Source organism: Misgurnus anguillicaudatus, chromosome 13, assembly GCF_027580225.2.
Source record: "Misgurnus anguillicaudatus chromosome 13, ASM2758022v2, whole genome shotgun sequence".
Lineage (NCBI taxonomy): Eukaryota > Metazoa > Chordata > Actinopteri > Cypriniformes > Cobitidae > Misgurnus > Misgurnus anguillicaudatus.
Window position 1 is genome coordinate 14656224 of NC_073349.2, and position 121450 is coordinate 14777673.

The following is a 121450-nucleotide window of genomic DNA, read 5'->3' on the forward strand; positions in this document are numbered from 1 at the left end:
GGGAATGAGTCAAAGTTAAACATGCAAATGTGCCATGAAATTATTGAAATATGTGCTATTTTGAGACACCATGAATATGAACTAAAATGCACTTTTAACATACTATCTCTGTATTAAAAAATGTATTTAGTTAACACTTGTATTAAACTTGAACTCAACTTTCATACAAAGATCTGTTCGAGTTTACTACAAGAGGTACCTAAATAAATTTTTTAAATAAATTTCATATTTATGGTGTCTCAAAATAGCACAGTGAAGTACACTTAGATGATCTTAAGAACATCTTAAGAAGTACTAAGATGAATTTTTTGTATATTAACCCTTGTGGGTTGTTCGCATTCACTACCCTTTCGGGTTGTTCGTGTACAAAAAAGGTCACTGAATTAAACGGCCGTAAAAATTTATCAGATTCATTTTTTTCTATTTTTTTTCATAAATTTGTTAATCAACCTCAGTACTGATCAAACCTACCAAATGTTTACAAAATTTCCATGATTTTAACTCTTTAATTGGCAAGTTCATAAGTTGTGTCACTGATTTGGGGGGAAAAAAACAAATTGACTGGTTTTCAATATAAAACGTAATTGTGGAGTGGATTTTTTTTTTCCCCCTTTCACAGTCCTAGGCATGCCAAAGATTGGCAAAAACATTGGCTTTGATGCATTTTTAGTTTTTGTGCAGCATCAGTTTTTATTATTTTCCTTCCTCATTTACTGTTTTTGCCCTAATCAATCAAAAAAAATTGTTATAATGGAAGTCAATGGGGTAAAAAAAAACACAAACAACTAATGAAAACTGATGCTGCAGAAAAACTAAAAATGCATCAAAGCCAGTGTTTTTACCAATCTTTGACGAGCCCAAGACTGTGAAAAAGGTTTTAAAAATCCAGTCAACAATCACTTTTTATATTGAAAATCTATCATTTTGTGTGGGTTTTTTTTTTCATTAAATCAGTGACACCACAGTGGCAATTAAAAAGTTAAAATCATGGACATTTTTTAAGCATTTGGTAGTTTTGATCAGTACTGAGGGTGATTAACAGATTTATAAAAAAAAATATGGGAAAAATATTCTTCTGATACATTTTTACAGCCGTTTAATTTAGTGGGATTTTTTTGTACGAACAACCTGAAAGGGTAGTAAATTTGCCCAGAGTATATTGTTGAGTTATTTCTCAAAATAAGTGTAAATATTAGATTTGTCACCAAAAATCATTCCATTTGCTGAAACACAGAGAAAATTGTGGCCAAATTAAGACATTAAAAAAATGGCCAAAAATTGCCTCAACAACCCACAAGGGTTAAGTACAAAATTAGTGTATGAAAATAAAGCACTTTAAGTACACTATACTACTTTTTCACCTGGGTCAAGTAAATAATTTAGCTCAAGCGGTTTGGCTGAGAAAAGTTTTTAAAAACCCTGCCATAGAAGAACCATTTGTGACCTGTTGAACCCGTTTTATATATCTGTTGTGCATCAGAAAGGTTCTGTGGACATTAAGGAAACATTTTTGAGCATTTATTTTTAGGAGTAAAGACATTTTTGTATACTAGCTCAATAACTGTTTTTTTTTTGTTGTTTGTTTATTTTTAATGGACTGCAGCTTTATACCTCAAACGCTGATGTACTCTTAGATAAGCCTGGGTAAAAGCTGCCTCTGCAATTCTCACAGCGCTGACGGAGAAAAACAGAACAAGTTATCTAGGGACATGAGAAAGATGGGCAAGCATAGTGATGAGAGAATGATAGAGATTACAGTGTGAGGAGGAATAGTCAAATGTAATTGCTCACTTACACTCTGCTCCTTTTAATTAAGCCATATTATAATGATTAATCAAAGCATGACTAATGCATCATACTGAGAGCCTTCTGGGATGTCTACATCCGTCTTTCATTAAAGTAAAGAGAAATTGCATGAGCGTTGTATATGTGTGTGAAGTGGACAATCGGGTTGGAGAGGATTGAGAGAAACTGGAGGACAGAGAGGACATCAGTCTGTGTGCTAAAAACCAGGATACTTCCTGTGGATATTGACACCACGGGAAATGTGATTACGTGAGCTTTCATGAATACAGCCATATGTGGTGATGACATTTTGTGACATTACAGTTGTCAATCTATAAAAATATATTTGCTAAAGTGGGACGAATAGACCAAAGCGTTCAGAGATTTGTGTGGATAGCATTTAATTATGCAATTACTGTAAATACTCTTTGCTCAAAACAAATTCTGTATCATGTATCATGCGTGTTGGGGATCTAATGGTATTTCATGCATTCTAATTTAGTAACACAGTTAAAAAGTTTGATTCCTTATGCTAAACATGGGCAAAGGTTCAAATAATTATTTGGATATGGTCGAGTATTTCTCTGCCAAATGCTTTTAACATACCTTACAAAAAACAGTAAAACAATACTGGTGTGCATCTTGAGACATAACAATAACACTGATGTTAAGATTTATCAGTGCAAGGTGTTTTTAAATTAAGGCAGCTCATCTGGGACAATCGTAAACCCTGTCCATGTACTTAAGATTAACATGAGATAATCAGAAACAGCGTGTGTTATGTGACCTTTAATTACACTTTAAGTAATCCCTGATGTAATCTAAATTTAAAAATGTTTAAGGATGGCCTGCTCTCCTCTCTGGTCTTCATATTTCTATAAATGATGACAGTGTTTAAGGGTAACTTTCTCTTCTTGAGCTTTGAATGTGATTGTATTTCACAATACAACGAATGCAAATCATTTTAGTTAAACATTTCATCTGGGGATTGTTGATAAATGAATTTACACAACAAGTTCTATCTGTATCCTGATAAACAGGTGCTCAATTTTTGTGTGTGTGCGTGCATGCGTGCGTGCGTTTGTGCGTGCGTGCGTGCGTGCGTGCGTGTGTGTGTGTGTGTGTAAGAGGTGAGTAACACTTCAGAAATTAATTAATTTCCAATCAGCTCCAGTTAATTGTAAATCTAGTTAATAAATGTTTGTTTCAGTTAATCCATTTTTTAGTAACTGCTTTAAATCGAATGAGTTATGCTGTCAAACTGAATAAATCTGTTAATGGCACTAAAAATATAGCTAAGTAAGGGATAGCGTAGATCCAACTCCTGATGTGCATTATCCTGCTTATTACACAGGTACTTGCTACGTAATTGTACATAAATATATTTATTTTGAATATTTTATTAGCTTACTCTAACAAATCCAAACCTTGCTACTGGTGTGTTTTAATTTCGCAACTGACTAGTCAGAATCAAGTATTCTAGAGCAGTGGTTCTCAAACTGGGGTCCGGGGCCCCCAGGGGGGCCGCGAGATGATGCCAGGGGGGCCCCAGTTTTATGACATTTTATAAAATACATTAATTTGTCCTGAATTCTGTGTAATTAAACCTAAAAAATAATAAGCCAACTAACCAACAGCACTACTAGGTATTATTTAATATGTTTTGTTTAATTAAAATATTACATTTTAGAACTGTTTTTGTCATAAATTTTCTTTCGGGGGGCCGCGAAAGAATGCACCATACACAAGGGGGGCCGCACGCTGAAAAAGTTTGAGAACCACTGTTCTAGAGAGCCATCAAATCAGTGGTGGCTGGTCACTAGGGGGCGTTGCCCCCAAAGTTGGCCAGAGAAGAAAGCTACTTTAACATGTTACAAAAAAGTGAAATAATGCAAATTAATACAAAATAAAATCGTTTAGTTATACTATTTCATTATTATTAATGTTATCATTTATTTTAAAAAAATTAAAACTGAGTGTGTGTTATGTTTGTGTGTTTGGGGCGCACCCCTAATGAGTGTCTATGCAGGGGTGTTTCTCAATATGCGTTCTTCAGCGATCTTGCGTCCTTGCTCTACAGAGGACGCATGAAAATACCCGGATGTGTTCTTGATATCGAGGATGCATCACTAAAATTGCTTTACGCCCCAGAAGTCTTTGCAACAAAACAATGCCGTAGGTCAGGTGACCAACAGGAAGATCGCACACATCTCAATTCTCACAAGTGTGTTCTCTGTTCTCGCAACCTTCTGAGTTCGTTCTTCCAAGGTCGCCTGGTAAGACCGATCTCCATGAGAATGCAAGTCCGTTTTTTGTGTTCTTGGAATTGAGAAACAGCCTATATCAGTAAAAAGGGTAAAACCATGTGACCTGCTCTACCAGCTCTAATTGGCTGGTTTTGGATCCGCCCTCCCACTTATGTTGTAAGCGAATCAATATTGATTTTATGTCTTTGCCTCATGTGATTGGATCGTTTTCAGAGTCTCATAACCGCGTTGCAGATTGCCATGTAACTGCTAGATACAGTACTGATCAGTGAAAGCAAGTGAAATACCTTGAGATGAAAGAAAATATGATTTTATGCTTACAAAATCACCCTTTACAAGGTGTTCAGTTGAAGAATAAATAAAGGATAAGAGAGCTTGGACCATGATTAGTTCATTACTAATAATAAACCCACATTATACTCAGATTTACACATTCATGGTAAATTTATTTCATGATTTAGTTGACTTCAACAGTAACATTTACAGCATTTTTGTAAAGCAGTAATTATATTTTCACCTGATAAACGGCTATTTACAGTAAAAGTTTAATTTTTTTTTAAAGTTTGTATGCACCCCCCCAAAAAAATTTTTTTAGCACCAGCCGCCATGCATCTAATTAGCCTGGGTGCCAGCCGATCTTGCATCTAATAGCACTGATACGTGAACTTTGAGAGTTTAAGCTAACGTATTATAACGCGCAATAAGCGTGCCGCGAATTTATATACTGTGATGCATCTGCTATGAGCTTTGAAGTCTTTTTAGCGCTGCAGTTCAAAGCTTGTGATAGTGTGAAGTAATGTGTGCAAAATACTAACATATATTTAATGAGATATCTTATAAAAGGCTTGGATAACTGTAGCCAGCCGCTGGATTTGGCACCAAACTCTATAATTCCTTTCCAAATCCATCATATCTTCCTCAAAGGATTTAAAACTTTATCATATGCTTGCTACAGTCCACAAGCAGGTGTGATTACCTCTTCCTTGTCAATCACTGAGACTTTCTTGTTAGGTTCAACATCTGTGTCCAATCACCTCAAATCCCAGAATTCATTTGCATCAAGCATCAGTTTATGCACCCTCTGTGCTGGGGGAAAATATTTTATGTTCTAACAAAATTTAACCTTTCACCGTAACCTATACTGTATGTACACTGTATATATTACAGGACTGTCACTCACACTTAGCTCATATGTGACCCAAAACAGGGCTGTACACAGAATTTCAACACAGAGGTCTGAATATGTATTTTTGTAGTCCCTGAACCACAAAATCAGTCATAAGTAGAACTGGTATTTGTAGCAAACGCCAAAAATACATTGTATGGGTCAAAATTTTATGCCAAACATCATGGATATTATGTAAAGATGATGTTCCCACTCAGATTTCAGATTTGTAAATAGTTGTATCTCAGCCAAATATTGTCTTATCCTAACAATTTATACTCCAATAGAAAGCTTATTTATTTCACTTTTTGATGCTGTATACATTTTAATGACCCTTATGACTGTTTTTGTGGTCCTGGGTCACATATGAGTATTTGTGTTTAAGCTGTCTTTGTTGTTTAAATGCCCCTGGTGCATCCCAGTATCATGAAATTACGTACCTATCCAACTGTTTCTCGAACGCGGAAGTAAGTGATGTGACGTATTTCCTTTCCGGGGCGAGACTTCAGTTTCAATAGCCAGCCGGTAGAAAACAGTGTAGTGGGAGCACGCATAAAACATGATTTAAACAGTTAATATTTACTATACCTGCCATATATGAACCAGTGTGAGGATGAAATTAAGAAGTGGCTTGATATATGAATATTCAATCATTTCGTGTTGTTGATAGGAGGTGACGGGTCTTCAATGTGCAAATATAAAAGCACAGAGACATACCAGTATCTTTACAATGGGAAAGTCAGTCGAGTGTTTGTACATGAATTTTACCAAGACTTCGTGTTTTTAACTTTTCAGGGGCTGGTTTAAAATGTCACAACTTTCCCTCTGGCAACACGTCGAGCTTCACGCGTTCCGACACAGTCAGCAGCATCATTCAACACATTGTAAGTTATTTTAACAAACCATAATAAACATATTAAACTACTACATGTATTGAGTATTGTTTTCGTTTTATGAAATTATTATTACATTCTTACGTACTAGGTGGAGACATGAGCTTATGACATTATTTGCTTACTTTTTAAAGTATTTGCTTTTACATTTAAAACATAACAAAAATACGCGCAAACACATTACGAACTATTATATGCAGATTATGTCGTATATATTCTGTACTGTAATCACATTTTTGTAATAATATATAGTAGCAGAATAAATAAATCAGCTAAATCAGCATATTTTTCAGCATAATATTAGTTGTTTTTAAACAATAGTTGTATTTATTGTTTACTGGTAGTTTCTATGAAAGGTTTTACTGGATGGATTTGTAACTACAGATCATGAGGGCATGTGCCCCGCAAACATATTCAGTTCTTGTGCATGGATTATGGTTAAAACAAATGTTTTGTAGAGATTTACTGCGTTTGTATTAGCTATTATGGCAAACCCTAACTGCACAAATTATGTCGGTCTTCTTGGATTTTATAATAAACATTAAACAGCCAGTCAAAATGGCACACTTGTGTCCTTCGCAATAGACTATCATTAGCTTTAGTGACTCACCGGAAGTCATAAAACGAAAAGCTTAAAGATGGCAGTGCCCATATTTACATCAAGAAACAAGTGGATAGTCCCGTAAAATTGTGAGTCTTTTCCGTGACACTGACATGTTTTTCCGCCTTTTTGTGTGAACATGCCACGTATTTCTGTTTATGTGTCACTGTCACGTATTTGTTACTCAACTGTTTTGTCCTATTTTCTTACCATTGTCGCTTCGGTTTAGGGTTAGATTTACATAAAATGACATCCTTAACCAAACCCAACTCTAACCCTAATGCCAGGCGACAATGGTTTAAAAATCATAAAATATAAAAAAATTGTGAAAAAAGGTATTAACCAATACTTAAAGTGACATCTTAACGCAAACACCAAATCTAACCCTTAACCGAAGCGTCAATAGTTTAAAAATAGGACAAAATAGTAACAAATACGTGACAGTGACACAAACAGAAATACGTGACATGTTCACGCAAAAAGGCGGGAAAATGTGTCAGTGTCATAGAAAAGAATCACAAATTTACGTGACTACAGGTACATAATTTCGTGATACTGGGTTATGGATCAATCACTACCCTACTTAAAAATCCAGCTAAGACCAGCATAAGCTGGTTTTAGCTGGTCTCCCAGCTTGGTTTTAGCTGGTTTTGCTGGTGTAGCAAGCTGGTCTAGCTGTGTTTTGGTCATTTTTTAAGCTGGTCTAGCTGGACTTAGCTGGTCAGGCTGGGAGCCCAGCTGATTCACCAGCTTGCCCAGCTTTGCCAGGCTGGGAGGGCCAGCTTAAACCAGCTTATGCTGGTCTTAGCTGGATTTTTCAGTAGGTTAGTCCTAATAAAAGCAAATTATGCATGAGGATTCCTTTGTTTCAATTCAATAATTGAATAAATAGTTGATTGATCTGTCAGTTGCACACAAACAAACTAAAATACTCATAAAATTCAACAACTTCATGAATCATGACAGTTTGTATTTTATAATTATTTGTTTTTACAACCACATTTGTATGTTTATGCACAATGTGTTTTTACTCCTGTGAGGTCTGGATTAGCGGTTGGGTTTTCTTATAATCATACGATTCACTTCGTATGAATTGGCCTACTCGTAAAATACGTACAAATTCCCATTAGATCAGGCTGTAAAATCACTAAAGCTGAGTCATGCGTGTTTTGAATCAGTTCATCAGGATTTATGATTTGTCTCCAGAGAAATCTATTATTGCTCTTTCATAGCTCTAGAGACTCGGTTTTAATGGCTTTCAGTCTCTATTTTCACTTCATTTAATCTCAGAGATCTCTTCTGTGATTCTTCTTTACTTTCAGGCTTTATTTGTTAAAAAATCAATTAAAGCCTCTTTATCTGGAAATCTCAACAGTCCAGAAGGTTTGGTCATCGTTTGTCAGTGGTGGATTATGTAGTACTGGAGTGATGAAAAGTGAGGTGAAATATAACAGCTGAAAGGTATTAATTTATCGAAAGCAAAAGAAAACAAAAAGGAGGCGTACCACAACTTGTTTTTAAACCATTTCACAAACTCCCTGAAAACATGGAAGAGGTTTGGCCCATTTAGTCATCTTTGGCCCTTGGTGGACTTTCACATATTACAGAAACTAAGTCCCTTAACCGCAAACCGATCTCAGAAACGATTTTCACTAAACTCATCTTATGTATTAATAGAACACACATTGACATGGTGGAAATCTGAAACTCTCCTGCATAGTGTTAACAAGGACAAAAGGACATTTGGGATCAATCTTACAATAAGAATACATTTAAAGGTTTTAATCTAAACTACGTCCGTTGCAAAACCTCTCCAATAGAGAAGTCTTAACTGCCAGCTAAGCTTCATCTGGGAAGAATCAGTTCATTCATACTCCCCTAATAGTAAACATGTCACTCAAAGTGTCATAACATGTGCTATTCTTTACAGAGAGCAGAGGTTTGTCAGCAAAATTATCAAGGGGGAAGTGTTATGCCTCAGCATCACCTCTGACCACACGCTCTTATTATTCTGATCACATGACAGACTGCAGCCAGAGGCAGATATCAGTTTGCAAGCCAATATGAAACAAGAATAGAAGTTAAGATGTGTGCAAAAACGGTGTATAATTTTAGACCAGCCAAAAAAAGGTTTGTATACACTGTCAGAAAACATGGTCCCAAGCTGTCACTGAGGCAGTACCTTTTAAAATGTACTGTAATAATTTGTACCTTTGAGGAACTCTTATAGGTACTTTTGAAAAGAGTACCGCCCCAGTGGACCATTTTTTTCTGTCAGTGTATAAGACCTCTGGCTAAACAGCATTAGAAAGTATATGGAGAGTATCTCAAACACTGCTAATAAAGTATGAATAGTCACTCACGTCACCTTTACTGCATGAATGGACCATTTTAAAACGGGCCACTGACCCAAAACAATCATGCATTGCTAACCAAAAAATTATGAATATTTATTTTCTTTTCAATTCATCAGTTTTATATACTGTAACTGTACATGCTGATTGTTGTTTCTTAAAGATTTGGCAGAACCAAAGAAAAACATGAAGAAATTTATTCAATTTAGTATGTTTTGCAGTTTTGGCTGCCAAAGAGACTGCAAGAGAGTACATTTGCAAACAAAATATTATCAGTGATTTAGTGTTTTTTTTTCATATGCGGCTGTTTCAAACATGTTCACATGCTGAACACTGTCGTGTTTATGTATTCAGTGTAAGTGTGTAATCTCTTCCATGTTTTAATCATCCCTATAATGTGATTAATTATATTGTATAACGAGCCTGTCAGGTCTAATTTTATCCTCCTTCAGCGAAAATAAAAACATGGGATTTCTTGCTCTGTACCCTTTGCACCCGAATATAATGAAGATGGATGAGTGTAGTCATATGTCTGTGATGGGAAAAGTTTTATGCACTTGTCATTTGTAAGTCGATTTGTATAAAAGTGCCTGCTTAATGAATAAATGTAAATTTAATGTAAAAGTGAAAAAATGCTGTAAAATACTGAATTGATTTTCTTTTTAAAGTATTATGTCTCAAATTATAATGCATATAATTCTCATCAAATGCAGTATTATTTAGTTTTATGATATCCAATGAAAAGGTACTGTAGCATACTTTAGTATTACAGTATAATACAAGTGGAGTAAATTAGCATACTGTAGTTTAATAGTAATTAGTAGTAGTATTTATGTTACTACAATAGATGTATTAATGTAGTATAATTTAATATTTACTATGATAAGGTTAAATGTCACTGTATAATATGATATCTATGAATTGTTCTATAACATAAGTAACACTATTGTATTGTATAGTGCTGTGTTTTCCACATGAAGGATCAGCAAATATGAATATCAGTATAGGAATCTTTTTTTTTGTGAATAATCACTGTACAAACTGATATTTGTTTATTTGTTTACAGCAGTTTGACTATAAGGTTTGAATTTGACATGAAAGCTGATGAAGATACAGGGGGAGGAGTTAAGCAGAGGGAGGGAAGCTCAGGAAAATAACGTTTAGTGAGCTGAAGTGGACAGACCCCAGTATACCGAGATGTATAACATCGCATAGAAATAACACAAACACGCACAGTATAGTTTTATTTTTACTTCTGTGCGAGAATAAAACGATGTCGTTAAATAATTTAAAGGATCTGACATGTGGACTGACACACCGGTTTAATGAACAGAATGGTTTGGCAGTATTCCCATATATTTCTCATAATTACTAAAAGTTACAGACGGCGGAAAAACATCTTTACTGTCAAGATGGAAAGCGTGGACGTAAAAATGACAGAGCAATACTTGGGTTAGTTCTTGAAAAAAACTGGATTATATCGCAAAGTGAAACAAGTACTTGAGTTGTAAATACGACCTGAGTGAAGGTAAGTGTTTCTAATCCATCATCAGCGCGTGCGGTATTATATTAGCCTAGTGCTGTTTAGGCTACTGCGTGCTCAGTCACAAATCAATGTCAGGCTGAACACGTGCTGTTTCTGGTTATAGACTTTATGATTATTGTTTTGAATACGCGCAAATATGTAGACTGGACTGTATATTTACGTTTCCAATTAGAAAATTAGCATAATTTACCTGACCAAAGTTTTTGTTCGTTTATAAAGCGTAACGTTAGTAACGTCAAGTGTCCCATTGTCTTAAATAGTAACCATAGTGATATTGGTTGAAATACAATACAAATGCAAATCGATTGTTATATTTGTACAACGGTTTAACTTTTACAGTAGCTTAATAATAACCATGGTAAATTTAACTTTGAGTGCCTTCTTCAAATTATTTGTGAATTGGTTTGAGATTAAAAATCAGAAATGTGGATCAGAAATTTACTGAAATATAATACAACTTTTCCAAAAATGAAATCTCTGTGTGCCTCAAGCCATTCCCTCACTGACATACAGAAACCCTCATTATTTACTACAGGAGCAAGTTAGGCTATAAAATATTATTAATTATAAGGAAAAGTAGTTGTCAAACAGAAATCTGTTATCAAGAAATGAAAGCATATTTTGTGTGCACAGCTTTCGTTGTGCTACAAGTTAAGACAAAATTGTTTTGGTAGTGTCATAATAACATAACATAAATAATGAACATGTTGAAAGCAAATTAATTTTTACAGAATCAAACAGTTTTGTGAGTATTCCCTTGCAAAAATTAACCATGTTTTTTTTTTTGTGTGTGTGGTAAAAGTGTAGTAACCATGGTTGGTGTATCGATAACTATTATTTTGTGGTAACCATGGTTTTACTAAAGTAACCATGGTTTTTTGATTTTACTGTAGTAAAACCATGGTTAGGGTTGTAGTTAAAGGTTATTACGTTGAAATTATGGGCTGACAATACAAATATCTACAAAACACAACAAACTTGATCATTCTGTAAACATATCTTTGTGTACTATGCTCTTGTACTAAGACAAAATGTTGACCAAAAGTTTTGTATAAAAGCGTAAGTGTTTGCTAAATGACAATAGTTTATTTTTTGTGTAGAGGTCACCTGGAAAGCTCACTGTGCATCAAGCATCCTAATCTACTTTAAGTGACTAATGTCTATAAGTCTAATGCTAATTCCTCTTGATTTTTACTCTTTAACCACATTAGGATTAATGCCCATCATCTGGTTTTTGTGATTACTTGTGGCAACCACATTCATTATCCACTGGTTTATGACTGAGTAATTTAAGCCTTTTTTTCAAGCTTCAAGCTTAAGCATTTTAACAGAAAGTATTATATAATTTAAAAACTTTTATTTGTACTGTTTTATTGTGTTAACCTCCTAAGACCTGGATGTCCACATATGTGGACATGAATTTTTTTAATGTTTGCACCATAATACTTAATTCTGTGTAACTGGAACCTGTTGTACACAAACATGGACAATTACACTTCTTTATGTTCTTAGAAAACAATTTTATATTTATTGGTTCTTCCTAACCCCAAAATGGCTGGTAGAAATCTGAAAAAAGACAAACCAAAACCTGGGTCTTAGGAGGTTAAATGTAATATCTAATAGATGTTTAAAGAAGCTATACAATAGGAGGGGCTCCAGAGTCTTGAGTCATCACAAATTCTTACTTTGGTTAAAACTCTACAAATCATTACTAGGGTTTGTTTAAAATGACTTAATACCCTTTACAGTTTTTTTTCTAAATAAAGGTTAGTGGTCTGAAAAAAATACTTAGTTTACTACTCTTAAATGTAAAAAGATGTGAAAAATGTGTCAGTGAGATTAAGAAGCATGGAGGGCATTGTTATACTCACCCCAGATTTAATTTGCATGATTTTATTTCTTCAGGTTAACTAAAAAAATATAATGCACATTTAAATAACCTTTATTTAAAGTTATGGATATTTTTATGAAAATCACTTTGTGTTCTGTATCTGAAAGAAAAAGTCATACACATCTTGGATGGCACAACCCTTTAATCTTTCCAGATTTTTTATAGTGGACTCATTAGTGTGGAGGTTTGAAACATCACATGCAATATTCTGCTTGATGCCATATTATTTTTTCATGACCTATGTATATATATATATATATATATATATATATATATATATGAATTATCAAATAATGTTTTGAAGTGTTGATCTACTATAGGTTAAGTTCATGCATGCCTTAAAAGTTAATGTTAAACTTTGAAAATCATGGAGAGAGTAATGTTATAAGAGATACATCAAATTAATGAGTAAAGCTTTCAGTATCAGATTTTGAAGATTTTTCAATCTTTCCTATTAACGCATACATTTACATTTATGCATTTGATATGGTAGATACTTTTTAGAAAAGCAAATAATATGCAAAACTATCGTATTCAGAATATACATTTTATCAGTTCATCTCATGATCATGACATTGCTATACTGTTTGAGCTACATTTATTCCCACCTAAAAACTCAAATTCTTTCAAATTGGCAAACAAAAGAGCTAATGTATTAAAATAGGTACAGGGGTTCTTCCTGTGGTACATCCATTTCCCTATGATTGACAAAGACAAAAACACATAATGAGTGGTTGGCTGTAGGCCAAGCAAATGTCCTTTATATTTGGACACAGACAGGATTTTTTATTATTTCCTGAAAAAAAATCCAGATTTTCAATTATATTTGGACACAGACAGGATTTTTTATTATTTCCTGAATAAAAATAAAATTAAATTCCAGATTTTCAATTAAATTTGGACACAGACAGGATTTTTTATTATTTCCTGAATAAAAATAAAATAAAATTCCAGATTTTCAATTATATTTGGACACAGACAGGATTTTTTTATTATTTCCTGAATAAAAATAAAATAAAATTCCAGATTTTCAATTATATTTGGACACAGACAGGATTTTTTTATTATTTCCTGAATAAAAATAAAATTAAAATGCAGATTTTCAATTATATTTGGACACAGCCAGGATTTTTTTATTATTTCCTGAATAAAAAAAATTTTAATGCAGATTTTCAATTATATTTGGACACAGCCAGGATTTTTTTTTTATTATTTCCTGAATAAAAATAAAATTAAAATGCAGATTTTCAATTATATTTGGACACAGACAGGATTTTTTTTTATTTCCTGAATAAAAATAAAATTAAAATGCAGATTTTCAATTATATTTGGACACAGACAGGATTTTTTTTTATTTCCTGAATAAAAATAAAATAAAATTCCAGATTTTCAATTATATTTGGACACAGACAGGATTTTTTTATTATTTCCTGAATAAAAATAAAATAAAATTCCAGATTTTCAATTATATTTGGACACAGACATGGTTTTTTATTATTTCCGGAATAAAAATAAAATTCCAGATTTTCAATGTGTCCCCAGACCTTTTGACCCTGCTGTTTATGACTTGCAAACAGGTACTAATATTAGAAAGGAGCCATTTTTTCTTTCCTTGGACCTCTCATCTTCTTTATCTTTCGCACTTGACATGTCATATAGTGATATATATAGTCAGCTGCTGCACTATGCTGTAGCTTCTTCCTGCTGTGTTGAATTCCTATAAGTCTTTCTAAAGATAGGGTTTACTTTCCGGACACCTCTTGACCTAGACACACGCACGCAGACTCCGCTGTACCCACAGATTACCCGTAATGCACTGTTTTATGCCTCTGCTCTTCTGATATACATCAATACATTCTTATACAGCACTTTATCACTGCTCACTTGGTCTTTATGAAATAGGTCGGTATAGCAGACGGATACAAGAGAGCACTTTAGGTTTATGAGTACCCTTAAAATGTTCATAATAGAAGCATGTATTATTAGATATGTATCTTATTGATAGCAGGTACTGTTTATACGGCAGGTATGCAAGTAGTGGTCAACAATAACAGAACAAACTAATTAATTTCAGGTAGAAAGGTGTATTTTTAAAAGGGTGCCACCACGTAGACAGCTTGGGACTGCAGTGTGACATCAAAATTGTTTGCTTTACAGTATTTAGTCATTCATTTATATATTCATAATGTATTTATATTTTTATTATATAACCCATTTCATTGTGTTACATCATCTTTCCCAAATTTGACCTTTATCTCTTTATCTTTTTCTTGACTCCTTTCTCTATTTACTTTGTTTATTTATTGATGTACACTTTCAGAAAGGGTCATTGACTTGAGCCACTGTTGTTTCCTGACTGTCTTTGCCTCCTATGGCTCTGACCGTGATCATTTGTATTTATCCGTAAGAGTCATTCAGCAGTCAAGATCTGAAAGGTGCTTGTGATTTCCAGAATACTCTGCAATAAAGGCTGACGTGAAAGTCAGACATGCAGGTAGCAGGCGGAGGTACAAACTGAGAGAGGAGAAAGTGATAAATAACAGATGAGCGGCAGATGAGAGCACCGCTGCTCTCCGCAGTAGGTTCTCCTCGTATATCCATCTGCCCTCTTGACCTCCAAGCAAAGCACAACGGGAAACTGGAAATATTTTTAGTGCCTCCTGATCAGCAGATGGCGGTTTGAGGGATTGAGAGCACATCTCCGTCAGCTTTGATCAGACTACGAATCAAATTTTAGTCGAGAAAGAGTTTTAGTTTCATTTGTTTAGTGCAATGTTCCTCTACACACCTCAGGGCATCCATGAAGTTATATAGAAAGTCTGCCGTTTGTTATCAGATTTGAACATCTTGGAAAATCTGGGCATAGCCTGTAATGCTAGTGACTCATATGAAAATCTGGATGAGACATAGAGTATATGAGACTATTGGCATCTTTATTTCTTATGGAACGAATGCATCCGTTACGCTATGTGATTGAAAGTGGGCACAGATGCCCAGCAGGGGCACACATCAGCTTTGAATAGCCAGCGTTGGCCATATGGGCATAAGATGCAATTAAAGGCAGTTGTAATTCCGTAAAGTCCCAAAAGGTAACAAAGTAGGTAATGGAAAGGCCTTGGGTCAATGATAGATTGGGAATAGATCACAGGTTGGACAGCAAGGTTAGAGCTTGATTTGTTTTCCAAGAGGAATGTCAAATGAAAGACACCGGCAGGCTTTCTGTAACAATGTCAGGATTTGCAATATTAAAAGTCAAATAGCATGCATTATTTCTTTTGTGAGCTAATTCTGTACACTGTCAGAAATAAGGAACAAAACTTTACCTTTTATTTCCGTTGCTGGGCTGAACCCTTAAAAGTTCATTTTGCACCTTTACGGCTACACAACACATCAAAATGTTGTACCTCTTGCGGTACAATTCTATACCCCAAGGACCTAATGTGTACCTTAAGGACAACTTAGTACTAGTTAAATTACAAACAGTTAGCTGTACCTTTAATGGTAAACAATAGATCTTTAAGGTACAGTAATGTACCCAAAAAGGTACAACATTGTATTATGTTTGGTATATCTGTAAAGGTACAAAACGGCACTTTATGGTACAACCCCAGCGACAGAAAAAGTACAGTTTTAAACCTTTTTTCTGATAGTGTACATATAAGATGCTTATTACACTGTTATTACTAATATGTACCCCAGTTGTCACTGGGGCAGTACTCTTTAAAAAGGCCCAAATATGTACCATTAGTTACAGATATGTGTACATTTGGTACCAGTTTGTACCTTTTCTGACAGTATACACTCACCTAAAGGATTATTAGAAACACCTGTTCAATTTTTCATTAATGCAATTATCTAATCAACCAATCACATGGCAATTGCTTTAATGCATTTAAGGGTGTGGTTCTGGTCAAGAAAATCTACTAAACTCCAAACTGAATGTCAGAATGGGAAATAAAGGTGATTTAAGCAATTTTGAGCGTGGCATGGTTGTTGGTGCCAGACGGGCCGGTTTGAGTATTTCACAATCTGCTCAGTTACTGGGATTTTTACGCACAACCATTTCTAGGGTTTACAAAGACTGGTAGGAAAAGGGAAAACATCCAGTATTTGGCAGTCCTGTGGGCGAAAATGCCTTGTTGATGCTAGAGGTCAGAGGAGAATGGGCTGACTGATTCAAGCTGATAGAAGAGCAAATTTGACTGACATAACCACTCGTTCAACCGAGGTATGCAGCAAAGCATTTTTGAAGCCACAACACGCACAACCTTGAGGCTGATGGGCTACAACAGCAGAAGACCCCACCGGGTACCACTCAACTCCACTACAAATAGGAAAAAGAGGCTACAATTTGCACGAGCGCACCAAAATTGGACAGTTGAAGACTGGAAAAATGTTGCCTGGTCTGATGAGACATTCAGAATTTGGCGTAAACAGAATGAGAACATGGATCCATCATGCCTTGTTACCACTGTGCAGGCTGGTGGTGGTGGTGTAATGGTGTGGGGGATGTTTTCTTGGCACAATTTAGGCCCTTTTGTGCCAATTGGGCATCGTTTAAATGCCATGGCCTACCTGAGCATTGTTTCTGACCATCTCCATCCCTTTATGACCACTATGTACCCATCCTCTGATGGCTACTTCCAGCAGGATAATGCACCATGTCACAAAGCTCAAATCATTTCAAATTGGTTTCTTGAACATGACAATGAGTTCACTGTACTAAAATGGCCCCCACAGTCACCAGATCTCAACCCAATAGAGCATCTTTTGGATGTGGTGAAACGGGAGCTTTATGCCCTGGATATGCATCCCACAAATCTCCATCAACTGCAAGATGCTATCCTATCAATATGGGCCAACATTTCTAAAGAACTTTGTTGAATCAATGCCACATAGAATTAAGGCAGTTCTGAAGGCGAAAGGGGTCAATACAGTATTAGTATGGTGTTCCTAAAAATCCTTTAGGTGAGTGTATGAAGGGGCTAAATTACCTAAGAGAGAAACAAATGAGATAATTGTTAGCATTATGGTAAGATAAAAAAACATGAGTTTTTTAGTTCTCACAGATGTAAACTTGCATCAAGAGCTAATTTTCATACTGATTGCGTTAATAGATCTGGTTCTCTTCATAAACACCAGAAGACCAAATATAAAGAGCAAACACAAATATTGACTTACAAGATCATTAAGACCCTCATAAACTTGCAAAACACAAACAGATGAATCAACTTCCATAAAGAATACAATAAACCTTTCTTTCTTTGCAGTGATGCCTTTTATTTTTTTTATACTTTTTATTGTGCCATTGTTCGCATTGCTATCCTACAATCAACACAACGAAATTGACACAATACATATACTTTTTTTTTTTTTTTTTCCCCTTTTCTCCTTCCTTACCACACCTTAAATGACAAAGCAAAACAAAACAAAACAAAACAAGGCAACACAAAACAAAACAAACAAACAAAAAAAAAAAAAAAAAAAACAAAAAAAAAAAAAAAAAAAAAACAGAAAAAGACAGAAAGAACCATTCAATACCTACATATCATCCAAATTTCCATGTAGTTACATCATATATCACTCAAAATACGTCCATGCTTCATCTAATTACACAGGTCCCAATCCATACCTAGGTTTATTACTCAAGATTTGATTGACATATGCAGACCATCTCATCTTAAATAAACTCATTTTACCTTTCATTTTATGTGTTATCATTTCATTTTCATACAAATTTTCTACGGCTTCAATCCATTTATCCAACCTGGGAGATTCAGCTTTTTTCCATCCTCGAGTTACTTGTTTAATAGCGGTAATTCTCAACACCCAGAAGATATAGTAATGCTCTTTGTTTAACCCTTTTGGCTGTATACCAAGCATAACATGTAGTTGACCAAAATTAATATTTTTACCACAAATTAAATGTATTAGTTCCAACACCTTAACCCAGTATGACTGGATTTTTGAACATGTATAAAGGATATGAGTCAAATCCACATTACATTCCCCACACTCTCTCCAGCAATATTGTTTTTGGTTTGTATATTTACTAATTTTCAAAGGTGTTATAAAAAATCTAACCAATATCTTCCATGCATATTCCTGCCAATAAGGAGACTTAACATAACCAAAAACATTTTTACATGCCTGACTCCACTCCTCTTCAGTCACATTCATTCCGATGTCTTTCTCCCAAGAATTTATCATTTTATTAGGCTGGTCATCTTTGTTATTATTTAAGATATTATAAATTTGACCGATTACATTTTTAAAACTCAACTTTTCATAGACTTTCAGAATATATTCCACAATAGGTTTAGGGTCTTGGAAGGACTGTATATTTGTTATTATATAACTCCTTGCTTGGAGGTAACCAAAAAAATTATTACTTGAAAGATTATAGTCCTTCGACAAATTTTCAAATGTATCTACCATATGGTCTTGAATCATTTTATGAAATCTTGTAAGGCCTTTGGTTTCCCATATCCTGAAAATCACATTTGTACGATTTGGAGTGAAATCTGGGTCCTGATCAATTTCCCTCAGACAAACGGTATCCATTGGTTTTATTTTCATAGTTTTACCTAATCCTTTCCAGCTCTTCCATGTATGGTAAATAGAGTGATTTATATACTTAGCTCTTTCTGCCGTTTGTCCTGAGAAGATTAGGGAGGTGGGTGAGTTTATCATTTTGATCTCAATAGATTTCCATTTAGGATTCATTTTATCATTCATCAAGACTAAAATACTTTTAACTTGGGCTGCATAATAGTAATAACTCAAATTTGGTAGACCCAACCCACCTTGTTCATTATTTTGTTGTAAATATTTAAGTTTTACCCTCGGTTTTTTTTCATCCCAAATAAACTTTCCTAGCATTCTTTCCCATTCCTTAAAGCGTGAACTTGTTAGATACAAAGGTAGGTTCTGGAAGAAAAATAAAAAACGTGGCAATACATTCATTTTTATTATTCTTATTTTTTCAAAAATTGTAAGGGGCAGGATCTTCCAGCGTCTAAAATCCTGCCTTAGGGAATTTTCCAAAGTTTTATAGTTACAGAAGTACAATTCATCAATTTCTCTGGGAATTGTAATGCCTAAATATTTTATCTTGTTCTGATTCCATTTCAACTTAAACCTTTTCTTAAATGCTGTTTGAAGGTTACATCCTATTTCCATAATTTCAGTTTTAGCTGAATTTAATTTATAGCCAGATAAGGACCCGTATTTCCCAATTTCTTCCAAAAGCGCTGGTAATGATTTATATGATATGATGCAGTGATGCCTTTTAAGTCAACTATTAAAGGTCTTGTGGATGTTGAAGGTTCTTTATGGAACCATCCAGACTCACAAGCACAATTTTTGGTCTTAATCTGCCTTGATTTTTCTTAAATGTATGTTGGAAAATGTATTCACGTGGATGATTCAGAAACTTCCAGGGCTGTGTAATGCACTTTACGATGCACTTTGTAGTAGCAAACATTGCCCTTGCATTTGTTACCCAATGTGCTGTGCTGTTTGAATAAATCCGCTTTCACATTCTCTGCAAAATTAGATTTTCATTTCATTCAAAGAAATATGCTTGCAATGTACGTTGCAGGTAAGGGAAGTACAAAGTTTCTTATAAAACAGGAAAAATGAGGCATTGCAAGTGTAATGTAAGTGAAAGCTTGCAAGTAAAAAGTCAGTACAATAATGGGCACCTTTAAATTGCTTCCCTTGCATTGTTCTGTATTTAACACTTAAAAGCACTCGCCCACTTCTCCATTCTTGCCCCATGCATAGGGTGACCACACTGACCATGATGTGTCCAGGGAATATATGGTCACCCTAACCATGCAGTCAAACACTGTGTTAGGAGTCAAGGTCTCAACACCTAATTGTTTCCATATCTTGTTGATTTTTCTCAGTGTCACCAATGTTTTTCTGTTTCTGGAGGCAAAGGATGACTTAATCCCGAGAGACTGTATCTCAGTTTGCCCTTCAGATATCTGTTAAAATAAATGAGCTTTCATTAGGCTTAAATCTGTTGTAGCAGCAGGAGATAATAGTATAAATACCACCCTAATGAGGAAAATAACTGACTATACAAAGAGATGAAAGAGTTGTGTTAAATGTTGTACAGGAAGATAGCAGGGCATTTTCTGAGAGGGTCGACAGATGTGTTTTTGATTATGGGAAAATTGCATAAGTTGGGTAAAAAGGGAAGAAGAACAGATGGTGTGGAGTTGGTGAGGGTGAGCTAAAGGGTCTAATGTGTTTTTGCCTAATATAAAAAAAATAAGAAGTCCGAAATTAAAAGGCAAAGGCACTTTTTTCCGAAACAAATCAAATTAATAATTTGCAAAATCACTTTATCTCATTTGCATTTTTATCAGCATGATGTCATCGTTTTCACAGATTCATTTTTGTTGATTGCATCGTTTTCAAAAACATAAACTTTTAAACCAGTTTTAAAATGCAGTCATCATGTAAATGAATTAAAGCATTGAAAATGATGTCATATAAACGACCCCTAAAAGCATCAATATTTAATCTTTTGAGTTAAGGAATACTACCCTACAAAGCCAAAGCGCAGTAACTACGCATTTGGTCAAAATTGAGTTAAGGGTTGAAATGGGCTTTGTGAGATCTGTTGTGTCCTGTGTCTCCTGGTTCAATTTTGTCCCATTTCAGAGAAACGTGTGTGCCAAAATTGCAGTAACATTTTTGACTGGCTGGTGTAAAAAACTTTAAGGGTATTTTTCTCGGTTTCAGTGTTACTGCACTTAGTCTTTGTAGGGCAGAATAGTTAATCTATTACAAAATAACACAATAAAAAGAGTGAAGCTTAATGACGTTATGCAAGGGAATGGATGGGAGATTTGTTTTTTACCATCCAAAGACTTATAGAGTTCGCTTATTATGTTCACGGACGAGGAAGTGAATTAAATGTTTACAGTGCGCAATATAACGTGTGTTCATGTTTCACGTGTAAAAAACGCGGTATTTTTCACACAATTTACTTATCTGTAGTGCTGTCTTCACTGTTCTAAAAACGGGCTGATGTCTTCCTTGTTCTATGAAGTCCTTCCTTCAGAAATACGTATCGAGTTCTGATTGAGTAGCTTGTTTAGCTTCATAGATATGTACACTAGATGTCGCCTGGGCTACGGCAGTTCATTAGACCGAATGCGTCAAACAGAGCCGCCATCATGAAACAGGGGAATCCCGTATCAGCGTCATTGTAGGCAATGGTGTAACGGATATAAAATCACCATAAATCGTCAGGAATGCGATTTTCTTTGTTTTCTTTTGGTTCGTTTCAACCGTCAGACATGTATTAGCATTGGGTCAAGAAAAAATTTAAAGTTTTAAAATTTTGAAAATCTACTTTTTCTAACCATAATGCATAGTGCTAGTAGGCCTAAAATCCATACGCAGCACAAAAGTCCGGCATCGTCCATGAATTCGAAGTACAGGACATAGCGGCTTTACCTAGATACTTCCTATGACAAGACCCCTGTTCTAAGATGGCGGCGGTTTGGACGCATGCTCAGAACCCCAAGGCGACATCTAGTGTATATATCTATGGTTTAGCTTAGCTGGCGACTGACGTATTCCTGTGGGCGGAGTTTAGTCAAAAAACTGAGAGACTGTAGGCTTTGAAAGGTGAATTCTGTTAAAGAAAATATATCGCCTGGCAGTAAACTTTGAGCTTTATCATTTAACAGGTATTATTTATGCTATTATAGCAACATTACACACTAACTAGGGTTTAAAAATGGAATCAGGAAGAACGTGACCTTTAATATTTTATAACCTATACGTTTGATCACATTATTTTATGCCATCACAGTGAATTAGCTGCAAGGCACACTGGGGATCAGTGTTGGGGAAAGTTACTTTTAAAAGTAATGCATTACAATATTAAGTTACTCCCCAAAAAAGTAACTAATTGCGTTACTTAGTTACTTATCAAGGACAGTAATGCTTTCGTTACTTTTTCTTATTAGGCAGATGCTTGATCTCGTTCAGGCCTTGCACATGTTTTCTGACTGAGGCGTTCTGCATTCATAAATTGCATATTTCCATCGCAAAAATATCAAGCTCTGGCCTGCCATCTCTGTTTCGGAGTCAAAACTGTTCCCGCTTAGGCGCGCACGCATACAGTTTAGTGCGTAAATCTTTGTGACGTTCACTTTAATTCAGTACGTTGTTTTTTTAAATAAACTGAATTAAACTGATAAGTAACTTGCATTACATTTTTAAAAAAGTAACTGAAATATATTAATGGGTACATTTATAAAGTAATGCGTTCAGAAAAGTAATGTTATTACGTAAAGCACGTTACTTGTAATGCATTACCCCCAACACTGCTGGGGATATCGCGGATATTAAGTTACTAAAAGGGCGACATTTACAATGGAGATGAGGCATTTTTTTAACATGAATGTCTCTGGATTTACAAATCCTTGGAATCTTTTTGGATAAAATAGTGTAAGTAAACAACTGCATTAAATACATCACACATGCTAGTGGGTTTTGGAAATTTTAGCACAAAGATCATACATATTATAGCTTTAACTCACCCTTATGTCATTGTAAACTATTATTGTGTCCGTAAAACAGAAAAATAATATTTAGTAAACTATCCCTTTAAGAGTTTTCTAAAAACCTTGCAATTCATTTAGCGATTATATTAGAGACACAGTTCTAATAAAATCCAATTTACCATCCTTTACCGAAGCACTCTCACAAATAAGCTACAAAAATAGCCAACCGAATGAAATTTATTTGAGATGATTTCATTAAAATGATTTAGGACAATTTGAATCAATGAGTGATCGGTTTTGGGATGTTTCTCTTCGCATCTGAACCTGTCTGTCTTTCTTTTTATAGGTCACTGGCATGATCATGAGCTCTTGGGAAGAAAATTTGGGTCAGTCCAATCATTCCTTGTTGGGAGTGCAAGGAGCATCAGACCTATCCAGTTCCCTCTTCAATCTCAGCAGCAGTTATGGAGGTACAGGTGCATTTCTCTGGCTGTTTCCATCAGATAATATCACGTGGACCACCACAAGGCCAACGATGAAGCCCGTAAGCCCTCCACGAGTGAGGGACCAGGCTTTGGCTCAAGCAGAGATTGCCATTCTGGGACTGGTGCTGGCCCTCACCACTCTGGGTAATGGGTTGGTGTTGTGGGTACTGCTGCGTAGGAAGAAACATCATGCACCTATGCACCATTTCATGGTCAATCTGTGCGTGGCCGACCTCGTGGTGGCTTTCTTTCAGGTAACCATCTCTTGAAGCTCCTTTTTTTCTTAAGCAAGTTTTGATTCCAAGGGAATACATGTGTATTGATAAAAATGTGTAGATTGAACACTTTGGATCAAAGCTTCTGCTATAATAAATGTGCTTTAAGCAATGTTCATGAGAAACAGAGGACAGATGTGTCAGCATCATTGCATGCACATTTGCTTACACGCAAAATCTAAAATAAACTTAATCAGCAATTTGGACGTGAATCATTTTATGAAACTGGCACTGGAAATGCACATATGGGTGAAATATTATCTCTTTATTTTGCCTCCAGGTCTTGCCTCAGTTGGTGTGGGACATAACCGAGCGCTTTCAGGGCCCCGATGCTTTGTGTCGCTCTGTGAAATACTTACAGATTGTCGGGATGTTTGCGTCCTCCTACATGATCGTCGCTATGACTGTGGATCGGCACTATGCCATCTGCTGCCCCCTGCAGGCGTATCGCGGAGGAGCACCTACTCGCTGGAACGCCCCTATTATGGTTGCGTGGGGCTTGGCTCTGGTACTGAGTTTACCGCAGGTAACAATTTGTTCGAGAACATTCCTGCATGTAAACATTAACCAACTGGTTTCAAATTTATTTATTTATTTAACGTCAACTTCGCTCACAGGTTTTCATCTTCTCCCGGACAGAAGTTGTCCCTGGGGAGTTTGAATGCTGGGGCCATTTTGCTGAGACATGGGGCCTTAAAGCGTACGTCACCTGGATGACTGTAGCTGTGTTTGTATTACCAGCATTGATCATCACAGTCTGTCAGGTATATTCTCGCTCCCTATACATCATAAAACGTATAGCTTCAATCTTTCGCTCATACCAGTGGTTTATAGGGTAGTAAAATTGATAAAGTCTGGCGACTCCAAAGGCGATTGAAGACGGGAGATTCAGCATGCCCACCTGCTATCTCAGGAATCTGTGAATAATTTAGTGGCAACCTCACCATCTTTATAATTTCAGCTATGGCTTATTCTTGGAAAAACATAAAACTTGAACCCACAACCTTGCACCTGATGCAAAACACATCCTTGTATTTGAGTGGCTCATCCACTTTTTCCACAAATAACAGTTGGTGGCCGATAACTTCTTTTTTTGAGGACGCACAATGCGAGATTCGTCACAACATGGATGTAGCCCATCATGTGAGTGGTTCGTAATTTCAAAATATGTGTTTTGCCCATCGAGTGATCCTATGTGCATCATGTGTCTTCTCAAAATAAGTGCCTGCTGCAGACGCGTCTAAAGGGTTTATGATAAAAGAGACGCTCCTGTTTGCCAGAAACTCACATAATCTCATGTGTAATGAGAGTTTACTGTTAAGGGAGTGTCTTGCGTGTATTTTGTGAACGTAAGCGCCTCTTTTATCATAAACGGTTTTGACGTATGTGCAGCAGGCACTTATTTTGGCAAAACACGTGATGCACATGGTTCGCATGACGCAAAAAACACATATTCTGAAAACACGAGCAACACACATGACACTCCCAACGCATATTTTTAATTTGCGCCCCTCGGAAGAGCAGTCACTAGCCGCAACTGACAAAAATGTAACCAAGACATATCTGCCTAACGCTCGGCTCCAGCATTTACCAGAGCTTGCCGTTTACCCAGCGACGCCGCTCCCACCACGCGCATCATGCGCTGTGCGTAGGGCACCAAGTGCTGAGGGGGCACCAAAAATAGCCTAATAAAAAAATAATAATGTTGACATTATTTCATTAACCTAGAAATATTATTAGGCACTTTTTAGCCATGTATATGTAACAAAAAAGGGGGAACAAGATCATTTAATTGCTCTAGTCTAGAAATGGAAATGGCCCCGAAAAGACAGCAGGAGTCAGGATCTGAGAAAAGAAAGAAGAAGAAACTGTGAGATGATGCCTGTGGATTACTTATAACTAATTTATAACTTCGGTGCAAGCTAATTGAGATTTTACTGTTAAACATTACCTATGCATATGCATTTTACAAATAACTGACGCCAGCTAGCTGTTACTTTTTTACTATCTTTCCTTAAATATTGAGCAGTAGTTTATGGTTTATTTAGAGGTGATGGTGGTTAATAATTTCTCAGTAACAGTTAACGTTAGCAGTCATGATAGGCTAACAATTCATGTTAAATAAATAAATATTGCATCTATTTTAAATGTTTTTTTAACGCTACCCCACAGATTTATTGTATATGATGACTCTGTACCTGTGGATATGGTGAGATGAGAAACATTTTTAAGTTGTCCGAGTGCACGGCTCTCCGCATGTTTGTAAAATCTCCTGTTTGTTACAAATAAAGTATTTTTAGAGTACAAACCTTTTCTTACATACTTGCATTACTCATTAGGAGAATAGGAACAAGCCATTTTGACCGTGCGCTCGGCGCACAAACCATTTTTTTCGTTGTTAAATTAGCAAAAGTGAAATCGGACACGCCCATTTAGACCATGCACTTAGATTGTTAAAATTGGGTCCATTGTGTTATTGGTATTGAGTTATATGTTTGGTAATAAAAAGTCTAACTGGCAAAAACAACCGTTTTCTTTCTCGGGGTCGGGGGCATTCATGCTTAGGGCACCAAAATGGGTAGCAGCAGCACTGCGTTTCCACAGGACTTTCTTTTTTAATTCCTGTGACTCAGCATCTCTTGTTGTGGATTTAAACAGGCCCAAAGATCTTTGATAGCAAAGCAGCACCTAAAAGCCTTAACCAGGTGGATTAGATTGCGAATCTCAGCAATTTTTATGTTTTAACAACATGATGATCGTGCTGGTAATTTTGGCAGTCATTCATGATTCCTCTCTTTTTCATCCAAGGTTCGTATTTTCCGGGAGATCCACGACAATATCTACCTGAAGTCGGAGCGGTTGGTGACAGCAGAATTTAAGAGGAACTCTGTATTCTTCAGTTTCGCTCCAGGTTGCAGGGGAAGGGTCAGAGACAGAAAGAGACAAAACCGACGCAGCCATCGCGGTGACAGCAGTGTCAGCCAAGTTTCTCATCCCAATTCCTCCCCGCCAGACCTCCAAAACTTGTGTGACTCACAGACTCCAGCCTGCAGGAACTCTATCTGCGAACCTTGTTTTAGGACACTCCCCTCTTCGGATAGCCCCTCCCCTTCCGTCACACTTCATTTGCAAAATACTCCAGTCTACACCTCCATTCACCTCCCTGACCACTCCCATTCTCAGTCTAATAATGTGTGCACAAGATGCAGTACTGGTTTTACATTGGCTGGACAGTCAAACACTTCTGGGACTTCTGAGCTGTTGCCAGATGTGCTTCCAGATGCTGGAGGTTTTCCTCTTCACAATGAGTATTCACACCCTCCGCCGCTGCCGAGTGTGACTAAGGCCATGTCTAAGACAGTGAGGATGACTCTTGTCATCGTGTTGGTCTACACCATCTGCTGGTCTCCTTTCTTTATTGTTCAGTTATGGGCAGCCTGGGATCCCAACCCACCAGATCAAGGTCAGATTTAAAACAAACATAACGTATGTAGAGGACATTGGGGCTAGTTGTCACACTTGTTTTACCCCTTTAAAATATTGTAACGGGTAGGTTTATTATTATTGTAGTGTAAATCTGCACCAGTGATTTTTACAGTTTTACAGTTGGATTCTTTTGCAAATTTTTCCCAATGGATTAATGAATACAGATTGGATACAGTGTGTAAGGATTCTGTGCATGAATTTGTAGGATAACGAACACAAAAAACGCATAGGAAACTTTCGGACTGCAGGGTGCAAAGATCTTAACTGTAATCAAAAACACAGAGGCATTAATCAGTTCAAGTTCCTCAGTTTGTTTGAAGGTTGCACTTGCAGTCAGGTGTGTTAAAGCTTGGTGAACTAAACTCAACAGGAGAATTGATCTCCTACAGGAACAATCTGGTTTAAATGGTTTACTTCTATTTAACACCTGACTGTTGGGTAATCTCACTGCTATTTACACCTCTGTATTAGACTGGACTTTCTGCACAGTTTGACTAGTTTCTTGGAAACCAGTGCAAAAATCACCTGAGTGCTCTGTGTAGGAAAATGATGGTTAACTTTTAAAGGAATACTCCACTTTCATAAAATAATTTACTCAACCCCCATGTCATCCAAGATGCTTATGTCTATTCATTTTTGCTTAAAAAAAAGAATTTTTAAAGCATAACTTCTCGTTGTGCACTAGCCGTGTAACGTGCGACCTTACATATTAAGTAATCGCGTTACCAGGCCTTTTACTAGGCTTGCTGGACTAGGGGGGCAGTCATAACACTCAATGTAAAATATATATGAAACAGATCTGAAGGTTTACTTTATTTGTCTCCAGAAAATCCATAAAAATCCATATTTTGTGTCTTACCAATGTCATCAAACGCAGAGGGAATAAAAGGCTATAGAAGACTTTTTAAGAAGATATTTTTTAGAGTACCAGCTACCCCTGAATGAATTATAACACTTTTTAATGTCAACATTGTATTGATATAATAATGCGGTAACAACCTTCAATATATCATACATGCTGCTGCAGCAACCGTGCCCAAATATTACAACAAAGCACAACGCTTTAAATAATCTATTAATAAGACAAATTTGTCAAAGGTTATCCTGTTTGCAGAGAGAAACCACACCAGACAAAAGCCCTAAAATACTGTAAGTGTGTGTTGAACAAGTCCAAAGATAATCTTTGTTCGTAACACAGCAAATTATATATTATAATACAGCATAACATTATAAAACATCATGTTTTACCTTACGACGACCTTGCAGAGTAAAAGCTCCTTCTAACCTTAAAAATCTGTAGATTTTGTATGTCAAGTTTTGAAAAGCTAGCTGAATGAACAAAACCGCCAAAAGTTGATTTTAAAATAGCACGCGATGCATATTTGTAACAATACTGTATAACCATCTTATATAATTTATCTCTTCTGTATATCATGCTACAACACAACTGCATATTCTAATTTTAATAAACAGAACTACATCTAAAACAAACATATTGAAAGCTGCTGGAGACTTGCCATTGGCTGTTGTATCTGATTAAATAAAGAGGTAAGTCAAAGAAAGGATTAGGGGCTATTTTGGGGATGTTTTACTATGAATATAATCGTTTCATATTAATATGTATTGTGTTGCTACAGTTCTGGAATAGTGAGTTGCATTTTTTCTGACATATATTTGAAAGATACGTTGAGAATAGTTATACTTTTCCTGTGATTTAAATACGGCTGAAGAGACCTCTGAGCTTCGTGTAAGTCAACCAGTCATTGGTGTGCAGTCGCCAATATAAATAGCATTTGTCAACAAGTGACCCTGTTTGTGTAAAGAGACACCAGGTTTTTTTTTATGGTTGGCTGGACATTTTTTGGGGGGGTAGAGGGAAAATCTTGTATTACATATGTGAAACGCACACTTGCAGACCATTTTAAACAATATACTGATGCAAAGACATTAATTAGTATCATTCCACATACAAGAATGCCGGAACGGTCTTCTATCTCCATGCTTGTAAACACTGGAGCAGTAGTTTCGCATACATCATGTGTGACCTTTTGATGTGATTATGTAATACGCAGGGTCACGCTGGTGCATCACATGGCTAGTGCAAGACGAGAAGTTGTGGATAAAAAGTACTTATTTTTTTATTTCGAAAATAACGATTGTTTTGCTAGATTAGACCCTTATGCATCGGTTAGGATTGATTAGAGCATTTTAAAGCTGCAATTTTAAACTGCATTAAAACTGAAAACTGTTGAGGTCCACTAAAGTCTCCTATATGGAGAAAAATCCTGGAATGTTTTCCTCAAAAAACATAATTTCTTCTTTACTGAACAAAGAAAGACATAAACGTCTTGGATGACATGGGGGTGAGTACATTTTCTGAATTTTTTTATGAAAGTGGAATATTCTTTTAATATTGTGAACCAGTGCTGGTGGTCATTGCTTTATAAATTTGGTTGCAGAGGCATTTTAAGCTTTAAAAGATCATTGACTAATAGGACTGCCCAACATACCGAAAAATTATCATTATTGTGATAACGGTTTATGCGATATCCATATTGCGGATAGTTGCAATAACTTAAATTTACACGTCTGTTATTTGTGTGTTGCATGCTTAGATTGTCCAAATTGGGCCTTACTAAATAGGTCAAGTAGTTCTTATACTGTTACACTATTGGCTAGACTGCGGGCACAAAGGTGAACCTAGCGGCTCAAAGTGGAAAATTAAAATGGCATGAGTAACGAGCCTTAATTAGATGTAATTACATCAGAAGAATATGTATTACCTGTTTATTTCAGTTTGATAATTTGAATATCTAAATGATTTTTTAAAATCATTAGCTAATAAAAAAGCATTTCTCGGAAGTGATGTAACGATATATTATAAGAAATATAACACATTTCATATAAATGTTAAATTATACTATACCTTTAAATATCAGAGTCTTTCTCCTAACACATTTTGTAAATGTATAATTGATTTTGTTGATGGGTTATTTGGTCAAAAATGGTCCCTACACATATTCGTACCAAAGAGTACATTTTAACACCTCAAAAGTACATATTGATACCAAATGTATACATATCTTGACCTATTAGGACCTTATTAAAGGGTACTGCCCCAGTGACAGCTAGGGACCTTTTTTTCTAACAGTGTATCAGATGTAACGGGTCTCATGTAATATCTCATGCAGGTGCAGCCTTCACTATCCTGATGCTGCTGGCCAGTCTAAATTCCTGCACTAACCCGTGGATCTACACAGCTTTCTCTAACAGCGTGTCCCGTGAGCTGCTCACCCTGCTACCCTGCCACACCTCGCACTCCCCGCGCAGAGGTTCACTGCCGAATGACTCCACAACAACGCACACATCCACCACCACCAAGGAATCTATTTACTAACCTCTACCTGCTCCACAACACACAAACATATAGACGGCACCATGACATCGACTGATGTACTGTGTTAATTATAATGCACTCCTGCTCAAAACACAACCACAGAGAGACTATTAGATTCAAGGACATGGCGAATACACAATCTGAACATGGAGTACTTCTGCATCATTAAAATTACAATCAGGTACTGAGACAAAATGTGCCAAGATTGTACGGACAGATGTACAAGCCACTTTTAGTGCGTGATGTCAGACTGAATTGATGTGTAAATGGTTAACCTGAAAAGCTTACCGAGGATGAAAAAAAGGATGGGAGTGAAAGATCGGACGTCCTTTATTTATGTCTGAGTTGAATGTTTTTAAAGATTAGAGTCGCAGGATTATATCAGACATTTCGGTACAATAGATGGGTGCAAAATGTGATAGTAGAGACACAAAAACGATGTGCGATCAATGCACGAGGAACAGACAAAAGCTTATCTTGATGTACTTTAAACATCTGCAGAAAATCAGCGCTGTGTTGTTGCAAATCAGATTGTCTTATTATGGAAATATCAAACTTTGACTGTGGGAATCTGCACGGTAGCTGCTTTATATACTGGGAGAGAATTATGATTTTTATTATGAATGTGCGTGTGCTGCGATATTTGATACAGTGCTGCTGTCTAGATTCCTGGTACATGTAGATCAGATATAAATAGATTGTAGAAGAGGGTAAATTGGACCGGTCTAGACTCCAGAGTATTTTAATACAGGAAATTAAAACGTTAGGAGTGCTGGCTGTTTAAATGGAAGGTGGTACTGGGAGTAAATCTACATTCAACAACCACCACACAGTTGGAAACATAAGCTGCACAGATGTTAAATCTCACTGTCTCTGTTATTTAATATCATGTCATTTAAGGGTTTGATGTTTCAAAACACAGAGCCGGTTTGTAATGATACTGTACATTGTGGAGAAGCTATTGATTTTGAATGGCACATCAGTGCAGTCAATCTCCCGTATGCATATTGACAATTTAAAAAAAAGTTTTTCCTTATTGTATGTTTTGAGAAAAAAATAATTTTAACCCAAAATACATTATCAGAATGGAGATATACCAAAATGTCAGATTTCAGTTTCCAATGTCTATGTTGTAAGTGGCAAAGAGTGACAGCTGGTGATATATGTACATTGTGTATATGTGTGTGAGTTATATACTGAATCCATAGAATATATATATAATATGTATATAATAACCACATTCATTCTACTTGAACCCACAGGTCTTTTACCTCTACCTCTGATATTTGTTTGATTTTCGGGTTTTATTGCCTTTTGGTTCAATCAGGGGACCTTTCACATGCTGAGTAACTTATTTGTACAGAAATTAAATGTTTTATTAAAATAAAATGTCTAAGAATTCAGCAAAAAATGTTTATTCAATTGTAACTTTTGAGTGCCTTATTAAACAAAGTGGTAAATATACATTTATATTTGTAATTCACATTTGGGGGTAGTATATGATTTTAATAGTACATTTTCTTTAGGTTTTTGTGTAGATTTTTATTTGCTAATCCATGTTATTTTATTATTTGAAAAGTTTTTTTCTGAATAGCAAACTTTTTATTAATGATCTATTGAACCAACTAGTAAATATAAGTATAAACCTCAACATTGGGAAAATTCTGGTAACGTTAATTCACCCTTTTTCAGTAAATAAATACAAGCTTACACACATATTTCACATACATGATGTGCAGTATCTAAAATATGATTGATAATAAATTATATTTTATTTTTAGCACGTTTTGTGGTTATTTTGGTGCTTCTTGAGCTTTTTGTTTCTGAGGGACATAAATTTAAAGTCTGTGTAAATTTATTTCAAAGAATGGTTTCTAAACACATTATAAATGTTAGAAATATATTGCTGAAACATGTTACAATAACTGTTAATTAGTACCAAATTGGGTGATTCTTGCAAAATTAGACTTATGAGGTGTCATGAAACATTTCGATAAAAAAGTAAATGCAAATTAAGAGTATCAAAATAAGAAGCATACAGTTACAAACATCTCTTCATGTACTATTTGGCACCTGATTTCAAATGACATCATACAAACCAATTTTGTTGTTTTTTCCACATTTAAGGGGAAAATTTTCATTACCGCAACCACGTGTTCATGACTGGATTTGGGTTCTTTGAAATGGAAATATTTATAATTAAAAAATCTAAAAAATAAAAAGGTTCAGTACATGTTATACTATAAACATTTACAGTAAAGAAACATGTGCTATTTGATGATCATTAGTAAATGTAGAGACAATAATAAGGAATATAAATGTGTCCACGAAAAACTTTCTCATCCTCCGCAACAATTTTCAATGATTGTTTAAGCCCTCAATGAACTTACATTTTTAAAATAAAAAATTGTTGGAAGGGACATTATTGACTGTGACACTCAAGATGGCTACCAGGTAAGCATTCTTATTTTTTCTTTCCAGATAAAAGTTGAAATTTTGTTTGTCATAGTACCTAGACAACTTTTTAGTTCTCATTACCGAAACATGAGTTTGTAAATTCATATATTTAATGTAATATTGTATGTAAATAATTAAATCCTCTAAAAATAATGGTTATAGTAAGTTCAGACCTTAATCTTATATGTGCAAAAAAATTGGTTTCAAGGGCTTTTTAAAAAATCTGATGTTGAACACCTTCTAAGTCTGGATTTCATGAAAATCACCCAATTGTGTTAGACTTTTTAAAGAATTAAAATAAATATTTGGTTTCCCTAGAGTACATATGAAGTTTTAGCTCAAAATACCCCACAGATAATTTATGATAACATGCTAAAATTGCTACTTTGTAGGTGTGAACAAAAATGAGCTGTTTTGGGTGTGTCCTTTTAAATGTAAATGAGCTGATGAAATGCAAACTCTAATCGCCATGATGGTGGTTTGTTGAAATTGAAACTCAATTGTGCTGTCAATTATTCTCTCTCTCTCTCTCTCTCTCTCTCTCTCTCTGTGCACTAAATGACAGTGCTGTGGTTGGATAGTGCAGAATAAGGGGTGGTATTACTATAAAATCCCTTTCTGACATCACAAGGGGAGCCATAATTCAATGACCTATTTTTTCACATGCTTGCAGAGAATGGTTTACCAAAACAAAGTTACTGGGTTGTTCTTTTTCACATTTTCTAGGTTGATAGAAGCACTGGGGGCCCAATTATAGCAATTAAACATGGAAAAAGTCTGATTTTATATGATATTATGATATTTCATTTATTCAGGATTATTTGAGCAGGGTTAAAATGGTGACTCAATGACGCACTGGAGCCAACAAGCATAGCCTCACCCTCAACAAAATCGCGAGCATCCATCCAGGGTTCTTGCTAGATGGGATACAGCTACGACCTAATCTCGCCAGATGTTGGGTTTAGGGTTAGGCTTGGGGGTAGGATTAAAATGAAAACAGTGCTCATCCTGCGAGATTTCACAAGAATTTGGGCGTACCTGTATACCTTCTATCTAGCCACACCCTCCATCCAGGTTATAGCCGTAGGTCTATTTGACAGATGGAAGAGATGGCTGCGAGTGGGCGTGGCTTCAACGCAAACAGCGAACACGCCCCTCGTGTTTGAGAGCCGAGAATCTGAATAATTTGGCTGGGACATCTCACAAACTGAGAACACATTTAAAGGCGGAGTGCACAATGTTTGAAGAACGCTTTGGAAAAGGGAGTCGGGCCGACTACCAAAACACACTTGTAGCTTATCAGCAGTAAGGGGCGTGTCTACTAACCAACATCCTTCCTGGGGTTGCGTATGTTTGGGGCGGGTCTATCAAAAGAAGGTCCAGATTCTTTTGGAGTAGGGGCGTGTTTGTTTAGGTGATTTAAAATATCAACATTGGCTTTCAAACATTGTGCACCCCGCCTTTAATATTGGACTTTAAGTGAGTTATTGTGGGTTTTCAAATATTGTGTGTTTATCGCATCCGACAAAAATACTCAATCCAAAATAAAAACTAAGCATACAGTGCTTGAGAGTAGTGTTCCTGCTTAGTTAGCAAAGCACTGGGTTAGCAGTACAAAGGGTTGTGGGTTTGACAACCAGGAAGCACACATACTGATAAAAATTTTATACCTTGAATGCACTATAAGTATGGATGAAAGTGTCCGCCAAATGCTTTCCGTCTCCCATGTCTATCTGGCATGGCTTTATTTCAGTGAAGAAGACAGTGTCACGTCTGGGAAGCCAAAAAGGTGGCCGCATGTACCTGTCATTTTCCTTTAGGTGAAGAAACCTATCACCTTTAAATCAAACAAAAAACATGACAGTCTATTTTTGCCTCACTGCACTCCAGGTGAAAAACCACATGACTGTAAAGGAGATTTATATATCCTGTTGTGTTTAAGTGAAAATGATTCACCATTTCATCTTTCATTCCTGGTGTGAGACACTTTTTCCTTTCCAAACCTCTATTTGAGTGCAAGACACTTTTACAAATTAGCTGGTGTGATGTCATCACTATTAAAGGCCATAGAAATGAATGACTCATGATGATGCAACACAATGCTCTTAAATGCTCTCAATTCTTAAAGGGACAGTAAATCCATAAATAGAAAAAAATACATATTACTCTGTAGAGTCATGTTGCTTCAATCTTTTGGCTGTAAAACACAGCAAGAACTAGCACAATTAAAGCGTCATTAATAAAAGTGTTGTATGTTACTAGTTCACTAGTTGCTGTACTGTGTACAGTGTACTATATGTTTTTTTAAATAAGTACAATAACTTACAATAGTACACCCTTGTTTTGCAATGCATTGTTGGATATGCATTGTTGGATATAGAGTATTTTGTGTGCTCTCTTGTGTACGGCCCATTTTCGCAAATGTAGCCAGCCATTCTAAGCATTTAGAAAATGTGCATGTTGTTTCCATACTAAATACTGCTGAAATAATAAGTGTAAACTAACCCAAACATTACCAGAGACTGCACAGGAGTGTAGAAGTCTGCTTTCTGTCTCTCACACTCTCTCAAACTCAAAAGCTCCATTTAAAAGAAAACTTTTTATGACTGTTACTTCACTCACAGCCTTCATGTCTACGAATGGGTGTGCTGAGAGCAGCTACAAAGAGTATTTCTGGATACTGCCTAAATATCTGTGCACCTACCTCAGAATCAGTTATCATGTCGTCATCTATGGGGCTTTGCGCCTCATGCCCTTCATATAAACCTCGTGAACCAGCATCTGTCAGCCCACTGCGCTTGCAGTCATATCACATGCCATGTTTACTGCCACCAAAAAAAATCACCACAACGTTCAACAGAGATTATGAAAAGCATCTTCAAAGAAGGTAAGCTGTGTGACACATTTTACTTCAGGAGTGAGAGTAATACTCCTGAAATTAGAAGAAATTGTCTGTAGAAATATTACCGTATTACCGGTTTCCGCGATTCACGAGAGAGAGTTTTAGCGTAGTGAACGTTCGTTGCCATGGGTACGTTGCACAGTGACTCCGTGAATCGCGTGAGTCCATGATAGCAATTTGTTACCGTAAGCTATTATAGTTTTAATGTTTAAAATATGGATCTTTTTCTTACAAAATCGAATCGATTACCCACAGAAGACCTTTATTAACCCCCTGAAAACGTGTGGATTACTTCTGTAAAGGATCATGGGGTAATTTTGATATTTGGCTGGAGCATCACTTAACATCTGTATAACGAGTCTGAATGGTCAAAGTGCAACAATTGGTCCACTGAGTTCTGCTGATCAGTACAGTGCGATGTCAGGGTCAATGAATAGGCAAAAAGAGGGAGTTATAAACGGTTAAACAGTTTCTCTGCTGAGATCCGACCCTTCACCCAAAAGTACATTATGTAAGAAAAATGGTCTGTAAAAAGGAGAAGGAACAAAATATGCATGCAGACAGTGATTATAAATCCCACCATGTGCTAATGGAAAGCACACTAGATTAAATTTGAGGAGAATCGGTGAGGTGGTGAACAGAATGTTTTAGGTTCATTAAAGGACAGGAGACGTTCCATTAGGATCTCATTGCAGTTTCTCCAAGCAGAAACAGTGGATGTGAGGGAGATATGGGTCAAAGGGAAGGGTAAAACCAACCCCTCAGAAATTTCACATAGTGAGCTGAAATACACATATCTCAGATACCATCAGAACAGAGTCTTTTTTTCAGTGTAGGGGAAGGATGACAAATGGAAAATCAAGATTTTTCCTTCTCTATTTTTAGATACTTTCGGCAGGTCAAATTATTCATAATTTCCCGGACATAGCTGATCCTAGTTTGATACTCAAATGCATGTTTGAGCTGCCTTCATTTTAAAATGTTTAAGAACTTTTGACTGAATGGTTCTTTGGGGAACCAAAAATGGTTCTTCTGTGGCGTTGCGGCAAATTCTAGCACCTTTTTTTAAGATTCTGGCCCATTTCCAATGTAATGAGCATGCTTTTAGGCAAAATTTTCAAACTTCTAATAATAATTATTATTATTATTATGAGAAAAGACAAGAAAAAATTGTGTGCTCTATTCACAAACCTATGTGCAAGGTTTCAGTAATCCACAAATAGCCTAAACGAGCCTAAGATTTGGTTGGCTGGTTTTAGACACTTTTTTAAGCTGGCCAAGCTGGAAGACCAGCAAACCCACCAACTTAAACCAATTTGATCTTAGATCAGGTAATGCTAAAGCCAAGTTTGCAGCCGGGCCAAGCTGGTTTTAGCTGGTGAATGAGCTGGTCAGAATGGTCAAAAAAGTGGCCAGCCATCTTTGGTTGGTTTAAGGAGACATAAAAGTGTGAAATAAATTAAGCCGTAAAATCCATATGGACTTTATACATTTACCCAAGGTTTTTTTTAGAGAGAAGAAACCAAAAATATATATAAAAACAATACACTTCTTAATGTAAAGGGAATACTTCAACAATCCAATAGATTTATTATTTTGTCTTTCTTTTCCTTTTTACTCTTAGACTGTTTAAAATGATCCCATGTTTACCAAATATGGGCCTATAACCACAAATCGAGTTTAGATAAAAGCGGAGCGAAGTTTATTTCCCACTAATTAAATTGAACAAATCCTTCAGGCAAAATTAAATAAACTTTCCATAGCATAATTTAATTTAGTATGGTTAAGGCTTGTGGAAATCATAACATTTAGGTCGTATTTCATCACACATCTATCTGTTGGCACAAGTTTTGACGAAAAATCTGTTTTTGATCATCTTGACATTTTAACAGATTCATTCTTTATCTTTATTAACTCTTTCAAGATAAACAAACCAATTGTCATACATGCTCAGTAGTTTACAAAATGCTTAATTTAGCTGTCAGTTACTATAGATTTTGAAGAGGTAAACTTTGACACTGAATAAAAAACTGTGGACGTCGGTTGCACATGATTAAATTAAGTTTTCTAAAAATTAAATAAAAATTATTTAAAATTAATTTCATTTTAAGAAAACTTCATGTTGAACTTTACTGGTGTACATAATTAAATTACGTAGATCCAACAATTTTTTTTAAGAAAAATAATAATAAAAAAAAAACTTAATTTAATCATGTAAAAAAAAAATTATGTTTGAGAAGTGCAATGTTGGACATCCACAGTGTAAGAAGAATCAAAATGACTCTACTGACACTTTGTGGTGAACTATTTGAATGTAGTGCTATCCTCCACGTGTGTGTTGTGTGCATTTTACCTCCCTGGTTAGTTCTGACTGTATCCTTTACTAATTTCGTAGTTTTTATTATTTGAAGAAATTGCAAATACATTTCAGTTTTTATTTAGTCACTTTTTTTGTCAGTGGAAAAATGTGAACAACCAATTTTTGTCAACGAAAATGAAACCGATTTCCCCTTCCCCTTCTGTTTTTGTTCACATTCCCATTTTTTCAGATTCCCATATTTGTGCTATTTTGAGACACCATGAATATGATCTAAAGAGCACTTTTTACATACTATCTCAGTTTTAAAAAACTTATTTTGTTAAGACTTGAATTAAACTTTACCAAACTTTCATACAAATATGGGTTCAAGTACTACAAGTGTTATCTAAATACATTAAAAAAAATTAAACATATTAGTTCATATTAATGGTGTCTCAAAATAGCACAAATAAGTACACTTAGATGTTCTTAAGATTACCTTTAGACGAAAGAAGATTTTTTTTAGTATATTAATAAAAAAATTGTGCACGAAAATAAAGTACTTTTAAGTACATTATGCAAGTGTACTACACCTGGGTAAAAAGTGAAATCTATTTATTCTCGCATGTCAATCAATCTTATAATTTACTTTTTTTATATCAAATACAGGACATTCTTTTGGCTTTTATTGTATGTTGAGTTTAGTTCACAATCTCAAATCACGCATTTGTATAAAAGCATTTGCCAAATGCATGAATGTCAAATGTAAATGAAATGTTGCTGATAAAAACTATAAAAAAAATTATTTGTCAACGGAGAGAAAACTTCCCCTGCCCCTTATGTCTTCGTTCACATTCCCAATGAACACTGATGAGGCTCCCAGATTCAACTTGTTTTGTTTTGGTAATTAATGCACCACATTCTTGACATCTTCGAAACAGTCTCATCACAGTCGACTCATCTGTAGTCCATTTCCTTTTTATACATGACTGTTCATCATCCTCTTTTTCGGTTTTAGTAGTCATAGTTGAGTCAGAAGTGGAACTAGGTGGAAAAAAGCTAGCATCCATTTGCGATGGTGGATCTGATGACGGTATGTTGACATGTAGGTCAAGGCCATCAGGCTCCTCTTCATGGTTAATACTTGGTTCATCCTAGATGACAGTAGAGAATAAGATGAATCATTTCAAAAGGACAAATATAAAGGGGATGTAATGAAATCTGTACATTTGGAACATGAATACATGTTAGCAGCTGTATGAGATTAGAAACAAACAGAACAACTTTATTTAACTTGTTAATGAAATGAAACGTTGTACTTACTGAATTATAAGTCTGTACAGATGGAAGAGGAAAATATGGCCCATACTTTAACAACTGTGGATTACGTAATAGGAGAAAATATTTTTTATGCAATTTCGCTTGTTGTGCAAGAGCTGTTTCAACAGCAATGTTCATTTGTTGCTCGAGTGTTGACTGTCCAACATCTTCCAATGCAATTCCTGCACCTTGTGAACTTGTCTCTTCATCAATGTTTTCCTCTTTGCAGCTTTGTAGTTCAGATGGATCATCTTGAGTATGCTAAAAAAAAATGATTGTTTCGTTAGAATAAAAATATAAAATACAGGCCTATATAGTAACATTTCCATTCCCAGCCCAAATGTATAAGCATTATTTCACATACCTCACTTCCTGAATAAACTATTGGTACAGCTGTTGATTTCAGCCATATTTGACCCCCTAGGGTGACTCTGAAATCATCAGGGCTAAAATGATCACTGCAGATCCTCCATGCTTTCAACTTTCTCATTGGTGTGTTTGTATCCAGCTGTAGAGCAAGTAACCATGATTCCAGTCGATATGGATCAAAGGTTGGGAATCGGTGAAAAGTCAATCTTTCCCGTTCAGATCGTGGTTGCGAACGTAATCTTATTTTTTTAAATAGGTTTAGGCAGCCAGGGTACGCACAATTACGCACCATTTTGATGAACAACTGTCCTTTTTTCTTGCAAACTACAGGAGCCTCAGAAAACGCGCATACGTCATTTATGCGACAGGAAGCGCTGTTTCGAGTCTGACGACAGCATGCGGGCGTGGTTTGTTATCGAGGCAATGAAATGAGCACGCTTAGTTTATGTCAAGAACTCAAATTTAAAAACTTCGCTGTTGTTTGGGGTTAGGGTATATATTTCGGTAAGATGGAACAGTCTTAAAATCGACAGAGGCGAAGCCAGCGCCACACACTTCACAGTAGGCACAAAAAAAACAGGAGGCAACAAACCACGTCCCCGTGATGCATAGACATAATTCATACATAGACATATCAATGAACTGAACTTAAACTCAAAAGCCCCATTTAAAAGAAAACTCTTCATGACTGTCACTTTACTCACATCCTTCATGTCTTCAAATGGTGTGCTGAGAGCAGCTACAAAAAGTATTTTTAGATAGTGCCTAAAAATCTGTGCATCTATCTCATGCTCCTCGTGAACCAACATCCATCAGCTCACTGCACTGGATAGTGCAGATTGAGGGGCGGTATTATCCCCTTCAGACATCACAGGGGGAGCAAAATTTCAATGACTTGTGTTTTCACATGCTTGCGGAGAATGGTTTACCAAAACTTTACCAAAAAGTTACTGGGTTGATGATCTTTTTCATATTTTCTAGGTTGATAAAAGCACTATGTACACAATTATAGCACATCATTTTTCATAATATGTCTCCTTTAAATTCATGTAGTCTTTTAATAAAAACAAGGGGACCCCCCTAATTTATATTTTTGTGCTTTATAGGGGGTCCCTCAATGCTTGTCTGGGATCAACCCATGTTGCTTCTGAAAGAAAAAATCTTCTACAAATCCATATATGCAAAAGGTAGCAAAAATAACACCTTTTCAGAGCTGATTATCCAATGCTTGTCTTTAGTAATTTCAAAATAATGGTTTGTGCAGCTGTTAGTAAATCTGGCTTTACTAGAGTAAGCTGGCTTAGAAGGGGTACTTGAGCCTCACTGATATGGCTGTGGGGTTGGGTACCACTGTTTTAAACTGTTTAAAATGATCCCAGGTTTACCGAATATGAAACTATAACCACAAATCGAATTTAAAATAAATGCTGAATGAAGTTTATTTCCCACTAATGAAATTTAACTAATCCTTCAGGCAAAATTAAAGAAAATTGCTGTAGCATAATTTAATTTAGTATGGTTGAGGCTTGTGGAAATCACAACATTTAGGCAGTATTTCATCACACATTTATCTGTTGGCACAAGTTTTATAGAAAAATCTGTTTCTGATCATCTTGATATTTCAACAGATTCATTCTTTATCAGTTTCAACTCCTTCAAGATAAACCAATTTCCATACACGCTCAGTAGTTTACCAAATGCTTAATTCAGCTGTCAGTTACTATAGATTATGAAGAGGTAAACTTTGATGATGTTTGAGAGGTGCAATGTATGTTGGGCATCCTCAGTGTAGAGGAAAAGAGCATCAAATTGACTCTACTGACACCTTGTGGTGAAATATTTGAATGTAGTACTATCCTCCATGTGTGTGTTGTGTGCATTTTCCCTCCCTGGTTAGTTGAATGCATCACCTTTCAAATCATCCCTCACTAATATTTTCGTCTTGTTTTAATCAGTTAAAGAAATTGCAAATACATTTTCAGTTTTTTTAGTCATTTTTTTGTTTGTGGGAAAATGTGAACAACCATTTTGTTAACGAAAATGAAACCGATTTCCACAGTGCCTTATGTCTATGTTCACATTCCCAGTGAACAGTGATTAGGTTCCCAGATGTCACTTGTTTTGTTTTTGTGATCAATGCACCACACTAACAGTTTTGTTTTTCCTTCTATTGTAGTCAATGGGTGCTATCAGCTGTCTGCTTACCATCATTTATCAAAATATCTTCTTTTGTGTTCACCAGAATAAAGAAATTCAGGGTTAGAACAACAAAGTTTCTTTGTGCATTTCTTTAAATGTACATCTTTTTTATGCATACTTGATTTAGCGAAACTTGTTACCTCTCGCATGTCAATCAATAATTAAATTTCCAATCTTTTTACATCAAATACAAAATATTCTTTAGGCACAATCCCAGAGTCACATATATAATCCAATAAATGACAGCGACGGTTAAGTGAAAATGCCCCAGCTCGAATCAGCTAAACAGTTAGCGCTTGTCTTTGATTTTGATCATAGTTGTTATCATAAACAACTTTTTGTCACCAGTGATATGGTTCCTGTGCAGCTCAGTGGTAAAGCATTGCGTTCCTAGCGCAAACGGTTAAGGGTTTGAACCCATACTGAAAAAAAATTATACATTGTGATGCAGTTTAAGTCAATTTGAATACAAGCATATCCCGGCAACTTAACTCTGGAAACAAATGATCTTTAAGAGTCAATAAATAAAACCTTTTAGAGAAAATTACAGTTTTATTGAATTACATTGAATGAATGAAAATACAACCACTGCAGATGAATGGACTTGGCAGGTCAACCCATCCCTTCCTTTCAGTTAACATCAACCTCACCCTTCCCATTGGCTGGGGTTTAAAAAGAGAGGCATCATAAAAAGGATATTGGACAAAGGTGCTCTGCTGTAGCCATTCAAATGCGAGAACCGGCATTCTGGGATCACCCAATGAACTGATGAAAGCTGCTCAAACCTTTATCAGTTACAAGGTGGAAATCCAGAGTGCCTTCATTTTTATACAAGAATCAAATTCAGTAAGTGAAATACATGAGAACAGTGTACATCATTCATAGTATCTCACCACAATCAGCAAATCATTCAAATTTACATTGCTGAAAACCTTCTTAAAACTCATGACAAATGTTGTCTATACTGAATCTAATGAATTAAGTCACTGCTCTACTCAATTCTAACCAGCACCTCATTATAAGGATTTTCTGTGTAGGAAAATGACCAAAGAAAGAGAATGATTTACCTTATTTGACTATGTTTGTGTCTGTGTTACAAGGGTTTTCTACAATAAACAGATTCGTGAATCAGAATGGACATTGCAAAATAATTCGGACATGAAAAAAAATCAACATTTGAACCACACAAAAATAAATAATCGATTGTACCATTAAATAACTCAATGAAATCAATGTTTCTTATTATTCAGGCATCAGGATTGGTTTGTCAAATAACTTACACATTAGCATTGATTGTCATTTTAAGATCTTTGTCTTTCAAAGGTTCTGATTTGTTGGGAATGTTTTCTTAGTAAACTCGGCTATTTTGGTAATGCGTTGCAATACGGTCCTATTTGTTAACATTAATGCATTTAGTAATATAAAATAACAATGAGCAATGTTTTTACAGCATTTATTAATCTTTTTTAACATTCAAACAAATTCAATTGCTCATTAACTTTAATTTGGTGTATTATCTAGTGTTACTACAGCTTTTGATTTTTAAAAATGTATGTGTATGCTGAAATTAACATTACCAACAATAATAAATGCTGCAATAGTATTGTTTATTGCTAGTTTATTTTAACTAACAACTAATTAATGTTAACAAATAGAACTTTATGGTAAACAATACTACGGTACCTAGATCTAATACAGGGCTTGGTAACTGCTACCTTATAATGCTCAACGATCCAGATGTTGTGAATAGTTTGAAACATATTTTTGGAGAAAAAAAGGTTTTGGTCAAAATTTTCCCAGAGAACAACAAAACTGGGACCACCATAAAGAAGAACTGGTATCCAACAAACATCTCAACAGGGAAAATATAACGAAAAGGCTTCAGATGAGAGTTGAGAGGTGTGTTTGAAAGAATGAGATGTAAAAAGATGACAAAATTTCTTTGTTGTCCATTCCATCTCCCACCAGGTACATTAAAACATTTTTGGTCTGTTGCTCTCAACCCTTCGGTTGAACAGGGGGAGGAAATGAACAGCAGAATGAGCACACATACTCTTTTTGTCTTTTGTATGCCTTGTGATCGACTCCCATAAACACTATTCTATGATATGAGCATACATACAAACAAACACACACACTCAAATCTATCAAGCCAACCAATGAGACACTAAGGTAAAGGCAAAATTAAGAGGGATGCAGAATGATGATTAATGACAGATTTTTACCCTCAATGGCAATGCAGCTATGCTAACTGAACCTCATGAGGACTTGCGTTGTTGTTGCTGCCCTCCTGCGTGCTGATCACAGACCCGCGGTATGGCACCTCTATGATTCGAGGTTTGTCAATGATGCGGGCACAACGATTGCCCTTCTCCACAATTCCGATGATCCACGCCTGCTGCCCATCACCCGGCCCGCTGTCCTGCCCCAGTGCTCCTGACAAACCCACACGGCTGGATTTCATTTCGGCGCAAAATCGGGCTGCCTGCTCCCGTGGTAAACAGATCAACAAACCACCTGCAGGACAGATATGAATATAGCACACTGCTTATTAAGGATGCAAATCTCCACTTTAAAGGATTAGTCAATTTTTTTAAAAATCCAGGTAATTTACTCACCACCATGTCATCCAAACTGTTGATGTCTTTCTTTGTTCAGTCGAGAAGAAATTATGTTTTTTGAGAAAAACATTCCAGGATTTTTCTAATTTTAATAGACTTTAATGGACCCCAACACTTAACAGTTTTAATGCAGTTTAAAATTGCAGTTTCAACAAAGCTTCAAAGGACTCTAAACGATCTCAAACGAGGCATACGGGTCTTATCTAGCGAAACGATTGTTATTTTTGCCAAGAAAAATAAAAAATATTCACTTTTAAACCACAACTTCTCTTCTTCCTTCGGTTGTTTGACGAGCCAGCGCAACCTCACGTAATTGCATAATGACGTCGAAAGGTTACGTGTTACATATATGAAACGCACATTTGCGGACCATTAATATCATTCGTCAACAACATTGGAACGGTCCTCTTTCTTCACACTTGTAAACACTGTGGCGTAGTTTCGATACGTCAACATGAGGTCACCCTGGCGCGTCACAGGAACGGAGGAAGACAAGAAGTTATGGTTTAAAAGTGCATATTTTTTATTTTTCTTGCCAAAAATGACAATCGTTTCGCTAGATAAGACCCATATGCCTCGTTTGAGATCGTTTAGAGTCATTTGAAACTGCAAATTAAAACCGCATTAAAACTGTTACGTATTGGGGTCCATTAAAGTCCATTAAAATGAGAAAAATCCTGGAAAGTTTTCCTCAAAAAACATAATTTCCTCTCAACTGAACAAAGTAAGACATCAACATTTTGGATTTGTTTTTTTAAGAAAATTAACTAATCCTTTAACTAATAATTGTCTTTGTGGCTTTTACCTGATGTTTCAGAGGAGGTGCCCTGCAAAAGCCCAAACAAGTTGCCGCAAGCTTTGCTCACCGCAGCCATTTTTGCGATAATGGGAAGGTTGTGAATGACAAAGGCCACATCATTTCGCTGCTGCTGGGCGAGATTGCGAGCGTGACCAATGATCCCAAAGCCTGTGATGTCCGTGGCAGCATGTGCATTAAATTTGTGCATTAAGGCAGCAGCTAAAGAAAAAATTAATGTGCAAAAATGAGAAATACATGAAAACCAAATATACGCATTCATGCACATAATACTCAAACAGTGTTGTACCAGTGCGATTGAGGGTGGCCATGTTGATCATAGCCTCTTGATAAGCATGCTCCACCTCTTCCTTAGAGATCACCAGCTTTACCTTGTTCCACTTCTCTGGCTGGAGAAATAAAGTATGTAACATAGGGTTAAGAGTAGGGCTGTCACAATGATTAAATAATCGTCTTGTTTGACCTCATCGAAATGATTTCCGATCATCGCAATGATTGCACATCTCTTCAAAAAACACAAGGGGGAGCTGCAGCAGGTGTATAAGTGAGACCGTCGTATCAGATGGTGCTCCTTAACTGACAGTGTAACATGAATTTTCAGTTTTTTAAAGATATATTCATTAAACAATTACTTTTAAATTGTGTATTAATATTTACTGCCAGAAGATTTCATTTAAATAATCACAATAATGTGTGAAAATTATTTCATGAACAAATTAGGCAATAAACCATAATTTCATAATCGTGACAGCCCTAGGTAAGAGATGTGATGCAAACATGCATCGTTGTTCAGTGATTGAGATAAAGCAGAAAGTAGACTCACATTATCCATCCACTGATGGGCATTCACTGCTACTTGAGTTCCCAGAGGTTTAGTAAGAACAAGCACATCTCCAGGTACAGCGCTGTCAGGCCTGCTCCCAAAAATGCAGTGTGATGGTTAAGACTTTTAAAAAGTGAGGTACTTGATGTGTCATCTCGATGGGTTTACAAGAAGATACTCACATGATGAAGTCATTGGGCTGACACACCACAGAGGCCACACCTCCGATTATGATCCAGGGATTGATGACGGTTTGTCCTCCAGTTACCGAAGTCCCGCCCTCTTCCGCCGCATCACGGAAGCCCTTCATCATCAAAGGCATCACATGCTCTCTCTCCTGAGAGTTCATAAATGCATAACATGAATCATTTCTTGCACAAAGACCATTGAAAACCTCTAATACACAAACACAATTTTTGCTTCGAAAAGCCAAACCAAATTACAAAGCACACAGAAAAAATAAGCTCTCTCCTTCTCATTCATCTTCTGACTGACGCTAAGAAGCATAAGCATGTTGTCGCACTCCGTGATACCCATGGCATAGAGATCACTCAGCACATTCGCACAGGCAATTCGACCCTGTGAAAACGAAGTATGCCTGGTATAAATTTTGCTTTTCTTGAATTGTATACACTAACTTTCACAAAGTTAGTCACCGACCATCAAATAGGGATCCTCCACTAACGGATAGAAGAAATCTGTTGTCTGAACCAGAGAGAGACCTCCATGTCTCAAAGGGATGACGCACGAGTCCATACCAATACCTGCAGACAAAAGGGAAATGGTTACATCTCATATTTTTCTCACAAGATCCTTTACGCACGCACATTTAATTAAAAGGTGTTTATTTGTTGCAAAATTGCCATATTCTCCAAGTTAAGGGGATTTGTTGGGTTACTTAATGGCCTACTTTCAAGCATTAACCAGGTCCATAGGTCACATCTCTTTCGTTGTGTTATACTTCCCTGGAGTTTTATCAACAACATATAAGCCAAGTGGAAATCTGTTGCTTTTGTGTGATCTTAAGTACACATGACTGTCAAAATACAACAGAGGAAATGGTCATTAAAATGTGTGATGTTAAAGTTTTATTACAAATACCATGGTTAACCTACAATTACGACAGTACACAATGATGAGACGATGGTAAATTTGCATTTACTTTGCTTTTACTATAATACCATAGTAAAGGACAAGTCCAATGTTGTTGTTTTTTCGCAATGGTACATTATTTGCATTTCTACATGTGATATCTAAATGATCATATTTTACAATAGTGTTTAATCTGATATCTCTTGAAATAAATTAAAGCATTTCCTCTTCACAAAACCGGTAAGTTGATTATTAAACGTATGCACACTTTCATCATACCAGTTTGACAATAATGGTGTGTGAATAAAGGGTGACATGCGTTACCAAGTCGGGGACCCTGTGCAGCCGAAACAAGTCCGAATTCAGCGGTCTCGTCTCCGGTCCCCGTCCCGTCATCCTCTCCAGGCTGACGGTCAGGCTCCAGTCCCTGCAGGAGTTTGAGCAGAGCCTCCTGCGGGACTTTACACCCTCATCCTTTAAGATCAGAGAAGGCCGTCAATCGGAAGCCGCGGTCTAGGCCGTGCTCCTCCGGGTGAAACGCCTGGTATCCCGCCGGGTAAAAGGCTGCATATCCTCCCGCCCCGGCAGAATCCCCTGACGGCTGCTCGGATCCAGACATAAGTAAACCGGTTTTATTTATCTCTCATGCAGAAGGTGAAATAATGGGATGTGGGTGAAGTGACAGCAACTAAGTTACTCGGTAAAAGCTGCAACGTGTTTTAACTAGTCTAGTATACTCGCTCAAAGAGGCGAACATGGACGAAGCGCGCAACCGGACTGAACCATTTAACGCAGCAGAGGGGTGTTGTGTCTTTTTAATACACGAGTTGTGGAAATTAATCGGTCATATAAACTTTACTTAAAAATATTGGGCTTAAAATAGGCATAAGATTTAAAATAAATTTTGTGTTAAATTATACGACAGCGTATGTATACTCTGCATTAAGCAACTTTAACAACGGCCACTTTAAATGTGGACATCACCATGTCTGTTAGTAGTACAACCCGCCCATTACTAGATGAACACTAGAAGACACCACACACTTTGCATGTTATTCCAATATGCTAACTGAATACTTTAAAGGAAAACACCACGGTTTTTCAATATTTTATGTTCTTACCTCAACTAATACCTATCGTTTTTCAATGCGTATCCTTAATCTTTGTACAAGAGTCGCCACGTTTAATTTTGTGCCACATACTTACTATACTTAGGTAATTCTTCATGTAACAGTCTTTAAATAGGGAAAACATGGAAGTGTTCGTGGCTTCTAAATTTATCCCTGTTTGGATCCTAAGGAATGAATGGGACTAGGCTAAATGCTAACACATTCACGATGCGCTGTATAAAGGATAAGTGCACGCATTGATAAAAGATAGGTATGTATTAATTCGTCTAAGTTGAGGTAAGAAGACAGTAAAATATTGAAAAACTGTGGTGTTTTCCTTTAAGGCAAGGGAATAAATCATTGTTAGAACCAAAACATACAAAACACTAAAATATTAGCATGTTAAACTGTGCTTTCAAAGTTAACACATGTTTAAATAGTAAAGCTATATTCAGTTTTTATTGGATACAACTCAGCTTTGTAATAACTGAGCAAAACAACATGGATTATGAAATGCCATCAATATTTATCTATTAAACTAACTTCTATAAAATAAAATGAGTCAGGGAAGAGTTTCAGAAAATGTTTTTATTCCCATATTCAATGAATTTCATCGATATTTGGGACATTTCAAAATACAGAACTGGACCATGATGATATCATACACTATTCATAGTCTTTGTTTTTTTTTTAATATTAATAAGCACAGACACCAAATTTTTGACAATTTGCTAGAAAAGAAAAACAAAACACCAACTTTGACTGTTCTGATTATTGTCAATATCTCATACTTAAACCCAGTAACGAAACAGTCCAGTGGTTTATTTGCATATTACAATGAAAGAATGGAGAAACGGAGCACATAAAAATCGTACTGAAGTTTATGGTCTTTCATGTCATCTTTACTGCTGTATGTGTGATTAAGCCTGGATAGCACTTTTGGTGCTGTAGGCCAGATAGTACACCAAAATGCCGATCAGTGCAGCCAAGATCTCTGTAGACACCCAGGGACCATTCCATGCACCCTGCATATAAAAATATAAATCAGAAAAGGCAAACACAAAAATACTTCATTGCAACAATACTATGCTGTGGTCGGATAATACTGGAAGTGTTTATCTTGGCTCTATTTAAGTGCAGAGATAAAGTCTTTGTTGACAGTGATAATCAGCATGGCTACTCACCCTATGATCCACATTCACTGAGAACAATGGCTTGATGGCATCAACATCTTCATTATTTCTCTGAGCCTGAAACCAGTACATGTGTATTATGATCACCGACGTTAAATAAACATTTGATTATAGTTGCAACCATGTTCAGGAAAATATGAACATTTCTGTATACCTTTCTTAGGACACTGTAGGACTCCTCATCGAAGAATTTAACCTGATATGTGCCTGAACTGGCCTGTTTGTGGGGAACACTCCACGAGACCTGGGCAAAAAGGCATCAGGATTAAGTCAACGTTTGGTTATAGTTGCAGCCCTAGTACCGTTCCTTTATACAAGGCTTGTTAGGCCATTTACACAACAACTTCAGCCGATAAAGGGAAAGATTTTATGCAGCTTAGCTGTCCGTTTACAAGACAACAATGGTTGGGGTCCTAAATATGCAAATATTTGAATACAGGTTTTACAATTTTTGAAAACTCCTTCTTGTCGTCTCAGTGTAAACTATTTAAAGGTGAATCTGTGATAACGAAGATGTCATATGAATGTGTTAATTCGGTCTATAGGCATGCATGAGTATACAACAATGGTGGCCTACAAGACTGTATTTGTGCTGCTGAAGATACTGAGTTTATTAACACTTCGCCAATAAAATCTACAACATTTTTCCACTTTATGCAAGGTTACTTGTAGAAATAAAATATCATCGTCCATCTAAACAAAATTGCTTGATCATTTGTATTTATTGCTTGGTCTGAGGCTATGTGCGCAGCCGTATAGTGTTTCCTTACAAAGTTACATTGCCATCTACTGGCTTGACATGCATAACACAGCATTTTAGTTGTGTTCGCGTATATCACGTGTACATGAAATTATTAAAAAAACAAGGAACATTTTTTGGTTTTCTACACCATTGTTGTGTAAACATAGCCTTATATTTGAATATGAGCAACAAATGAGGGACTTACTTGGTATTTACCAACATCTTGGCCTCTGGTCACAGGAAACTGTTTGCCATTGACATCTGCATACAAGGCAACACTCTGGAAACGGAAGAGAAGCTTTTTCAGTCCATACTTCTGCACTAATAAACTAGGCATATGATGTATGTGTGTATGGTTCATGGGTTGTTAGTCCACTTACCTGTGCTCCGTTTGCACACGCAAGACTCAACTCAACTATGAACACAGTCTCAGAAGAGATGAGAGCATCTGTCGTCGTGTATGAAGACGGAGAAATAACTGGATCTGTACAAGTCTCAGCTGGAGGAAAAAAACAACAGTCACACTAAACACTTGTCTTGTGTCAGTCATTGTGTTATCTGACACGTATAGTAAGTTAATCTGTTAACCATGGTCACGCGTCAAATATGAATCAGAGAGATGAATGAACTGAAGTAAAAGCCGGTTATAGGAAGTATAAAACGAACAAATAATTTTATCGTATAAACGAGATGAATCAGAACCAGTACGATGAAAGTTAGCTTCAGTCATTTCCCTGTTAGCATCTCTGAGCGAATAATCGACACAGTAATGGTCGTGTATGTTATATTACTGGAAAAAAACTATTAAAGTGTTAGACATTACCTGCACAAAGACCCAGACAGAGAGCCAAAATAGCTGTTATAAACCGCATCATGCTGATCCCTGCACAGTGAAATCCACTTCAGCTCACTCAAACCTGAGAAAGAGAGCAAACGCGAGCGTCCACCCAATGAAAGACAGACAGACACGTCACCTCTACTAAAGAATGACGTGTAGTATATCGAAGCGCCCTCTGTTGAAAGCCGCCGGTACTGCAGGACCACTGTCGATCTAATAAAATGAAAGAATGGCATAACTAGAACAATATTTGTTATAAAAAATTGCCAAATGTCAAGAAATTTAAATTGTTTAGCTTTTTTAATGCTTGTTTTGTCTCATAAATAATTTTAATACATCTTGAGGGCTCATTGGTCCCCCAGTTAAGAAACACTGTTTGATGGTTTTGCATGAAGATTGGTAATTGCTAATGTTGGCTATGCATACAAATTATACTACTTAAGTAATTGAAACAAACTATTTAAGCTATTAAACCAAGCAATCTACAAATAAATGATATTAGACCCTAAATCATTTGTGATTTTAATGGTGGTATGACATCAGTTCCCCTCAAGTTTAAATTCGGGTACACTAGCAGAGTACGACATACATAGTTCATCGAAATTGCCATGAACTATACAATCACCTAAAGGATTATTAGGAACACCTATTCAATTTCTGATTAATGCAATGGTGTAATTGTGTGGAGGATGGTTTCTTGGCACACTTTAGGCCCCTTTGTGCCAATTGGCATCGTTTAAATGCCAAGGCCTACCTGAGCATTGTTTCTGACTATGTCCATCCCTTTATGACCACCATGTACCCATCCTCTCATGACTTCCAGCAGGATAATGCACCGTGACACAAAGCTCGAATCATTTCAAATTGGTTTCTTGAACATGACAATGAGTTCACTGTATTAAAATGCCCCCCCAGTCACCAGATCTCAACCCAATAGAGCATTTTTGGGATGTGGTGGAATGGGAGCTTCGTGCCCTGGATGTGCATCCCACAAATCTCCATCAACTGCAAGATGCTATACTATCAATATGGGCCAACATTTCTAAAGAATACTTTCAGCAGCACCTTGTTAAATCAATGCCATGTAGAATTAAGACAGTTCTGAAGGCAAAAGGGGGTCAAACACAGTATTAGTACAGTGTTCCTAATAATCCTTTAGGTGAGTGTACTTGAGATATTGTCCTTTGCCTTAATTTAACATAAGAGTGGTAAAGCAGCACATTTACTCTTTTACTATTTGAGGTGTTTTACATTTATTTGTGTAATATTCACTTCAATTAATAATAATTTTATTACCTACAGTAATACAATGGCTTTCATAAACTTTAAAGCAGGGGTCACACAAAGTCATCAGTCTGTTGTGAATGACAAAAAAAGTTTAATCCAAATAATGACTAGCAATGGTTTTGTTATCTTACCAAACAAGTATTTTGGTATTGCAATTAACCTTTTATTACATTTAAAACAATGACAAGAAAAAATAAAAACTACTAAAAGAGAACAAATTTATATTGTTTCACCATATCTTGATTTAAAAATATTTTAAATGTATATTTTAGATCTAAGTGGGGCTTAGAATGAAACAGTTTGGGTACCCCTGCTTTAAAGTGTCCCTTAAAGATCAGAGCGGTTTATGTCTTTTAAAAACGTTAATTATATTCACACTTTTATTTTTTAAAATCTCTTCATAACAGTCTGTACAAAGTTGCTTTTATCCATATTCACTTTGGCTGATAATACACAAATATTACTACAGGCTGGCATGACTCCTCAAGAGTGCATACATCCAGAGAAACGAATACCACAGATATAAAGGAAACAGAGTCACTGTCAGATGTGTGCAGACGCAAAGCAGACACAAACATTCACACGTGCATTACATTACACTATGCTGTCACAGAAAGGCAGAATAGACACGTTTTTTAAGAGATACATACACTAAGTGTACTAGAACATAGTGGCAACTCTAGAACCACAGAATATCTGCTATACGTCTACTTAAGTCAGTCGGCAGCAAGAATAAATGTCCAAAGTCCTTATGGTTCTTCTCATCTTGTATCTTCCATGTTCTAGATGTTTTTGTTTTTATTGTCGTTAGAGTTCAGATTTTAAGAGAGCACCTGAACCCATCACTGAATACAGTCCATGACGTGAATCTGCAGGGTGTCCATGTCTGGTGCCTTATACATGCATTTGGGGCAGCGATAATCTGGCAGCTCATCTTGAGCATCTTCTCGTCTGCGTGCAGATGGAGGTTGGGCCGGATTGAACATGGCTGCTCCTGCGAACGGTGCTTAACAAATGGAAATTTCAAATCAAACATGGTTAATCATGGACAACGCATTAATAAAAAGTATAATTTAGTACATATTTGATGGATTAAAATTAGTTAGGAGGCAAAAATTTAAATTAGTAGCCAAAACTGCTTCAGGAGAGCTACATTCTTATTTTCCTATAGACGGTTTCATCGGATGCACGTGCGGCCACGTGATTGCGCGTCTGGTCAGAACTTTACTTCTGGTTTCTGTTTGTTTATTGGTCTGACTAGTTGCTTAACTGGACTACCTCGTTAAAAATAACAAATGTTTTGGTTTCCTAGGTAATCTATGTGTTGTTTATTTTGCTTGTTATATAAATAAACTACATCCTTTAAAAGGACTTTATTGTTATTTATTCTTAGCGGAGTTTACAGGAAGTTACGTGATGACCATGAAACAATTGTTACTACTGAAATTGTCTATACTGGATTAGCAGATTCAGGAGTGTTGAAGATACAGTCGTATGCAAAAGTTTGGGCACCCCTGACAATTTCCATGATTTGGTTGTTCGGATCAGCAATTTCATTTTGATCCATCAAATAACTAAGGACACAGTAATATTTCAGTAGTGAAATGAGGTTTATTTGATTAACATGAAATGTGCAAAATGCATCAAAATGAAATTAGACGGTGCATAAATTTGGGCACACTTGTCATTTTGTTAATTTGAATACCTGTAACTACTTAGCACTGATTAATTGGAACACACAGGCCCTGTCCCAAATGGCGCACTTCATGTGGACTTTCGGTCTCGTAGCCTTAAATTGTGCATGCTCGCTTAGTCTACGAGTCCGTAGGGTGTCCCATCTGTCATTTTAATGCTTTGAAGTCTGCTCATCAGCGCCTCCTTTGCCCCCTTGATGCAGTCTTCAGCAGGCTTCGCCCACTCTACCAACCCAGAAGTCCTTGCGAAAGAGCAATCAGACCAATCATACGACAGAAGGGAGGAGTTCACACTGACGGGCAACTTCTCTACCTATTTCCGGTGTGACGCTCGAGTCTGTCCCAAAATACGACTCCTGTGCACCCACGTGGACTCGCATCAAGGGTCCCTAAAGTCTGGACTACATGATGTCATCAAAGTGTGGACTCTCTGGAGGACCACAAGTCCACAGTGTGCCATTTGGGACAGGACCACAATTGGTTTGGTGAGTTCATAAAGCCTTGAACTTCATAGACAGGTGCATCCAATCATGAGAAAAGGTATTTAAGGTGGCCAATTGCAAGTTGTTGTTCTCTTTTACTCTCCTCTGAAGAGTGGCATCATGGAGGCCTCAAAACCACTTTGCATGGCAAGTTTAATCCACAAGCGAAGAAGAAACAGCAACTTGTTGTGTATGATTTGAGAAGACCAGGAATGATGGAAGTAAATAAACAGCGACTTTTGTTCACTTGCTGTTCACTCCTTAACTTGGCTCATCTTTGTTTTCACCGTCGCAAACAGAAAACCTATGACACAGTTTTTTTTACCTGACAGGAGGGGTTCTGGTGGACCAATCACAGCACTTACAGTCCGCGTAGAACTGACACGCTGTTAAAAATTTTGCCAGATGCACGTCAGGCTACGCAAAGCTACGCACAGGCTACGGCGTAGAGCTTACGCACGACTATAAATCGGGCTTGAGGGGGAAAAATGTCACCCATCCATCCGTTGGCCCAAATGGCAAAAACCAACAACATGGTGAAGGATTCTAGCGCGTTCGGTCTTTTCCGGCCCTTACAGATGACGTTTCGCCGTTACGTGATTTAGGTTCATTTATCTGACTCCAAAAAGATAAGATCTCATTTATTATAATAAAAATCAGATTGATTATTACTTTAACACTTACAAAATTTGGATGGATGTTTGTTTGTTCGTTCTGATTTAGCTCTGGTATTAAACTCGTTCATTCGGTTCTCATAGTCGCACTGTGAGATACATAGTGAGGAAATGAAAGACCGCAGGCACAGTTCTTCTTAATGCCAAAAGTGGCAGGCCACGTAAAATATTGGAGAGGCATAGGCGAAGGATGGTGAGAACGGTCAAAAACATCTCACAGACCACGTACAACATCAACTTGCTACAGATGGTGTCATTGTGCATAACAATTCAGCGCACTTTGCACTTTGATGCAAAAGAAGCCTTTTCTGCACACACGCCACAAACAGAGTCACTTGAGATTTGCAAACACGCATTTGGACAAGCCAGCTTCATTTTGAAATAAGGTGCTGTGGACTGATGAAACAAAGATTGAGGGTCGTAACAAGGGACGTTAAACACTTGCTACCCACAGTAAAATTTGGTAGTGGTTCCATCATGCTGTGGGGTTGTGTGGCCAGTGCCGGTACTGGAAATCTGGTTAAAGTTGAGGGTCGCCTGGATTCCACTCAACATCAGCAGATTCTTGAGAATAATGTTGAGGAATCAGTCACAAGTTGAAGTTACACCGGGCCTGGATATTTCAACAAGACAACGACCCAAAAACGCTACTTGAGCATTTATGCAGAGGAACAAGTACATTCTGATATGTTCTGGAATGGCCATCTCAGTCCCCAGACCTGAATATCATTGAACATCTGTGGGGTGATTTGAAGCGGGCTGTCCATGCTCGGCAATCATCAAACCTAATTGAACTGGAGATGTTTTGTAAGGAGGAATGGTCCATCCAGACACTCATTACAGGCTAAAGGAAGCGTCTAGAGACTGTTATTTTTCTGTTGGCGTGCCCAAATTTACCTGTCTAATTTAGTTTTGATGCATATTGCACATTTTCTATTAATCCAATAAACCTCATTTCACTACTGAAAGATTATTGTGTCCTTTAATTATCTGATAGATCAAAATGAAATTGCTGATCCAAACCAGGGCTCCAGACTGCCACCAAATGGTGGCATTTTGCCACCAAAATTTGTTAGTGTGCCACTGAATTTTACATCGTCGCACATGTCCGACCAATAAATTTGACCTTTTTTTGTGATGTGACACTGAATTTGAAACAGTACTGAAATTGTACTTTCTGCATCTATCATCAAAGTACTTATTAGTAATACAGTGGAAATTCGTAGAAATGTGATTATTTGGTTACCATGTTGATTTACGGTGTGTGAATTTTCTGGTTGCGCCCCTAAAATTTTCAGTGCTCCTAGTGAAAAAAAGTTAGTCTGGAGCCCTGAACACCCAAATATTATAAATGAAAATCGTGGAAATTGTCAGGGGTGCCCAAACTGTTGCATACGACTGCAACCGAAGAAATGTTAATCTCCAGGAACAGAGATGGCTACCCTAAATAAAATAAAAACCCTGGTGGTTTCAAATCAAACAGTCTTTTGAATGAAGTTCTTTTACCCGCTGAAGGTGGTAGGTGCGGTCGAGGCCTGTAGTCCTCCATATGTCTCTGTTGCATCTCTTCTATGCGAGCTCTGCAAGTAAACCACAAACTACATGTGACTACTTTCATGTTAACCATTCAGAAATGTTGAAAGACATCAGATAAAAATGACTTATTATTTTGAATACTGACTGAACTGTCCTGTAACAGAGGTTATGAGTAGGAGGTTACAGCTTTACATAGCGGAAACGTTACTAGTTAAAGCATGTTGCATATTTTTTCTCTATTGGTACCGTGAGGTTCCCTCTTGCTTCAGTCTGTCTATCTCGGCCTTTGCTTTAGTTAGCTCCTCCTGCAGCTCCTCTTTCTTCTGATTGAGTTTTTCTCTTGCTTCCCTCTCAGCCAGGAAGTCCATCTTATAGATCTCTGCCTGCATAAAGAACATGTGTGTAAAATAGTTGGTGTAAACACAATCAATGATGAGTAAGGGTTTTACAGTGCACTCAAGGTGATGTATTCGACATGACATTGGAATCAAACCCATACGTTCATGCTGAACCAGCTGAAAATGTTAAGAAAGACTTAAAAACAATGTATTTTTTCAGCATCAACATCACAATGTGCACAATAATACCAAATTTCATTTATTTTGTTTATTTACCCTTTATTTACTCAGGCACCCTAAAAACAACTAATAAATAAACTCAAATCATATTAGACTTTCAGAAGTGAATTTTTAAGGTTTACCACATCCTACAATGACCTTTAAAATTTTGTCCTATTTTGTGCCCCATTTGTGCTGATTTTTATTATCCTTTATTAGCAGACTGACTGATAAATTGTAATGGAAACGCACGTATGATTACCATGGAGTGTTTACCTGAGCATTAAGCACTGGTATAGTCTCTAAAGTAGCTCTGAGCTGCTCAGTGTCTTCCTTGAGTTTATCGATGAGCTCCTGTTTCAGAGCCAGAGCTTTCTCAGCCTCTGCTAACCTGTTAGCAGTATCCGCCTCTCCACCCTGTAAAGGAAATAGCACACACACACACACGCACACACACACTTTCCATTAACATACATACACTCACAAACCAATCCTTGGCCCATTTGCAAAGATGCTTACCACAAACACGAAACAAAAATAGCTTCCTTGCAGTCTACTAAGTCTAGCTAACTTTTCCTGAACTCCCACTCAAAAAAAAAACAGCAGCTGCCTACCCGGTTATCGCTTTTCAGTTTGCTGTCGTAGTCCTGAAACAGGCATGTGTATGCGTGCTGAAGCTGCGCCAACTTCCTCCTATAGGAGGAAGAATACAGGAGTTGTTGGTCATTATTAAAAATGTAACAATTAAAAACAGGAAGTTCCCTTTAACATCTATGCAGAGTTACTAACCTTTCCTCTACTATGACTAGCCTCTCGTTCTTCAATGCAGTCTCTAGGCTCTGAGTCTGCAGTAAAAGATTGTCGACCGTCACGCTGTGCTGTTTCTTCTGCTGTTCTATTTCTCTCTCCAAGATCTGCAAACGCTCCGTCTTCTTACACAACCTGGATGAACACGGCAAACAGGTGTCTTAAAATCTTCGCACACTGTAGTCTAGAGCTGCTCGATTATGGGAAAAAATCATAATCTGACTGTAAAAACATGCACGGCAGCATACACACGCACAATTCAATGCATTTGTTAAGTGTTGTTGCAGAAGGCTACACGTGTCAAGCATTGGTTGTCCATCGTCCAGCAGAACACGATTCATATTTTAAACACGAGGAATAGTTTAGTTTCAACTCGCTTGAAATGCATATAACCATACAAACATAAACAGGATTACTACCTAGAGATTTGACTTCGGACAGATGCAAGCAAACGAACGGGACTCGGGTCAAAATAAAAAATTAATTACACATCCAATAAAATTTTCCGAAAGATGGTTTTGGTCTTTGAAGGTAGTTGCTATGACTCTGATATATGTTCAATTGTTCATTTTTGTGATATTTAAGCTAGTAATTTGATGCTATATAAACGGGGCATGTCGTATGATTGACATTTGTGATTTACAACTTCTCTGAGCGGACTCTCGGAGCTTCGAGGGAAGATTGAAGATATAACTATTAATTTTCGATTTCTGTGTTATTTCACACTGACAAAATGTGTTGTTTTTAACTTAGCTTATTTTAGCAAATGAAACATTCAAAGGGCATGGTTGAATTGGGCGCGTGATCGTTTGGGGGGAAAGTTTAAAGGCGCTCTAAGCGAATTGACGCGTTTTAGACCATAAAACATTTTTTGTTACATACAGCAAACATCTCCTCACTATCTGCTTGCTGCCTGTCCGCTGATCAAACTGTAAAAAAAAATGCGATCTCTGTAGACAGCTCAGGCTCGACAAACGGCAATATCAACATAGTGGCCAAACCTAGCACAACAAAACATAACAAAGTGTTCCAGCCAATAAACAACAAGAAGGATTTGGGGGTGGGGGTTGGGTGGTTCATGAAAGCACGGACGGGAGAGGGAGGGGGAGGCGTTAGCTAAGCTCCGTTTGTTTGAAAACAGTTCAAACATCAACAGGAAGTGACGTCGCACATTATTCGCTTAGAGAGCCTTTAATACCCAAGGTCAGACATTTTGCCTTCAATTTATTACAATGGAAGGAAGCAATGTCGCGTCATCCATTTTTTTTACAGTCTATGGGGCTACCATACCTGACAATCACAGCACTTTTTATCGATCTTTATATTCCATCTCTTTGTATTCCTCACTTTTTTGTCATATTTTGTGCTGTGAGTCGATGTGGATGAACTTATCAGATGCTATTCTTGATTTTGGCGTTCACTTGTATGGAGGCTCTGATGTCAAACACCTCTCAAAACACTTGCTACGGATGGAAAAATCTAGAAAATCGAACCTGACTCTAATTTTATATGATGGACGAAAGTTTTGGAGGCAGTGTGAAAACTGATTGACACAACATGAGGGCGTATTTATTTTTAACATGCAAAAATTCTAGACGAGTATTTGAGACCCAATGTTCAAAGATCTTAAAGGGAAACTCCACTTTTTTTGAAAATATGCTCATTTTCTAGCTCCCCTAGAGTTAGACATTTGATTCTTACCATTTTGGAATCCATTCAGCCGATCTCCGGGTCTGGCGCTATCACTTTTAGCATAGCTTAGCATAATTCTGTAGTTACATCGTGTACTGGCGTAATAATCAAGGACTTTGCTGCCGTAACATGGCTGCAGGAGACGCAACAATAATACGCAGCAGACGAAAATAGTCCCCTTAGTAAATTTCAATAGCAGGGGACTATTTTCAGGCACTACGTAATAGTTACGGCAGCAAAGTCCTTGATTATTATGGCAGAATAAGATTATAGTTCCTAGCCATATCGGACTAGAAATCCCAACTTTTAATTTTCTGTCGGTCTTAGTACATGATGTAACTACAGAAGAGTCAACAACTCTTTGGTTATTTTTTAGTGCGATGCTAATGGACTACTCAGATTCAATGGATTATGCTCAGCTATGTTAAAAGTGCTAGCGCCAGACCTGGAGATCAGCTGAATGAATTTTAAAACAGTAAGAATCAAATGTTTAACTCTAGGGAAGCTGGAAAAGCATATTTTCAAAAAAGTGTAGTGTCCCTTTAACATTTGCACAAACACATATACACACACAAGAAGGGTTGAAAAGATTGACTCACTTATCCTCTAAAAGTCGTTTTTCTGCTTCGCTCTTCTCCAGCCAGTTTTGTCGTTCATTCAGCTCTCCGAGTAGGGATGTGACTTGAGCTCTCAAAGCATCACTGTCCTTTGTCAACTACAAAAGAAAAGATTACTCCATCTAATCCTACAGCAACTTCTGCCACAACACAGTATTGACAGAAACAGCAGTTGCAGTTCCAAAACCTACAGTAGTCACCTGCCTACCTACTTAAAAATATTTTGAGGCATGCTCCTAGTGCTTATCCAAAACGTGCAAAATTTGCTGACATTCATCTCGATGAAAAAAATACATCAGCACTACTTGCACTGTGTGCGTGAATAAGTTGCTACTACAGATGCACTAATATATTAGCCAATAATCGGTATTGGTAAATAAAAGCAATTTTTCACACCATTGGCTATGTTTAAAAACATACCTATAAAAAACCTAATCTTCTATGCTAGCATCCCTAAAAAATAATGGAACCCCATTGGTGAATGGTTTGCATACGTAGCGACTAGAGATGCACCGATATCAAAGATGACATTTTCTGAATGTTATTTATTCATAAAATGACCATTAATATTGAACATTAAAGGAATATTCCATTTTCTTAAAAGAAAAATTCAGATAATTTACTCACCACCATGTCATCCAAAATGTTGATGTCTTTCTTTGTTCAGTCGAGAAGAAATTATGTTTTTTGAGGAAAACATTGCAGGATTTTTCTCATTTTAATGGACTTTAATAGAGCCCAACATTTAATACTTAACTCAACACTTAACAGTTTTTTTCAACAGAGTTTCAAATGAATATAAACGATCCCAAACGAGGCATAAGGGTCTTTTCTAGCGAAACGATTGTCATTTTTGACAAGAAAAATAAAAAATATGCTCTTTTAAACCACAACTCTAGGCTCTATTAAAGTCCATTAAAATGAGAAAAATCCTGCAATGTTTTCCTCAAAAAACATAATTTCTTCTCGACTGAACAAAGAAAGACATCAACATTTTGGATGACATGGTGGTGAGTAAATTATCTGGATTTTTCTTTTAAGAAAATGGAATATTCCTTTAATGTTCAATATTAATGGTCATTATATGAATAAATAACATTCAGAAAATGTCATCTTTGATATCGCTGCATCTCTAGTTGCTATGTATGTATGCTATGTATCCCCATTCACCAATGGGGTTCCATTATTTTTAGGGATGCTAGCATAGAAGATTAGGTTTTTTATAGGTATAGGATTGCATCTGTGCTTGTTTACCTGAGCAAATTCCTTTTCCTTCTGTTTGAGAAGAGCCTCGGTCCTGTCCCTCTGCACAGAGTTCTTCTGAAGACAGTCAAGCTTCTCCTGAAGCTCCTTGTACCTATACCACACCCAAACACAAACACCATTAATGCCCCAGTTCACTCTGCTTCACATCCAAATATTTCTTTCGATCTAGTGAAAGACATGATGCTCTTTCAACAGCTCTTTCAATGAGGGGATGGATGATCATGCACACACATACAGTGGCTTTACAGTTCCCCTCACCTGCCTTGCGTAGCTTGCAGCTGCTCTGTTAGTTTAGCCAAGTGAAAGCTAAGCAGACACATGGGTTAAAGTATTAAGACAGAAAGGAGATCTATTCACGTTAAATGAAAAAGCAAAGCACCACAAGCCTTGAGATTTTACTTTGGTACATTGCAAGCAAGCAGAGTTAAGTGCACAAAACTAGGTTTCCCCTGCATTATCAGGCCAATTATAATCTGTTCAAAGAAAAGACGAGTGTTTTAAAGTACCGTTCTGCAGGAACAGTAAGAGCACATGTCTGCTGGACTGATTCTTCAGTAACACCACCACCATTCTGAAAAATAGAAATTCAAAGTTATTCAGTCAACTAATCTTAACTGAAAACTATACAGTATATGTAACATTACATTTGTAGTATGACTATTATCAACTACTATGTGACTTAAAAAACTTATTGCACAAGTGATGTATGGACACATGTTTTTATTACAGGGATGCAAACAGGTAAGGGGTAAAAAGGTGAGAACATTGCATTATTTTAAAGATATTTGCTTTACAGCGGGGAAAATAAGTATTTGACACATCAGCATTTTTAACAGTAAGAGGATTTCTAAGTGAGCTATTGACACAAGATTTCCAGCAGATGTAGCCATCAAGCCAAATATTGAATTCATATAAAGAAATCAGAACATTTAAGTATACAAGTTGAGTCATAATAAATCAAGTGAAATGACACAGGGAATAAGTATTGAACACACTTTATTTAATACTTTGTAGAAAACCCTTTGTAGTTGATGACAGCTTTTAGACTCTTGTATGGAGACACCAGTCGTCTGCATTGCTCAGGAGTGATTCTGGCCCATTCTTCCACACAAATGGTCTTTAAATCTTGAAGATTCCTTGCCTCTTTAATGAACTTTGATCTTTAGTTCTCTCAATAGATTTTCTATGGGATTTAGGTCAGGTGATTGACTGGGCAATTCAAGCAACTTGATTTTCTTTCTTTGAAACCACTTCATTGATCCCAAACACAAGGCCAAGGAAACATTGTCTTACTGAAATGTCCACCCTCTTTTCATTTTCAGCTTTCTGGTAGATAGCAGCAGATTTTTATCCAGAATGTCCCGGTACATTTCTCTATTCATCCTACCTCCAATAATATGAAGTCTGCCAGTACCCCTTGCTGAAAAGCAGCCCCAACCCATGATGCTTCCACTCCCAAACTTAACTGTTGGTATGGTGTCCTTGGGGTGGTGGGCAGTGCCATTTTTTCTCCAAACATGGTGTGTAGAATGACCGCCAAAAAGTTACTTATACAGTATCTGCTGATGCAAGTTTTCCTGAAGTTCTGCCCGAGTTGTTCTTAGCTCTTGGAGAACTCTCCTGATTTTCTTTGGACTCCTCAGACAGGGTTCTTACGTGGAGCTCCTGATCGTGGCCGGTTTATGGTAAAGTGATGCTTTTTCCATTTCCGGATAATGGCCCCCACAGTGCTCAAAGGAACATTCAGCATTCTGGAAATGCGGCTCTAACCATTCCCCCATTCAATTATAAGATTACAAAGATCTTGAGAGAGTTCTTTGCTTTTACCCATCATGAAGTCTTTCCTGTGTGTCTCCTGGGTAATAAGAAGCCTTTATAGGGCATCAATTAGGACTAAAGCGGCTGATATCAATTAGTATTAATAGGGGCAGGGTTTCTCTCTCAATACTGACAGATTTCAGATGATCTCCTGGCTTTCTATGCCATTTTGCACCTTGTTATCTTCATGTGTTAAATACTTATTACCTTTTATGACTCAACTTGTATACTTAAATGTTCTGATTTCTTTGTAAGAATTCAATATTTGGCTTGATGGCTACATCTGGTGGAAATTTTGTGTCAATAGCCCACTTAGAAATCCCCTTACTGATAAAAATGCTGATGTGTCAAATACTTATTTTCCTGGCTGTATATGCTCATTTTTAGGTATTCAACAGTTTGTACTGGTCCTTGATTGGCTGATTAGCCGTTTCACTTTATGCATCATAGGGTGATGCATAATTCCACTAAGTTGGACCTATAACAAACTAAAATGCTTGCACAATCAGCAATCTCTCTCTTAGGGTATCCCGCCTTTCTGAAATGTGTTATTTTGTATAAGCTCATCGTTCTGAGAAAGCGCCGTGTGTTGCTATTGGCCAGCTATACAGTGCATTGTGATTGACCTCAAGTTTATAAACTGAAATGTGACGCTCATTACTATGTTTCGAAGATCAGCTCCCAAAGCAATAGTAAAAGGCAGGGTTGCCAGATCCACGTATCAAAACCAGCCCAATGGCCATTTAAAATTTGTCCAAAAGCAGCCCTATGACTATTCACAGCCCAAATACCAACAACAAACAAACAAAATACTAACATCTCTAACCCACAGAAAAACATCAGCCTGCAGAGACAGTTTAAAAGTAGCCTAATTCAGAACTCGGCCGAAAGGCTGCGGACCTGGCAACCCTGGTGAAAGGATATAATATCGTCTTTACTAACTTACCAACACAAGCTTGAATCTGATCCAGAAAACGCAGATGACCAAGCAAAACGATCAAACTCTATCCCCCCCAAACATTTTCTCATAAGAATCTCATAGGTTACCCATTTGATTTAAAAACGGTGAATTGTCACTGAAATGTGGGGAGTTTGCATCTCTGTTTTTATCACTGCAGGACCAGCACCAGTTCACTTAACATTCTACATTATTTTTGTCTTATGATCTGTCACAAGCATTGGCATATGCTATAAACATTTTTTGTAATAAATACATAGAAACTATATTTACCTGAGTGAGTTTGGAGCGTAACTGCTCCACAGTGGCAAGGAGGTTTTCTCTCTCCTTCTCATTCTCGACTTTCTCCTTCTCCAGCTCCTCATTTCTCTTCCTCAATGCTGTCACCCCTTCTTCCAGCTTCTCTTTGTGGCTTTTCAGCAGTTTGAGAATTTCATTGGAGCCCTTAGCAGGCTAAAGAGTAGATCGATAAAAGACGATAAACCATTAAAGCTCACATAACACACGCTGTTTTTGCTTATGTCATGTTAAACTTGAGTACCTATAGAGTAGTATTACATCCTTCATATATCCAAAGAGTCTTCAGTTTTATCAGATTCATAAAAGACATATCAGCTGTATCGATATATTTGGAATAAATGCGAGCTCCTGGAGCGAGTCACGAGCAAGCAAAAATACACAAAATACTATCCCACTATCTCTACAAACTCTAACAAACTATATTCATGGTTTCCATAATGCTGGGTTCTTTGGGAAGCTGAACAAACTTAAATTTCCCTCACAAACAACAACACACTTCTTTGGTGATGTTGATTTCGTGTCAGCTCTTGGTTGGTGTGTGCATTTGCTATTCCGGTTAAAGTGCCCATATAAAGACTTCCACTGTACTTCCTCTACTGAAATTGCCCATAACAGAAATAAAGCAAGACTGTATGAATCTTTCATGTTCAAAAAAACTTTCAAAAACTTGTGAACCCTGGCGAAGTACATTCGACACAGAAATACGTCCAACTGCTTTTTAACACTTTGCCTATGTATGAAATAACTGTAAACCACCCCTTAAACCAGCTCAGCAAACTATGTTCTTTAGACATATTTGGATTTTACTTCATTTGTGCATTTGGCAGACGGTTTTATCGAAAGCATCTTACAATGCATTTATCTGTACATTTTACACTTGCACTGCTAAGACAATGCTCTACCAGTTGAGCTGCGGAAAACTTCAAACAGAGTGGATATTTTATAAATGGTAGCTAAAATGATTAATGTTATCATTTAAAACAAACAAACAAACAAATTGTGTGAATGTTGGACACATTGTTGGATTAAATGATTAAGAATGATGATAGATTACCAAACTTTGAGGCATGTGGTGTTTGTCAGTGTCTCCTTCAGCTTGATTTGTCTGAGCAGCTTCACGTAATACCTGTGGCACACAAAACAGGGACAAAAACATACATTTTAACAAAACAACAACTTTCTGCAAACTACAGATGAAAAAACAAATGAACGGTCACAAGCAGGAACCTACTTCTGGTGAGTCCACAAGGACATTCTTCTCTGTATTGGTACACTTTTGCTCTTGGTCCTGACCTTGACTTCCAATCTCTTTAGAGATGTCAACGTTCGGACTTCCTGTTTGAGTGATGCTGTGGTTGAGCTGTCCCTGCAAGCTCTGGTTTTCCTGTGCCAGTCGCTGAACTAAGGATCTGGCTTCACGAAATCTACAGCTCAGAAACTCTCGTTCCTCTCTTGACCTCCTCTGCCATCCCTCCATTTCTTCACATCTCTCTCTGAGGGCATCGTTGCTTCGCTTAAGTGCCTCTGTGGAACATTTACAATAGGAGTGACCGGAGATTTGAGAAAACCAATCACAAAACTTTTGTACACTTATAAAAACAACACCACTCTTACCCCTTAGCTGGTGATTGTCTGTCAGGAGTCTAAGGACTACTTCATTTCCGGCTAATTCGGGTGGGACTTTCAGTGACCCCTGTGAACTGGCCATCAGTGACCCTTGACCTCCGGCTCCCACCGCCTCATCTCCAGTCAACTCCCACTGCAGAGTGCAACCCCCTGATGGCTGCGGCTGGACCATGACTCTGAAAGATAACAACAAACATATTATAATACAGATCTGTGCTGTTATGTTAATGCAAACAGTTGTAACCATCTTAAAGTGACAACATTTTCGCAAACTTGAATACGACTTGATGTCCATTCTGTAAGTATAATGGATGAATTACAGTTTCACTTACACTTTCAGTTTTTACATGAGCTAAAAGGGAGCTATTCGCAAACACTACTGCCCATAACAAGGGCAAATCGAGACTAAAATAAACTCCAAATCGTACTGTTGTAAAAACACATTTTTATAGATAACGTTATGTGATCCATAAACGCACATTTCACTTCGGCTTACAATGCGGCGTAACTAAACAGAACAGACAAACACGCTTCAAAAACACTAATAAATAGATTGAGCAGGTTAATGTCTTGTTATAACTATCAGATTTCCTAAAAATTAAACTTATCTCATCCTCTGATAAGTCGAGAGGTTGAAGTTAATCGCTCAGTGTTTTGTTGACAGATTCCTGACTGACAGGGTTCAGCTAACATGACTAGCATCAGTGTTTTAACATCTCAAAAACATAAAACTTCACAAGTAACATGTCTTAAATATATCAGATAGACATATATAATGTTATAGACATACCGTAGAGCGTAAATTGAGCGTAAAAAGTACCTTATTTAGGCCGCTAGCACCGTTTAACTAAACCAGATCCGCTGTGTGAGCCGATTGACTTCTGTGAGGAAACACGGCCCCGTTTATTCTCAACCACACGCGCTCAGCATGCACAACATCTTCCGCCTCACAGGGCAGGAAATACACAATCGATGTTTACAAAGTAAATCAGGTAAAAAGTGTCCACAGAAGATCAGACAGGTGCAGACTGTCGAGGAATTCCCCCGCGATACTTCCGCGCTTCATCACACCGCGCGCTGTTTCCGGGTAGTGGAATTGTGGGAAGACGTATGACTGTAAAGTGACTGAACTTCTTCAAAAGACGTGGTTGCAAGCTGTGGCTTTTAAAGGGAGCATATCAAAAAAGCATATCTTTTTCCATGTTTAAGTGCTATAATTGGGTCCCAAGTGCTTCTATCAACCTAGAAAATGTGAAAAAGAACAACCCAGTAACTTAGTTTTGGTAAACCTTTCTCTGCAAGCATGTGGAAAAAATAGGTTGTTGAAATTTGGCTCCCCCTGTGATGTCAGAAGGGGATAATAATACTACCCCTTAATCTGCACTATCCAACCACAAAACTACCATTTAGTGCAGAGATCAACTCATTTGCATTTTAAAGGATACACCCAAAAACGGCACATTTTTCCTTATACCTAAAAAAGTGTCAATTTTAACATGCTATAATAAATTATCTGGTATTTTGAGCTAAAACTTCACATATATACTCTGGGGACACCAAAGATTTATTTTACATTTTAAAAAAAGTTGTGTGAATTGTCCCCTTTAAACCAGTAGACCTCAACCAATTTGACTTCAAGGCTCCCCATTGTGCAAAACAATATTTGGGGTAACCCTCGGGGTTACAGTTTTTATACAATAATACATTCCATAAGTAGAAAGGCATAACTAAAAATACGTTTTTTTTTTAAGTATTCAAACTCTAAGAAATATCTAGTTTTTTAGTTGTTTTGGCTTTATTTATTGATTTTTTTTGTCTTATCTTTAATCATTTTAAGTCTTCTCCATTGGAAGTTTGTGGAGGTTTGCTTCAGACCCTGGTTAAAAAACTAAAAACTTCCATGTTATCTAATAAAGAAAAGAAATGACACATGTACATATACAATTATTGACAGAAATGCAAACTTATACTTACAAAATAAAAACATACGGTAAGTGGATGTTTAATTCAAATACAGAACACAGTGTAAATAACATTAATGTTATTAGATAGTTAGATAATACATGGCATTGCTTGTTATATCATACAGCTAAAAAATGAAAAATATAAATATATAAAACAATAAACGTAATGTTGTTGTTATTATTAAATAATATGAAGTAGGGAATACTTTCTGGCATGCACTGTTTGTTACACAAAGATGATTCCAATAAAGACATTAAATGAAATACAAAATAACATTTATTCTGTATCTTTGAATGTCTCATAGAGGCGTCTTTCTTTATTCTTTCTTTCTTTATTGTACTTCATCACTCTTTTGAAAACAGCACATGTATGCCAGTACAGCACCGTGCCACGGATGTGCAGAATGGAGCGATGAAGATATTGACCACACTCATCCAAAGTGACCTCACACAGGGCAAGCATGTGTGGCACACCTGGATACATGGCATCACACACCTAATAACAAGGAACAGGAGCGATAAAAAAAGGTTTGATAAATAATATGTTATCTTTTATGAGAAACAACAATGTGAACTTACCATATATGCATACAGGCCAAAAGGGCAAAGAGACAGCCACAGAGGCAAGAAATAGGAACAGCGCACAGGGTCGTCAGGCACCGGTAACCCCACAGCTTCATTGCCTCAAAGGCGATACTGCTGTAAATCCACACGCGGTCATAGCTGTGCGTGGAGGCAGGCTCTGCCAAAACATCACTGAAGTCTATCTGGTATCACAACAAAGAAAAATGTACATATATAACATTTATATTTTATAAAATGCCCAGTACTGACAAGTCCAAAATATGAACCGCACTCACCTTTAAATGTTTGTTGACACCGCATGGATCTCTGATGTCAGTGTGAATGAGCGAGGGCTGGGGAGTGATGGAGGGGGTGGAGCCAAACTCTGGTGGTGGGGAGGGCTGGATTTTCCTCACCTCATAGTCATCTTCATCATCGTCGTCGTCAATATTACACTCCACCAAATACTCATCTGACATCATATTGACTGAAGTGCAGATCACACATATCATTTTGTTTAACATGCATTATTTTCTACTCACTTAAAAATCATCAAGTGAAAAGGAGTTTATAAAAAACAGCCTCAGGGTAAAGTGCAACATTTTTTGTTATTTTGACAGGCTCTGAGTCACAGACAAGACACACCCTGACAACTGTATTCTTGCTACTCTATTTACTCTTGCTAGACACAGTATTAATGCATGCTTGCGTGATTTTTAGTTTTACTAATACTTAAAAGATAAACCACCACCCTGCTGAAAAAAACAATAGAGCCATTACAGAAAATTCTAATGGTTTCATTGGTTTTATTGGGAATTTTATTGGTTCTAATGGAATATGGCCCAAAACACACTACAGTGTAGTGGTTTTAATGGTAAAAGCTAATGGTTCCTATTGGTATTTTAATGGAAACCATAAGAATTTTCTGTAATGGTTTTATTTATTTTTTTCAGCAGGGCACATGCTGTAAATATGTACATTAATTTATGAGTAAAATCTTTTACAAACAATCTAATATAAATAAACACATCTCAACAACAGTATTAAAAATATACAGTACTGCTCGATTTCTTTGTGGAAATGCAATAGATAATAATTTTAGTGACTATAAATATTCTCACTCACCCCTATGCAACAGTCCTGGTCCAAAAATAAATGTTTTGTGGTTGTATTCCTGTGCCAGTAAGCGAAGTATTCTGTATCATAAGCAACAAGGTTATGATCTATCTGTTTTTAATGTGCCTCTGTTCACTTGTGACTAATGAATTAGATACCCTGTGTGGCCTATACTAAACTATAACTGGTCAACAGAAAGTATAGTGGGCACTATCGCAGCACAGAGGTGTGTCCCTGCTCTCTGGCCTGTCTTCTGTACCTTACTCTAATGTGAGAATGTGTCTGTACTCTGTGAAGAATTAGCTGGCTGAATGTGGAGTTATTTTGGGGAGTGGAATGAAGACGGGCACTGCTGATCAGGTTACTGGACCGGCTAACACCCCTTTACACACGGCCAGTTTTCACACATATCAAATTTAAGATATTCACTCATTTAGAGTTTATTGGAAACATACAAGTGCTATCCCAGCTAACAGAAAAAAGTTCTAAGAACGTTCCATGAAAGTTCCCAACATTCCCAAAAACGTTCTGCCAACGTTCTTAAAAAGTGTCCAGTTTTCTTGATGTTCTAAGAACGTTTTTGTGTTGTCTGAACGTTAGAGGAATGTTACATTTTACCATTTTTAAACTTTATGACAATGTCATGTTTTAAAGCAACACTATGTAGTTTCCATGTAAAAATGACTTACAGCTCCCCCATGTGGTTGAAAAACGCAACAGTGCCTGGTATCAGACACTCTTCTGCAGGCAGGGGGAGGGGCGGGGCTGTGTTTCCTACCCTCCACCCCCATTTTAGAGTGTGCTTGTAGCAGCTAGGAGGCTACTCAGGTTGCAGCAACAGTACAATTTGTCCAGTTAAAAGTTGTTCTATCACTGAAATAATTTTAGAGACATTATTTAAAGGTAAACAAACTACATAGTGTTGCTTTAATGTTCACACAATGTTTTAAACAACAACTCTTCATTATATTGACCTGTTTGATTTACTGTAAAAAAATTCCATAGAAATTGCAGCTGGGTTGCCGGTAACCCACCGTAGACTTAAATTTATGTTGTTTACCCGCAACATTTTGTTCAAAGTTAAATGAACATTAAACATTTACAAGTATTTGTCTTTACAGAGTAAAACTAAAAACAGCATCAAGCAAAACATTCTGGGAAACAAAATCTGAAGAAAAAAAACAGAAAAAGGTTGATGATGATTTCTGGTTCTCGGAATGCTTTGCATGGGGCTGTTTTTGTATAGTTTTATTCTGTAAAGATAAAGACTTGTTAATATTTAAAATGTATTTAACTTTGAACAAAATCTTGCCAGTAAATAACATAAATTTAAATCTACTGTAAATTACCGGCAACCCAGCTGCAATAACATTGTAATTTATACGGATTTTTTTACAGTGTTGTTATGTAAATGATAGAGAAACATTGCATTTTATTTTTTTTTAAAACATTATTTCTGAATGTTCAGTAAATATATTGCTGTAGAAAACACAATTCACTTATTAGGTTTAGATGTTTTGTTTCATTTATAGTCACCATTATTGTGATTAGTGTTTGTTTTAGTTGGACTCTTGACCCTTGATGTTTTGCTTGCTAGTTTTTTCCCTGGTTGTGTTAACTTTGTGTTAATACACCACATTTGTTATGAACATGTAAAATGAATAGTGTAATTCTGTGATGGTTGGTACATAATGGTAAAGATCATCACCTAATTTATTTACTAATCAAAAGTTTATTTTTTGTCAATAAAGTTAATAAGATCCAGCACTTTCACTGCAGTTTGTCATTAAGGAGTTTTAGAAACTTTGGACAAAAATGACCACTGTATATTTGGGATGTAGAAACATCAAGAATCTGAGTATGAATCTCAACCATGGTGACCATTAAATGAAAAACTTCATGCCTGCAATGCATGCTGGGTATCAACAAATTACATATCTCATTCAGGACTCCCAACATGCACTGCAGCATGAATAAATAAAGATTTTTTTTTTACAATTTTATTTGTTACCATGGTTGAGATTCATACTCTGATTCTTGATGTTTGTGCGTCCCAATTATATAGCAGATATTTTTTGTCCAAAGTTTCTAAAACTCTTTAATTACAAACTGCTGTGAAGTGCTGGATCTCATATAAATTATTGACAGAAAATAAACTTTTGATTAGTAAATTAATTAGGTGATGATCTTTACCATTATGTACCAACAACCACAGAATTACACTTTTAACTTTACATGTTCATAACAAATGTGGTGTATTAACACAAAGTTAACACAACCAGGGAAAAAACTAGCAAGCAAAATGGCTAGGGTCAAGAGACCAACTAAAACAAACACTAATCACAATAATGGTGACTTGAAACAAAACATCTAAACCTAATAGGTGAATCATGTTTTCTACAGCCATATTTTTACTGAACATTCAGAAATAATGTTTTATAAAATAAAATGCAATGTTTATCATTTACATAACAATCAATTGTTGTTTAAAACATTGTGTGAACATTAAAACATGACATTGTCATAACGTTTAAAAATGGTAAAATGTAACATTCCTCTAATGTTCAGACAACACAAAAATGTTTTTAGAACGTAAAACTGGACACTTTTTAAGTTGGCAGAACGTTTTTGGGAACGTTGGTAACTTTCAGGGAACGTTCTTAGAACTTTTTTCTGTTAGATGGAATGTAATGCAGAATAAAACATTTGGCTAGAGATTGATTTCAGATCACAAATAATATAACAAGCTGAGAGTATTTCAGAACGTATATAATTTATTCTGATAATATCATAATCAATACATCAATGAGGACATCATCAAACAGAGAAACACGCTGCTAAGTGGAACGCATCTGTGACAGGAGACAGTGACCAGTGGCAACAATGTGCAGTAGACAGGAAGTGAGTGCCATTGTACTTCCTGTGCCTGCACTTGCTCTTTCACAGTTTGATCATATTAGCAGTCAGTTCTCCTCTTTCTTTAAGTTTGACAGTTCCTGAGCTGCTCTGAGTGTTTGATCTTCACAGTTGTCTTTTCAAAAGGGACAAAGAGAAAATGGAGACAGAGGGTTAAAGATGGCTGCACAACTGTGCTCATTTTGGCCGCTCCACCTGTTACCACGCAAGACCATTTGTGTCTGTGGGTTTCTATCTGTGTGTATGGGCTTGTTTATAATAAAATGCCTTTTTAAGAATAGAAATTGATTGTGAAAGAAATAAACAAAAGCTCCAAAAAAAATTTTTAATGTTAAAAATATTTTAATGCTATCCTGTCGTACCTTGAAAAAGCAATAAACCAAAAATCTAATTATAAAAAATAACTTTTTTTAAAAAAACCTCTAGTTCTACATTTGTGGTGCATTTGTATCCATAACAAGCAATGTGGACTCTGTCTTACTGACGTCATTCCCACGGCACAGACACCACAGGGCTTTATCTGTTGTTTGAGGGACTTTTGGTCTGCTGTCTTTCACGTCATAAAACAGATACAGCAGTAACAGACAATTCTCAATAACGACACTACGGTAAAAAACTCCAGATACACTGACTGAACATCACTGTGATAGATGTATGATTAAGTCTCATCAAAGCTAAAACAAATACAACCAATCAAAGGATCAATTACTCGGTCTCACACAAAACAAATCACTGGTTCACTGGCTGAGTGATTGCTTATGCTCGAAATAGTTTCAGATAAACTTTAGTTAAGGCGTAAAGAGTACCATATACTGAACGTCTGGAAAAATATATTCATATTTGTGATGAGTTGACACTCATACTCAAATTCACTTAATACACAGATTAACTTGTGTATACGTTTTTCTCCCTTTCTATCAGTCCTGTTGTTCTTGGGCTTTGAAGAGACCCTTGCTGCGCAGACTGAACGTTCCCCTCTTGACTGAACCTCGAGAAGGGACAGAAGATACTGCAGGAGTGGTTGCGGGAGGAGAGGACGGAGGAGCACTCGAAACCGAGACTTCTTGAGGAGGCTGACGAGACAACAACTCCTTGAAGACAGAGTTCATCTGGCGACTGACCTCCTGTGAGGGAGATGAGGTAAAAAGTGAGAGGAATGACAGCAATTGTCAAATAAGGAAATTAAGTACTTGCAATGGGGTGCAAAATATTTTCCCGCATTAAATAAAACTTTACTGAAGAAAATCAAACCTTGTCGATATGCACCGTCTGTCTTTCTGTAGGTATTGGCCTCAAAGTGTCTAAAGTATGTCTGCGCTCTTGATGACTATAAAAGAAAGAGGGATTAGTAATAAATAAACACTAATAATGGCATTTACAAAGTATTTTTCTTGTTGTCTCTCTTCCTGCAAGCATTTTCTATTCAAATGATAGCTGTGGAATCTCAAAATATGTTTGTTGATGCATTTAACCCTATAATGCTAGGCAGGTTTGAGCCTGGTCAGTACCTGGATGGGAGACTTCCTTAAAAAATGTAAGGCAGATGGTGCAATGTGTTAGTAAGGACAGCAGGGGGCACCAACCCCTACTCTCGTTTTTAAAGTACAGACCAGTAACTTGTAAATTAGTAAGTAGGACCACTTACTAATTTACATTTTTGACTAATAGTAACTTACAAAAAAAATGAAATAACAGAAATCTAACTATGTGAATAATGTTGTAACTATAAAAAATCCCAAATACTTTATCGTTAAACTTTGCATCTTGAAAGTAGCCACCCCTCTCTAAGCAGTTTCTTGATGTATGATCCCAAGATGTTTTTAAAACATTATTGAATGAGTTCTCATCTATTCTGGCCCCTTGGCTGCCTTTTCTCCATCACTTGGTGTTTCGTAATTAAAGAAATGTATATGTTGGCACAGTTATATTTTTTCACACATTCAGATATACAATACACTTCCAGAATAAAAGGTTAAGCTCATAAAAAACACTGAAAAACGTCATAAAAACATGCAAGTAAGCCTAAACCTACCATGCATTTAACAGAGCAAGCAGTATCAACAAAATAAAATGGGATTTATTTCTCAGGGACGTAAAATGTGAATGACTTAATATTTCTTTATTTCATTTGTAAACTTTTTTCAGAAATGTAGGTAAAACAAGCATAATAGAAAGAGAACAAATGAAAAGTGACTCGAGGAAAGACATGCATTTTTAGTGCACAGAAATAGCAGCAAGAAAGATCCGTATTTCTTTCCGACCACATAACAGCTTAAAGGGAGAGTTCACCCAAAAATGAAAATAATGTCATTAATGACTCACCCTCATGTCGTTCCAAACTCGTAAGACCTCCGTTCATTTTCGGAACATGGTTTAAGAAAATACATTTTGGTCCAAAATAACAAAAACTACGACTTTATTCAGGATTGTCGTCTTATCTGCGTCTGTTGTGAAGCGCATACACAAGACTAAAGTCACGTGACTGCAGTGAAGCGAATGACGTGTTATCCTCAGACATGTTTGCAAAGTTTTTTTTTTCAAATTTACAGCGTGTTTCTCCCTCAGATTGTAAACAAATCCCGGGCGCACAAAAAAACAAACAAACAAAAAACAGCTGGGCCGCACCAGATAACACGTCAGCCGCGTCATACATCATCCGCGTCACTGCAGTCACGTGGCGGAAGAGAAGACAATGCTGAATAAAGTCGTAATCCCTGTTATCTTTGGACCAAAATGTATTTTCAATGCTTCAACAGATTCTAACTGACCCACTGATATCACATGGATTACTTTGATGATGTTTTTATTACCTTTCTGGACATGGACAGTATACCGTACGTAGATTTTCAATGAAGGGTCAACAAGCTCTCGGACTAAATATAAAACATCTTAAACTGTGTTCCGAAGGTGAACGGAGGTCTTATGAGTTTGGAACGACACGAGGGTGAGCCATCAACGACACCACTTTCATTTTTGGGTGAACTATCCCTTAAATACCATTTAAGCTATGAATAAAATCACCTCCAGTTATTTAATGACACATGGCAGCCATGATAAAATACAATCTTTTTATCTTCCGTAGTTTATGCCACTGGCATTTATTGCCACCTCATTTCAGCCTCTAATTAAAATGAACTAGGAACTTGTGGTTACTGTGCATCTTGTAACGTGCCTTTTATGGAGACCACATTTCACAAAATACATAATTTTGCATATAAGGCAAGTTTCAGTATCTGAACAAATGTTTTCCTACCCTGAGAACTGACGTGCAACTGCAGCTGTCTGTGCAGGAAGAACAAATCGTCCCTCAGGTATCGGCAGGTTGAATTTCCGTATCGGGCTTCCGCTTCCGCTTCCACTGCCGCCTGCACTTCCACTGCCGCTTGCACCTACAGCACTGCCGCCTACACCTACACTGATGCCTCCACTGCCTGTCCTTTGCCGGCAGGGTAGAGAAGCGCTGTCACTGTTCACCCTCATTCTGGGAAATAACAGCAAACATACAGTACAGGTTAAAGCTAAGTGGGCCTGTGTAGACTAATGGTGCATTATTCACTCCAAAAAATGACTTTCTTATTAGTATTTTTGTCTTGTTTTCAGTACAAATATCAAAAAAATCTTAGATCAAGATGCATTTTCTTAGTGAGCAAAATTAAGAAAATAAGTCTCATTTTTAGATTAAAATATAAAATTTAAGTGAATTTGTGTTCTTAAAACAAGCAAAAAAAATCTGCCAATGGGGTAAGAATTTTTTTCTGGAATTAAGTGTTTAAGAAAAAAATAAACATATTTTAAGATTTTTTTCTTACCCTATTGATAGAATTTCTATTTGTTTTAAGCTGAAATTCACTTAAATTTGATATACTGTATAACAATTTTGCTGTAGTTTTGCTGTGGTTTGACAGTAACTTACTGTACACTGCAAAAAATGATTTTCAAGAAAAAAGCAAAAAAAAACTGCCAATGGGGTAAGCAAATTTTTCTTGAATTTAGTGATTAAGAAAAAATTTCAAGATTTTTTTGCTTTCCCCATTAGCAGATTTTTTTGCTTGTCTTATGCACAAAATCAATTTAATTTGATATTTTTGGTCTAAAAACTAGACTTAATTTCTTGGGTCGTTTTGCTCATCAAGAATAAGCATCTTAGTCCAAGAATTTCTAGATATTTTCAGTGAAAACAAGACAAAAATACTAAGACAATTTTTCTTGAAAATCATTTTTTGCAGTGTAGATTTAAATTTAATAAACAATGATTAAACATTAAAAAATCTTTGTCTTTACAGAATAAAACTATAAAATTACAGCCCCATGCAAATAATTCTGGGAACCAGAAATCCTCATAAACCATTTTCTGTCCTTTAGATTTTGATTCCCAGAATGCTTTGCATAAGGCTGTTATTTATACACTGCAAAAAATGATTTCTTACTTAGTATTTTTGTCTTAATTTCAGTAAAAATATCTAAAAATTCTTAAATTAAGATGTATTTTCTTGATGAGGAAAATAAGTCTAGTTTTTGGACAAAAATATAAACTTTAAGTAAATTAGTGCTTAAAACAAGCGAAAAAAATCTGCCAATGGAATAAGAAAATTTTTCTTGAAATAAGTTTACTTTTTTCATATTAAACACTTAATTCAAGAAAACTTTTCTTATTCCATTGGCAGTTTTTTTGCTTGTTTTAAGCACAAATTCGCTTAAATTGTATATTTTTAGTCTAAAAACTAGACATATTTTTCTAGGTCATCTTGCTAGGTCATCTTAATTTAAGAATTTATATTTTTACTGAAAACAAGACAAAAATACTTTTGTATACACTGCAAAAAATGATTAAGAAAAAAAATTGTTTTCAGTAAAAATTTCTAAAAATTCTTATATTAAGATGCTTTTTCTTGATGAGCAAAACGACCCAAGAAAATAAGTCTAGTTTATAGACCAATAATATCAAATTTAAGTGATTTTGTGCATAAAACAAGCAAACTCTGCCAATGGGGTAAGCAAATTTTTCCTGAAATTAGTGTTTAGGAAAATTTCAAATTTTTTTTGCTTAGCCCATTGGCAGATTTTTTGCTTGTTTTATGCACAAAATCACTTAAATTTAATATTTTTTGTCTAAAAACTAGACTTATTTTCTTAGGTCATTTTGCTAATAAAGAAAATGTATCTTACTTTAATAATTTTTAGATATTTGAACAAGACAAAAATATGTAATAAAGTCATTTTTTGCAGTGTTACCAGTGAAGTGAACGTACCGATGACTGGGTTCAGCAAGCTGTTGATCTTCTGCTAGATTTCCTGTGCTGCCCCCTCGACTGTCCTCTTTCTTTCCTCGTTCCTTGAGCCCCGCCCTGAGGATCAGAGGACTCGTGAGGAGTTACCAACACTAGAGGTTAAATTTAAGGTAACATATAAAGCCTCTAATTTTTTCAAATTTATGTGGATCAAAGTCTGTACATGACAGAAATGTTGAAAGTTTAATTTGCAAATCAGTTTTTTTTGTTAATATACAGAACTGCACAAAAAGTCTTAGCCCACTGTGTCACCTGTAGATTTTTTTGACCATGGATGGTCTTTACCAACTTTTACCAAATGTTTACAAAATACTGTAATGATTTTAATGATTATAGTTAATATGGTCTCACCCCTCTGCCACACTGATGTACTTATGTGGGATCAGGCCTTTCACTCCTCCAATTTCTCCTCTCCACCAATCAACAGAGGCCTTGCTGTGCAGTACGAAGTGGTCACCCTGCTTGAATGACAGCTCGGCTGCAGAGCGTGCAACATAATCAAACATGGCCACTGCCTCCCATTCTGAACATCAGAACATGCACGACACAAAGCGCAAACGCAGCACAGCATGGCAACACACAAATACCACATGTGGCAAAATATAGGACCCCCAACATGGAATGTCCACAATGCAACATGAGGATACAAAACCCAACATAGGACACACATGGACACATTGAAATAACGAAAAGTTAATTAAAAGTTTAAAGAAAAGATTTCAAATTAATTATTGTGATTTATACGTTTTATTTTCTTACCATCTTCGCTGGGAAGTGGTTCAGCATCTACTTCGCCCTCCTCTGTGATTGGTTCACTAAGAATAAAAAATGTTGTTGTAAATAACTAAATCCCACTTGTCACTATTCCATATGCACAAAATTAACAGTGAATGAAATTTAATATAGACGGTTTCATCAGACGCACGTGCGCTGACGCAATACACTTCTGGATGCGAACTTTACTTCATTTTTTTTTACTGGTCTGACTAGTTGCTAAACTGATCTCTTGAACAAATGCCTCGTCGAAAATAACAAATGTTTTGGTTTCCTAGGTAATCTATGTGTTGTTTTTTGCTTGTTACATACCGGTAAATAAACTACGTTTAAAGAACTTTGTTGTTATTTATTCTTAGCGGAGTTTGCCGGAAGGTACGTGCGGACCACGACAGCGCTTGTTTATGTTGTTACTGCTGAAATCGTCTATAAATTCATGCATAGTTAACACGCATCTGCCTCATGCAATTTTAACTGTATTCATTGGAGAATCAATAGTATAAACAATAACTGATACAGTATGTTTTAGTAAGCATTAAGATACGAGAGGCTGTGCTTTATGGTGAAATGTCATAGATGAAGGGCGTTGTTAAAGGCGGGGTGCATGATCTCTGAAAGCCAATGTTACTATTTGAAATCACCTAAACAAACACACCCCTATCCCAATAGAATCTGGACTTTTTTTGATAGACCCGTCCCACACATACGCAACTCCCTTTCCCAAATTGTTTTTCAAAAATCTTGCACCCCGCCTTTAAGCACTGCGCTTCATGTCTTGCCCAACAACGCCGTTCAACCATGACTTATTCACGACACAGCGCTAGTCTCGAGTACCTTATTGATTTTATAAAATGGTTACCACCACACAATATAAATATTAAAGCAACAGAATGTTTCCCATTGTTTACATTGCTAAGGGTGGTTGCTATGGGTGCTGCTCAGTGATACACAAAATCATTGGGTGCAGCGGTTTTATTATAAATAAACACAGCTATTGACCAACCAGAATCAAGGACCGGAACTAACCGTTTTATAAAAGTACTATTTATTGACTTCGGAAGTGCTAGTCAGAAACCAGTGGCCAATAATTTAAGCAGTTAGATTAAAAGGTAGATTGGTCTACTTTGAATCTGAAAAGTAAGAATTATTAGCCTTACTAACTAACTGCTAGTTGGTCAGAGTCAGAATAGTTATTAAGACTAAAGCTTTAATTTAGAAGCTTTGTTTATGTAACCAGCCACAAAGTTAAATTAAGACTATACTAACAGACTAAATTTATAAACACCTTCCTTGCGAAGCTTGCCAAAGGCCATAACAAACAGGATATGATGTCATGCTCTATTTTTAAAATAAAATAAAAATAAATTCAATGTGCGTTTTTATCTTCTGTTGATCACACAACTCATCTTAACTTGCCAAAACTTTATTTGTAGGCAGGAAAATACTAAATGATTTTGCATAAGCTTGCTTTTCAGGTCAGCAACATTCACACGTGCATGAATGAAAGTTAAGGGCTCGTAATAGTCGTGCGTAGGTCCTACGGCGTAGCTGCGGCGGCGTAGGTTCCGCGTCGGTTTTCATTTATACTTTTGCGTCGTCCTTGCAACTTTCGTTGCAGTTTGAGTTAAATCACTTCTCAACTTGGCTCATCTTTGTTTTCACCGTCGCAAACGGAAATACCTATGACGCAGTTTTTGACCTGACGAGAGGGGTTCTGGTGGACCAATCACAGTGCTTGCGGTCCGCGTAGAACTGACGCGCTGTTAAAATTTTTGCGAGGTGCACGTCAGGCTACGCAGAGCTATGCATAGGCTACGCATAGGCTACGGATAGCCTACGCCGTAGACTTATGCACGACTATAAATCGCCCTTTTGTGGAGCACTATTAAGTAAAGCCTAGTGTGACAGCCACTTAAAAGGGATATATATATTATGAAAATCGTACTTTTTCCATGTTTAAGTGCTATAATTGGGTCCCCAGTGCTTCTATCAACCTAGAAAATGTGAAAGAGAAACACCCAGTAACTTAGTTTTGGTAAACCATTCTCTGCAAGCATGTGAAAAAATAGGTAGTTCAGATTCCGCCTGTTGTGTGACATAGGAAGGAAGTCCAATTACAATAACACCGCCCCTTTATCTGCACTATCCAACCATGGCACTGCCATTTAGTGCAGAGAGAAAAAAAAGATAATTGACAGCACAATTGAGTTTCAATTGTAACAAACCATCATCATTGTGATCAGTGTTTGCATTTCATCAACTCATTTGCATTTTAAAGGACACACCCAAAAATGGCACAATTTTGCTTGGACCTACAAAGTGGCAATTTTAACATGCTATAATAAATTATCTGAGGGGTATTTTGAGGTAAAGTTTCACAAGTGCACTCTGGGGACACCAAAGATTCATTTTACATCTTTAAAAAAATCTAATAATATGACCCCTTTAAGACACAAGCTTTAAAACGTACCAATATTCCTGCTCTAGAGTCATGCATTTCTCATAGACCGGGCCTGGGAGTTCGGACGGCCCGGGGAAGATGTTCTCATAATGGAGAATTGTAGTCTTGACCAGGTCATTGATTTGAGGTGCCAGGGTCACTTCATCCCCTCCCCTGAGCAGACTCGGTCCAAAGCACACGGCCAGGTTATAGGGCTGCATCATGTTTTCATCACTGTACTGAGAGACACTGAACACACAAACCAAACACATCATAATCAGGTTTGGAATGATCAGAAAGGCCTTTAAAAGAGAGCAGGACTCACTGATGAAGGAAGGCGAAGAGATAACGCATCACTATGACCACAGGTCTGGGGAAGGACGAGACCAGTGTCTTTATCTGAGCTACTTTCTCGGTTATATTCTCAATATCTGGAAGAAAATGAATAGAGATACTGTAATTTAGTCAATGCATGGGAGTCGATAAGAGAAACTTTGAGTGAATTAAACCTTCTAATAACAACTGATAATGTGCAGATAAAGAGGAGATATTCTGAAGACAATGAAGATGCTGCACTTTCTGTTTCATACAATAAGATTGAATGGTGATTAAGGCTGTCAGTTATTAACATCTGCTTTTGTGGTCATTTTTCGGAGACACTCACAGAAACACTTCCAAACACAATCACAGACACACTAAGGGGCTGGACACACCAAAACTTTTAAACGCGGCTGAAAACGCCTTGAGGACGCCGAATGCCAGCTGTTTTTCAGCTGAGTACCAGCTTTCTTCAGCTGAGCGCTTTGGTAGCTGTGATACGTCAGCTGCGAGCCGGTTGGTTGCTGTGGTAATGTCCCGCCCCTCCTCCAGTGTGATTGGGCGGCCGTGTGAGGGCTGGCGTTGACGGGCGGAGCTTTTCTTCCAAAGTTGAACATTTCTCAACTCTCTGTGCCGGTTTTCAGCGCCGAAAAAAACCGCTAGCGGCTGGCTTATTTGAAATACGCCGAGTTTCCATTGAAATGAATTGAAAACATGCGCCGGCCGCGGGCGTAAAAGTGTTGGTGTGCACGCCCCCTAACACACTTTTTAAAAGCCCTACTCAAAGATGCACTTACATATAGATTTATGGACACACTCACAGAAAACATTAACACAAACACAGAAATACATTCACAGACACACACACACACACACACACACACACACACACACACGAACAGACATTCATAGACAATCATGAATACACACTCATAGACACCCTGGTGAAAAACAAATATACTTTATTGTATTTCAAGTATATTTAACTTTGCAATAGTACATTACAAATATACTTACAAAGGAATGTACTTTCTTTAAACATATTTAAAGTATGCTTACAACATATTTGCGCGTATTTTTTACAATTAAACTTTAAACATACTTCAAAATAATTATACTTTAGTATATTTTCTAAAAGTATACTTTAGAAAAATATACTTAAAGTTAAAGTTTTGTGCAATTTTTAAAGTATACTAAATTTAAACTTATTTTAAAATGTATTTTAGGTATACTTTATCGGTATGCTTAAAGTTATCATTATAATAATGCACTGACAGTATATTTCTAAAATACATTTTTTAGTATTCTTTAGAAACAGTATATTTTAAGCACATTTTGAAAGTATATGGGGTGTACAAATGTATATTATTTTATGGAGAAATAACGTGGGCTTAAAATTACGAGAGAGCAGTATGTTCTGTTACATTTTATATTGTAGATGTATACATTTGTAATATACTATTAACATAATAAGGTACACTTTAACTTCACTATTGTCAAGCATTGGATAAACCAATGAACTGTGTTTTACCACAAAATAACCATGGTTTTGCTAATAATAATCAATACACCAAAAAAAAACATGGTTACTAAACTTTTACCACAAAAAAAAAAACATTAATTTTCGTAAGGGGAATATGAGTGTTTATTTTTTTGTAGTTTTTGAGTCAATTGCATACCGCTTTTAGCTGTACACATTAATTAACTTAAACAGTTTTCGTAAATGCATTTCAGAGAAAAGTGCATTCTGAGATTTGAATAATGCATCTGACGTGTGGGATGACGTCACGACGCACGTATTTTGATTTTTACCAGTCGTTCAAGACAGACGGATTCAGTCCCAAGGTACGTTAAAATATCTTAAAATTAATATATTTGATTATCGTTTGACCATTCTGAAGTTTATCAGTAGACTAGCATATTTCGAATGCGAAATGTTGTCAATAACGCGGTGTCTAACTCGCTATTAGTGATAAGCTGCTGTGTAGCTTAGCTTAGCTTATAGCTAATGTTAAAGGTTTGAAGGATAGCACTGTTAGCCTGTTATATCGAATTAGTACACCCGATTGTTTTGTTAAATATATGTATTGGTGTGTATGTATATGTTAATGAAAAAAAGTAACGTCAGAAAATCTGTTTTTTTTAATGTAGCGTGAAAGTTAACCATTTATTGACTGTTTAACGTTAGAGGTTGTAAGGCTTTTACCTAACTTAACTGTATTTAGTATTAATGATGCTGCATTCTTTCCTCAGAAGCTAAAGTTTTTCAAAGACATTTGTAGGGAGGACTTTGCAGCTAATGGTAAGTCATTTTAAACTCTTAAGATATAATAATTCATTCGTTGTAGTAAATCAAGCTTCAGTTTAGATAACGTTATATACATATTGAGGCGGTTTCCCGGACAGGGATTAGACTAGTCCTAGACCAAAACAAATGCAAGAGCCGTCCAAACTGAAAACAACTTGCACTGACTTATCTTGAAGTGCACCAGTGTCCTTTGTTTTGCCTCAAAATGCACACAGGCAATGTCTCTATCAAGGCATGTTTTTTGAAACTAGTTATATTTCTTAATTAAACTAAGGCCTAGTCCTGTTTTGGGCTGGTCCCTTTACAGGAAACCACCCAATTGTCTGCTTGTTGCATTTTCTTTCTGACAAGTTTTACATTTAAATTTAATACAATAAAATCTTTCTTTAGGAGCTAACGTATTTTATGTAAGGAGGATTTTGCAGCCCATATAGGCAAGTCATTAATGAAAACTTTTAGGGGTGGTTTCCCGGACAGGGATTAGCTTTATCCAGGACTAGACCTTAGTTTAATTAGGATAGTTTTAACAAACATGCCTTACTAAAAACATTACTTATGTGCATTACAATGTAAAACAAAGGGCACTGATGTATTTTAAGATATGTCAGAGCAAGTTGTTTTCAGTTTGGACAGCTCTTACATTTATTTTAGTCTAGGACTAGTCTAATTCCTGTCTGGGAAACCGCCCCTTAATATATATGATGACATTTTAGTCAAGCTCTAGTTTAGGTAAAAATATATCTGCTATACAATCTCTGCCAGTAAACTATAGATTTAATACAGTAAGTCTTAAATAAATGTAATGTTTTAATATTAAACACTTTTTTAATTGAGCTTATTGTCTATCTTTTTCAGATTTCCTAAGGCTGAACCAAAACCTGCCAGACTAAAGTTGATTTGGGAGAGAAAGACGTTGTAAACTTAATCATCTTGACATTCTTCAATGAGTAATTGTTCAATTTTTAGGCAAATACTGTACACTTTGAATGCTGTGAATAAAACTATATTTTAAATATATTTAAAATGAATTGTTTTTGACTCTTTTAATCAGCTTTTATTTATTTGGAAAAATTATTTTGGTTATGTTACCAGCAAGTAATCTATTCCCAAAATAGCACTCTTTAAGTTAACTAATTATTAACGCACTTGAAGTATACTCATTACTAATCTAGCTGCAGGTATGTAAAAGTATACAAAATGTAATGTACTTGGCATATTCATTTTTCACCAGGGCAGTTTTTAGAAATTTGGATTGGCCAAAAATATATAGAATGTATGCAAACAGTCTATTTAAGGTATACTGATTGTATGTTTGCAAGACACTCATAATACATTTGTAATGTACTCCTAACATAAATAAAACACACTCTAAATCCACTTATCAAGCATGAATTTAGCACAAAAACAGTCATGTACTTAAATTGTACTAAATACACTTAAAGTTGTTCCACTTTAGCACACAAAAGTACACTAAATACACTTAAAGTTGTACTTTGTTACAATTAATATACAACTAAAATATATTAAGTACAAAATTAATTGTTCCAAAATAGCACTCTTTAAATAAACTAATCAATAGCACACTTCAAGTATACTGGTCATTAGTGTGACTGCAAGTATACTTAAGTATATCAAAATTAAATATATTTAGCATACTATTTTTTCACCAGGGCACACAAACAAACAGACAGACAGACAGACAGACAGACAGACAGACAGACAGACATTAAAATACACACACTCGCAGACATGCTCACAAACACACTCACATACACACACTCACAAACAGACATTCATAGAAAATAACAAACACACTTATAGACACAAACACACACTCAGTAACAGACATTCATAGACAATCACAAACACACACTCACAGACACACACTCACAGACACACTCACAGACACACAATCAATGACACACACTAACAGACAGACAGACAGACAGACAGACACACACACACACACACACACGCATTAAAATACACACACTCAAAGACACAAACTCGTAGACACACTCACAAATAACTTACAAACACAGACACACAATCACGAACAGACATTCATAGACAATCTCACACTCACTGACACACACTCACTGACACACAATCGATGACACATCATCGATGACACACAATCGATGGCACACAATAACAGACAGACAGACAGATATACATTAAAATACACACACTCGCAGACATATTCACAAACACACACACGCACACACACGCACGCACACACGCACACACACACACACACACACACACGCATTCATAGACAATCACACACAAACACACACACACACACACACACACACACACACACACTCATAGACACACAGGCAGTTAGACAAACTTTTACAAAAAACAGTCACAAACACAGACACACACATATGGACACACACTCGATGAAACACTAACAGACAGACAGACAGACAGACAGACACACTAAAATACACAAACTCACAGACACACTTACAAACATACTCACAGATACATACACTCACAAACACACACTTACAGACACATTTACAGAGACACACACTAACAGACACACACTCACAGACAGTTAGACAAACTCTCAGAAAAACAGTCACAAACACAGACACACACTCATGGACACACACTAACTAACAGACAGACAGACATCAAAATACACGCACTCGAAGACACACTCACAAACTCACGGACACACATTTAATAACACACAGTAACATACAGACACACACACACACACACACACACACATTAAAATACACACACACTCAAATACACACACTCGCAGACACACCCTCATAGACACACATACACTCATGGATGAACACCGTCACAAATAGAGACACACACACACTCATGAACACACACTCACAAAACAGAAACAGTCACATGCACACAAACACAGACCCCTTGAAAAACACACTTACAAACACACTCACAGATACATACACTCACAAACACACACTTACAGACACATTTACAGAGACACACACTAACAGAAACACACTCACATACAGTTAGACAAACTCTCACAAAAACAGTCACAAACACACACTCATGGACATACACTAACAGACAGACAGACAGACACACATCCAAATACATGCACTCGGAGACACACTTACAAACTCACTCATAAACTCACAGACACACACTCACAGACACACAATCGATAACACACAGTAACATACAGACACACACACATTAAAATACACACACACTCAAATACACACACTCGCAGACACCCTCATAGACACACATACACTCATGGATGAACACAGTCACAAATAGAGACACACACTCACGAACACACACTCACAAAACACAATCATAAACATAGTCACAGACACACACACACACACACACACACAAATGCACACATTTACAGACAGACTCACAAATACACTTATGGACACACTCCATGAGCTGGCTAAGGCTTTCTTCAGGAAACAGCGGCTTCTCCAGACATCTGAAATAAAGCTTGAGAACTCCTGCCACTGAATCAATATCACATTCACTATCAGTGAGGGGGTCTTCTCCTGAGAAACCAAAAGAAAACATTTGTGAGACTGTTTGAAAGATCTACACATCATCAGTATACTGAAGTATACACACCTTTTATTTTTAAAAGTGATCATCATACAATATAACTAAATCATAATTATATGAAATTATATGAAGTTGATACACAATGAGTGTATGTTGAATTGTGTTCCTCAAAAAGTAAACTATCGTACCTCTTTCAAAGGCATCTCTGATATGGTTAACCTCAGTCTGTGATCCAGGAACTCTAAAAATGCCTTCATGATGCAGACCTGAACAAAACACATTTATATTTACACACATACACACTTACACCAATACTGCCAACAATGTCTTGTGTTCGACAAGTTTACCGTGCAGGTTGATGAAGCGAATGCAACTCTCCACAACCAGTGGGATCTGCTGCCCAGAGCTCTGAGAGAAAATTGAACTTTTTAGACATTTGGATGGGAGTGGAGACATTTAAAATATCACAACAGAAGAGAAATATACAAATATTTGGACACTTGAATCACTCTGCAAACAAATAATGCTGCACTGTTTCTCACAATCAACTCCACTTTTAGTAGCAAATTTCAATGCAATGAGTTTTATGTATGTATATTTGTTTGTTTTTGTTTGGTTGTATGGTAGATAAATCCAGACATTTCTTTAAAATTGTGCGGTTAAGTGTCCAAACAGATTTTAAGTGGCACTGTACATATAAGTAAATGTTTTCAATATAGATGCATAGAGAGCAACTGCAGAAAACGTACAGATGCGCACACATAGCACATGAAGGTGTAAAACAGCTGTACCTGTGTCCTTGACATCCTCCTCCTTCTTCTACAATCACAGGCGGCCAAGCAGACACAGAGAAGAACAGAGGAAAGTAAAAAGGTGGTGCGTGACCACAAGTATTGTAACGTGGAAAAACAGGGAAAAATTAAATGAAAGCCAAAACAAGAAAAAGTGACAAAGAACAAGGAATTTACACTCTTAGAAAGGATGTGTTCATTTTTACATATATTTTTTGTGTTATGCTTTTTACACCATATGTGTACCATCATTTTGTGTTGATTTTATTTTTAACACATCCGTTCTAAAAGTGTAGTTGAAACACGCTAGTGTCCCTGTTTTAATTTAGGTTCGTCTAGATGAGTATAAAAGACCTAAGAGACAGAAACAACATGTAAGCATAGCTAAGGGTTAATATCTAAATCTGATTTGCATCCACTTTGTCAGAAAAACATCAATTTTAGTCACAAGGCTGCTTTACGTTGATCAAACACTCAAGTCAAAAACTGTTGTTGGCAAAGCAGTTCTGTGGCCCTGCCTGCATTATCCAATTATAAGTGAGTGCATTACTTATAGATTTACTGTCCACTTTAGATGAAGAGATACAATAGCCAATACAAATGCAGGGTGTAGGAGACTGTTAAGACACCATACAATAAACAACACAATAAAAGAGAGAAGAGGATGGTGGAGCAGTGCTCTACAGGCCTGAGCTCCCAGAAATAAAGGGGAACACAGAGGAGAAAAAAGTGTGCGTCCAGCTGAAACAACCTGCAGAGACCACCAGCATTATGTTGTTTTGGATGTTGGATTATAAAAAGGAAGCTTATCGATGATTAAGCTGGTCTCACTTTATATTTCAGGAGAAGTTGTGCTCAACCAGCCAGATCAGAACCATGCCAGTACATGCTGACCTCCAGTACAGGATGATGTTATGCAGATTTCATCATCAACTTTCTACACAAGGTCAACCAGCATCACCAGAAAATATCTGGTGGTCAACCAGCTACGCCAGCTAAGATTTCTCATTTAGATTTCGGTTATGCATTATAAACAAATTTTAACCAAAATTGAAATTCGTGCTGGGCTAAGCCGGTCTTTTCAGCAGGTAATATGACACACAGCAAAAGTAATCGCCTACGTCACCGCTCTAGCTGGAGGCAAAAAATAAGTAGGAACTCATAGCAGTCACGCTAAAAGTTTGAGGGTTTGACTTTAAAATGTCATCTTGTTGGCTGGCAGAATAGAAGGAACAGCACTTTTGGTTCAAGTTTTACCGGATCCGGCAGACATTCGTTCACAGAAATTAAGAAGACAATTGTGGTTGAACGCAATATGGCGTACAGACTGGACGGAGACGATCATAAATAATGCTCGTGTTTGCAGTGCACACTTCATATCAGGTAAAATAATCTATGCATATGTACTGGTGTGTTGGTTTTACAAATCACCAACTTTAGTGCTACTGTTTACATTAGCTTAAATGTTAAACAAACATACAGTGATAGATATGTGTGCCATCCTTTGAATGGTCTCTCAAAGAGCTACACAGATCCAAAATCGAAAATGACCTGTATTGCAGTGTGTCATGTAGCTGTCCATCAATGTAAACAATGTGCAAAGCAGTTGAACCAAAAAGTGCACGATTCATAAAGTTATTGGCTTCTAAGAAGGGAGTCGACTCTGAATCGCTGAAACGAGTCGTCATATGGATTGATTCTCCTGCCTGACTTTATCCACGTTATAGACGGTTTCATCGGACGCACGGTATACACGTCTGGATCCGAACTTAACTTCCGGTTTCGTTTTTGTAATGGTCTGACTAGTTGCTAAACTGATCTCTTGAACAAATGCCTCGTCAAAAATAACAAATGTTTTGGTTTCTTAGGTAATCTATGTGTTGTTGTTTTGCTTGTTATATAAATAAACTAAGTTTAAAGTACTTTGTTGTTATTTATTATTAGCGGAGTTTACCGGAAGTTACGTGCGTACCGCGACAGCCGCTTGTTTATGTTGTTACTGCTGAAACCGTCTATACCAACACTTTGCATAATAATCTGTGCCTACAGCCTTGACCGGGAAAACGAAAACTATGACCTGCCCACAGAGACTTCAGCTAGTTAGTGTGTTAACATCATATCACGCTGTGTTTTCAGTTTGTGTTGTTTTCACTACGAAAGGATAAAGATATATGAAGAATCTGTGGTTAAAATTACTTTTTCAAGGAGGGATATACTAAACCTTTCGCTATGAAAAATCAGTGGTTAAAATTACTTTTTCACTGAGGGATATGCTAGACGTTTGGCTGTAAAGAATCAGTGGTTAAAATTACTTTTTCACGGAGGGATTTACTAGACGTTTGGCAATGAAAGATGGTTCAGTACCCACTTTATTTGGAACAACATGCATCTCCGAACCACAACCTGTAAGTATGATTATAGCTACATACTTGCTTAAATGAGTGTAAAAATGTTAAAGGTCACGTTCTTTCTGATCCCATTTTTTAAACTTTAGTAGTGTGTAATGTTGCTATAATAGCATAAATAATACCTGTAAAATGATAAAGCTCAAAGTTCATGCCAGGCGATATATTTTCTTCAACAGAATTCGCCTTTCAAAGCCTACAGCGAACGGTCGGTTTGGACTACAGTCCTCTACTTCCTGCTTTAATGACGTCAGTAGAACAGTTTTTTGACTAAACTCCGCCCACAGGAATACGTCAGTCGCCAGCTAAGCTAACGGCAAGCTAAGCTGCTATGGAATCACAACACACTAAACAAACTACACAATCAGAACTCGATACGTATTTTTGAAGGACTTCATAGAACAAGGAAGACATCAGCCCGTTTTTAGGACAGTGAAAACAGCGGTTTCCATATAAGTCAATTGTTGTATGTTATAATGCGCACTATAAACACAATCAAAGCTTCAAAAACACAGAAAGAACGGGACCTCTTAATGTCTGTCATCGATTTTATAACCTGGACTAATGATGTGTATTGATGTTGTTTTTTAAACTCTTAATATACTGTCAGAGAGTCATGTTAGCAAGCGGCTAACGCATGCTCACTTACGGTTTTGCTATGACCTGGTTAGCTAACATAAATGCTTAAATGAGTGTAAAATGTTCGTTTCTATCGTCGTTTTTATTTGATTAATGATGAATGATGTTGATAATTATGGAAGCATATGGGTAGCAAAATTCAATTCAGAATGCAATATGCAACATGACAATGCAACATGCAAAACGACAATGCACCCCTGCATCCAAGTCCACATTCTCCACGCATGTATGCGCAATCCCCGGTGCAAAACAGAAATGAAAATGCAACACTTTAATTTACATTTTCCATTTTCTACAGCCCTGTTTTAAATACATATTTTAATGCTTTAGAAGTTGCAAAATTAAAATGGAAATGTATTACCCGAACTGGTATAATGTGATTCACATTGTCAAGCAAAAACTGTAGCAAAATTATCATTTAAATGTAAATTTCCCTAAATGCATTTACATTTACGGATGGGAAACTTGGGATTGCATTTTCATTTACACAGCGTGCAATGGATGTAGCAAAATTAAATTGGAAATGTATTAGCTGGTTTGATAAGATGTGCTTTACATAGTCAAGCAAAAACTGTAGCAAAATGATCGTTTAAAGGAAATTTTCCCTAAATGCATTTACATTTACGGGTGGGAAACTTGGGATTGCATTTTCATTTACATAGCGCGCAACGGATGTAGCAAAATTCAATTGAAAATGCATTCCGAGTTGACCGCGCCCCCGCCCTGTGAATCACTGCGTCAAGGCGGGGCCAACAACTTCCATTGCCTGGCCTCTCACGTGGGAAACATGGCGGCAGCAGGGCTGATTGAGAGTGTTATTCGCTGACCGAAGCATAAACAGAGAAATATTAGTATTTATGGAGATTATTACGTGTCTGGTGACAGAACTACAGCGTTGTTTGATCCTCTCACCGAATTGTCTGCATTATCAGACGCTGACATCTGTTTGGTAGTTCACCGCCCACTGTCCTGTGGCTGCCTTTCGTGCCTTCGCATTCAAGTAGCGTGGCAATCGGGATAGTCGGGACTTTTCCCGGTGGACTGGCAGTGTTTTGAGGCTGCGAACGCCGGTCTGATAGTAGTTATACATTGCGAGTTAGCAACACAATCTGGCAGCCTGATGTGCGTCCGATTCCCGCTGGTCAAACTCTGCAGCCTTTTTGCTCAACACAGTATATGAAAAAAAAGTGCTTAACCCGTTCGGCAGGTCCATAGGATTTACAAAAATACGGGGATCAGTGAGCGACCCCTCAACAAATGGCATAACGTTAGCCTGTTGGCCTTTGATGTGTTTATTGCAGTATGTATGCGGTTAGATTTGTCAAGCAGCCGCTTTGTGCTTTCACAATCCGTTTGCGCGCTGCAGCTGCTGACCGCTGCTTTTGACTATAAAAAATATCGTGTGATTGACAAAAGCGCAAAAACAATATAACAAATCATCTTTTTTTTCACAAAACAATATACTTTAGATATTATTTGATAGACTAGTAAGTGTGGATTAATGATGTTTAAAATAGCCTGGTGGTCAGGAAATTAATGGATCAAATCAGCAGATTTGCAAAAGTTTATTTATCGCGACATTTCATAAATAAAAATTAGCAGTGTAACTTTGAAGTATACCACATTATATTTCCTACGTATATATAATTTCCACATTATAGACGAGAGTATTCAACGGCAATAAACGTCTCATATGGCAATAAATATTTTCACAACATTATTATTTCTAAAACGTTGACAAAATTATTTTCAAAGGAACTGTATTCTTACAGTTATTCAAAGATGCACCCATTATTCCGCATATGACTTGATATTGACTTAACATAACAGCATCATTAAATGAATAAACAGAGAAGGAAGCAGGATTGATGTAAATTGTATTATTGTAAAACAGCAATATTACTGAAATAAACCCTTGAGGTCAAACACGCTTAAAACCACACTAACAGGTCAAAATAAACAATATAACAGTGGAAAAAACATTATTATCTCTCAACACTTTATATGACAAACAATATATTTAAAGGAAATATTCTTACAGTATTCAAATATGCACACATAATTCCATTTATTACTTCCTGAAAACAGAAGAGCTAACCGAGACAGACACGGAGAATGAAACGAAACTTAGAAAACAATGCGGTGCTCTTATGAACCGGACTGCTGCAAACAGTAAAACAAGCAATGACTCCGTCTTAGATCCTTACGAACATTAATCATAGTTTTACTATAGTTAAAGCCAAAATCATAGTTACAACAAGATGGTTTCGAAAAACCAACCACCCAACAGCTTAAAAAACATTAAACCTTACTGTAGTAAAACCATGGTTATTCTTGTTAGATGATAATCCATTATTGCATAATTGTTTAAGACTTTTCACCGGAACAGATAATGTTCTTCTACAAAAACATGTCAAACTAAAAAAAGTAGTGTTATAGCCTATATACCTTTTATGATTCGCTACGTGTGAGGTTATAACATCATTATCTGTATTTTAAAATCATAAAAAAATGAACAATGTTTTCAATGTAAAAATACATTCACATACAGTCAGTGTTTATTTGAACTGTGATGAAATGTTCGCGGTAGAAACATCCGTAAAGTTAGGCTATTTGAATTCGAAGGCAGCCACAGTCCGAGGTGAACTAGCGTCTGAGAATGCAGACAATTCGGTGAGAGGACCAAACAACGCAGCAGCTCCGCCACCAGACACGCAACAATCTCCACAAATACTAATATTTCTCTGTTTATGCTTCGGTCAGCGAATAACACTCTCAATCAGCCCTGCTGCCGCCATGTTTCCCACGTGAGAGGCCAGGCAATGGAAGTTGTTGGCCCCGCCTTGACGCAGTGATTCACGTGGTCAACTCGGAATGCATTTTCAATTGAATTTTGCTACATCCGTTGCGCGCTATGTAAATGAAAATGCAATCCCAAGTTTCCCACCCGTAAATGTAAATGCATTTAGGGAAAATTTCATTTAAACGATCATTTTGCTACAGTTTTTGCTTGACTATGTAAAGCACATCTTATCAAACCAGCTAATACATTTCCAATTTAATTTTGCTACATCCATTGCACGCTGTGTAAATGAAAATGCAATCCCAAGTTTCCCATCCGTAAATGTAAATGCATATAGGGAAATTTACATTTAAATGATAATTTTGCTACAGTTTTTGCTTGACAATGTGAATCACATTATACCAATTCGGGTAATACATTTCCATTTTAATTTTGCAACTTCTAAAGCATTAAAATATGTATTTAAAACAGGGCTGTAGAAAATGGAAAATGTAAATTAAAGTATTACATTTTCATTTCTATTTTGCACCAAGGATTGCACATACATGCATGGAAAATGTAAACTTAAATACAGAAATGCATTGTCATTTTACATATTGCATTGTCATATTGCATATTACATTCTAAATTGAATTTTGCTACCCATATGCTTCCATAGATAATGTCTTCTCAGTAAATCATGTTAGCACTAGGTCAATACATGTTGCACTATTGTTGCTCTGTGCCACTGATCTGTGGTCTGTGCAGAGACTGTGTCAGTTGACCAATCAGAGCAGAGTAGGCGACTGAAAGGTGGGGTTTAGGCAGACTGAGTCGTTGAACGGCTTTACATGATGAATCATTTAGGGATCTCTGAGAAATGGGGTAATTTTAAAATTATATTTTGAGAAAATCACAGTGTTTTTTGACCTTGCATGCATTTAAACCTGTTGTCCGGGACTTATAAACAGTGATAAATTGGCATCTTACTGGCTCTTTAAAAAAATTATCCACATTGCTAATCAAAGTTAGCCCAGCGATACGTTACATTAGACAATAAGCCTTGACAAAATTCCCCAAACCACCCGATAGTAATTCACATGTTGTCTAGGAAATATCCAAATCCTGGTTAAAATCGCTAGATTTATAAATCTCTCCTAAAATGTGCAAGCTTATGCTTGTCAACATTGCCTTCACGTCTTTTTGCCTCCAGCTAAGCCCCGCCCACCCGGAGATGTTGCAATGTTTACAAACTTTAAGGGGTCTAACCAGTTTCATAAAAAATGGCCCCTGGCTGCTACTGGGGCAATACCCTTTCAAAAAGTACATCTTTGCACTTAATGAGTTCGTATTACCATGCCTATCAAGTAAAGGTACTGTTTGGCGCAGAATACGCAAGGGTTTACAATCTCGAATCTTACTGTACTGTATCTGTACCTAATGGTATATAAGGACCTTTTTAAAGGGTATTGCCACAGTGACAGCTTCCCAGACAGCAGACGACTGCGGGCCAGATCCGGTCCGGAGTCGTCTGCTGGCCATTTTTGTGTCAACCATATGTAAAAACTGCAATTGTGAAGCCTGGAGTTCCCCAGTGCAATCGGTGTGTAACATCCTGCAACCGCTTATCTGCATTTGCAATACATTGTGTCAGCAAAGTGAATGAAAGTTACCCAAGTAAGCATCGTATGATGCTAATATTTGCATGTTAGTATTAAATAGGTCAGAAGCTTAGATTTCGGCAGCAGCTTGAATGAGAAGCAGGATGCATTGTTTTAATAGACATTACATGGACAAGACAATAAGAATGGGCAATGCAAACAATTGCACTGAACTGAAGAAGAGGCTTGGGTGAACTACGGAAGTGATGACTATATTTGGAAAGCACAGACGGGGCTGATTAGTTATAAATGATCTTTTAGTAGTACGCAAATGCACCGATATATGCATGCCTGCACACACAACCACACAGGCACGTTTAGGCACATTTATATAAATGTACAGTTAAAGTACTAAAGCTAACAGTTTTTACAGAGGTTTCCTGGCAACCACAGCTGCCATAAAAACTACATATGTATGAATATTTCCTAATGCAACATCCCAGATGTCAAATTTCCCTTAAAGTATAGCAAAGTAAACCCACAGGCAAGCATACATTTTTGTTGGCTTGCACATGGATTTTAAAAGCCTGCAGAGGAACTGAAAGAGCGTCTGTCTAACCTGGTTTGATAAGCAGCCGTGTCATGTTATGGTAATAATGCAAGCGTGTCATTTCAAATAAGATTCAGTATGCAACAACACGGTACGACAAACCGTGTCATTTTCTCTAACCTCACTCGCTTAATGAACAGGCAAGTTAAAATGTCACGAACTGAGTGCATTATCCCTACATATGTTCAAATTAATCAACATTACTTTGAATAGATTTACACCGACCGAAAGGTCACGTTTCACAAATAGTCTTTAACAAACATTGTAAAAGCCCACATTTACATTATTGCATTGCATGCACAGCAGCAAAAATCAAACACAGGGGTGTGCTCGTGCACAAAGCCAAATCAGAAGCGTACATATGCAAGGGAACATCAGACACGTAACGTACACATGCAAGCACAATGAAAACGTAGCGCCATTGTGAGATGTTAGAGGAACACAGCAACAACTACATTACATAAATCTATCTTTAACAGAGCAGAGGGCTGTCAGACACTTGGCTATACCTGTATGAAGGAGATCATGTCTCCAGTGAAGAGTTTGTGATGGTACTGGGAGCAGGGCCTGGCTTTCCGCACACGCACTGCCCTACCAGGCTGCATTCTGGGAAATATATACACCAGCACTCCACTGTGACACTATGGCATCAGTGTACTCATGCAAACATGCTAACACATCAGTACTCACACAAAACGGACAACAGCAGTACTCACAAACGTATACGTACTCTTTAACGTGCACACATTTTTTGGGTCAATATTCATTGCACAATGAAAAGGTGATGTTTTGCTACATTAAGAAATTTTGTGCCTTCTCTCTTAATTTGTGCTGAACACGCAAAGACCATCAGCCAGGAAACAAGCGCACATGTTTGCTGGATCGTGGCCAGCGTTTCAGCACATAAATGTATGAACAGAAAGTGACAGAAAAACAGATGGGATTTGAGACGCACCTGGAGGAATCACTGTCGAAGGACTCAGCTGCAAAAGAAACATACAAAGAAAATAAGAGCACAGAGCTGGCCATATAGTCACATGATACAGACACAAGCGTTCATCTTTAACCTTTATCTTTTTTATATTTATGTATTTTTTAATCCATGCTTCATTTGTATTAATGCTTAACATTTGCACATGTTTCTGGTATTGTTGCTCTTATTTGTGACCCTTTCTATGAAATCCAGGTTAAGGTCTCATAATCTAATTATGAGATTTGGAGCATTAAAGTTTGATTTCACATTGATTCAAATCTTTGACATGACCTTCAAGGTTATATTTTTACAGAATGTTTTTGATTTTATAAAGAAAAAAAAAACTTTGGCTGGGTTTTCACAGGCAGGGTCCCATTTACATTAAAACTTTTATAATTTTTTTGTTGAGGAACCGGGTTAGTTGTGGTTAGTTACCTTTCTGTATGGCTTCTTTAAGTAGGTCATGTTTGGCCTGGAGTTTTGAGATCAGAGAGTTGCCACATATATGCTCCTTTACTTTCTGAAAAACAAAATGTATGTAATAAATGACCATTACCTTCTGTCATTGCAGAAGAAATTTGCTGTGAGAATATATAAAAAGTTCAGACGCAAAACCCTCTAAGTGTATCTGACATTTTTTCTTGTAAATGAGCATTTTTTATTAGGATCTTATGTTTAGGTTCAGTAATTGCACTTTGAAAGATTAGTCATCAACTACTGTAAAATGCCTATATTTTCACAAATGTCACATTTCATTGGTATTTAAAGGAATAGTCTACTCATTTTCAATATTAAAATATGTTATTACCTTAACTAAGAATTGTTGATACATCCCTCTATCATCTGTGTGCGTGCACGTAAGCGCTGGAGCGCGCTGCGACGCTTCGATAGCATTTAGCTTAGCCCCATTCATTCAATGGTACCATTTAGAGATAAAGTTAGAAGTGACCAAACACGTCAACGTTTTTCCTATTTAAGACGAGTAGTTATACGAGCAAGTTTGGTGGCACAAAATAAAACGTAGCACTTTTCTAAGCGGATCCAAAAGAGGAACTACATTTCATGGCGCAACAGCACCTCTGGGAGCACTTCGACTCGCCTGAAAAGTCCGCTCCCCTTCTCACTCTCATAATGGGAGAGGGAGGGTGTTACTGCGCCGAGTCGAAGCACTCCCAAAAGTGCTATTACGCTATAAAATATAGTTCCTCTTTTAAATCCGCTTAGAAAAGCGCTACGTTTTATTTTGTACCACCAAACTTGCTCGTATAACTACTCGTTTTAAATAGGAAAAACGTTGATGTGTTTGGTCACTTCTAACTTTATCTCTGATTGGTACCATTGAATGAATGGGGCTAAGTTAAATGCTATCGAAGCGTCGCAGTGCGCTCCAGCGCTTACGTGCACGCACACAGATGATAGAGGGATGTATCAACAATTCTTAGTTAAGGTAATAACATATTTTAATATTGAAAATGAGTAGACTTTTCCTTTAACAAATTTGACTGTCTTTAGCTGCAAAACCCTCTAAGTGCATCTGATATTTTTTCTTGTAAATTAGCATTTACTTTATTGTTTAAGTTCAGTAATTGCACTTTGAAAGATTAGTCAGCAACTACTGTAAAATGCCTATATTTGCACAAATGTCACATTTCATTGGCATTTAACAAATTTGACTGTCTTTAGCTCAAAACCCTCTAAGTGCATGCAAAAATTTACACTAGGGCTGCATGATTAATCAAAAAAAATATGCAGAAAATCCTGGTTGCAATAGTGAGAGTGACTATGCAACAATATTGGTTCCGAAAAAAGGCAAGAAAATACTTCTGTATCACTGCCACAAGTTCCCCATCAAAAAGGGTTTTTAGCATGAGGGGGAGCATGCTTGGGTTCCTCCCTGAAACCTCAAAATGTGGATGGTTTAGTGTGTTAAAGGTTTGGTGTTTTTAAAGTTTTAAGGTTGGCCGGTTGAAGTGTACAAAAAGCACATGTGCTATTTATTTTATTTTGTTTGATTTATTAATGTCAACATTCTATTGTTTATGTTTAACAGGTTATAGATTTTAAGTTACTCATCTTAAAGGCAGCGTATCTGATTTGATCCAGAAACATTTTTTAGTTATGCTGGTTAAAAAGTCTCCTCACATCCTGATAGCAATCACTATGTTACGTTGTTTAAATGTATTTTTATAAATATATGTCATCTGTGAAAGGCGCAGTACCAAAAAAAGTTCAACAAATCATTGAACTCGGACCGAACGCAATAATTGGACGCATGCAACGTGTTTTGCATGCCCTGTTCACGCAGACATCATACATCATATCAGCGCGTTTACGTGCGCTCACCTCCCGTATGTAAACAGAGGCAAACAAACTTTCCTGCACAGGAACCACAAATAAAAGACATCTTTTGAAACAACAATTGCAAAACCCGTCTGGATCAGCAAAGAGCAAAAACACGAATTAACATCGATTCAGATATTCTACTTTGAAGAAACATTGTGTTGCTTATGTAGTTTGTGTGTCGTATTTTTCGGTCTATAAGCCGCGTTTTTTCATAACTTGGCTGGTGCTGCGTCTTATAGTCAGATGCGCTTTGTAAGTTAATATGAATTAATTTTGACACTTATGATGCAAAAGACATCATTACCGTCTACAGCCGCGAGAGTCCGCCATATGCTGATTCTGTATTTATGTAATTCAATAGATTCAGTGATGCGGAATGACAAGTATGCAAACTTCACGCTAGTTGGCTTGTTCGGTTAATTTAGCCTATTCAACCTTCCAGGTAAGTTCTGTATGCTATGGTTTATCGTTTAATTAACTGATAATATTACTTTAACGTACAATATCTATTCAGCCTGCTGTTCAGTCTGCTATTGTTTAGTTGAATAACTTGCCTTTGCATATTAAATGTCTGTTCTTTGGCTTGGATTTTGTGAAATAATTTTCTAAATAAACGCGACGTATAGTCTACTGTGACTTATGTTATTTGTTATTTCATCTTAATTACGCATTTTTGAATGATGCGGCTTATAGTCCGGAAAATACGATACCTTTACGAATTAGCGCAACGATACAAGCAAACTACTACTTCTACACAACCGTACGGTATCTAATTCCAATTTAAAACAGTTGTTTATATTCGTTATTTTGGTAATGTTATTCACTTTGTACTGCAAAGTTATCTCACTTGTGAATGAGATAAACACGGGCTTCTGTGCGTGTTCATGTGTTTTTGAGGAGGTGTGGCTTTGGATAGCGATTTGAACGGAAGGTGGGATCGTGATTTCAGTGCTAGTAAGTTACCCTACCTTTAAGAGGTCTAAATAAGAAACTATAAGGAGAGACTTTAAAGACTGTTTTGGGACTTAAGTCCAGCACTTTATTACAACTGAAAGTCATGTGTGGCACATTTTTTACTTGAGTGCAATAAATATTAGTTTTTTAAATAAAAATCGTGTGTGAGAATCATGTTCTCATTTCTCTTGAAGAAAAACTTATTTATAAGCTGGGATCTTACTGTAAAGTAAAAGGTCTCTGTGTCCTGTAGATTAGCCCTGCGTTTCGCCAGGCTCGGTTTAACTCCTGTGCCGTCGCCTGTGCTCTCGACCGCTTGAATGGCGGAGGACTCAGGGGTGGGGTTGCAGTCATCATCGCAGATGCTCTCCAGAAGATTAGCATACGTGGTCTTGAGAGTCTTACTGAGCTGAAGGAAGTTCACAAATGAGAGAATTGTGCACAAAGGTTCATTTACAGAACTTGGAGAGAAACCTTAACAGTGCCATAGAGATGCACAGAGCTATGATCATTTTACCTCTTCTGTTTCCAGGGTAACGGAGGACAGTCTGGACTGAAGCTGCTGAAATCTGGTCTCAAGCTCATACCTCACCTGGCCTTCTGCACTTACTTCACACACCTGTCACACCCATAAACCAATCATATAAAGGTTAGTAAAATTAATTTGTTGGTGGCCACCCCGTTAAGATTACATGATCAATTGAATCAGATTTATTTGTGGTCCTATCTTCTAAATAAACCATATGTAACCTAAATATTTTCTGAGGAACCTTGACATTTTGATATAAGATTATTGGGTGAAATCAAACTTTAGATTATGAGACTTTATCCTGGATTTTACAGACAGGGTCACATATAATCTGATGTGTTACCTGATCTCCTTCATGGGGTTGGTACTGGAAGCGGAAGGGCAGGCAAAAAGCTGTGTTGTGGGCCTGCAGCAGGGCATCTCTATCCTGGCCTTGGTTCAGTGCAGTCACCGCAGCATCCAGCTGCTGAAGGCCATTTTTTGTGTTCTGGACGGTTTTGTTTCTGTTTGAGAGGTATCCACGTATCACCCGAGACAGAGACAGGTGGTACCCCAGATCTGTGCACTGCATTTATGCAAGTCAAAAGCAGAACAAAAAAGTAATAAAGCAGCTGATTTTTAATGTTTATGACCTGAACTGTTTTACATTCACAGTACTGTTAATAACAAATAGTTCCACCTGCGGGAGCTGAGATCAATGCCACTGAAAATAAAAGGTCAAACCTGTAGTACATGTAGCTTAAATATCTGCAGTTATGTGTTTTTTTGCACTAGATGCACTCAATTTTGATACAATAATCCCACAACCTTTCTAAATACAGTCGAAAACATTACATAGTGTAAAGGGTCTGTGCTCAGGGGTCAACTGAAAATAAAAAAGGGAACTTAAAAAGAACCACATCCTTAATTGTGTCTAGACAAATGGTAATGGGATGGTAATGTATTAGACTCACATCAATAAGAGTGCAAATGTCCTCCAGATAATACTTATTCATGGTGACATTAGCTGCTGCCAAGCTGAGCAAGTAGTCGTTACGAGCTTTAGTGCACTTCAACTGAGTTTCCTGTACTTTCCCTTGCCTCTGTGAAGAAAACACACAGACACACACGCGTTGGTTTAGAGATAAAGCGAGATCTCGCTCTTCCTGTGCCATCTTCACTGAGCAATGCTCCGGATGTTACCATGTACCATTCTCATAAACCACCATCTCTACCTTCTCCATCAGCCTCTCAATTTTTTTCACAGAGCTGCGCCTCTGCCCTCCTGATAGGCTGAGACCAAGATCAGCTGACTTGCCCGTTTGTTTTTCCTCCAGTCGTGTGGCCTCTTTGAGCTTCCCATCAGCAGCCAGAGAGTCCATGTGGTACTGATGATACGTTTTCAAAGCCTGTAAAGAATCACACGCCAAGGTTACATGAGCTGATGATGGAGTTGGACTTTTATAATACAAACTGGACTAAAAAATAGACTTTGTTTAAAAATTTAAAGTATCCTTAGGCCACCATGCCAGAATTAGATTTATAGTATTAAAAACTGCATAAAATTTTAAACTATTGTTTTAAGTTTTTAGAGTAAACCTAAATAAAATTCAATTCTAATTTCTAATTTTAAAGAAATTATTCTTTTTACTTCATTCTGCTCAAAAACGCTCAAGATGTGTTTAGTGCCAAGAGAGGTCACACTAAACACTGATGATGCCTAAAGAAGAAATTGAATTTTTTATTTTTTGTAGATATTTCCTGTATTTTCTGTTTGTATCTAAATAAAACAGATTGAAAAATAAATATGGAAGATCATTAAAACTTCTAAAACAACAAGTCTGGTGGTGGTAGCCTAACTGTGGGTTCACACCAGATGCGAGTTCAACGATTTGGGCAAGGAGATTACATACAAAGTCAAGGCAAAGACACGATCAGACGCGTCCTTGCGTGGGGCGATGCGAATGACGTGATATGGGCGGCGCTTTTGCCGTGAAAACAGGCGCTATTCGCCTCAAACGCATCTTCGTAAATATTTAACTCGAGTGAAAAATTCACATGACACGAAGTTAAACCTCGCAAGTAACCTAGAGCGAGTAACGCGATGCCCCGCGTTTGGTCTGTACGTAGCATAAGACTTTTGCACAGTACTGTATATAATTTGGTTTATATAATTAATGACATACAGTAGTGGCCTAAGGTAATGTCCAATTGTGAACAATTAACATTTTAGCTCATTATATTAAAGATGCATTATAACATTTGTATGCATGTTGCATTGATGTGTTTGGAGTATAAACTGAAGCTCAGCTTTGGAAAAATTTAAGGAGGCATGGCCAAAAAATTACACACAAAAGTTATGCAAAGTTTATGAAAACATAGCCCAGGATGACTATAAAAGAAGACAAAAACTGTATGAGTCTGTATAAGAACATATTTGTGACTTTGTCCATGTTTAAGTGCTATAATTGGGTCCCCAGTGAAAAAGATCAAACCAGTAACTTAGTTTTGGTAAACCATTTTCTACAAGCATGTGAAAAAATAGGTCATTGAATTTTAGCTCCCCTTGTGATGTAAGAAGAAGATAATACAACCCCTAAACCTGCACTATCCAACCAAAGCACTGCCATTTAGTGCAGAGATAAAATCATTTGCATTTTAAAGGACACACCCAAAACCGGCACATGTTTGCTCACACCTACAAAGTGTCAATTTTAACATGCTATAATAAATTATTAGTAAATACATACTCTGGGGACACCAAAGATTTATTTGACATCTTCAAAAAAAGTTTTGTGAAATGTCCCCTTTAATATCAGAGACTTTATATAGCCTACAGGTCTGCACAAAGACGCACACCATCATACACACGAACTCACAAAAGCATTGAGCCTTGAGCCAGGACACTTGTGCTTCCTGAAGAGCAGAAAACATACAGCTGCTGCCCGCCAGGGTCACTGCACCTGATTATGTTTTTCTGACCAAGGCACAGCTAGAAACTAGATTTGTACATTTTCTGAGGAAGAAAATGTATTTTGTGTTTGTCTGTACGAATCTCCAGAGGGCATGTGGCCTTTATGAGACATAAGTGTCCATATAACACATACACACACGGGCCTCAGTCCATTATCTATGAGCAGATACGTGCAAGTCTAATTTAATCATACCGTCTCTGACCGCAGAGAGGTGGTACATTTCACAGATCAAGCCAATAAGACTATTTCATATAAGAGCTTGTTCCTCTCTGTAAATTTATCCCATTTGCAGCCAAAAAAAAACCTCACCGTCTGTAGCTCTGTGGTGACTTTCAAGAGCTCGTCTTGCATTTGTAGCCCCACCTCCTTGCTCTGAAAAACAGAGAGTAAAGAGTCATTGTGAAATGGGGAAGATGGTGCCGTTTTGTGTGGGAGTGCGTTATGTCAGTAAATAAGAGAGGAAGAGAAAGGGGTGGGAGGGCATCTGTACCCGCTTTGCTAGGCGGTGCGTGTCCTCAATGCAGTGTGAGAGTCTCTGTGTGAGAGTGTTGCTGCACAGTTCACTCAATGAGCTGTGATCGCGGCTCTCCTGTCTGGTCTGGGTCAGCAGAACCGACCAGCACTGAGCCACAGACATATCCAACTGCTCCTTTCTAAAAAGAGACAAAAGCAGAGAAAGTGATAATGGTGTTTTGTGTATTTGTTTTTGTGTAATTTACCATTCAAAGAGTAAAGTCATGTCATATATGTGCGTAATATCACTAAGCCTGCTGCAGCCATGTTACAGCAGCAAAGTCCTTGATTATTATGCCAGAATGAGAGTATAGTTCCTAACCATATCTGCCTCAAAAAATAGCAACTTTTAATTTTCCGTCAGCCTTAGTACACGATGTAACTACAGAAGAGTCAAGTTTTAAATAGGAAAAATATCCAACCACTTTGTTTTTTTTTAGCATGATGCTAATGGTCTAATCAGATTCAATGGATTATGCTAAGCTATGCTAAAAGTTCTAGCGCCAGACCCGGAGATCGGCTGAATGGATTCCAAAAACGGTAAGAATCAAATGTTTAACTCTAGGGGAGCTGAAAAATTACCATATTTTCAAAAAAAGTGGAACGTCCCTTTAAATACCAAAAGCATCATGGTGGCTACCTTTTGGTCTTGACGGTGAACCTCTCACTGAGTTTCTCCAAAGACCGTGCATACTCCGTCTCAATCTCGCCGCGTCTGCGCAGGTATTCGCTCAGATCCTGCAGCTGCTGCGTCTTCACCTCCAGCTGCGCATCCAGGATTTTTAGCTGCTCTGACAGCTGACCACGAATCTCTGAGCAAAAAAAAGAAGGAACAGGGCAATGGGTATCAGCACAAAATGGGTAAGAACCGATGACTTTTAAGTCCTGCAGTATTGTTCCTGGAATGCGAGCTGATTGGATAAAACAACATCCTTAATACTTGCTATAAGTATATCATGACTTCCCTGATTATATGTCACCCAGTTTGTGATTTACTGCATAAAAATCATCATTCTGTGAAAAGATAACCTTGATTATCTTTAATATTGACAGAGTAAGATCATGTCAAAGATGAAATCAATGACTATGAGAATTCAGCCTGGATTTCACACACAGTCTTACATTCGCCAAACCTACATCACATAACCCTACTAAAAATTCCAGCTAAGACCAGCATAAGCTGGTAGCTGGTTTTAGCTAGTTTGAGGTGGTTTATGCTGGTCCTCCCAGCCTGACAAAGCTGGTCATGCTGGTGGGCCAGCTGGTCTTCCAGTCTGACCAGCTAAGTCCAGCTTAAAAAGTGACCAAAACACAGCTAGACCAGCAAAACCTGCTTCCTACACCAGCAAAACCAGCTAAAACCAAGCTGGAGACCAGCTAAAACCAGCTCACCAGCTTATGCTGGTCTTAGCTGGATTTTTCAGTAGGGAAGATAAACACAGAGCATGAGCATTGACTGAATATGCATCCCAAAAGAAAATGTGGTCACTATAAACTTCATTGTATAGAAAAAAGATGCTCACTCATCTAAAGGGACTCTTTGTAACCTAAATTTTACTACATAAGAAAATATCGGACATTGAAACAACTCGCATCAGTTTCAAAAGACACAAGGATTAGTGAATGATTACAGAATTTTTATTTTTGAGTGAACTATTACTTTAAATGTAGAGAAGTACATTAGCGTAAGAGAGAGAGAGAGAGAGAGAGAGATTGAATTACATTATATTCCCTTTACCTTTGATTTGTGTATCATATTCCGCCAGACTCCCTTTCTCCTTCCTTAGTTTTCCGTGTGATGTCATGATGTCTTTCGCTGGTGTAGCACTCCTGTTGACTTGATTAGGCCTGAAATATCTATACCTTAGCTATAAGGCGATCACACACAGATTTCCTCCTCTAATTCCTGCTCCAATGTGCGTGTGCAAGGTTTTGCTAAATTAATATTTCCATGAAACTGCAGAAAAGATGAGACACGTCCAGCCAGGATTTCACACCGGGCACCTAGAGAAAAACGTCTTTCAATCTGAGCCCTGTGCAAAAACAGAACAGGGAAGTCTCTGTGTGCATGTGTGTGTGTTCATGTGGACACGGAGAGAGTTTCAACCACAGCAGTACTGTGTGTGCATGTGCATTTATAAGTTAATTTTCACTGCAGAGAATATGGGAGCTTTGAAGGGCCTGGTAATTGTCTTCTGACGTTTCCTGAGACCGTAGAGTCCGTATCTTTGATTGTCTTTGCCTAAAGAGAAAAGACACAGGAGGAATAGTGTGTAAGAAGTGTGACAAAGATAAACGTGGAAGGTAATTACAGATTAATGAAATTTGAAAGTAAATACAAGATAAGGGAGATGAGGAGAAGGGATTAAAATTTTTTACTTCATTGTATTGTGTTACGGGCACTTTCACATGAAAAAAACGGTTAACTGAACTACACACACCTGCCCACATCCTGTTTGTCTTTTCTGGGTGATTCAGAAAGTTTCTCACATGAAGACATCCTGTCAATCATAGGGTAGTTCTAGGATTTTAGTCTTAGAGGTTAGCCCCTCTTGCCTTAAAGGTGCAATGTGTTTCTTTTAGTAGGATCTCTTGACAGAATTGCAATATAATATGCATAACTATATTATCAGTGGCCTTGAATAACAAACTGCATTGTTTTTATTAGATTTGAATGAGCCATTTTTATTATTGATGTCAAAAGATTAATCGCAATTAATCGCATATATAACAAAAGTTTTTGCATAATATGTGTGTGTGTGTGTGCACTGTGTGTAAATACATGTAAATACACACACATGCATGTATATATTTAAGAAACATTTACATGTGTATATTTTTTTTTAATTTAGATTTGATATATTTTTTATTATATACACAGTGAGGAAAATAAGTATTAAAACACCCTGCTATTTTGCAAGGTCTCCCACTTAGAAATCATGGAGGGGTCTAAAATTGTCATTGTAGGTGCATATCCACTGTGAGAGACATAATCTAAAAGAAATCACAATATATGATTTTTTAAAACTATTTATTTGCATGATACAGCCACAAATAAGTATTTGAACACCTGTCTATCAGTTAGAATTCTGGCCCTCAAAGACCTTTAAAATGTCCACCTCCACTCAATTAATTATCCTAAATTAGAAACACCTGTTTGAGGTCGTTAGCTGCATAAAGACACCTGTCCACCCCATACAATCAGTAAGAATCCAACTACTAACCTGGCCAAGAACAAAGAGCAGTCCAAAGACAGTAGAGACAAAATTGTACACCTACAGAAGGCTGGAAAGGGCTGTGAGGAAATTGCCAAGCAGCTTGGTGAAAAAAGGTCCACTGTTGGAGCAATTAATAGAAAATGGAAAAAGCTTAACGTGACTGTCTATCTCCCTCGGACTGGGGCTCCATGCAAGATCTCACCTCGTGGGGTCTCAATGATCCTAAGAAAGGTGAGAAATCAGCTCAGAACTACTCGGGAGGAGCTGGTCAATGACCTGAAAACAGCTGGGACCACAGTTTCCAAGGTTACTGTTAGTAATACACTAAGACATCACGGAAGGTTCCCCTGCTTAAACCAGCACATGTCCAGGCCCGTCTTAAGTTTGCCAATGACCATTTGGATGTTCCAGAGGAGTCATGGGAGAGTCATGTGGTCAGATGAGACCAAAATAGAACTTTTTGGTCATAATTCCACTAAACGTGTTTGGAGGAAGAAGAATTATGAGTACCATCCCAAGAACACCATCCCTACTGTGAAGCTGGGGGTGGTAGCATCATGTTTTGGGGGTGTTTTTCTGCACATGGGACAGGGCGACTGCACTGTATCAAGGAGAGGATGACCGGGGCCATGTATTGCGAGATTTTGGGGAACAACCTCCATTGAAGATGGGTTGAGGCTGGGTCTTCCAACATGACAATGACCCGAAGCACACAGCCAGGATAACCAAGGAGTGGCTCTGTAAGAAGCATATCAAGGTTCTGGCGTGGCCTAGCCAGTCTCCAGACCTAACCCCAATAGCGAATCTTTGGATTCTGGTGAAAAACTACAGGAAACGTTTCACCTCTGTAATTGCAAACAAAGGCTACTGTACCAAATATTAACATTGATTTTCTCAGGTGTTCTAATACTTATTTGCACCTGTATCATACAAATAAATAGTTAAAAAAAACATACTTTGTGATTTCTGGATTTTTTTAGATTATGTCTCTCACAGTGGACATGCACCTACGATGACAATTTCAGACCCCTCCATGATTTCTAAGTGGGAGAACTTGAAAAATAGCAGGGTGTTCAAATACTTAAAAAATCTTACATTTATACATGTATGTGTGTATTTATATCTACATAAAATGATTCCAAACAATACACACACACAAATACATTATGCAAACACAAACTTTTGTTTTGTATGTGATTCATTGTGAATAATCTTTTGACAGCCCTAATTTTTATCTATATTCACCGTGGATCCCTTACATGGAAGTCGCCATCTTGTTTCTACAGTAGCCCTAAATGTACAAGCTGCAGAGTGCTTTTATCCCATGTTTGTCCTGTGGCAGCTACCATAGCTTCTCATTGGATTTCGAAATTGAGGTTAGTTGCTACTCGCAATCTTATAATTTATCGCAGATAAAACACACATACTGTACCTTTAAAAGAAACAGGAATACAAAAATTCTTGAAAAATTTAGTTGAACACAAACGATGAATATTTAGAGCTTATTTAATGATCAATACATTGCTTATATATAAAAGGTCAAGTTAAGTTAAGTTAAGATATGGCGGCACATTGATAACCTTAAATCTCATTGGTTCTCGTGTGTCTCGTGCAGGCCAGTGACTTCTCTTCCGAGGGGCGCAAATGTAAATTATTGTTCGGATTCGGAGTGTCATGTGTGTGGCTCGTAATGTCAAAATATGTGTTTGGTGCGTCATGTGAACACATGCGTCGAAAGTGTTTATGATAAAAGAAATGCTCACATTCATAAAATATTCGCATAACACTACCTTAACACTAAATTCTGATTATACATAAGATTAAGCCAGTATCTGGAGAGTGGCCATTTTGAGCATTGCATTGTCCCCTATTCAGAGGCTGAGTCTAAAATAGACCTCATATACCCTTATATACTATTCCTTACAGTAGTCCACTAATATAGTTTATTAGAGAGTGAATGAAAACAAGTAAGTAAATTCGGACACTTAAGCTCGCCGGAAGCAAGAAATTATTCGTTGTGGACAACTAGCGGCTATCTGTGTACATCTGTTGTGCAGTCATTATTGCAGTGCATTGTGGGATTGAATGAGTGCACTCAATAATGTCCACTATGATTTCAGACACCAATAAAAATGATGTGGATGTTCCCTCAAGTAGTGCACTATTTAAGGACATAGGGAGCTATTTCGGACACAGCCATAGTAATAGGAGAGCTCAATAGTGATATATCCAATATATACATGTCGGAAGGGGTGAGGGTGAGTAAGTTATACGAGAATTTTTTATTTGAGTGAACTATTCCTTTAAGCACAAGATGTCGCTCCCATATCTTTAAGGCAGAGCTCGAAGCAAAACATTGCTGCCCTGTATGCTTTAGGACTGGCCGTAAAAAAAAGCATGATAATTCAAGTAACCAATATTAAGAGATAAAAATTATATATTAGAAATGTTCGGGACGGTTGTTCTATGGCTGTGACTAAAGTGTCATAGAGTTCATGTGAGTTGCATCAGTGATGGCCGTTGGTCTTATGAGATGGTGTGAGGATCTGACTCATCATTGCTCTAGCATGCTGCAAGATTCTAGAGAAGCACAATGTGACATGATATTCGGGACTACCTTAAATGCACACTGTGTTGAACACGTCGCAAGTAAGTGTGCATGCATGTACATGCAGCAGTTAAACAGGTATGCGTGTTATGCATGTGTGCTGGTGATGCAGTATGTAGGATTTTTTATGTGTGTACATTTGACAATCGTTACTCTGCTAAACTAAACCATTAGAATATGTATATTGATTTGCGTATATTTTGACGGCAATGGAAAACACCATCCCTAACTTATGCACTTTAATAAAACCCAAACCACACAAATGACTAACACAATATGAAGTTTCCTGAAATTAGGTCAATCTGTGGTCTAACTGAAATCAGCTTGCATCCTTGTATCATACCGAACACCAAGGTCTGTCACATGATACAAATAGGGATTAATACACATCATGATTAACATTAAAAACATTTCTATAACTCCTTACCTATAAAAAGCACATCTTGCATTGCAAAGCATTGAGTGGTCATGACAGACTGCTGCTCTTTCTCTCCATCTGAGTGTTTAGAGGTCAAAAGCCTCAGCCGGCCAATCAGAACACAGCTGAGACTTCATTATGATAATGCTATTATTGATTCACAAGCGTTGAATCGGATTTGTGTGCAATAGGGTTGAATTATATTGCATTACGCAGTATGCCAGTACTACTGGAAGTCAATGTTTTTATATTCTTGGCAGTAGTTTCTCTATTTTGTAAATGCATTTAAATAATAAATCCTAAGGAGGTAAATTATTTTATATATAGCTATAGGCACATACTGATCCAGTGAAAAAAATGCCTATAATGTATGAGTCCAGTCCAGTGTCCAGAGTGAGTAAATGTACGTCTTTAAACTTGATCCGCCTGCTTTATTGACTTAAAGAAACCAAGGGGAATTGGAAATCCATGGGATCAATCCTGTTTTACGCTCCCGGTGGAAGCTGGAAAGAGGATGAGCTCTGGTCTTATCTTTCAAACCAGAAGACCACAGGACCTCCTCACACATAAAGCCACCACTACTGAGAACTCTTTGATTTGACCACAGCAACACATACAAAACCACTAGTATTAAAGGTTAAACATTACACAAATGAAACAAAGCCACTAAGGAAAGTTATGACAGTCCCATACTACACCCACTTATTCCTTCTAGAATGTAAATTATGCAATATGTCACACTTTGAAGTAAACCTTAGAGTCAGAAACTGAATCTAAATGCATGTCCTTGATCTTACTATAAATATGCACGGCACAAATGCACAAACATAATTAGATCTGATTGCTAAAACCATATACATGTACGCATTTGGCATGCGCTTTACAGTGCATTCAAGCCAAACATTTTCTCCGTAAGTATGCGTGTTTCCAGAATATCGAATGTTCTACCAATTGAGCTACGAGAAATCTTAATAATTCACAACAACAGATTGTACAGCATAACTAATACAAAACACTTCACTAACACTTCAAATCGCAGCAGTTATCCTCCCACAACAAACTGCACAACACACAAAACCATTAATGTGATAATGTATTACTATTTTCACACACCAAAAACCCTAACATGGGTTTTCTCATTGCCACAAGGCCGTCAGATATGTGGGTCTGTTTACAGCAATAAATGATGCCACCAAGAACCAATAGGGTAAAGGCTGACTTACAAAAATCATTCATTTAATAAGGCATAAATATAGTGTACACTACACTTATATCTGGCTGCTTAAATTTTCTCTCTTTGTTTGCCTTTTAGTGCGCTTTTACTAAATGAATGAATTACTGTATGACTGAAATACATTTTCAGCACCATTTATTAAACTGAAGGCCAGACAGAAAATCTGAATGATGACAGTGTTGACAAAATAACCATATTCTGCATATTACGTGTATTAAACGCAAGTGTCATTTTGTTTTTCTAGTCTTAATAGCTACTAATATGAGCAATCGCTTATAATTAGCAATGCAAATAATTCATTTATACTTCTTAATGTGTCAGAGAGACAGAAAATGTAAGCGTGCTTAAACAAAAACAGCTACATAGTGGGTGTATTTAACTCACAGCAGGTAGACTTTAAAACGAGGAGGAGGGTGACTTTGAAATCGCCTGACTTTGACTAATTAAAATACATAAAGAGCTTGTTATGAGGAACGAGATGGGATGATGGGATGCATTTGTGATGTTGAGAGTGAGATGCCTCAAAGTGGTAAATGTGGGAACTGAGCTGAGGTCATGCTGAGATAAGACTGCTAATCTGACAATCACGATTCACTTTACTGCACTTTCTGTCCCTTTCAAAGCATGTACATGAGAACACACACACATAGACACACCATCTAATCCCACATTAAGCAGTTTAAGTCCCTCCGATGTTTTCTGCACTTCCCCTGGAGTCTGACTTCATGATGTGCTCTGTGGGTAGATCTCTCCTCTTTTTGAGTCTTTAGTTTAATCCATCACAACGTTTCATACCTCCTTATCTGAACACACTTTTTTAAATCCCACTTTCGAGGGAGAATCTATTTCTGTTCCCATATCTCTGTGACCACCAGCGCAATTTTGGGTGATTTGTCACAAGCACCCACACAATCACATGCTTACCCCAAACGGGGACTCCTGCCATGCAGTACAATTTCATGTCTCTGTCAAATGCACTTATAATATATTGGATAAAATATTATATGTGCATACATAAAAAGCATTTTAGTTGGTTTCATAATGTTTCCATTCCTGCATGTAAGATTTTTCTACTCGAAATCCTCTTTTGCTTTTGTCCCCAAAATCACATCCTGTTTTGAAATATTCTAACAAAAGTCACTTCCTTAAATCACAAGTAATGTAAATCCTTTTTTTTTTAGGTTAAAGAGTTCAAAGTGAACTGCATAACAGGAATAACCAGACATAAAGCAAAAATGATACATCAGACCACAGAGCAGAAAATAAACATTTAAAGCAAGAGACAAGGAAACCCTGAAATGACAGCACCGCAGATGTACAGGTGGTGATGAGGTGAGCGATTGAACCTCTGACGTGGGCCATACTGAGTGATAACCATCAATGTTGAGACACAGTGAAAGAGGAAGCAGTTTGTGCAGTTGTTGGTGGTTTTCTCAGTGTGTCTGTCTGTGTGTGTGCGCGCGCGTGTCACTCATGCGTACCACGGACAAATCCGTCATATATGCAAAAGCATGTTGCCCGTGCATAAATAAGACAGATGCATCATCAAAAAATACGTGAATACAAACAAGCACTCTGGCGTTAACATGAAATGGATAATGCATGTATCTAATAATGGCCCTCTGTCATACCCAAACAAACATGCCAGTGAGTGTATGTGTGAAGAGGTGGGGTAAGCAATGATGCAAACATGATACAAGCAGAGTTTAAGTAAAACAGTGATATTACATGTATAATTAAAGAAGCGTAATCTTACCTCAAGCTCCAGTCTTTCTCTCCTCCTCCTCTCTCCTTCCCTCTCTCTTGTAGACACAGAGAAGACTGTGTTTGAGTCACATAGATTTTATGCAGCCAGTTTGATTTCTCCTCCTCTGACACATTCTACACAAATGAATCTCACCGAAGCGTGCATTTAAAATAAAACACTGCGTCTCTCCTTTACGCGCACATGCACAAGCTCACGCATGCATGGTAGAAAACTGCTCACACACATGCATACACACCACACGCGCATGCTGAAACACAGCACCTCTCTCTCTCTCTCTCTCTCTCTCTCTCTCTCTCTCTCTCTCTCTCTCTCTCTCTCTCTCTCTCTCTCTCTCTCTCTCTCTGTCTCGACTTCTCTTTGGCAATCAGAGTGAATGTCATAACCTACGCCACGCCCCTCTCCCCCTCTCCCCGCAGGCTTACTATAAATACAGGGATGGATATGAATATGCTGTCTTGTTCTCTCAGACTTTACCCCCTCCCTCTCTATCATTCCTAATAGTCCCTCTCCCTCTCTGTCTCTCTGGCCATAAAATGCTTCTCTTATGACCTTGCTTTGTGCTCACGGACTACCAGCACCCCATCCCCCACCCCCGTCTATTGTACAGTTATGAATCTATTAAATGCAACAACCCTCACAGTTCATAGACTGTAAGCTTATACTGTCAATCTATGAGTGATTAAAGCAGTAGGTATACCCAAAACGGATGATGAAAACAGCGCAACAACATGGCTACATGATGCACCTGCTGCTGACGTGACTGAGTTCATGACGAGCTGCGCAGACTGATCGGCGTATGACATCAAAGTAGCGCGAGAGCGGTTGTAAGCGTGAGCTTTCGCGGTACTTCGATGTCATACTCCTGCGCAGCGCTGCATGAAGTCCAAAAACTGAACCGTAAGGTTTAAATGCGAAGACGATGATGGATTCTATTTGATTAATAATGTTAAATTAATTATTCTGGACGCAACAAGAATAGGGCATAACAGAAGCCTCTGTATTGCAGTATGAAACGGTTGAGCTCGCAGCTCACAGGAAATTGGCTTAGCTCACCACTAACCGCCAGTTTACTCGGACTAGTTACCATACTCTTATTATAACAACACCTTTGGACGTTAAGAGATCTTAGTTTGTTTAAACTGTTTGTGTGTTGGTCGTTAAAAGTGCTTGTGTTTACTGAGAGGGAGTTTGTTGTTAGTTTGTCAGAATCATTAAATTTGTTTTGGAAACATAAAATTTAGGACTGACTAATAAATCCAGCAGCAGTTATGTTTTAATCTTTTTGCAAAAATATCATTGAAAGCAGCTTAATTTGCAAATTCATGAGGGAATAAATTTGGTTTCCTAAATGAAAAATGACATTAACATCTAATTAAGTACGCAGCAGGGCGTATATGGGCCATTCTACAGAAAAGGTGCAAACTGCTGTCCCACATCCAAAAAACACATTTAAGTATTTGAATCTTAGATCCTTTTATTATCTATTCTATTATTAAAACACACAATAAAATTAAAAATATAAGTAAGATTAACAGTCAGCTTATAACAATTAGTTATTCAAGTTCTTCAATTAGTAGGTGGCTGTCCGGAATCATAACCTCTACATTTTAACTTGTGAAAATTATATTGAATTGTTTTGCATCTTTCCCATTGCTTTAAAAAATATATATATTTTTAAGTGAAGTTCAAAAAAATATTATTTTTCTTTTTTAATAATGAAATCCCACATTTTCATGTAATTACCAAAACAGTTTGTTTTAGGCCATTGGCTGAGTGTGATTTTAACTACACCTTTACATTTTTTATCTACAAATATGTAGCTATAGTGAGAAGATAGGTCCCATCATTTTGAGATAAATGTGTTCAAATGTCTGAAAATCTGTGTGTAACTTTAAGAAACGTCACTATCAAATGCCTTTATTAAGCACTATTAAGCGAATTTTTTCGGTGTTATTCCATAAAATTGAGTTTTTATATGTGTTCATCGGTTCACAACTGGGTGATTCTCGCGAAATTAGACTTATGAGGTGTCATGAAACATTTTGATAAAAAAAGTAAATGCAAAGTAAGAGTATCAAAATAAGAAGCATACAGTTACAAACATCTCTTCATGTACTATTTTGTACATGATTTGGAATGACATCATATAAACCAATTTTGTTGTTTTTTCCACATTTAAGGGGAACATTTTCATTACCGCAACGTGTCCATGACTGGATTTGGGTTCTTTGACATAGAAATATTTATAATTAAAACTTCTAAAAAAATAAAAAAAGTTTCAGTGCATGTTATACTATAAACATTTACAGTAAAGAAACATGTGGTATTTGCTGATCATTGGTAAATGTAGAGACAATAATAAGGAATATAAATGTGTCCAATAAAAATTTTCTCATCCTCCGCAACATTTTTTAATAATTTTTTAAGGCATCAAGTAACTAAAATTTTAAAAAAAAAAAATAGTTGGAAGGGACATAATTGACTGTGATACTGAAGATGGCTACCAGGTAAGCAGGTCTTTTTTTCTCCAGATAAAAGTTGAAATTTAGTTTGTCATAGTACCTAGACAACTTTTTAGTTCTCATTACAGAGTTTGTAAATGCATATATTTAATGTAATATTATGTTTCAGTAATGATAATTTTTGATAATGATAATCTAAAAAATGTAAATAATTCTATAGGAAATATGTTTTAAATCCTCTAAAAATAATGGTTATAGTAAGTTCAGACCTTAATCTTATATCTGCAAAAAAAACTGGACACCTTCTAAGTCTGGATTTCGTGAGAATCACCCAACTGTGCTTGCTAACCATGTGCTGATTAGCATTTTTGAGCAAGGCTAAAAAGTTTCTAAAATTGTCACTACCGAAACAGTCACAACAGAAACTTGGTAACTTTTGGTAGTGACAACAAAAGAAAACATTATTTTTTTTAAATGGCATCGTTTCTCTACTTTTAGTGATGATCTCCCTGATCTCTGCTTCATTTCAATTTGCAGACATTTTCGTTGTGAATGTTGATCTCCATTTAAAACTCCCTTGTCAAAGAGCTTAACAATTTCTTGTTGCCATAACACATGTCCGCTGTGTTATATGTGCATCTGTGGTTGATGCTTCTGCTGTTCTGCATTGAATTTCTCTTTAGGGATCAATAACCCTCAACTGTGTTATATCTCTAAAGACTGAACCGACACACCCCTTGTGGTACTGTTCCTGTCTTTTGTTCACACAGGATGCATTCCGCAAATGTTACTTGGTCCACTTCACGGGACCGATCCCAGAATCAATTACAGGACGTGGTTTTAGAAATGGACAATCAGTTAGGAAGTTAAACATAATTTGAAAAATAAAACATTAAAGAGTGGAATGGAGGTTAAATGTGTATAATTAAAAATAAAGTATATTGAATTATCAGCTAAGATGTTATGATAGTGTTTGATTCAATGTACATTCAAACTAATAAATCCTTAAAGGCGCTCTAAGCGAATCTGTGTGACGTTACTTTTTGTTGATGTTTGAACTGTTTTCAAACAAACGAAGCATAGCTAACTATTCACCCTCGCTTCCGTGCTTTCATGAACGCGCCCAAACCCCACCCCAAAATCCTTCTTGTCGTTTATTGGCTGGAACACTTTGTTATCGTTTCTGTTTGTAGGTTTGGCCACTTTGTTTTTATTGCAGTTTGTGGAGCCTAGGCTGTCTACAGAGATTGCGTTTTTTTACAGTTTGATCAGCGGACAGGCAGCAAGCAGATAGTGAGGAGATGTCTGCTGTATGTAACAAAAAATGTTTTATGGTCTAAAACGCGTGAATTCGCTTTAACTTTAAATATGTATGATCAACTTTATGCCTTTTACAGAGAAATATTGGATTCAAAACAAAACAAATCCCATTAATTAGCCTACAATTGAAATATTGTTAAATTGTAATTGTAATTTGTTGACCTGTGAAAATTTTTTTTAAAATAGCAAAAATATTTAGACGGTTTCCGCAGTAACAACATAAACACGCGGCTTTCGTGGTCATCGCGTAACTTCCGGTAAACTCTGCGAAGAATAAATAACAACAAAGTCCTTTAGTTTATTTATATAACACGCAAAATAAACAACACGTAGATTACATAACATTTGTTCTTTTTGACGAGGTATTTGTTTAAGAGTTCAGTTTCAGCAACTAGTCAGACCATTAAACAAACAGAAACCAGAAGTAAAGTTCGGACCAGGCGCTTATCCCGTCACCGCACGTGCACCCAATGAAACGGTCTATATTTACAAGGAAGATGTAAATGAAATCTTAAAAGGTCAATATAGCCCTTCTTAATAAATTATTTATTGTGTTTTGGTAGTGACAAATTTAGGAAGAGGAAAAATATGAAAATAACTGCACAATTAGTAGAAATGTGTACATTGGATATTATAAATTTTGAATACATGCAAAATTTATTTGGGAAAAACTTTTTTAAAGAGGTTTTGACTTGGGCCTTTACAATAGCCCAGTTATTTATTTTGGATTTTAATATTTATCTGAGATTGTATATGTTTTATGGGGAAAAAATGGTTTTATTATAATAAAATATTTTTACGGATTGATTACCATTTGTATTACCACAGTTCTACTATAAATAACATCTAACCATGGTTTATTTGTGGTTAGAATGTCTTTAAATAAAACTAAGGTTATTGTAGGTAAACCATGGTTAATTTTCAAGGGATGGGTTTGATTTCTCCCTTGAGTTTAATAAGGTGCAAAAAGAAATTCAACCCCTTCACCACCCCCATCTTTCCTGCGCTTGTTTCCTTCCTCTCTCCGGCAAGTCTGTGTTCTCTCTTTCTCATGGTCTCTAAAATCCTCTGCAGGATGTGATGACAAATGTAGGGAAATTAACCGCCTGACTTCCAAATCCTATAATGTGAAACTCATGCAATTTAGTTTCACACAAAACCAGAGAGACGAATACACAGCTGTGCTAAACATCCACATTCATAGCTACGTAGTAACACAGTGCGGTTCGGTCTTCAGAGATATAACACAGTTGATGGTTATTGATCCCTAAAGAGAAATTCAGTGCACAACAGCAGCATCATCATCATCAACAACCACAGATGCACATCTGTAACACAGCTGTATGTCTACACAGTAAGAATAAACAATTGAGAGAAGACATTGCAGCTGGATGTAAAAAGTCGTGAATTTTATAACTTTGGCAATGATTGTTGCACATGCCACAATTCCCGTGTGGCTATGTAATGGTCTACGGGAACCATCACCCCACCCATGAGCGTTTGGAATGGCGACTCCATTGTGAAGGAGCCTGGGGGAGCCATGATGTGATTTTGAGATCAATGTGACTTACACCACAACAGGTTGTCAGTTTTGTGCAATACGAGTGATTTAAAAGGCCCGGCAGGTAGCAACCACATACGCAGTTGTAACACTGACAGCGCAACATCCAATATGCCAGCTCTTTCATTGGTTATCTGTTTGCCTCTCGCCTACATCAACTCCTGTTATCCCGGCATCCCTAGGGACAGTTCAGCTTCCACTTGGTCAGTCAATCCTCACAGCTCTGACCTACTTCATCTCAATGGCTCAAAAGCATACTCATACGCTCATGCAATTAAACTGCACAGTGTTGCAAATGGACACTGAGTGTTGAGAAAAAAGCAGCTTGTCTCTTGTTGTGATCAACAGATGCTGTACAGAATTGATCATATGTACACTATGATCAAAAGCATGTGGACACCAGAATACCACACCCATTGTGCTTGTTTAATATTTAAGTAGAAAATATTTTAACATTTAGCATCAGTGAGTCAGGCCGTGATGATGATTCAGCTTACAGTCAACGTTCCAATTCATCCCAAAGGTATTCGGTGTAGTCCAGGTTTGGTCTTTGCAAACTATGGCCACAAAGAGGGAAGCACAAAATTGTCTTGTATGTCTTTGTAATAGCACACAGAACACAGAAACTTTTGGTTGCATGCTAGATGAATTCAGCTTATTACTTGTACAGCGTTTACAGACATTTTTCTTTTGAACTTCAGAAGAAAAATGTTTGTCAACGCTGTACATTTTTTAAGATATCTGAGAAACAGAGGTACAGTAGGGGTTACATCATATAATGAGTAATGAAAATTCTGGAAGTCTTGACTTTTGTGGAACTGTATTCTTTAACAAGAAAAAGGAAGTAAAAAAAAACGATCATTCCAGTAAAAGATCCACAAAGCATTCTGTTCCTGTCGCTAGTCACGCATAGCAAAGCTAGCAATGTAAAGGTCATGTGTTCAATTTCTTGGAAAACGCATATGTTGAATGCACTGTAAATCACTTTGGATGAGGGCATCTCCAAAATGTGTAAATGTAAAAAACACCACTACTGAACAGTGATTTTTAGATTCAGAAAAGTAAAGTCCCGTTTAGATCGCCAGCGACAATAGCAGTGGCAGAGCTACGTGATCTTATTCATTTCAATGGAAGCTGGGCGACTTCCGGCCACACATGCAAAAATGACTGTTAGTGACAGAAAGTGGGCGTGACCAGCAACCCAGTTGAGAAAAGTTTAACTTTATGAGTGAATTTCTGGAGCGAATACCAATAGCGCGTCTTATTTCAGAAGGCTGCACCCTTAAGGGGATCGCACACCGGCCGCGCAGCTCAGCGCTGCGTCGCGCCTAGGAGAACTCGGAGGTATTGTAAGCCGGAAGTGCACATTAAAAAGCACAAGCTTCGTCAGATAGCGTCTACTTCAAAATGTAAAATATACGTTAGCAGCCAATGTTAATCATTAATGATGTGGGACAAATATTATGTTATTTAATGTTAAACTATGTGAGTGGCCCTCTGTGGCGCAACAGGGATTTGAACAACTTCCTGAGTCACAGCTGGGCGGCGCGGACAGGCGCCACCTGTCGGCGCCGGTGTGCGTACACTCATAGAAAACATTCTTTTTTTTAGAATGGTGCGGCGCTGAGCTGCGCGGCCGGTGTGCGATCCCCTTTAGCGTCCTCCGGAGGTTGCATCATCTGAAAGATGCGGTATACTGGTCCTCAACCTAAAATTAGAGCATACGGACAGAAGAGGAAACATGAAGAATTAGGT

At 37.0% G+C, this 121450-nt stretch overlaps 7 protein-coding genes and 2 long non-coding RNA genes across 13 annotated transcripts; 2 read left to right on the forward strand and 7 right to left on the reverse strand.

The window, feature by feature from the left end:
• Positions 1-10215: 10215 nt before the first annotated feature.
• avpr2ab (arginine vasopressin receptor 2a, duplicate b) lies at positions 10216-32421 on the forward strand. The gene is made up of 6 exons (XM_055188860.2): positions 10216-10593; positions 23387-23779; positions 24081-24326; positions 24418-24564; positions 26609-27263; positions 30478-32421. Exons 2-6 carry the CDS (start codon positions 23396-23398, stop codon positions 30681-30683), a joined length of 1638 nt encoding a protein of 545 aa, XP_055044835.2. The 5' UTR covers positions 10216-10593; positions 23387-23395; the 3' UTR covers positions 30684-32421.
• LOC129431125 (uncharacterized) lies at positions 20301-36180 on the reverse strand. Of its 2 annotated transcripts, XR_008639718.2 has the most exons (5): positions 36116-36180; positions 35845-35965; positions 35097-35194; positions 34811-34977; positions 20301-20496 (listed from the first exon to the last, which is right to left on the reverse strand). It is a non-coding gene; the product is annotated as an uncharacterized lncRNA (long non-coding RNA). The 2 variants fall into 2 exon arrangements; XR_008639719.2 differs by lacking the exons at positions 34811-34977; positions 35097-35194.
• A 2746-nt stretch (positions 36181-38926) lies between these two features.
• On the reverse strand, positions 38927-40598 carry LOC129431349 (uncharacterized). The gene is made up of 3 exons (XM_055189202.2): positions 40026-40598; positions 39665-39922; positions 38927-39495 (listed from the first exon to the last, which is right to left on the reverse strand). The coding sequence occupies exons 1-3, from the start codon at positions 40320-40322 to the stop codon at positions 39151-39153; spliced, it is 900 nt and encodes a 299-aa protein (XP_055045177.2). The 5' UTR covers positions 40323-40598; the 3' UTR covers positions 38927-39150.
• Positions 40599-42761: 2163 nt separating this feature from the next.
• Positions 42762-48355, reverse strand: sephs3 (selenophosphate synthetase 3). The gene is made up of 8 exons (XM_073875125.1): positions 47907-48355; positions 47151-47254; positions 46955-47069; positions 46673-46820; positions 46491-46581; positions 45957-46056; positions 45656-45868; positions 42762-44746 (listed from the first exon to the last, which is right to left on the reverse strand). Exons 1-8 carry the CDS (start codon positions 48199-48201, stop codon positions 44472-44474), a joined length of 1341 nt encoding a protein of 446 aa, XP_073731226.1. The 5' UTR covers positions 48202-48355; the 3' UTR covers positions 42762-44471.
• Positions 48356-49261: 906 nt separating this feature from the next.
• ssr4 (signal sequence receptor, delta) lies at positions 49262-51610 on the reverse strand. The gene is made up of 6 exons (XM_055189177.2): positions 51450-51610; positions 51007-51125; positions 50832-50906; positions 50039-50128; positions 49876-49941; positions 49262-49716 (listed from the first exon to the last, which is right to left on the reverse strand). Exons 1-6 carry the CDS (start codon positions 51499-51501, stop codon positions 49612-49614), a joined length of 507 nt encoding a protein of 168 aa, XP_055045152.2. The 5' UTR covers positions 51502-51610; the 3' UTR covers positions 49262-49611.
• Positions 51611-53117: 1507 nt separating this feature from the next.
• ikbkg (inhibitor of nuclear factor kappa B kinase regulatory subunit gamma) lies at positions 53118-67882 on the reverse strand. 2 transcript variants are annotated; one of them, XM_055188659.2, is made up of 15 exons: positions 67599-67882; positions 66767-66954; positions 66384-66676; positions 66207-66278; positions 65126-65305; positions 62583-62647; positions 62335-62382; positions 62065-62167; positions 60793-60908; positions 58484-58636; positions 58309-58387; positions 57971-58111; positions 57384-57520; positions 57108-57181; positions 53118-53757 (listed from the first exon to the last, which is right to left on the reverse strand). In XM_055188659.2, the coding sequence occupies exons 2-15, from the start codon at positions 66948-66950 to the stop codon at positions 53594-53596; spliced, it is 1809 nt and encodes a 602-aa protein (XP_055044634.1). In that variant the 5' UTR covers positions 66951-66954; positions 67599-67882; the 3' UTR covers positions 53118-53593. The 2 variants fall into 2 exon arrangements, with proteins under 2 accessions (XP_055044634.1, XP_055044635.1); XM_055188660.2 differs by lacking the exon at positions 62335-62382.
• Positions 67883-69001: 1119 nt separating this feature from the next.
• cav4b (caveolin 4b) lies at positions 69002-70726 on the reverse strand. The gene is made up of 4 exons (XM_055188798.2): positions 70432-70726; positions 69603-69793; positions 69322-69509; positions 69002-69238 (listed from the first exon to the last, which is right to left on the reverse strand). Exons 2-4 carry the CDS (start codon positions 69786-69788, stop codon positions 69088-69090), a joined length of 525 nt encoding a protein of 174 aa, XP_055044773.1. The 5' UTR covers positions 69789-69793; positions 70432-70726; the 3' UTR covers positions 69002-69087.
• A 2450-nt stretch (positions 70727-73176) lies between these two features.
• arhgap4b (Rho GTPase activating protein 4b) lies at positions 73177-114650 on the reverse strand. Of its 3 annotated transcripts, none has more exons than XM_073875127.1 (24): positions 114341-114650; positions 106845-107348; positions 105747-105918; positions 105084-105246; positions 104903-104965; positions 102854-103027; positions 102593-102721; positions 101983-102204; positions 101628-101729; positions 101334-101519; positions 98249-98333; positions 97796-97823; positions 97350-97446; positions 88360-88420; positions 88201-88278; positions 87871-88002; positions 82166-82268; positions 81871-82089; positions 79386-79441; positions 78978-79104; positions 78588-78683; positions 76592-76819; positions 74590-74665; positions 73177-74462 (listed from the first exon to the last, which is right to left on the reverse strand). In XM_073875127.1, the coding sequence occupies exons 2-24, from the start codon at positions 106909-106911 to the stop codon at positions 74256-74258; spliced, it is 2871 nt and encodes a 956-aa protein (XP_073731228.1). In that variant the 5' UTR covers positions 106912-107348; positions 114341-114650; the 3' UTR covers positions 73177-74255. The 3 variants fall into 3 exon arrangements, with proteins under 3 accessions (XP_073731228.1, XP_073731229.1, XP_073731227.1); XM_073875128.1 differs by lacking the exon at positions 97350-97446 and adding an exon at positions 88804-88831 and having other exon boundaries at positions 78978-79149; positions 114341-114649; XM_073875126.1 differs by having other exon boundaries at positions 78978-79149; positions 114341-114649.
• Positions 83878-85494, forward strand: LOC129451241 (uncharacterized). The gene is made up of 3 exons (XR_012372886.1): positions 83878-84003; positions 84412-84460; positions 85322-85494. It is a non-coding gene; the product is annotated as an uncharacterized lncRNA (long non-coding RNA).
• Positions 114651-121450: the final 6800 nt, after the last annotated feature.

What these genes read in the sequence shown, in the direction of transcription:
- LOC129431349 (XM_055189202.2), bottom strand. Translation starts at nt 40,322, where the DNA reads ATGGTGCGTAATTGTGCGTACCCTGGCTGCCTAAACCTATTTAAAAAA. An exon ending in TAGTTTATTCAGGAAGTGAG is followed by an intron (nt 39,923 to 40,025) that starts GTATGTGAAATA and finishes ATTTTTTTTTAG; the next exon opens with CATACTCAAGATGATCCATC. An exon ending in CTGTACAGACTTATAATTCA is followed by an intron (nt 39,496 to 39,664) that starts GTAAGTACAACG and finishes ACTGTCATCTAG; the next exon opens with GATGAACCAAGTATTAACCA.
- avpr2ab (XM_055188860.2), top strand. Translation starts at nt 23,396, where the DNA reads ATGATCATGAGCTCTTGGGAAGAAAATTTGGGTCAGTCCAATCATTCC. An exon ending in TCGTGGTGGCTTTCTTTCAG is followed by an intron (nt 23,780 to 24,080) that starts GTAACCATCTCT and finishes TTTTGCCTCCAG; the next exon opens with GTCTTGCCTCAGTTGGTGTG. An exon ending in TGGTACTGAGTTTACCGCAG is followed by an intron (nt 24,327 to 24,417) that starts GTAACAATTTGT and finishes CTTCGCTCACAG; the next exon opens with GTTTTCATCTTCTCCCGGAC.
- ssr4 (XM_055189177.2), bottom strand. Translation starts at nt 51,501, where the DNA reads ATGATGCGGTTTATAACAGCTATTTTGGCTCTCTGTCTGGGTCTTTGT. An exon ending in CTGTCTGGGTCTTTGTGCAG is followed by an intron (nt 51,126 to 51,449) that starts GTAATGTCTAAC and finishes TTTTTCCTCCAG; the next exon opens with CTGAGACTTGTACAGATCCA. An exon ending in AAGATGTTGGTAAATACCAA is followed by an intron (nt 50,129 to 50,831) that starts GTAAGTCCCTCA and finishes CTTTTTGCCCAG; the next exon opens with GTCTCGTGGAGTGTTCCCCA.
- ikbkg (XM_055188659.2), bottom strand. Translation starts at nt 66,950, where the DNA reads ATGGTCCAGCCGCAGCCATCAGGGGGTTGCACTCTGCAGTGGGAGTTG. An exon ending in AAGCAAGAGGGAACCTCACG is followed by an intron (nt 57,182 to 57,383) that starts GTACCAATAGAG and finishes GTTTACTTGCAG; the next exon opens with AGCTCGCATAGAAGAGATGC. An exon ending in GCACCTACCACCTTCAGCGG is followed by an intron (nt 53,758 to 57,107) that starts GTAAAAGAACTT and finishes CCATTTGTTAAG; the next exon opens with CACCGTTCGCAGGAGCAGCC.
- arhgap4b (XM_073875126.1), bottom strand. Translation starts at nt 106,911, where the DNA reads ATGACATCACACGGAAAACTAAGGAAGGAGAAAGGGAGTCTGGCGGAA. An exon ending in TCACCACAGAGCTACAGACG is followed by an intron (nt 103,028 to 104,902) that starts GTGAGGTTTTTT and finishes GATTCTTTACAG; the next exon opens with GCTTTGAAAACGTATCATCA. An exon ending in TTACCCTGGAAACAGAAGAG is followed by an intron (nt 101,520 to 101,627) that starts GTAAAATGATCA and finishes AACTTCCTTCAG; the next exon opens with CTCAGTAAGACTCTCAAGAC.
- cav4b (XM_055188798.2), bottom strand. Translation starts at nt 69,788, where the DNA reads ATGATGTCAGATGAGTATTTGGTGGAGTGTAATATTGACGACGACGAT. An exon ending in GTGTCAACAAACATTTAAAG is followed by an intron (nt 69,510 to 69,602) that starts GTGAGTGCGGTT and finishes TTGTGATACCAG; the next exon opens with ATAGACTTCAGTGATGTTTT. An exon ending in TTGGCCTGTATGCATATATG is followed by an intron (nt 69,239 to 69,321) that starts GTAAGTTCACAT and finishes CCTTGTTATTAG; the next exon opens with GTGTGTGATGCCATGTATCC.